This window comes from Papio anubis, chromosome 2 (genome assembly GCF_008728515.1).
Source record: "Papio anubis isolate 15944 chromosome 2, Panubis1.0, whole genome shotgun sequence".
Classification (NCBI taxonomy): Eukaryota; Metazoa; Chordata; class Mammalia; order Primates; family Cercopithecidae; genus Papio; species Papio anubis.
The window spans coordinates 125,546,898-125,689,696 of record NC_044977.1 but is presented as its reverse complement, the minus strand read 5'-3'; the positions used below and the strand labels follow the sequence as shown (position 1 = coordinate 125,689,696).

Below are 142,799 nucleotides of genomic sequence, written 5' to 3'. Positions count from 1 at the left end.
AGGTTTTTTTTTTTTTTTTTTTTTTTTTTAATTTCACTGTGAATAGGTAGGAATTTTAAAATACAGAGGAGCAAAATTCTGAAATATAAATTATCTGTGTACTCACTACTCTGAGATATTTAGGATAAATTTTTATGAATTTGTTTTAGAAATGCCCTTTCAAAAGTTGAAGAGACTAAAGCAAATATATGGGAAGCATTTATTATCTTTGTCATTTAATTGATTTGGTCAGAAATTTTGCTTCTCAAAATACAAATTTATCATTTTTCACCTGAACTTTATTGTGACAAATATTTGTTTTTATCCTTCATATTTCTCATTGGCCTATTCCATGGGTATTTTGTGTTCTATTGATTTTCTCAGCTAGTATTATATTGTACATGTAGTTTATAATATAATAATATTGGATTGTACTGTCTCCATAGCTTAGAGACTGAAATGTTTATTAAGTACTATTTGATAGGTACCACTATGAATAGAGCCAGAAAAAAAAAAAAAAGATAAAGAGAAATAAAACTTACTTTAAAACATATTAAATAGGTCATTTTGTTGAATGGTTGAGATAGGTAACTTCTCTGAGCCCCAGTTTTCTAACTTTAATAGCTTTAAGAGGCTTAAAATAAAATACTTGTAACACCTCAACTGACATGTGCTCAGTAAATTTAAGTGGTAGTTGCTGTTGTATATTATATGTAATTTATACATTGTTAGGATATTGGCAGACAAAAATGTACAATAAAAGCCTTTAAAATAAGTTTTAACATTTTCCCATAAATATTTTTACAGTTATATTTTTATTAAGTCTCTTTTCACTGATAAAGCAACATTGATATTTTCAGCTCAGACAAGTTCTGACTCAAAAACAATTTTTGTTGAGTCTCGGTTAATGAAAACTTTGTTACTTAAGAATCTAAAATAATAAAACTCACCTAATGTTTTGGATTGTTTGGTAAGACATCATTCTTTTACCCCTTTACTGGACTAGGTAATCCAATTGTGTGTAACAAGTCATTAATGAAAGCAAAGGCTATGTTCCTCAAATTACAGAATTTTTTTAGTTTCTTTTTAAACTAAAAGTTTTCCTTTTGTAACATAACAGCCATTACTAATCTATTCTGTTATTTGTAAAATCCTCATTTTCTTTCTTTTTTTCAATCACAAAGAACAAATGATACATTAATTTTACTGTCCTTCTTATCTAATGGAATTTCCCTTCCAATTCACTTTATGTGAGTCATCTGACATGTGGCAAGTACCAGTCTCACAGATGGATCAGTAGTAGCAATCAAACAATTGCTGAGTTTTGCAACACAGGTGCTTGGATTGACTTTGCTTGCCTGCCAGCAATATACAGATTTTTGGCAGACTCCTACAGCTGTAAAAAGAATCAGAGGGAGAGCACATACTCATTTAGTTGGCACTCATCCTTCTCACAGTTGAGCCAAACCCACTGCTATCATTGCCTCTTAGTTTTTGAATTACTATTAGATTCTTGACCCATATCTGCAAATTCGGAAAAAACATTGTGGTTTAATTACAAATATGTAAATTTAGAATGGAAGTAGTTGTTCTTTCATACAATATCTACTAGTAGCAAAGTAGTGGGAACTGACAAAAGTTGAAGATAGTACTTTAACTTCTTCAACCAAAATTAAATGTTTTTCAACAAAAATAAAAAGATACTTATAAAAGATTTGCTTTGAGAAAAGTCATATTTTTACTCTTAGTTTTCAAATCATATCTTTGGTTTTTCAACTATACCTTTGACTTTCCTGCTTGAAGATGTATCTAGGAAGAGTGATTACTATTTTTATATGTGGTGGAACTGAAAATGCTGCTTGTGAGCTATTTTTCAGCATTAGTTCATAGAAAAGATGGCTTTTTGTAAGACTTTATATGCTGAGCTAGTTTCCAGAAATTTTTATATGAATTAAATATTGACTCACTCTTCATACCTTCTATTAGAATGTATAGATAAAGTGAAAGATTGCTGCTAGAGAGAAGCAATTGTGCCTGGTAAGTGTCATGGAAAGCTGAAGAAATAAACTGACATATGCTTACTATACAGGACATGTAATATTCCATTGGGAAAGTATGCAGATGTAAGTAATTCAAAGGAAAACAAAATAACAGTTGATTTTAGAAGATATGGTTTAAGTATCTTTATTGGGATTAACTAGGGAGGTGGTTGGAGAGAGATTCTGGATCAAAATTGAAGATCTAATAATTTATCCTAAGAAGTATGAGGTTTATTTTAATATAAGCAATGCAAATTATAAGCATGTCCAGAACAGAACACTTGAATTACACACTCAGCTAACAGATTTGTTCCACTTCCTGAACTTCCCCATCTCAGCTTCTCTATCTCATCTCACCACAATATCCACCACAATATGCAGTTAATCAAACCAAAAATCTTAGTCATTCTCAAGCACTCATTTCCTTCACACTCCATATTTAATACATTAAAAATCTTTGATGATTTCACCTTCAAAGCATATTTTATTTCTCTTATCTAAAAAATAACTACTACTATTCTCTTTCAAGCCACAATTATTTCAGCCCAAGTCATTTCCTATATAGACTATTTCAATAGCCTCTTTATTGGTCTCCCTGTTTTTGCCAGGGCTACCTTTCCCAAGAATCTATTTGTCACATAGAGTCACAGTGATCTTTTTGAATCTATGTCAGATCATGTTATTACCATGCTCATTATCCTTCCAATATCTCCACTGAACTTAAAATAAAATAACAAAGCCTAATGCTCTTATAAGACCCTACATTATTCAACTTCATCTCCTATGGCTTTTCTGTTTTTCTCCAAATTCCAATTTTTTCTTAAAACACAATAAGTTGATTTTTGTCTTTGTGTTTTTGCACTAGCCTAGAAAGGCTGTTCCTCAGATCTTTGCATGACGGTCTCATTATTGCCATCTTCATCTCAGATTTCAGCGTTACTGACTCCTGACCACCCAACCTAAGGATGTCCTCTAGGCATATGCTATCTCAGTGCCTTTCTAAGTAAGCTCTTTCTGAGTACTGCAGCTGGAAATGGAAATAAGAAATGGGAGCCACAATGTAAAACAAGACACCACTTTCTTTATTGAGAAAGACTTGCTGTATTAGAAAAAAGGCAAATATAATATCTTTTGTGTAACAGTCATGCTTCCTTTATTCATAAACTACAGAAGCCACTATGGTGAAAATTCTACAGAGAGTCAGATCTATCTTGATCAGAAAACAGATCTGAGAATCTGATAAAGAACCTGACTGGGCATGTTATTCTGTTTTTTTGCTCTTTGTTATTATTGCCCCTTATTATCTTAATGGAAAAAAGAAGAGAGTCTATGTGAGTATATGAAGTTTAAAGGAATTCTGTCTGGATATGGTTATGACACCAAAATTTTGGTGTCTCTTATGAAGTGGGGAAATGACATGGGCTTTAGGCAGGTCCTCACGTCCATTTTGTCTATATTCCAGCAACCTAGGGTATACATAGATTCAGATATTGATGGGAGAAAACTGTAGTTATCATGTTAACTTTCCATCATGTAAATTGAAGAATATAAATTGTATTTGTAGTTAAGGGTCCTATTGATTATTTCTCTTTCTTGTGAAAGACCCAGTGCTTTAGTTGAGATCCCAGAGTTCTGTACCATAGAGCATGGAAGAGACATATTTCCCTGGAAATGTTGCCAATTATTGGGGAACTTTAGCAAAACCCTTGCCAAATGTATAATTTTAGGTACCACTGTCTTCATGGGTCCTTCAGGATTAGTTAGCAATGAAGTGCTATTCCAAGTATTTGAAGACATTAACATGTTGGAAGGAATTATTTAACATTATCTTTTAAAACGCTGAAAAATACCTCCTAAAAGGCACAGTATGGATATTCAGTTGTTGTTGTAATTTTTCCCCTGAGAAAAATTAAACAGGTTTGGCAGCCGTTTTAAAGTTAAATTTCATTATTTGTTTTGAATAGGTAATATATACACATGCTACAAACTCTAAAAGGTACTCAAATAGAGAACATGAGAAATCATTCTCAGTCTCATATGTGTATCACGGCCATCCCATTCGCTACCCACAGGTATTTGTTGTTATGTTATACTTTTTAAATGTGTGCCTCTAGAGATAATATATGCATTTTTGAGCATATAAATCATGTATATTTTTTAAAATAGAAAGCGAAATACACAAATAATACTATGTACATTGATTTGTTCTAATTTAAGAAAAATCATCGAGATTTTTTCATATTAGCGCATAAAGAGTTACCTCATCTAACTGCTGCATGATACTTCATTTTATGAGTAAATCAAATTAACTTGAATTCTTTTTCTATTGGTAGACACTTAGGTTGTTTTCTAATCTTTCTAATAAAGTAGAGTTTAAAGCTTAGTAGAGTTTCTAAAATTTATGTGCTACTATAACACTTTTTTTTTTCCCTTGAGAAATAATGCTCTTTTTAAACTTACAAACAAAAGTTTCCTTTAATACACTTTTTTCTTTAATTACATCTTTATTTTATTTTATTTTTTTGTCCTGCAATTTCAGTTTTCAGATTTTAGTATACTGATTTTATTGGATTTTCTTTAAAAATCTTTTTTACATATTTTATCTGTTTTTTTAACTTTTTTCCTTTTATTTTATTTACTTTTCAGTCCTGTTATATTTTCATTCTATTTTTATTCATGATTGTTCTAATTTGTGTTTCCCCTAATGTTGACTTCATAACTGAGAGTTTATTTTTTTTTTCTTCGATGTCTTTCCTGTGTTCTGCTAACTCATGCATTGTCACTGGAATCTAATGCCTCTTTCCTAAATTCTTATTTCTGGGCTTTGAATTGCTGATTGATGTCACTTCTTGTTGCATTATTATTTTCTTATTGAATAACAACATATTTGGTCACAATTTATATCTGCTCCTTTAAATCATTTTTCTTTTTCTACTGTGTGTTTTTTTGTGTTCATCACTTATTTTCCTGTTTCCTTTCTCACCCCAGTATTTTCCTGTACATCTTCTGCCAGTTTCCAAATTTGTGTTGAGTTCTAGGACCCACATTTTACAGAAACATTGTGTGAGACAGAAATTTTTTTAGGGTATTATTAAATTAAGACATAATTTCCTAACTTTACTCTTGAAATAAATTATTATATTCACAATACTCTTTTATATTTAGGTATATGTCTTAAAATCTCTTAGCTTAGTGATCCCACTTGTTCAACTTGACCTTTATCAACCAATGCTATCCTTAAGATAATAAAAAGAAGAGGTATTTGAATATATTAGAGAAAAAAGAACTGATTTGTTGCAACGCAGGGTTAGAACTACACCTCTTAACTCAATTAAAAAATACCTCAATGAATAATAAAGGCAGTCTTTAAATGCTACTGAACATATAAACATGTTATAAGAAAATATGTCAGAGTTATTCTGTCTGTTACAAAGAAATAAAATCCTTGGATCCTTGGTAGAAGTACTAGTTGAACTCAAAACTGGGGTAATATGATTCAGTAAAAATAGTTTTAGAATTCTAACTATTATGTGATTGCGCTAACGTGTATTTTTGGATGCCTCTTTTATTTTTTATTTATTTATCTTTTTGAGACGGAGTCTCGCTCTGTCGCCCAGGCTGGAGTGCAGTGGCGCGATCTCGACTCACTGCAAGCTCCGCCTCCCGGGTTCACGCCATTCTCCTGCCTCAGCCTCCTGAGTAGCTGGTACTACAGGCGCCCGCCACCGTGCCCGGCTAATTTTTTGTATTTTTAGTAGAGAGGGGGTTTCACTGTAATCTCGATCTCCTGACCTCGTGATCCACCCGCCTTGGCCTCCCAAAGTGCTGGAATTACAGACGTGAGCCACCGAGCCCGGCCTGGATGCCTCTTTTAATAGAACAATTAATACCAATATTATGATTACCTGTTTATATCAATGTAGCCGTATTACTTACTTTTTTTGTGGGGGATATTGCCCTTTGAGATTCTGAAGTAAGACCTCTGACACATTGATTCACCTAAACTTTTTGAGGATATACAGGTTGTATTACTTTTTCCAAGACAGGAATTTCTGCACCAAGTCACACATAATCCCAACCTATGTTGCTTCACATTTTTAAGATGTAAAAAAATCTATACCACTGCAGTCAGAAGCTTTTGGACTCTGCCATTTAAACTAATAATTTTCCTGTTACTGAAAAGGGAGTTAGGCAAAGAGCAAACAGACCTTGATGGTGATCCCAATGACCATGTTCATTTGAGGCTAAAATAACATGAAATAAAATAAATAATAAAAAATAAAAACCAAAATGAAATGCAGCATTGCTAATGCAATTTTCTGTCTCTCTCACCTATTTTGGGAAAGAACTCTCTAGAATCCATATAAATGTCTCCTCTGTGGGAGGGCACTCCACTGGGATTTCCTTTAAACACTACAAGATACTGGATTTCCACACTGATAAATCAGTCATATCAAATATAATCTTTCTCTTCTTCCTTTGCTTGTGCCTGGAGATTTTGACCAAGAAGCCCCAACAATTTTTGCCAAAACTCATCTCAACCTCTATAATAGTGTGTTAGCATAGGCCTATGAAAAAATCCTTTATTTAAAAGGAATGAATATAACCTGCCATTTCTCACAGCTATGACCTAAGTTAGGCCACACCATCTTCTCTTGTCTAGAATAGTTAAATAGCTTCCTCCAATCTCACACTTACCCTGCTAGTCTCCAAGGAGCCAGAGTGGCCCTTCTGAAGTAACATATAATTCTGATCCTGTTGCTCATCTGATCAAAGCCCTGTAATGGTTTCCTATCTGCCCCTCTCCCCACTTCCTATCCTCATCTCCTACCAGCCTCCCTTGTTTTCTCCAGCAGTATGCCTCCTCGCAATTTTCTTTTATCTTTTTTTTTTTATTTTTTTTTTTGAGGCTGAGCCTCGCTCTGTCGCCCAGGCTGGTGTGCAGTGGTGCGATCTTGGCTCATGGCAAGCTTCGCCTCCCGGGATCACGCCATTCTCCTGCCTCAGCCTCCGGAGTAGCTGGGACTACAGGCGGCCGCCACCGTGCCCGGCTTTTTTTTTTTTTTTTTTTGTATTTTTAGTAGAGACGGGGTTTCACCGTGTTAGCCAGGATGGTCTGGATCTCCTGACCTCGTGATCCGCCCGCCTCGACCTCCCAAAGTGCTGGGATTACAGGCGTGAGACACCGCCCCCAGCCGCTTGCCTTCTTAAAGGTTTCTAAACACCATATATGAGACGAGGCCTCCTAGAGCCTTCTCATTTATTTCTTCTGTTGGAACTGATATTCCCCAAGATATTTACATGGTTTGCTGCCTCATTTCCTTCAGGTTTGGCTGACATATCATCTGTTATCAAACAGGCTTTGCCCGATTGTACATCTTTATTTTCTTACTCTGCTATATTTTATTCTTGGCCCTCACATTATGCACTTTTACTGCTTCTTGTTTATTGTTTCATTGTGTATCCTATACCAGTAGAATGTCAGTTCCATGAGAGAAGATTTTTCTATTTTGAACACTGCCATATCACAAGTGCCTAAAACTATACTTGGACAATAATAATAATAGCTGCTAAATTGTAAATAAAAACATGTATATATGTCCCAGTATATCCTGAGAAATATTTTGATATGTATATATAATATATATGTATGCAGCTTTACAAAATATAAAAATTCGTTAATACATGCACGTGGGAATATATCATAAAAATAGAGATTATCTCTAATCAGTATAATTCCATTTTTTCATATTTCTAAGATTTTTTTAATGCACACATTTTAAAAATAAGGACATATCTTAGTAACATTTTCTAGAGATAAATGAAAAGGAAAAATATAGGATAATTAATTGGAACATGAATATATAACCATCAAATTGTCTTGAAGATAGAGGACCTAGGATACCTGACCTCTTATACTTTATCAAGGAGTCCTTCTTTAAGGCTGCTTTTAAAATCTGTTCAGTAGGAACACCTTAGATGGAAAAATGTCTCAAAATATTCCACCATTGAATATCTTTAGATGGGATCTAAGCTAGACTTATGTTACTGAAATTGACACCCTATGCATTGCAGTGGTAATAGTGATATGATCCATCAAATACTTTTCATTAGGAGTTTAGCATATAATAGTTTGAGTTTTTCTCCTTTCAAGGGGTAGTGGCAGTTAAAAAAGAGATTGAATAAATAGTTAGAAGAAGTACTAGACAAAGTTAGAAAAGTTAGAATGTTTTTCAGGCAATGAAGAATGCATGCAAAATGGTAGAATTTTATATACCAGTGCAAACTGATAATCAAGAACCTTAGATTATTCGGAATTTGAAGCTTTCCTTGGTCACCTTCAATCTACTATAAGTAAATGACTACCTCTCTAACTGGCTGTTATACTATGAACTAGGAGGAAGGGCATGGTACTAACTTCCTGTCTTTGAGAACTTACAAAATCTGAACAGAGAGAAGGAATAGTGTTCTGTTAGAATTGTCATTTAATATTTTGCACATGACTTCAAAGAGACAACTCCAAGGGAGATTATTAAAATTTTATCTTTCATGGTTATGAGAAAATGTTAATTCACTTACCAAAGAGAATATTATGCACACATTTAGTTTAATATTGAAATGCCACAGCAGATGTTAGCATTTGAGATTTTCATTCACTTATTACCTTGCACGAAGATAGTAACTTCAAAATTATCGTATTACGATGATGTAAAACAAAGATAGCACATTTCAAAAAAAGAAAACCAGGGAGATGTCTTTAAAAGCAATGGGAGAGGAAGCACCCTCTAGGACTAGAAGTGTTGTTTTGTATCTGAGACTATAAACTAAAGACAAATTCCTATTGATGTGTTGAAAAACAAGAGCTAAACCAAGTTTTATGCATCCTGAAACTCAGACTCTTTAAGGAACCCTCTTTAAGAAAAATAATATAAATTTACAAATATATAATTATAGACAGTGCCTTTGAAAGGGGTCTTTGCAAGTCATTATCTCTAAAACGTAAGTTATTTTAGCTTCCTGATAACTCTTTTTCTGGCAGAATGTTATTTTCCAGGGCCTGTTCCCAAAGGCCTAAGATATAATGGAAATTTGCATTACAGATGTAAGTGTAATCCTTTAAATCACCAGTGACTTTTAGACCATGACTCAAGCTCTCTAGCTATTCCTTTGCATTAATGGAAAAAGAAAGAAAAGAAACCCTTTATATAAAATAAAGTAATTAATTTGTTTAGAGTCATTCTGTCAGGAAAACAGTATAACCATGAAAACTTAGATTTGATATAGAAGGGAAGAAGAAGGAAAAAAAAACTCTGACAACATTAATAAATACTAAAAATGCAAATGCCAACAACTTGAGATTAACACAGGTATGCAAATTACTATCTGCCTAGGGTCTAAAAGATATTAGCAAAAGATTACACAAAAAGTAGGTATTCAAGACTTCTTATAAATTCAGGCTCTGCTACTCACTTCATTAGATTGTCAAGGGAATCACTATTTCTAAAGGAATTCTGCTGTAGGCATATACTTTTATTCTCCTGATATGGTAATAGAAAATCGGTAAAATTTAGAGTGTGCCCTAGGCACTTTAAGAAGTGTTGGATTTTGGTTACTGTCAAAGTAAAAAATGCACCAGATAAAGTTAAACAGGCAAGGAAGACTTTATTTAAAACTATTTCAATAGGGGAGAAAGACTGAACTCAACTTTACTGAAACAAAAAACATGGTTTTTAAGTGCTGAGGTGAGCTAGTGGAAAAGTACTAGAAGGCATTAGAAGAGGGTTGATCAATGGAATGTGTAGAGAACATTGAGTAATTCCTGAGTTTGCGAATGTTTTTCACTGTGATTGGGCCATCTGTGTTTGGAAATTGGTGCCCATTGAAGTTAGGTTTTTACCTTCATACTTACATTGGGAGAATGGAAACACTATCTCTTTTGACATTAAATTTCCCCAGTCTTTGAGAAAAACCATAATATCCTGGATTATAAAACTGGTAAGAGGCTGGAAGAAGATTTCTTTTTGTTTCAAAGGGACAGATACAAAAGTTACACAGCAACTTCTCTTTAAGAAAAGAGAAGTCAAAGCCTATGGCCGGGGGGGGAAAAAAAAAAAAAAACCTGTCTAAACTTTGGTCATGTTGAAGAAAGTTAAGGCTATCTTGGTCAAGGCTAATAATTTTGAATTTTTATTTCATGTATAAATTGGTTTAGATATGTTAGTAACATTCGTTTGTGCTTTTTAAAAATCTTTTGCTGAAATTGGATCACTGCAACCTCTGCCTCTCAGGTACAAGTAGTTCTCCTGCCTCACCACCCTAGTAGCAGAAATTACGGGCATGCACCACCACGCACATTTTTTGGTAGAGACGAGGCTTTGCCACGTTGGCCAGGCTGGTCTCAAACTCCTGGTCTCAGGTGATCAGGCTGCCTCATCCTCCAAAAAGTGCTGGGATTACAGGTGTGAATCACTGGGCCCGTCTAAAAATATAACTTTTTAGTGAATAAGTCATGGAAAAAAAAGTCTATACTATACATTTATTATAAATAATCAGTAAACTGTGTACATTTCTTTGTTCAGAGAGAAACAATTAGTTCACTAACAAGTTCATTTCTTTCTAGCATAAAATTGCAGGTTTTATAGCTATGTGCTTGTGAGTACTCTAGCAATATGAATATTCCCCCAGTTCTTTAAATTAACTATCTAGAATGGGTCATTGGTTCCCCAACTTCATTGCATATTGGGACCAACTAGTGATCATTAAAAAATACTGATGCCTGACTCCTACTCTCACATTGTGATTTAATTAGGATGAGTTGTGGCACGAATATTGGAATTTTTAATAACTTCCCAGCTGATTCTAATATGTAACACATTTTGGAAACTACTGATCTAGGACCTATACTTGCCTCTCTGGAGAAAGCATTGCCATTAAACGTGTCATAAGAAATAGTGCTGTCATAGAAAAATAAAACAGAGTCATCTGGGAAACTTTAAAAAACAAATACCAATATCTAGGCTCTGTTCCCAGATATTCTCATTTACTTCGCTTAGTGTGCAGCAGGCCACAATTATCTCCAGGGATTCTAAAGTATGGTTAAGGTAGAAAGTTAGGAATCACTGAGTTAAATGCCCCATAAATCTACATAAAATTACTCATTGTATATATCTCCATTTCCTTATCTATTATTTCTTCCATGCTGAAACTCTCAAATGCCTAGACAGCTCATTTGGTGAAACTCAGTTCCAAGTGGCTGCAGTGATATCTCTTCTCCTCTTCCACTACCCGCTACTACTCATTCTCCTCCATCTTCTCCTCTTCCTCCTTCTCCATCTTTTCCTTTCTTTCCTCCTCTTCCTTGGTTCCTCATATATCCTCTTGGCTTCCCAAAGGTTCACAATGAAATTTTCTTCCCACATAGCAGAATGAAACTCTTTCATATATTATTCCATTCATCCACTTAATAAGCACCAAACACACTTATGGAAGCATTGTGCAAGCATTTAGTATCAACTAGATATCCAGAGATGAATCTCTTACTATCAAGGCAGTGAAAGCTAACTGCTTTTAAAAGTTGTTTTGTTTTTTGTTTTTTTTTTGCCTTTAGAGTAACAATAAAATATTAAACTAAGAAATTGGTTAATATATGAAAGAGAAATAAGCCTTCTTTTGGTGAGATATATGGGTTTCTGTTGTGCTCTATATATAGGGACATGAGGCAGAGAAATTCTGGCCAGAAGAGTATTGACCCCAAGTAAGGGCACCATCGTCAAGCCGAAAAGCCTGACACCTTGACCCAAAGTGAGAACTTACATCCCTATTGTCCTGCTCAAATGTTGCCTTTTCTAAAACCATTCAGGGCCCATTCCCATCCCCATCTGGTGCACATAAAAACTCTAGACTCAGACGGCAGAGACAGGAGAAGCAGCTGGACATTGGAGACTATGGTTGGATGTTAGAAATAAGTGGCTTGACTTCAGAGGGTCAGCTTGATGATGTAGCTTCAGAGAGGAACAGACTTCAGGGGAATGTCACCTTACTGCCCTGTCCCCTTTTTAGCTCCCATTTCAACTGAGAGCTACGTTCCTTGGCAATAAAATCCCTTGCATTTACCATCTTCAACTCATTTGTGCAACATCATTTCTCCTGCACTCTGAACAAGAACTCAGGCGCCATAAGTGTGGGTGCAAAAGGCTGTCACACTGACCCTCCACTGAGCTCTTAAGCCGTCTGCAGATGGCAAAGCTAAAAGAGCACTGTAACATTTCCTTTGGGGCTTCAGGGGTCACGGGCACCCTCTCCTAGATGCTTTTGTGGGGCCAGTACAGATTTTGCTATTACTGACTCCCAAAAGCTCTAGCCTTGGCTCCTGTGCCTGCTCACCTGCGCTCCCCATCCTGTAAAGGGTGGAGCAGCAAGTGAGTGGTGTTCACCCCTGCTGATGCCCATGCACCCCAGTTCCTGCCCATGAAGGGGTCAGGGAAATATCATGTTTCATATGTGTATCTATTTGTATTAGGATTCACCTCTAAAACATTAGGCCACTTTTGTTGACTTATTATCTCACTTATTGGTAACTCTATTTTATTTTTTAATTTAAATTTTTATTTTGATTTTTTGTGGATACATAGTAGATATATTTTTATAGGGTACCTTAGATGTTTTGATATCAGCATGCAATACATAATAATCATATTGTGGAGAATAAGGTGTTCATTCCCTCAAGCACTTATCCTTTGAGTTACAAATAATCCAATTATAGTCTTTTAGGTATTTTAAACGTATAATTAAATTATTATTGACTACTGTCAACCTGTTGTGCTATCAAATAGTAGGTATTATTCATTCTGACAATTTTTTGGTTCCCATTAATCATCCACACATCCCCCCACACACAAGCCCTACTACCTTCCCAGCCTCTGGTAACCATGCTTCTTCTCTCACTCTCCACAAGTTCAATTGTATTGAGTTTTAAGATTCTACAAATAAGTGAGAACACATAATGTTTTTATCTCCAATTCCATCCATGTTCTTATAAATGTCAGGATCTCATTCTTTTTATGGCTAAATAGTATATTGTTATGTATATGTACCATGTTTTCTTCATCTATTCATCTATTGCTTACAGTTAGATTGCTTCCAAATCCTGACTACTGTGAACAGTGCTGCAACAAATATAGAAATGCAGATATATTTTTGATATACTAATTTCTTTTCTTTTGGGTATATGCTCATCAGTGAGATTGCTGGATCATGTGGTAATTCTTTTTTTTTTTTTTTTTTTTTTTTTTTTGAGGAACCTCCAAACTGTTCTCCATAGTGGTTGTACTAATTTCCATTCCCACTAACAGTGTATGAGGGTTCCCATTTCTCCACATCCTTGCCAGTTGTATTTTGTGTTTTCCTGTGTACTCACTATTACCAGTAAATTTTGTACCTCCAGGTGATTACTTATTGTTCATTAATGTCTTTTTCTTTCTGGTTGAAGTACTCCCTTTAGCATTTCTTACAGGACAGATCTGCTGTTGATGAAATCCCTTGGCATTTTGTTGTTGTTGTTGTTTGAGGAAGTCTATTTCTCCTTCACGTTTGACAGATATTTTTGTTGGATATACTATTCTAGGATAAAACTTCTTTTTTTTTCCTTCAGCACTTTATGTCATGCCACTCTCTCCTGGCCTGTAAGGTATGTACTGCAAAGTCTGCTGCCGGATATATTGGAGCTCCAAAAGATGTTTTTTTGTTTTTTGTTTTTTGTTTTGTTTTGTTTTTGTGTATGTGGCTTTTTGTATCCTTCCTTTATCATTGGCCTTGGTAAGTTTGATTATTAAATGCCTTGAAGTAGTCTTCTTTGGGTTAAATCTGCTTGGTGTTCTATAGTCTTCTTGTGCTTGGATTTTGCTATATTTTTCTAGGTTTGAGAAGTTCTTTGTTACTATCCTTTTGAATAAACTTTTTGCTCCTATCTCTTTCTTTAGTTTCTCTTTAAGGACAATAAGTCTTAGATTTGCCCCTTTGAGGCTATTTTCTAGGTTCTCTACCCATGGTTTATTGCTTTCTTCTTTTTCCTTTTGTTTCTTCTGACTGTGTATTTCTAAATAATCTGTCTTTAAGCTCACTAATTTATTTTTCTGCTTGCTCAGTTCTGCTATTAAAAGACTTGGATGCATTTTCTTTTCTTTTTTTCTTTTTTGGACGCAGTCTCACTCTGTAGCCCAGGCTGGAGTGCAGTGACACTATCTCGGCTCACTGCAACCTCTGCCACCCAGGTTCAAACGATTCTCCTGCCTCAGCCTCCTCAGTAGCTGGGATTAGATGTGCCTGCCACTGCGCTCAGCTGATTTTTGTATTTTTAGTAGAGACGAGGTTTCACTATCTTGGCCAGGCTGGTCTTGAACTCCTGAACTCATGATCCACCCTCCTTGGCCTCCCAAAGTGTTGGGATTACAGGCGTGAGCCACCATGATCAGCCAACTCTGATGCATTTTCAATAGCCACCTGCATTTTTTAGCTTCAGAATTTCTCCTTGGTTCTTTTTAATCATTTCAGTCTCCTTGTTAAATGTATCTGATAGAATTCTGAGTTCCTTCTCTGTATTATCTTGAATTTCTTTGAGTTTCTTCAACAAAGCTATTTTGAATTCTCTGTCTGAAACGTCACATATTTCTGTTTCTTTGGGATTAGTTCCTGCTGCCTCATTTAATTCATTTGGTGATATCATGTTGTCCTGGATTATTTTGATACTTGAAATGTTCAATTGTGTCTCTGCATTGAAGACTTGCATATTTATTATAATCTTTGCAGTCTGGGCTTATTTGTACCTGTTTGTCATGAGAAGGCTTTCCAGATATTTCAAATGACTTAGGTGTTGTGATCTAAGCTGTATCTGCTTTAGGGTGCACCCCAAGCTCAGTAACATTGTGGTTCTTATAGACTCACAGCATACCACATTAATAGTCTTGGACAAGATCCTGGAGGATTATCTGGATTACCAGGAAGAGCCTCATGTTCTCTTTCCTTACTTTCTCCCAGATAGTTTTTCCTCTCTGTTCTAGGGGTGGAGTGACACACCCCTGTGGCTTCCACCACTGTGACTGCACTGGGTCAAACCTGAATCCAGCACAGTACTGGATCTTACCCAAGGTCTGTTGTAATCACTCCCTGGCAACTCCCTATGTTCATTCAAGGTCCTGGACCTCCACAAGAACTATTCAGGCCTGTGTTTTTCCTTTTAGAGTGGCAAGCTTTCCCAGGCCCTGGGCGAGTCCAGAGGTGTTGTCCAGGAGACAAGAACTAGAGTCAAAAACCTTAGAATTTGACCACTTGTTCTATTGTATTGTGAATCAGTTTGCACTCAAACCATAAGATAGAGTTTATTTTCACTTCTTCCTTCAGTTTACGAGGCAGGAGAGCCTTAACCTGTGGCCACTGCCACCACAGGACTATGGAGAGTATTGCCAGACTATTGCTGATGTTCCTTTAAGGCCCAAGGGTTCTTCAGTCAGCTTGTGCTGAGTTCCGCCTCATCTAGCACTCACTTTTTAGGGCAGTAGGCTCCCCTCTAGCTGAGGTCAAGTCCAGCATCACCATCTGAGAGGCAAGGCTTAAAATCAGGTACTCCAAGAGCTTTCTTGGTGCTTTATTCCCCTTGGCTGAACTGGTACCTAATGAGCAAGACAAAAATCCCCTTTACTTTTTCCTGTGCTTATCTCAAACCTAAGTAGGCTCTCTCCATAGCCACCACAACTGGGAATGTGCTGAGTCTCATTTGAAGCCAGTAAGTCTCAGAGTCTCATCCAAGGCCCTCGACATAGTACCTGAGTATTGCTGCTGGTTATTCAGTACTCGAGGACTTTTCAGTTATCAGGAGATGTATACTGCCAGGACTTGGTCCTTCCCTTCAAGGCAGCAGGTTCCCTTCTGGCCCAGGGTGTGTCTGGAACTGTTTTCTAGACGATTGGCCATAGAAAGGCGGCCTCATGACTCTGACCTATGCCCTATCCTGCTGTGACTGAGCTGGTATTCAAATTGCAAACCAAAGTCCTCCCTATTCTTGCTTCTCCTCTCCTTAACAGAAGGAAGGGGTATCTTTTGGAGTTATAAACTCTGCAACCTGAGGTTAGGGGAGAGGTAAGGCTAGCTCTCCTTTAGCTGCCTCTCCCCAGCCCCGCATCCCACCCCCAGCAACCAAGTTCACTGTCTCTTGACCCAGTACAGTACTAGGACTTTCCTAGGAGTTGCAGTTCTTGTGGCTTAAACTGCCTTTCAGGTTTATTTGAAGCATGAGAGCTCTTTAGCCTGTGATGGTGAGGCTTGCAGGAACTCAAGTTCCAACTACTGGAATTAGCAAGTCCCCTCTGGCTAGGGCTTGTTTGCTCTCTCTGTAGACAGGCATCAGATGTGCTTTAACTGCTTTTCCTTTCTGCTATAACAGAACAGCACTGAGTTCAATGCCTCACAATTGCTACACCCTCCCTCCCCCAGTGCACAGAAATGTTCCCCACACCATGTGCTGCTGAGGAGTGTGGGAGGGGTGGTGTCTCTATTCAAGACTGTTTTTTCTACCTCTTCAGAGTCATGTTTAGTTATACAAAACTAAAGCCAGGTACTGTGAGAACTCACCTGATTTTTGACTCTCATGGAAATGCTTTTGTTGTGTAGATGGTTGTTAAATTGGTGTCTTTGTGGGGGCAGGGGATGATCCTGTAGTAACTCCTGTTCTGCCATCTTGCTCTGCCTCCTCTTTCTATTGCAAACTCTAATGGATTGATTTTTAACTAGGTGAAACACAGGTCAAGGTAAGTTAACCTCATTGAATCTGGGGGTTAATGGCTAACTGTAGAGGAAGATTTCTCGCTCATTCTCTCACTTTTCAAAAAATTCTGAATTATAGATATTGTTTACTTTGGATATACTATTAAATTTCAGTGTGGCTATATATTTTTATTATTTTTTCCTCCAGTAAAACAGTAATGTCTTCCTATTTTTGTTGATTTTTTTTTTACTCAATTACTGACAATGTAATATAATTTTTCATTCAATTAAATTGTAAATAGAAATGTTTTCCAGTTACAGCTGCAGTTGAAAATGACAAATAAAAAATGATAACTGCCCCTAACATATGTTATATTATATACATTATGTATTTTAATTGTAAAATTATATATGTATATAAAATAATTTTTATCATTTTACATTACTCCTTAATGTTTAATTAGATGACCTTCACATGATCACCACAGACTGTCCTTTTCTAGCATTCAAAATGTCCTTCTTTTTTCCTTCTTTTGGAGACATTTATTGAATGGCTCCTTAAAAATAAAATGCAATTTTCATCACTGTAATCGTGTGTTGGACATTAAGAGTCTCCTGTATGTATACATTATGTAAGTATACATGTACATATGCATGTATACATTTATAAAACTGGTGTCCCAGTTTTATTCTTTTTCGATCTGAAGGTATCACCAAGATGGTGTTGATAAATAGTGCCTCTGATTTACATTTACATTAAGTATATTTACTCCAAAAAAATCTAATTTTTTTCTTGATCATCTCATTTTAACACAAACTGTTTACAGAGTATATTAAATTTAGTAAGACTACAGCTACAACAAGAAATTGTACTGAGTTTTTCACCCCTCTTCAGCAATGTCAGGAAAGTTCTATTTATTGGAATATTATTCATAAATGCCATAACTAAAATCATGTTAAAATTTATCTATGAAATTTAGTTTTGGATGGGCAAGAAATTAATTACCTTAACTTTAAAATTTATTCTCTTCAATATTGATTGGATCCAATATTGAAATGGGAAATCTCACATGATATTGTAATCCTCAGTATTGGAAGTGAGGCCTGGTGGGAGGTAACTGGATCATGGGAGTGGAGTTCCTGTAACTGATTTAGTAACATCCCCCTTGGTACTATATAGTGAGTGAGTTCACACAAAATCTGGTTATTTAAAAATGTGTAAAACTTGCCCCTTGTTCTCTCTTCCTCCCGCTCTCTCCATGTAAGATGTGCCTGCTTCCCCTTCACTTTCAACCATGATTGAAAATTTTCTGCATCCCTTCCAGAAGCCATCATACTTCCTGTACAACTTGTGGAACTGTGAGCCTATTAAACCTCTTTTCTTTATAAATTACCCATTCTCACATATTTCCTTAAAGTAGTGCAAGAATGGACTAGTATACTCTTCATGCCAATAATATTCAGCAGCCAATTTCTGGAAAAACACAACCAACTGTAATTTTTTTTAAGGAATGTGACTTATGTTAATTTTATAATACTACCTAAATAGCAAATGATAAAGGACGATTACTTTCCAGTACTTAAAATACTGATGGGGCTAAATGCCCTGATACTGGTTGGATTTACTACACTTGTTCTTTTCTAAACTTAGAGCTAATTTTCTCTCACACTTCGAAGAAATATACCTAAAAAGTTTTGTCAAAATTAGGTAATAGCCCCTGCGGCTTTGTATCGAATACAAATGCCCGTGGCTTTGTGTATTTATGCTAAGACAGCATCTCATCACAGTACGTTCTGTAGGTAGGGTTTTATTCCATTTGGTGTTTTAATACTTATACACTGTTAATGTCTAAATTCACCAAACTTTTTGTCATCTGTGTGCCCACTGAAGTACAAATTTCCAAGGGGAAGCCACAAATACTGATTTCCAAGTTTCTACCATCACTTGGGAGTCCCTGAGTTAGAACCCTCCCTCTAAACTGACCTTTAAGTGGTCACCTCAGTAAGGAAACTCACATAGACTCTGATATGCGATTTTTTTGTGGGTTTCTTGCTGTTCTTATAACCTTAACCTAGATTTCTGCAACAGTGCTGGGAAGAGTAGCTTCACGTTAGCTTTTTATAGAACAAACATGGAGAGGTTTACGTGTGGGCTGACACTTCTTGTTGCATTTGACCAAATGCTTTATAAGAAGTCAAGGAATTTCTAGATGTAATTCAAGAGCACACCAATTGTTTATCCAAGATGGGACAAAATAGTTCATGAGATCTTTTCATATGACTAGGACTTGTCATATTGTGTCCGGAATTGGTGTGTTCTTGGTCTTGCTGACTTCAAGAATGAAGCTGCTGACCCTCGCGGTAAAAGTTACAGTTCTTAAAGATGGTGTGTCCCGGAGTTTGTTTCTTCAGACCTTCAGATATGTCTGAAACTTCTTCCTTCTGGCGGGTTCATGGTCTCCTTGACAGCAGTGAGGCTGCAGACCTTGGCGGTGAGAGTCACAGCTCTTAAAGGCAGCATGGACCCAAAAACTGCAGTAACAAGATTTCTTGCAAGCAGCAAAAAAACATACCTTCCACCCCACTACAAAAACATCTGACGGTTCCCGCTGGCGATCTCAGGCAGTCTGCTTTTATTCCCTTATCTGACCCCTCCCACATCCTGCTGATTGGTCCATTTTACAGAGAGCTGATTGGTCTATTTTACAGAGAGCGGATTGGTCCATTTTGACAGAGTGTTGATTGGTGTGTTTATAATCCTTGAGCTAGATGCAGAGTGCTAGACAGGAAGTTCTCCAAGTCCCCACTAGGTTAGCTAGATACAGAGTACTGATTGGTGTATTTACAAACCCTGAGAGAGACACAGAGTGCTGATTGGTGCATTTAGAGTCCTTGAACTAGACATAGAGTGCTAGAAGGAAAAGTTCTCCAAGTCTGCACTAGGTTAGCTAGATACAGAGTACTGATTGGTGTATTTACAAACCCTGAGCTAGGCACAGAGTGATGATTGGTGTGTTTAAGATCCCTTAGCTAGACATAAAAGTTCTCCAAGTCACCACTAGACTCAGGAGCCCAGCTGGCTTCACCTAGTGGATTCTGCACCAGAGCTGTAGACGGAGCACCGGCCACCCCCAGCCACGCCTGCACTCCTCAGCCCTTGGATCCTTGATGGGACTGGGCGCCATGGAGCAGGAGGCGGCACCCCTCGGGGAGGCAGGGGCTGCTCGGGAGCCAACCACCGGGGCAGGCTTGGACATCATGGGCTGCAGGTCCCGAGCCCTGCCCCGCAGGGAGGCAGCTGAGGCCTGGTGAGAACTCGAACACAGTGCCAGCCTGCTGGCACTCTCTGCAGCTGCTGACCCTGGTGCTAAGCCCCTCACTGCCCTGGGCTAGCTGTGCCAGCCAGCCGCTCTGTGTGCAGGGCCGCTGAGCCCATGCCTGTGCCCACCAAAACTCACGCTGGCCCACGAGCATGGCACGCAGTCCTTGTTCCCGGGGGCCTCTCCCTCCACACCTCCCTGCAAGCAGAGGGAGGAGGCTCCCACCTCGGCCAGCCCAGATAGGGGCTCCCACAGTGCTGGAGCAGGCTGAAGGGCTCCTTAAGCGCTGCCAGAGTGGACGCCGAGGCCGAGGAGGTGCCAAGAGCCAGGGTTGCTAGCACGTTGTCACCTTTCAGTATCTAGCAGTTGTACATATGTTCTATGAACATCTGTTGTTTTCCTAATGATTAATCTTAAGTATATTTTTAAAAGGTCTTTAATGGTGTTGAACAGGTGTCTTCCTGTTGTTTTATATATCAGAGTATTCTACATCAAAAGGAGACTCAAGTGATTGAGAGAAACAGTGGAATCTGGAAAGAATGACACCTGAAACAAAGATGGTGGTGGAGAATTGAGAATCTAATAACCCATCTATCCTGCATGTGGTTGTTTTTTTCTCAGAATGAGGGAGAAGTAATAAGGCAAATATCTTTGTTTACAGTAACCTCATAAGTAATATAAAAACTGGCTTGACTCTTATTATAACTGTATCTAGGGTACCATGAACTTTGAGTGACTGAGTACTGATGACAGACACATACTATATCTAACTATAGACACTTTTTGACCAATAAACAATGGGGCATGCGGCAAGGCACAGTGGCTCACTCCTGTAATCCCAGCACTTTGGGAGGCCAAGGCAGGCAGATAACTTGAGGTCAGGAGTTCAAGACCAGCATGGCCAACATGGTGAAACCCTGTATCTACTAAAAATACAAAAATTAGCTGTGTGTGGTGGCGCACACCTGTAATCCCAGGTATTCAGAAGGCTGAGGCAGGATCAGGAGGATTGCTTGAATCTGGGAGGCGGAAGTTGCAGTGAGTTGAGATTGTGCCATTGCACTCCAGCCTGGGTGACAGAGGGAGACTCTGTCTCAAAAAAAAAAGAAAAAAAAAAAAAGAAAAAGAAATGATAGGGCATGCTTTAACCGTCAGTATACAGACCTATAAACTCAATTTGTCCTATCCTGAGTGCAAATTTTCAATGCTTAATTAGCATAAATAATATACACTCCTTTGTTCTACAATTTAAAATATCTTGACTTCTTTCCTTTAGTAAACTACTCAGTGAATTTATTCAATGGCATATATTCCCTTGCCAAGCATGCTAATAAATGCAGCTCTGTAATTTTTTTAATAGCAAAAATAAGATAGTTTGTCTACAGAAAGTACAACCATTTCTCTTCTGGAATTGAACAATTTTCCTACTAATATGTTAATATTTCTGGGTCCAGGCAAGGGTTGCCCTGTCCCCAGTGGTACACAACCTAACTTTAGACTTCTATGTATCCAGGTTTTTTTAAATTTTTGAATTACAGGAAAGGTAATTCACATATGTGCATGTTTGTGGATAGTTGAGAAAAGAGGTGGTGAGGGAGAGCAAGAGTCAAATGAAGAATATAATTTGAAGACATTACATAAATAATTACATTATTTTACATTTTGTTTCTTGGTAGCAGCATTCTGTTTCTATTATAAAGTGTTTTAAAGTGACTGAGCCTCTCATTTTAAGATTCTTTCTTGCCTTTATATAAAAAACAAAGAGACCAATGATTTTCTGTGCTTATTTTAATATCTCATATTGACATTAAATTCATATTTTAATTAGGAAACATAATATTGTAAACTATGGTGTACAGTGTTTCAAAATTTAATTCATTTAAAAAAGATACCTTTTTACAAGTGGTAATGAAAATACATGTGACTAAAAGCAGACCACTGATAATTTTGGGTGGAAAAAACTTAAATTTTTTAAGGAAAGAAATAAATTGAAGCAGGACATTGTTTTAATATGCATATAATTAATTGTACAACTGTATATTGTGAAATTTAAACACGTTCTAGCCATTTGGATTTTGAAATGCTAGGTAAAATACTAAGTTAAAGATGTGAGGAATCGATATCATCCTTCTGGCATTTTTGTTTCAGCTACATAATAGCTTTCTTAGTAGGTGTGTAAGAAAGCTCCTGATATTTTTGCCTTGATCTAAAGGAAAATAAATGTTCTATAAAGGGTAAATCTATTAATTAGAGACCCACACAACTTTCTTTCTTGCTAGTGTAATCGTTAAATTGATTTTTCCAGTCCATCATGTAATTGCTCCAGCGATGGAATCCTGCTTTCCACTCCCATTCTGCTTCATCAATATTTCCTGTAAAACATAGAATAAGTTGTATTAATCTAAATTTTAATCTGTTTCATTAATTGAAAAACAATTTAGAATACAAAAGCCATTTTCTCTAACTACACTGTACAGCATTATTTTCTTTTTTCACTTATTCTTTATTATTTATTATTAGCTCTTTCTGCCTGAAAATAGATTTTAATAAAATCTTTACAGATTATGTGAAAATGCAAACAATATATATAATTTATGTAAAGTGTAACATATAAAATGGAAAATGAGTTTATATATTGTATTATGCATAATTACATTACATATATTTTCTTTAGTTTTCAAGAAGATATGTAGATATTACGCTCTTCTCCTGACCCATTTTAAAATAACATAAATTTAATTTAATGGTCTAATTTACATATATAGTTATAAAACATCATTATTTCTGATGAAAATTATGTATGAATACAGTCATCCTTAGTATTTGTGGGGAGTTGGTTCTAGGACCTCTCAGGGATACCAAAATCCTCAGATACTCAAGTGCCTTATGTAAAATGGCATAACATTTTCATATAAGCTATGCGCATCCCTAGATAATTTATACCTAATATAATGAAAGTGCTATGTAAATGTTTATTATATTATATTGTTTAGGGAATAATCATAAGAAAAAACATCTGTATATGTTTAGTATAGATGCATTTATTTATCAAATGTTTTTGACTCATGGTTAGGTAAATCCATAGATGTGTAATCCATAAATACAAAGGGCATACTGTATTTATTAATGCATAAGGATAACTTTGTAATTGTCATTCCACATAGATTTTACCCTTATTATAATACATTATTTTATTATTATTTTTTGAGACAGAGTTTCACTCTTGCCACCCAGACTGGAGTGCAATGGCGCCATCTCAGCTCACTGCAACCTCTGCCTCCTGGGTTCAAGAGATTCTCCCTCCTCAGACTCCCGAGTAGCTGGATTACAGATGCGTTACCACCATGCTTGGCTAATTTTTGTATTTTTGGTAGAGATGGGGTTTCACCATGTTGGTTGGCCAGGCTGGATCACCTCCTGACCCCAGGTGATCCGCCCGCCTCAGCCTCCCAAAGTGCTGAGAATACGGTCATGAGTCACCATCCCCGGTCAATACATTTTAATAGGAAACAATGTTTAGTCATTGTTTCAGCCACTTACTGTGAAAGCAGTTTATTAATTGCGTTGTAAAATAGAAAGATGAGTAAGATAATTTCTGTTTTCAAGTAGTTTGCAAAGTATATGCATGTGTTAGGAGAAAGGAGTTTGTAGGCAGGAATAGTGTGAGGTGGTGAACCACAAATGGTCTACATCAAGAACTTTGAAATTCTGATTTATTTGGAAGTGTATTGTTAAAAAATACAGATTATGAACAGTAAAAACTATTAAATTACCATGTTTTAAGACACATATTTCTGTTCCTGATATAAAGGCATAATAAGCATTATATATAACTGTGGTTTTCTTACTTTTTAAACTTTTAGAATGCTAAGCTACCAAAAAATTTTAAGTAATTTCATGTATACTGAAAGTAGGGACTGGCAACTCTTCTAATACATACTTTTCAGTTAGAAATCTTTGAAATTAATTAAACTTTGTAAGATATTACTTTGAAGGAGAAAATGTAGTGACTCATTTTAAGCTAGTACAAAAATAAAAATACTTAAATATTTGTACAGACATTACAATATCCCTTGTAATTTAGGATATATTTAGGTTTGAAATGTTCATAATGCTTGGATATTGGAAAAATATTTGAAAGTTTACATAAAATGTTTCACTTTCATGTAAAATGGCTTTTAAAAAAGTCAATCACTGTAATCACTTTTTTGTGTGTGTGAATAATAGAACTTCTATAAAGGGTCAGAAAAGATTACATGTGGAAGAAAGATGTTATGTATCACATCAAATCATCCACTTCTATGGTCTTTTAAAAAATAAATAAATGCTGTTTTCAATGTTACTTATATAAAATAAAAACTCTAAAGTCCAGAAAATCTTTTCTTGATAAATAAATTTTTGGTAATTTAAAATTTAGACCATGAATTTTAATCCTTATAGAAAGTGTCCTAGATCTGATTTTCTTTTCTTGTTCATGGAATAATACCAAATTCACTGATTTATATAAATTTACATTTATTTCCTATGTGCCATAATCAAATGTCTATACAATTTAAATGCTTTTAAGTGCACAAATGCTCTATAAATCTAAATACTATTCTGCTTTAGAAATAGGGGGCATTGATTAAGACAATAAACTATGAAACATTTAATTATTTTCTAACAAAATCCAGAGAAAGCGAATATGCCATAAAAGTAAATACAATATTGAGTTTGAAATAAATCAAATTCAAAATTAAAAGTTTTCCTCTTTCATCTTCTTCTTTTTTAAGTCCTCCTCTCTTTCTTTTTTCTTCTTATTTCATGTTGGCTTGTTTATTACTAAGACGACAAAATCTAGTCACAACTCAATTTTCATATTATTATCAACATCAGCAATATTCATGATTAAAAACCATCTAACTTAAATGGTTGGAACATCATAATAAAAAAGTGAGGGCTGGCACATTATAAACAGAGATTAAACTTGATTAGCAAATTTTAACTTACTTAAAATTTGAGGGAATAAAGACCTTTATGGTCGACAATGTATTTGCTTTACAATTGATTAATTAAAACATAATTATATTGTAGAACGGTCATAATGCTCAAACAATGTAAGTTTCTTAGAATTGTAACCTCAACCAAAATGCAGGCTTCTAACTCAATGTACTTATTGTAAAGGAATCAATATATGTTTTGTATGAATTCAGAGATATAAAGGAAGAATAACGCTGCCACCGATGTTTCTTTTCATGCCTCATGGTGTCTGAAAGTCCATAAATGTAATGATAATAGCAACGTTGATTGTCATTCTCTAAGTATAAATATTTTTTATAAGAAAGGGAAAAATAATCAAATTCTGAATGAGAGAAGAAAAAGAAATGTGTAGAGAGAAAAAGAAAGTGGAGGCTTGATACTAAATTCACAGGTCAAATATTGATGTGATGTTTTCTTTAAAGAAGATAAAAATTAATTTTAGAAATAAAGAACCCTAACTTGTAGAAAGAGTTTTTTTTTATTATTTTCTCTTCTTTATAGTGGTAACATTTTGCGTTTTGGATACTGTGAACAAAATGGAAAGATTACCATAATATATTACGGTTTTAATTATATTTTATCAAGAAAAATGATGAATCAATTGATTGACCTTTCCAGATTCTTATGTAGAGAGTAAATATAAAGTCCTCTTTATGCATACTACAATGATCATACTATATAATAATATGTATAAAAAGTGTCTTAATTCATAATATCAACAATAGGTCGCATAGTATTTATCCATTGACCTCAGCTGATGGCATTTAAATAATACATGTAAAATACAGTAATATAGAGGAGTGAAAATAAAAGAACAAGGGCAAATATATAGCAGAAATGTAAATAAAATAAACAAATCAGAGTTGGCAACATGTATAGCAGGTATGGTAACAATCAAAGCCAAAAAATAAATGCGTAAATAAGTATGTATTAATAGGATTTTAAATCTTCAATATTAATAAAGCTTACAACTCTCATCATTATTTTTCAGAGAAATATCTTCATGATTGTAGAATTTCATGCATCTTTATTATTTCTTAAATAAAAATAGAGCAGAAATAATTAAGGACATTGAGGACCTTATTCATATAACTATGTAGTAAGAATATAGTTGATTTAAAGCATATGTAACCTTAGAGATAGATAGTTTACTTTTGTCAAAGAAAAACAATGTGTTAAAAATAACATGTTGTTACATTAATTATCACCCCCAATAGAACTTACTAAATTTGCATTTAATACATAAATATGTAAAATAGGAAACTGTATAATTTATTTTTTATAAAATAAATTTCATGTCAAGATGTCAAAAGATCAAATAGACATATCAGTTAAAAAGATTATCTAATACTTAAGAAAGTTTGTGAATATTTATAACTTACACATATGTATAGAGATATTAAAAAACAAGTTTCTCCAAAGCAAATCTCTGTGTGCAAGGGCAGAGCAAATTTGCAAGTACAAATGTTTAAAAGAAAAAGTAAAAAATATACACACAGTTGACCTTGAACAACAGGAGTCTGAACTGCACAAATCCACTTATATGTGGATTTTCTTCCACCTCTGTCACTCCAGAGACAGCAAGACCAACACCTCCTTTCCCCTCCTCCTCCTCCTCCTCAGCCTACTCAATGTGAAGATGACAAGTACGAAAACTTTTATGATGATCAACTTCCACTCAATTTCTCTATCTTATGATTTTCATTTTCTTTACAACAGCTTACTTTATTATAATAATATAGCATATAATACAAATATTATTCATAATATATGGTAATCAAATGTTTATGTTATTGGTAAGGTCTAGTCAAGTAGGCTTAATTAGTCAACTTAATCAGTAGTTAAATTTTTGGGGATTCGAGAGTTACAGGCATATTTTCAACTGTGCAAGGGTTGGTGCCCCTAATCCCCAAGTTGTTTTCCAGAGTCAACTGTTTATGCAAACATAGATGATATTTCCAAATTTGCATTCAGAGGCAAATTTACTAGTAAGTCCTTTTCACTAAAACAAGAAAAAGCAATTTTAGATTAATTTTTAAAGCATAAATAAAATAAATATAAGACAAGTGAATATATTCCTGATGTGAATGAACCAGCAAACAAAAGAAGCTATTTGGAAGAACGACCCTACCTCAGAAATGAAATTATCATGTTGATGCCATAATAGTCTTACATACTCTAAGAAGACAAAGGTAAAAAATAAAACTCGTGAATATAGTAAAAGCTTATACATTTATGAATCAATAACCAGAACATGTCAGTTTCCCATTTAAAATTACTAAATGGCTTTACTTAGGATATAATTTAAATTCCTAAGCATGATACACAAGACACTTCATCTCTGATTCCTGCTTATCCACTTTGCCTTCACATTGAGATTCAGTGCAGGTATCTTCTCTTCTTAAAAGCTTTTCATGGTCCTGGGCCCTGACTCCACTTCACTGTGAGTAAGCAGACCCTGTCATTTTCATCTGTGTAGCTCTAGCTGCTAGTGCAGTTCCTGGCTCACAGCAACAGTGTATAGGCTCTGTAAATGTTACCAAATTAGTTGACAAAAAAGATTTTTTAAAAGATAAATTATATTTCTATTAGGTATCTTGTTATACATCTGATAAGATGTCCTGAAAAACATTCAGAAACTAGTTAACTGTCAACTACCTAGGAAAGATGACCCATTTAAAACCACCACAAATGTCTATTTAGAATTTTTTTTTCTCTTTCCATTTTTTATATTTTCATGGATAATTGCTATTAGGAACACTTCACATTAGTTTTCATTAATAAATATTTTGCAAACCAGTCGCCCTCCGAACCTGCAAAATACTTGTGTTGGCTTTAAGAAAAATGTTAAGTGCTATTTTGGAGAGGGGATTATACCAGCATTACTCATACTCATTGTAATTTTGACAACATATTAATCTCGTACTATGGATGCGAGTACATTTTCCACTCTCTAGGAAAAGAAACTTCGAAAATTCTGCAAGGGAAATGGCCTTCGATAAAATTCAACATCCCCTCATGTTAAAAAGTCTCAACAAACTAGGTATTGATGGAACGTATCTCAAACTAATAAGATCTATTTATGACAAACTCATAGCCAATATCATATTAAATGGGCAAAAGCTGGAAACATTCCCTTTGAAAACCGGCACAAGACAAGAATGCCCTCTCTCACCACTCCTATTCACACAATATTGGAAGTTCTGGCCAGGGCAACCAGACAAGAGAAAGAAAGGGTATTCAAATAAAAAGAAAGGAAGTCAAGTTGTCTCTGTTTGTAGACAACATGATTCTATGTTTAGAAAACTGCATCATCTCAGCCCAAAACCTCCTGAAGCTGGTAAGCAAATTCAGCAAAGTCTTAGGATACAAAATCAATGTGCAGAAATCACAAGCATTCCTATATGCCAATAATAGACAAGCAGAGAGCCAAATCATGAATGAACTCCCATTCACAATTGCTACAAAGAGAATGAAATATGTAGGAACACAGCTAACAAAGGATGTGAAAGACCTCTTCAAGGAGAACTACAAACCACTACTCAAAGAACTAAAAGTACACAAATAAATGGAAAAACATTTCATCCTCATGGATAGGAAGAATCAGTATCATGAAGATGGTCATACTGCCCAAATTAATTTATAGATTCTATGCTATTCCCATTAAACTACCATTGAATTTCTTCACAGAATTAGAAAAATCTACTTTAAATTTAATATGGTACCAAAAAAGAGCCTGCATAGCCAAAACAATCTTAAACGAAAAGAACAAAGCTGTAGGTATCACGCTATCTGACTTCAAACTATACAAGGCTACAGTAACTAAAACAGCATGGTATTAGTACCAAAAGAGGCATATAGACCAATGACACAGAACAGAAACCTCAGAAATAACACCACATATCTACAACCATTTGTTCTTTGACAAACCTGAAAAAACAAGCAATGGGGAAAGGATTCCCTATCTAATAAATGGTGCTGAGAAAACTGGTTAGCCATATGCAGAAAACTGAAACTGAACCCCTTCCTTACACTTTATACAAAGATTAACTCAAGATGGATTAAAAACTTGATGGTAAAACCTCAAATAATAACAATTCTAGAAGAAAACCTAAGCAGTACCATTCAGGACAAAGGCATGGGCAAAGACTTCATGACAAAAATGCCAAAAGCAATTGCAGCCAAAGCCAAAATTGACAAATGTGGGTATAGTTAAACTGAAGAGCTTCTGCACAGCAAAATAAACTATCATCAGAGTGAATAGACAACCTACAGAATGAGAGAAAATTTTTGCAATCTATCCATCTGACAAAGGTCTAATATCCAGAATCTACAAGGAATTTAAACAAATTTATAAGAGAAAAGCAAAGAACCCCATCAAAATTGGGCAAATGATACGAACAGACACATCTCAAAAGAAGACATTTATGCTGCCAAAAAACATACGAAAAAAGGCTTAACATCACTGATCATTAGAGAAATAAAAATCAAAACCACAATGAGATACCATCTCACACCAGTCAGAAAGGCAATTATTATAAAGTCAAGAAACAGTAGATACTGGTGAGGCTGTGGAGAAATAGGAATGCTTTTACACTATTGGTGGGAATGTAAATTAGTTCAACCATTGTGGAAGACAGTGTGGCAATTCCTCAAGGATCTAGAACCAGAAATACCATTTGACCCAGCAATCCCATTACTGGGTGTATACCCAAAGGAATATAAATTATCCAACTATAAACCATGCATGGCCAGGTGCAGTGGCTCACGCCTGTAAGCCCTGCACGTTGGGAGGCCAAGGTAGGCAGATCACCTGAGGTCGGGAGTTCGAGATCAGCCTGACCAACATAGAGAAACCCCGTCTCTACTAAAAATACAAAATTAGCTGGGTGTGGTGGCATATGCCTGCAATCCCAGTTACTCCAGAGGCTGAGGCAGGAAAATCGCTTGAACCCAGGAGATGGAGGTTGCAGTGAGCCGAGATCGCATCATTGTACTCCAGCCTAGGCAACAAGAGTGAAATTTTGTCTCAAATAAATAAATAAAGCCCATGCACATGTATGTTTATTGCAGTACTATTTACAATAGTAAAGATATGAAACCAACCCAAAAACCTATCAATGACAGACTGGATAAAGAAAATGTGGTACATATATACCACGGAATACTATGCAGTCATAAAAAGGTATGAGATAATGTCCTTTGCAGGGACATGGATGAAGCTGGAAGCCACCATCATCAGCAAACTAACACAACTAACACAGGAACAGAAAACCAAACACCGCCTGTTCTCACTCATAAGTGGGAGCTGAACAATGAGAACACATGGACACAGGGAGGGGAACAATACACACTGGGGCCAGTCGGGGGTGAAGAGTGAGGAGAGGGAGAGCATTAGGACATACAGCTAATGGATGCGAGGCTTAAAACCTAGACGACGGGTTGATAGGCTCAACAAGCCGTCATGGCACATGTATACCTATGTAACAAAACTGCACGTTCTACACATGTATCCCAGAACTTAAAGTATATAAAAAAATAAAGAAAATTCTGCAAAAGACCAAATGGCTCAGTATGCATAAAACAGTTAAAAGCTGGCAGATTATAAATTTTTATGTGGTATGAAAAATAATAAAGTTTTTATTTTCTAAAAATAATTGCCTAATGGATGAGTGGTAAACATACACAGAAAATGTGAATTTGTATGATACAATGTGCATAACTAAATGTAGCTACTCATATTGTTGACCTGAGAATTCCTTGGAAAAAGGATAGTACTTTATACCTAGGCTAGTAGTTTTAGTATAAATTTTCAAAGCATATTAATAGGACATAAATCTAATAAGAAGTTAGAGGCTCTACATATAAGTATGAATACATTACATATATATATATTCACCTTGATACATATGACCTATTAATCTGTTATATTTTTATTCTTCAGTTTTCTATGCCCAATTTTAAATCAACAATAATATCCTTTTTAACCAACTCAGTAATATGAATGATTTCACTGCTTTAAAATTATTTCAAATGTCACCAAGTCTTGTGATTGTAAAACAGAGACAATTTGCTTTGTGTGTGTGGGTTTTGGGGCGATAGAAAAGATGGGAATCAGTTTTTTGTTTAATGTCTCACAGGGTAAAGAGAAGGGAAGAGTCATGGAAGGCAATCTGTGAAATAGTAAATTTATAAACATATTGGCATAACTTTTTTAGTTCACTTCTTCGTGACCTTTGTTTTGCATGTATTGTCTTATTTGAAAAAAAAAATTGTTTTCTCTCCTGTGAAAATAATAATGATAAGTTTTTTTGTGTGTGTGGTTGTTGTGTTTTGTCTAGCCAAAAAGGACACTGAGTAAATTTTCACCAGAGCCAAGTCTATTTAATAAAGTCTAAGGAATTAGAAAATATTTTAGTCCATTCACACTGCCATAATAAAACATCATACACTGGGTAGCTTATGTACAACAGAAATTTATTTTTCACAGTTGAGGAGGCTTTCTAGCAGATTAGACTTCCATCTAAGATCAAGCAACAGTACACTGGTGTCTGATGATGACCTGTTTTCTGGTTCACAGGTGGCAGTCTCATTGCTATGTTCTCACATGGAGGAATGGGGGAGTTCTCTCAGGAATTTTTTTTTTTTTTTTTTAGAGCATTAATCCCTTTTGAATGGGCTTTGTCTCCATGAACTCATGACCTCTCTAAGGATTTGCCTTCTAATACCAGCACCTTAGTGATTAGGATGTCAACATATGAATTTTAGGGGGACACAAACATTCAGACCCTAGCAGAAGAGAATGCAGAGGCGAATTAACCCATAATTGCTAGTGGAAGTGAAGATAGAAGAGATTATACTGATATTTAATTACGTTTGCCATCATAATTAAGACACAACAACAACAACATTCTTCATGTATTTGAGTGTTCACTGAAAATCTCTTCTGTCTCCATCACATTATTATTTTTCTGTTTTTGATCAGTTATTAAACTTGTCACAGAATGCATACTTCTTTATGCAATAAATCTCAATCATTAATTGTTCTGTTGTAATTTTGAGTATGGGGTAAGATCATACAGTGAACCAGTATAAACTCAAGCTAGGCTTTGTGAAGACTTCATGTAATTTAAAGTGAAACAGTTAATTTAACTTGATTACTAAGTTATTTAAAGCCACTTGTTTATTTGTTTTGTTTTGCTTTTAATGAGGAATTTATAATTCAGGCATATTAAGACAATAAGCTAGTATCATTATTTTCTCAAAATCACCTTTGCACTCCCTCATCTTTGACTGACAGTCTTGCTGATTAGCAAATAGCAGTAAATGACTCTCAAAGTAACCAGTCCAAAGGGTATTTTGGCCCTTAAATTTACACGTGGTTTTTAGTGTTGGCAAGCACGATTTATTCAAAGGTCAAAGGAGGAATTATTGGATCTAATGTTTTTTCTTCATTGGGATAAAATGAAGGACTTTTGTTCTTTAAATAAATTTACCCTTCCACTTTTAGTGAAAAAAAATTATTATCCTTGACAATGGGTCATTTTTCTACTTCCTTTTCTTTTTTCAAATAGGTATGAGATTGTAATATTGAATAGTTATATTCTTGTGTAAATCTGAATTTGTAACATTTGAAACAAATATTGTGAATTTTATTTCTTGCAGGTGCATGCAATAACAGCATAGCCGTGTGCTGAAGTATGGTCTGAAAGTAAGCGTTAGAATTTGTGTATTTAAACAAGTCTGAAGGATCATTTTATTTGAGAACATTTATTGCTCAAATGTAAACTACTGCTGAGGTGGTACTTACAAAGCTTATTGGGCTTCCATCTTGAGTAACGTAAACATTTTTCCTTTTAAGAAAGCCAGCTAGTAGTTATTCTTTGAAATTTTTCTTTACGTATAGAGTTGCTTTAAAAAAAAATTCCAAAAACTTTAGCCCAGGTCATCTGAATAACCCATTCTCAAAACATTAAAGATTAAAATATTTGAAGTTTTGTGACTTAAAAAATGTAAGGTATGGCAAGAACATGGGCCCTTAATCTTTTTAATCTGTCCAAACTATTTATTTATAAAACATAAATCCTTCTGACTTCAAACTGACTTTGTTCAAATGTAACATTTTTATTACTAATGAATACATGTTACAATAATCCTATCATGCATTTACTTTAAAATGATAAAATATATCTAATATGAAAACCTTATTATGGGAGAATTAATTAGAAAAAATGGTATAATACAAAATCATATTTTCAAGACACACTGAACCCAACCTTATGCATGGTCCTAGACCACAGCTAGATAAATATTTCCATAGAGCTCAGTGTTACACAAGCTAGGAATTTGTTCAACATTGTATGGGAAATAGCGGCAGCTGGCTAAAAACTTTGGAGTTTGTTTATTTAATCTGCTTTCTGACAGGTAAGTACTTGGAAACAGAAATTTGTGAAGGATAGTTTTTAAAAATGCTGACATTCAAATTTTATTGTATCATCACATAAATTGCAATAGATCATATATGATTCAACCAGAACGGCTCAGCTTGGCTTATAATAAATAAGTCACTTAAAATAACCCACTAATTTTATCTCAAATTATAACCCTCTCATATAAAAATATTTTAAATAAAGATTAAGAATATGTAGTATGTGATAACGGTAAATCATAGTATCTCTTTGGGTCTCTTGGCAGATTAATGAGTTACCTCATCGTTATTTACACCCGGAGGACACAAGGACGGCACTGTTGCTCTGCCAAGAGAAGCAGAATCCCATCTCTAGTTATATATTATGTCACAGAACATTTGGTAATACGCAGAGCACTGACTGGTATATCAGAAACATTTCCCAAGCAGATGGAGTACATTATTATAATTTTGGTGAGTAATGTCTGATGATCCAAAGGCATATGAAACAATCAAATACAGCTCTGAGATGCCCATGTTTGCTGAAACTAGCCCCTAACTTATCTAAACAAGAAATGGAAAACATCTACTGTATTGTGATACCTAACATATAGCCTGAAAATTACAGAGCATCATGATGAACAGAATAGCAAACTCTGAAGGACCTGACCAGCAATATGTCTGATGGCTGAAAATTACTTTTAGAAAGTACACTTAAAGAACCACATGGATTATAAACAGCAGAAATTTTAAAAATTAGACAGCGAGTTGGATATATGTCATATTTGTCCGAGAAGATCAAACTAAGGTGACACATGTTTGATCACTCAAGTGGATTGAATATTTTCTTAATAATGAATATTGAGATAATAAATGAACAAATTTTGATAGTATTTCCTTACATATTTCTCATCAATCACTTCCTGAAGACTAGTTAACTAAATAACTATTTGTTTATAATATGTAATATTACATAATATTATATTTTGTAATGTGTGTGTGTGCTCTTAGATAAATATTTCCAAGTTCAGAATATTTAGAAATTTTTTATTGTGTTTTTAAATATGTAAACTTTGGAGTTTTTTTCTCCCTTTAAATCAAGGTTTTATTATTTATTAATAAATTTGTTTTGGTATTTTTGCATGCTTTTTTTTAGTTCTATACATTATGATTGATATATTTATTTCTTTGCTCATTAATTAATTCCATAAAGATTTTCTGAATAACAAGTAGGGTTCTATTTTAGTTTCCTTTTTCTATTTTATATTTCCACGGGGTGAAATTTATATTTTAGTTTTCTTTATTTAACTACTAAAGTATTGCTTATATAGTAAGAGTTCAAAACATATCTAAACTTGATAGAAGAGAGTCTTAAAAATAATGTATTCATTAAATCAAGTTATTTTAAAGTCAGAGATACATACAGTAACTACATCATCATGCCTTGGAGAGTATACTTCATCCCTCTTTTACATAAACCATCATCTTTTAAATAACCAAACACTAACATACACACACCTGTCATTTCCAAGACTTTTGGGAAAAATGATGTCCAGAATCGGCATTGCTGAGCACGTAGTTTAGTCAATATTCTTGATGACTCTGTATTCAAGGTTAGATATTTTTGTTCAGTGCTTTTGAAGACAGGCCATTTTGTGCTATTATTATGAGTCCCATTTGGATTCCTAAATAATAAAATAGAGACATTATAGTAAAATTGAAATCATTGTTAGATTAAAAAGAATATTGTTTTCTAACAGTGTTCACAAGAGCTTTAAAGAGATAAGATAGAAAAAATGTGGATATATATTGATGATATGAAACGTAAGTGAACTGGGCTTAGTGGTTTTAGAAATGAGAACCACTATGGTATTTAAAATTGTAAGAACTAAAATTTAAAGTTGAATTTTTTATATGCATTTCCACTTAACATATTGGAAGAAAAAATTTTTTATTTCAATAAAATATATCTTCATTCACACTTAAACGTGCTCAAAGGGTGGTGCTACTTTTGTTTCATTCTCTTCCCTTATCTTAGACCCAATCATTTCACAATAAGGAATCATATTCACTTACACATCTTTTATATCTATTTCATTCTATATACTCTTATTAATACTTCCTGAGTTTAATACCAAGTTTAATTACAAATCTTATTATGTAATAATCTCATTACTCCAGGAAACTTCTTTCAGTCCCACATTTAAATTTATCTAACATCTCCTAGATCTGTTTACCAATTAAAAATCTTTCAATAATTCTTCAGTGGTTTCATATTAAGGTTAATGAACATGGTACCACCCATATTTCCAAGTTTATTTTCAGATATTCTTTTTATAAACCCAGCCAATAGGAATTAGGTAGAGTTCCCCAGTAAATCCCTCTTTTTTTCATTTCTTCTCTTTGCTCCAGCTGTTACTTCTGCTTGGAATTCTTTTATTTTCCAATTTTATGTGTCTAAACTCATTCAAAACTTTTATATTATCTTTTCATGATATTTTCCATATTTATAGTTGTGATTTGAAAATGGATAATTGTCGACTTTATCTTTTCAATATGTATAGTGTTGAGTTCATTGATACCTTTATAGCGCTCAATAATATATTAATGCCAAGGTCACACAAGTAGGAACTCAGAGTTTTTTTTTTTAAAGTGGCTCTACACAGTCACTACATCTGTAGATTTCCTTATAACATATCTTTGTTATTAGTATGAGTTAGACACGGATCTAGGCCCTAGAAATATAAAAATGAAACACAAAGTTTTCCTCAGGGAATTTATAAGCATGAAAACCCAGGGTAACAAAGAACTACAACATAAGACAGCATAAACCAAGCCTAAAAAAAGGGCCACAAATTGTTCAGAAGAGGGAGCAGTCATTACGTGCTTGAAAGGAAATTACCTTATGGAATGGGAATCTGACTGAAAGAGAGGAAATAAGGAACTGAACTGGAAAGGAAAGCTGGGAAAGCTAGAAAAAGGGATAGAATTAACATAGACATTAACGATTAATCTACTTCTTAGTTCAAATAATAATGAAAAAACTAGTTTTGTTGAATTCTAGGACAGAAGGAGATGCCATTGAATTTATGTACTTAGCATATTAGTGTTATCACATTAGGTCTAACAGCCCTGGAAAATTGTTTAGAATCGAATTTGTAGGCATTTAATACTCTTGAGGAACTTTTGACTAAATGGCTAGTGTGAGCATAATATTTTAGAAATATTGATCTCAAGGTGAGTATTTAGAATAATCAAGAAACTATAAAGTTTTTCAGCCTTCTCTAACATAAATGAAAGATTAAAGTGACATAGATAAGTAATTCATTCCTTGCTCTTATTCAACCTTAGGGAAAATCATATAAGAAAAACTTTAGTTGAACTTTTCTAAAGTTCAACACAAAAAATCCTTCATCATTCAGATATTTTCTGTATATTATTAATAGATAGAAATTTTGAGTAGTATGAGCAGATCTAAGTTTGTTTTGCTTTGTTTTGTTTAGCCAAAGTCTCTAAGTCCAGTAGAATTTGGAAGGAGAAGTAAAAGTATGGTTATCAAGAGGCAGATTTTTGCCATCAAGAACTTATATTGAATACGCACCATATATTCATATTTTATCACAGATGCAGACATGTTCAACCATGAATTCAGGAGCTTTAGAGACAAATAGTTTCTTGATGTACTAGTTTATTTTATGGAGGAATGGGATATTTTAATAAGAATTATTAATAATCAGAGCTAGTCAAGCTAAACCAATATCATAGCAGGGTTGAAACCTCCTGCTTTAGGGTATTATTTGAGAGAGATCAAGAAGAAAATTTCTCCAGATCACAGATGGCACACTTGTCTAGGTAAATTATGTAGTCTTTTTTCTTTCTTTTAAAGCTGTAGAAACTAACAAGTACAGCTGCTGGAGGTTGGATATTAAACCAGGAGAACCGATGGTCTGATTCAGTACAGCAATTCTTATGTTCCTAAATTGCCCACTTTTCTTCTAATTCTGCTCTAATTTACTTATGGCACCATTTTAACTGCACATTCATTTCTGTCCTCTGTGAATGGCGACTTAAACAGAGCTGACTTGTACTTGAGTTCAAGAGCAAAGCACTGCCAGTGTTCATTTAACAAACTTTGTCCTATGAAATAACTCATGACATACCAAATTGTAATTTAGAGATAATAAAATTCCTTTGCCTGTAGATGTGGATACAGTTTTCAAAAGATTGAAATAGCTATTGAAGTGATGAAGTATTTTATTCTATAATTTGAAGAAATCTCCATGACTTACAAAGTAACAAGAGAGACAATTCTTTCTGTCTGTATCAATTAAACACTTTGTGAAATACAACGTATTTCCACTATACACAATTCCAAAGCATTACATTTTTAAATCTCAAAATCATAAGATCAATTTAAACATCTTGACTTTGCTGTTTCTCAAAGAAGTTTTTGTTCTCGTCACAAAATAAAGACTTCAAAATAGTAATAATTAAAATTTTCCATGAAGTTGTATATGCTCTATTTTTATCAGTATCAGGTTCTTTTTCTACTTTGTAGTATACCAAAATGCTCTATAGATCACCCATTAGAATTTTCTTCATATGTAGGTTTGAAAGGTTTTAAGACACAGCTAATTTAACAGCAAAAAAAGCAGAGAGTATCTTTCTTTAACATCTGTGTTACAGAAAATTACTTGCTTGCCATTGATATTTCAGCACACAGTTGATAACTTATTTTATGAACAGATTAAAGGAAGAGACATCAATTGATTCAGGATGCCCTGATACGAAGAAAAATTTTGCATCTAGCTTCAAAATAAAGTTTTCTTGGAATTATAGAATCCTAGGATTGCCTACCCAAGCCTAAAATGAGAATTAAAATTATCCTTAGGAATTCAGAGACAGTTATTTCTAAGTAAGCTATAGTAGTTTTTGAGAGAATGTATTTTAATTAGCTTTAAAATCTAGTAAAATGAAGCTATAGTTAATAGTTATATATTAAAAGTCTAGATGAACTCTTTCACTGTCGTAAGAAGTTTGAAGAAAATATATTGGAAAAGTTTTAAAACGTTAAAATATTTATAGATTCCATTCCATGTCACTTAAATGAAATTCTATTTTAATATAAGGAATAGAAGGGCTATAAGAAGACTTAAATTTAGAAAACAGATTCATTCATTCGTTCAACCAATATTTATAAAGTGTGTACTAGGTCAGGTATTATTTGAGTGATAAGAGATTCAACAAATACAAAATAGAAATTCGTTTATCTTGCCATTTTTATTTGATGAGAAAGACAAGAAATAAGATCAATAAAGAAATGATGTAATATGTCAGATGATACCAAGTGCTAGTGATAATAAAATGAGGAATGGGGATAAATAGAAATGGCAGGTGAGTAAGTATCAGTGTGTGTGTGGCAGGGGGATGGTGAGGGAGTCCGTAATAAAACATCTGATTGTCGTTTGTCTCTTGTTCTTGCAATGTAATCTCTAAACACTTGGAATATTGTGTTATACATGATAGCTTATGCTAACATGATGCCTTATGGTGAGTATATAATAACTGAGGCTCATGAAATGACTCAGGGTGGGGATGGCCACACTGATCATCTTAGGGTAGGAACTAGCCCTGCCAGAAATACCGTCCATGTTATTAGAGGGATGAGACTTTTAGCTATGTGATATCATCCCAACCTCCACAGAGGGGAAGGAGCTGAAGAGTGATTTTAACCATGCGAGCAATGATTCAATCCATCTTGCCTATACATAATAATAAAATCCCAATAAAAACTAGAGATACAAAGCTCAGGTGAGCTTCTTAGATTGGCAATACTCCATAGATACAGAAGCACAATAGATGTCGTGAAGATAATAGATCTCTGAGAACAGAGAAGTTTTGTATTTGGAACATTTTAAGTCCAAGATGCTCTACATGTCTCATCCTCAGCTAGTTCTAATTTATATATTTTTGTTATAAGAAAACTGTAATTGTAATTACAGGGCTTTCCTGAATTCTATGAATAGCTCTTGTGAGTTATAAAATCTGACGGAGTCCAAAGGGACTCCATATTTGTAAACAGCTAGTCTGAAGTGAGGGTAGCCATGTGGACCCTAAACTTCTGACTGGTGTGAGAAATCCTGGACCAATTTCGCAGACTGGAAGATTAAACTTGACTTTCTGTAGCTCTGGGTAAGGGAGCTTTATAATATTTAATAGAAAATGAAGTGAAGAGGAGAAAAGGGATGAGCCAAACAGTTGTTTGGGGAAATAGTATTTCAGCAGAAGGGATGGAAAACAATGATCATGAGAAAAACGTTTGCTTAGAGTTTTCCAAGGAAAGCAGGGGGGACAGTGTGACTAGAATAGAGGCAGGAAGGGAATGAGTGTAGGAGGTGAGGTTGGAGAGGGGACAGTAAGGTCACATTACTTAGTGCCATATATGTCTTCAAAAGTATTTTGTGTCTACTCAAGAGTAAGAGAGGGAGGAATTGGAGGGTTTGCACAAAGAAAGAACAAGATTGACCAGGCATGGTGGCTCACGCCTGTAGTCTTAGCACTTTGGAAGGCCAAGGTGGGTAGGTCACGAGGTCAGGAGTTCAACACCACCCTGGCCAACATGGTGAAACCACGTTTTTAATGAAAATACAAAAATTAGCCAGGAACGGTGGTGGGCCCCTATAATCCCAGCTACTCAGGAGGCTGAGGCAGGAGAATGGCTTGAACCCAGGAGGTGGAGGTTGCAGTGAGCCAAGATCATGCCATGGCACTGTAGACTGGGTGACAGAGCAAGACTCCATCTTGGGGGGTGGGGGAAAAAAGGAAACTATAAGATCTCATTTACATTGTTTAAAAGATCATCTGTCTGTAGTGTTGGGAATAAACTACAGATGGTTCAAGAAGACCAATTAGGAGGCTACTAAAATAATTTATGTGAGAGTTGATGGTTACTTGAACTACAGTAGTAGTGACAGAAATTGAAATAATTAGATCTTACATATATTTTGTAGGTAGAGTTGTCACTAGGCCGATAGATTAAAGAGGAAAGGAGCAGGCAAGGTTGACTCCAAAGATTCTGGCCTGAGAAACTGGAAGAATCAATGTAGTTGACATTGCTGAGATAGGAAAGACTGCAAGAAGAGCACGTTTGGAATGCAATATCAAGAGTTCATGGCTGGGCATGGTGGCTCATGCCTGTAATCCCAGCACTTTGGGAGGCCAAGGCAGGCAGATCACTTGAGGTCAGGAGTTGAAGACCAGCGTGGCCCACATGGTGAAACCCCGTCTCTACTAAAAATACGAAAATTAGCCGAGCATGGTGGCGCATGCCTGTGATCCCAGCTACTTGGGAGGCTGAGGCAGGAGAATGGCTTGAACCTGGGAGACGGAGGTTGCAGTGAGCTGAGATCTCACCACTGCATTCCAGCCTGGGTGACAGAGCAAGACACTATCTCAAAAAATAAATAAAGTAAAATAAAATAAAATAAAATAAGGAGTTCACATGTTAAGTTCATGTGTTAAATTTTACATCCAAATGGAGATGGTAAGTAGGCAGTTGGAAATTTGCAGTTACTCTTGATTTTATTGATAGAATCTCTGCATTTCAATTAGATCCACAAGTTCTTATTTAACTTGTATTTTTTATTGGAATGACCTTGTCTAGAATGTAACACACATTCCATGATTAAAAATGAAAAAATAACAGAAGTTAGAATAGCTTTGTACTGAATAGGAGATTAGACAATATTATTTCAAGGTAACTTCAAATTCATTTAAAGGGCATAATATTACTTTTGACAAAAAAAACAAAAAACAAAAAAAAACTTAAGTCACAGAAATTTTCTTTTAGGAAAAATTACCCAGAAAACAGTTAACTGAAACAATTTAAGAATAAAAAAATCTTTGATCATAAAATACTTCTGATTATATGCTAATGAAATAAAATGCTTCCATGAGAAATATTTGAGGACTGAAATGAGACATCATAAAACTTCCAAATAATAGAAAACATGAATGGTATATTTTTACTTAGTAATGATTAGTAAAATAATTGGGAGAAAAAAATTATTGAAAAACAACATTCCATTATATGAGGAAGGTAGCAAGCATATCTTTATTGTTACCTCTCTAATATTAACATAGATTTCACCAATTAATTAAGATTCTGAAATGGATTACTAATATAAAATAGATTATTTTGTATGTATCACCATTTTAATGGTTACAAATTCAGTGTTCTTAGATGCTCACTTTGAAAAATTCACTAAACATGATATAGGCTCAATTCTGTATGTATATGTATTGCAATAAAAACTGATTTAAAATGTTTGTTGTGCTGACATCTTCCTCCAAAAAGTAGTATCATTGCTGTCTGAGCACCTTAAAGTGGCACATTTGGTTGTTTTATCTTACTTTTCCTATAAACAATGTCTTTTATTTATTTTCAAATACTTATTCGCATTCTGGAGGTTGTGTCTTTTCTCTGTTGATTGTTTCCTTTGCGGTGAAGACTTTTTTAGTTTAATACCGTCCCATTTGTCTAAATTTGATTTTGTTACCTGTGCTTTTACAGTCTTAGCCATAACATCTTTGCCTACTCATCAGTGTCCTATAGTGTTTTCCTTATGTTTTCTTCTGGTAATTTTATGGCTTTAGGTCTTAAGTTCTTGAATGTAATGTTCTCCCGGTTACACTAACAATGTTACTCAATTTACAAATTTCAATACAGCTATAATATTTAAAAACACACATAATGCAATATAACAATTCATAGGATATACAATGCCTATATTTCCCCAAAGCATAGCTCCTTGTCCTATTCTCGTCCTACCATCTCTTCAGACAGACCTTCCTCGGGAACCAAATTGAAGTAGTCAGTGTTTATCACCTCATATTGTTGTATGTACTTTAGCTGTCCTTTTTCCTTTTTCTCATGAGAGGCGAAGAAGTCTCATTCAAACTATCATTTGATTGTTTTGTTGACAACCTGAAATTGTGCCTGACTCATAGTGTGCAGATGGGTACAATAAGTAAGAAACATCACAACTGATGTGTGGTTACCTCTTCGTCCTTCACAGTAAATGTTCATGTTTAAAAACTACTATCACATGGGAAATAGTTCACAGATGACAATTTCTGTACTTTCAAGAAAAACAGTACTCCAAACCAAATAATGTGAAATTCTGCTTCCAATAACTATTTGTTGTGGCAATCAGACACCCTGGGATAACTTTTCAGTGTCTCACATGCAAACTACTTTTTACCATGTGCACTCCTGTAATCCCAGCACTTTGGGAGGCCAAGGCCGGTGGATTGCCTGAGGTAAGGAGTTTGAGACTAGCCTTACCAATATGGTGAAACCCCATCTCTACTAAAAGTACAAAAAATTAGCCAGGCATGGCGGTGTGCACCTGTAGTCCCAGCTACTCTGGAGGCTTAGGCAGGAAAATTGCTTGAACCTGGGAGGCGGAGGTTGCAGTGAGCCAAGATTGTGCCATTGCACTCCAGCCTGGGCGACAGAGTGACACACCATCTCAAAAAAAAAAAAAAAAATACACAGATTTATTAAATTAAATTAATTATAATATTTATTAACTATATACCCAAATAAAATGAGTTTAATATCCATTGAATTTTATTAGAGCAAGTTAGTATTAACCCACGAACGCATTACGAGTAATTTAATCATGCTAGTTCCATTTTAATCCACAAGGCAATGTCCTGGGTAATTTGTTAGTTTTATAAAACCTTGTATTTCATGGTTTTCTACAAGCTTCTAAGATAAATCTTTAAAGATAAAAGAAAAATGTATTTTTTCTTTGCATACGTACACATATACACAAGCTATCATAGTCTGCTTGGGATGGTATAACAGAATACCATAAATTGGATAGCTTACAGACAACAGAAATTGATGTCTCATATTCTGGAAGCTGGGAAGTTCAAAATCAAGGCACTGGGAAATTTGGTGTCTGATGAAAGAGCTTACTTCTTGGTTCATAGACAGCAGTCTTTTTGCTGTGTCCTCACATAGAAGGGAGAAGGGAGCTATTTTAGATCTCTGATATAAGAGCACTAATCTCACTCATGAGGACTCTGCCCTCACCACCTAATCACCTTCCCAAGGCCTCACCTCCTAATGACAGGTGACAACGTGCTAGCAGCCCTCGCTCTCGGCACCTCCTCGGCCTTGGCGTCCACTCTGGCAGCGCTAGAGGAGCTCTTCAGCCCTCCACGGCACCGTGGAAGCCCCTCTCTGGGCTGGCTGAGTCCAGAGCCACCTCCCCCTGCTTGTGGGGAGGTGTGGAGAGAGAGGCGCAGGTGGGAACCGGGGCTGGGGGCTGCACTTGAGGGCCAGTGCGAGTTCCCACGGGCAGGCGCGGGCTCGGGGGCACAGCACACGGAGCGGCCAGCTGGCGCTGCCAGCCCAGGGCAGTGAGGGGCTCAGCACCTGGGCCAGCAACTGCAGAGATTGCGCCGGGTCCCCCAGCAGTGCCGGCCTGCCAGCCCCGCACTCAAATTCTCACCGGGCATTAGCTGCTTTCTGGAGGGACAGGGCTCGGGACCTGCAGCCCGCCATGTCTGAGCTCCTTCTCTGCGGTGCCCCGTGGCAGCCGGTCCCATCCACAGCCCAAGGGCTGAGGAGTGCAGGGGCGGCTCAGGACTGGCGGGCAGCTCTGCCTGCAGCCCCTGTGCAGGATCCACTGGGTGAAGCCAGCTGGGTTCCTGAACTGGATGGGGACTTGGAGAATGTTTATTATCTAGGTGGAGGATCCTATGTGCACCAATCAGCACTCTGTATCTAGCTAACCTAGTGGAGACTTGGAGGACTAGCACTCTGTGACTCTGTCTAGCTCAAGGATTGTAAACGCACCAATCAGTGCGCTGTCAAAATGGACCAATCAGCTCTTTGTAAAATAGACCAATCAGCAGAATGTGGGTGGGGCCAGATAAGGGAATAAAAGCAGGCTGCCCGGGTCAGTCAGTGGCAACCTACTCCGGTGGCCGTTTGCACTGTGGAAGCTTTATTCTTTGGCTCTTTGCAATAAATCGTGCTGCTGCTCTCTCTTTGGGTCCACGCTGCCTTTATGAGCTGTAACACTCATTGCCAACGTCTGCAGCTTCACTCCTGAAGCCAGCGAGACCCTGAACCCACCAGGAGAAACTAACAACTCCAGAAGTGGTGCCTTTAAGAGCTCTAACACTTACCATGATGGTCTGCAGCAGCTTCACTCCTGACAGCGAGACCACGAACCCACCAGAAGAAAGAAGCTCCAGATACATCTGAACCTCTGAAGGAACAAACTCCACACACACTATTTTTAATAACTGTAACATCGCGAGGGTCCGTGGCTTCATTCTTGAAGTCAGTGAGACCAAGAACCCACCAATTCCGGACACAGTATTACCTAATACCATCACATTGGGAGTTAGGATTTCAACATAAGAGTTTTGGAGGCACACAGGTTTTCAGCCTATAGAGCAGACAAACGTGTGTGTGCGTCTGTGTGTTTGTGTATTCTGTAACTCGAATATTAGAAATACCCAAAATAACTGAACAAATATCATTTATATAGAATTTTATTTTATATTGTGATACAAATGAAACACTGCTAACAATGCCAAATTATATAAATTAAAAACTTGTATTTTGAGCTTCAGAAAAAATCAATCTTATTTATTCATGCCCAGTGCCTACAATAAACCTAGGAAAGTATACATTGAAAAAATGCTTTTTGCAATGAGAAGTGAGTAGCTTTCGGAACATTGGATGTATGTTGGATCAATTCACTATCAGTTCTAAAACAAAACTTTTCACTTTATTAAAAAAGGGAAATTCACCTTTTCTCATGTGTTAAGTAAAATGTCTTGTAAATGTTAATTTTCTAAAACTCACGTTGACTAAAAACACACTGATTCTTCAGGTGCCGTGAGATAGCAAAACGTTTGACTTCAACTTCATCTGCTAATGAGGCGTCATTTTATAGATGAATTTCTCTTAAGCTTGTTCACAAACTAAAATCTAACTCGAGTTTTCAAGGCCCACTTATATTCTCCATCTTGACTTACTATGGTTTGTTAAGAAGGTCTTTATAACTGTATTCTTTTTGTTTTCTGGAAGATGTAATAAAGGCAGAAAAAATTAGTTGCTAAAGCAATGTGAACTGTATTATAATGCAGCTATGGATAGAGACTATAAGAGGATTATTTGCAATTTAGATTATATTTAATGCAAATATTTAAATCTACTTCACTTTTATTAGTTGCTTCCTCCCATCTCCAGATATTTCTATTGCTAACAGTAGAAATGAGAAAAGTGATTACTGAAAAACAATTCCCTAGATTCATTATAGTTTGTTCAGTTTTTTTTTTCTTTGTTAAATAATAAGGTTTGTTATTTTTAGGCAGGAATCAAGGTACCCAGAGGGACAGGATTATAATAACATACCTTAGAAATTTGCAAAAATTCAGAAATTAACTCAGGATGATTTCTCGTATCTAAATATACTGTGCTATAAGAGTCCATGGCCAAGCGGCTTATTAAACTTTTACTGTTTCATCATTCTTAACTTGTGGATTGGAATACATTCTCAGCTTCAGGGAGAATTTGGATATAGGTTTTTATGAGAAAAAAGAAGGGAAGAGAAAGGGAGAAGAGAGGAGGAGAGAATAACCCTATGGGAAATATATAATCTGTATGATCCTGTACACAAATTTGATCAAAGGCAAAACATTTCAATGTGCTAAACTTTCTAGGAAATAAAAAAGACTTATTTTTATTCAGCTCTAATAAAGAGGAACAAATTACACTTCAGTTAAATACTAGGAAGATGACATATCAGCTGCACATAATTTTCAAACTTTAAGAAAAATTAACAGCTGTAGTTCACGCAAAAATATGGGATGAGGCTTCATCACTAGAAATAAGCAAAGACCAATTATGATATAATATAGCTTGGCATGTGTTATCAAAGTGGATGCCTCATAAGAAAGAAAGAAACATTTTGTTTTAAGGGGAAATAAAAACATATAAACAAAAATGCAAAACTGAACCCTGCATATAAGGTGAGACTTCTTGAGTGATTTCTGGTATCAGGAGTCCTACCTTACTCTAATCATTTGTTTTATTACTAGGTCCTAATGAAGAGTCTTGTTCATGTTGTCAATCAGTATTGTTAAGCTCTGTTCTGTTCAGGAAATAAAAAGGAGTAAAAAAAGCCTTAAGCGCACAGAAATATGTTTCTCTTTTTAATCCAAATCAAAATCTTCATGTAGATTTGATTTTAATCCAAATCAAAATTTTCGCCGTTGCTGAGATGTACTGTGTTTTTTTAATCCTAAATTTCTAACTGGGAATCAAGTGCCCACTTAAAGCACATTTTTATATATTATGAGAACATTTTAATCTTAATAAGTATTTAAAAGAGGCTTGTGTACTTAACCCACTCTCCTAAATACTTCACTAAAGTAGTTGGATAGAGTCATGAAAACAAATTGATTCCCAGTGCATAGTTCTCTTCTAGTAATTTCTTTGTATTGCACATCTTCAGTTATTCATCAGCTGAAAGGTCAAAGAGTTGCCAGACAAAAGATCTCTAAGATCTTTAGTACACTGTTGGTATGATGGATGAACAAAGCTTTCATGGTCTGGAAGATCATTCTGTCTTCTTTCCTCTGCATTGTTTGGATATAAAGGTTTGCATAATTAGCTGGTGAGTTAAAGAGGGATACTAAGCAATGTTTAGCCTCCTCCAACTCCAGAAAATGAATTGGGCTGAATACTAAATCGTATTACAGAAAATTAGACACTTTTTCTTTTCCTTCCTTCCTTCCTCCCTCTCCTTCCTTCCTTCCTTCCTTCCTTCCTTCCTTCCTTCCTTCCTTCGTTCCTTCCTTCCTTCCTTCCTCCCTCCCTCCCTCCGTTCCTCTCTCCCTCCCTCCCTCCATTCCTCTCTCCCTCCCTCCCTCCCTCCCTCCCTCCAGTCTCTCCTTTCTTCCTTCACTCCTTCCTTTATTCTTCCATTTTTCCCTTTATTCATTAGCTGAGCAAGTGCATCCAGATGTCTTCCCTAATTTCGAAATGTGAAGATGCATTATGTTTGTACCCATTTTCATTTTCTAGTGATAGCAAAGCAACTGTTTTCATTTGGATGTGATCATATGAATCCCAGAGGAGTGACAGCCTAACGATCTGTAGAGAGCTCAAATGTACTTTCAAATAATGGCACTAGAACACTTATTTTGATAAGGGGGCAGACTTTGCATTAATTATAGATAAGAAAATAATCTCAAACTTGAAATAAATTGGCTACTTTTTTGAGTCTTCCAAATTCTATCAGTTTTGCTCTTATTCACGTCTGTTTGCGTTAGTCTGTGCCACAAAATTGATGGCAGCAAGCCCACAGTTTCAGGAATGAGCCTAGGAATTGCCAAAAAAATGTCCTGGAAACTTAGTTTTATAGTAACACATACAAATCTTAAAATAGCTTGATTTTTAAATGAATATTTAAATATTAGAAAAGACCTGGGAAATAATACTCCAGGAAAATTATATGAAAACTTAATTGTGATGTTTTTCTTTAATGGGTAGTTTCAGCATATCAAATAAATATTCTTGAATTCAAAGTTATTGACTTTATATCACTATTCACTGGAGGTCCCTATATTTGGCTAATCACCTCCATTAGACTTTAAGGCTCCATAATAGCAGACAAAATGTCTGTTTTGTTGACTCTTGTAGCCTTGCATAGAGTCAGTGTTTGATAAAAGGCTGTTTGGTAAAGGTTTTACCTAAATAAGTAAGCCATTAGACTAATTGTATCAGAATGAACTTTTAAAGTGATTAGAATTATACTGCATACACTTGAAACTACAGTGTATCCTTTCAAACGAAATAACAAACTCTGTGTGTGTGTGTGTGTGTGTATTTTCTCTTCTAAACAACTGGTGTGGATGTTGGCTAAGATATTTTGAGGTTGTTTGAGATCTGTTTCAGAGGTATATGAGTAAATTTAAGAAGAATATACTTTAAAAACATTTATTAGAAATTTTGTATCTATTAGACACTGAACTAAGCACTTTTTATGCAAAAACTCAGTTAACATTAACTATGATTATTTGAAAGAGGCAATTTTATTATTCAGATTATATAAACAAGGAAGCTGAGATTGTCCAATGTCACACAACTTGAATGGCTGAGGTAGGTGAATTTTCAAATCTCAAAGCCTACAATGTCAAAAACATAAATCTGGTGTTTTCATGGTTTCAACTAAGTACCTCAACATTAATATTAAAAAAAAAATTACTGTTTCCCAATAAAAAGCAATTTTGCTGAGTGTTGTTGTGTATGCTTGTAATCCTAGCTAATTGGGAGGCTGGACTGAGTTAGAAGGATTGCTTGAGTCCTAGGGTTCTAGATCTGCCTGGGCAACATAATGAGCTCCCCATCCCAACAAAAAAGAAGAAAGCAGTCTTCTCATGCAGATTTTGTAAAACAAAACAAACAAACAAACAAAAAACTAGAGTATATAGTTGCATACAGAGATACAAACGGAATATAAAAAAATTTCATTTTCAATGACAGAATTACAAATAATACAGTTTTTAGGATAATATCTGTGCCTGTGGGTGGCTATCTCGTCTCCTTATTTCTTTACTACTTATTCAAAACACATACTTATATCATCTTACAGATGATTTGGTAAACTTTGATAAATAAAACATTTTTCAACTTTTAAGTTGAAATATTTTTTCTATTTTATTTGAAATCTTTACAAAAATCCTATCCAATTTTCAAAATATTTTCTCTGTATTTAGCATTGTGTTTCCTTCCAAATGGCACAGATCTCATCTTGGAATCATGAGAATATAATTGCCTTACATATTCTTCCTGCTTTAGAAAAACTGTATGTTATTTTAGTTGAAATTCCTTTTATGAACCTACACTCCTGCCTAGTAGTGAATTTAGGTTAAAAATTTTAAGGTATTGAACCTACTGTCATTTTGTGTATAATACGCACAGTGTCTAATGTGCGAAGAGGGGATTTTAGGTAATATAAGAATTTAGTGAAGCTAAAATTTTAAATATATCTATGTGTATTTAATTTTATTAGTAGATCTACATAAAAGATGTTGTATATAGGGAAAGTAAGATGTAACAACCAAATGTGCCACATTAAGGTCCACAGACAGTAATGACACTGTTTATGGAGGAAGCTGTCAGCACAACAAATAAACATTGGAAGTCAGTTTTATTACCATAAACATACATACAGACTCGAGCCTAAATCATGCTTAATGAATTTTTCAAAGTGAGCATTGAACATTGAATTTGTAATAATTAAAATGGTGATACACAAAATAATCTTATTTCATTTTAATAAAACATTTCAGATACTTAGCTAATTGGTGAAAACCTTTAACCAAAATAATTTCAAATCTATAATATTAGAAAGGTAACAATAAAGATATGTTTGCTACCTACCATATAAAATGCCATGTTATTTTCCGTAATTCTTTTTTCCCAATTATTTTACTAATCATTAGTAAGTTAAAAATATGCCATCCATATTTTCTACTACTTGAAAGTGTTACAATGTCCCATTTAGCCTTCAATTATTTCTCATGGAAGTACTTTATTTTATTAGCATGCAATCAGAAATATTTTATAATCAAAGATTTCTATTCTTAAATTATTTCAGGTAGCACTTTTCTGGGTATTCTTTTCTCCAAACTTTTTTTTCTGTTACTTGAATACTTTTTTTAATCAAAAATAATATTAGGCCCTTTAAAAGAATTTAAAGTTATCTTGAAGTAATATTGTCTAATCTTCCATTCAGTGTTTTATTCTCTCTAGAATATCTGCACAAAGCTATTCTAACTTCCGTTTTTTCACTTTTAATAATGGAATATGTGTCACAATCTGAACAAAGTCATTCCAATCCTTGATAACTTTATTCATTACTATATCTAGTTGGAAAAACAGACCTGCATTCAGGCCCTACTAGAATTCCAGGCCCTGGGGCTATTTTTATTTTTATTTTTTTCTCAAAGAGAACTATGTCTTTATTAATAACAAATATAATACTAAGCTAAACAATATCTCCATAAATTTTACCCAGGATTCTCTGTTTTTCCTGTAGAAAAATCTAAATTCTCCCTATGACATAATTTTAGTTGTACTTGACACCAGATGTATTCACTATTGCTACTCTCTCTCCGTGTATATAGACCTCAAGACTTAAGATAACTTCTTTATTGTGAAAAAATTAGATTACTCTTTTCTGGAGAAATAGCATATGAGGGCCAGTATTCTGTTGATTTTTTAAAAATCCGCAATAAAAAAACTGAACTGACTTTTTTTCAGGAAGCTGTTTGTTATTCAATAATTGAATTTTGTTGCCTGACATGTGCCAGGAATGTGGGCAATGGATATAACAGTAAACAGAACCTGTAAGTCACTGATTGCTGAGATCCATCAGTTTAATGACTGGAGATAAATAATAAATTGATTAATAGATATGAATTAAGGTAGTAATATCATCTATGAAGAAAATACAAGCATGATAACCAAATTTTTTTAAAAATGTGGTAATTTGGAACTGACTATTGAGTCATAGAAAGGAGTTCTCAGCTGAACTGAAGAAGGGTATTGAAAACCAACCTTCCTTCCTGCCCTTTTTGGCTAGAGCTTTCTAGCTTTTCCAAACAAACAGAAACGTGAAAAAGATGAACAGACTGGACTTTGCAGCTCTCATGCGTGCTAAATACACCACAAGCAATTCCTTCTAGACTCTTCTGAAATGACAGTGATGAATGTGATTTCTGAATGACTTGCTAATTGCAACTAAGTCAGTCACAGGATTTCGTTTCTTATGTCCAAGGCAGATGTGCCATAATGAAAATGGCAAGGGTAATTATTTTATACTGAAAACTATTATTTAATAACTTATGATTTAAGGGCAGTGTACCTTGGAAACAATCTCATGACTTTCATTCAAAAATGTCTATCTGAGGGAATGCTGAAGAATCGGAAGCATCTTGTTATATTAAATTTTATACCGCTTTATAATTACAGCTACAGAAATATTGTAATGATAAGATTTGTTTTTTGCATTTTGTATAAATACGTGATTATGAAATATGGAACAAAACATGTAATATACATTATAAAAATAAATAAATAGAAAGATTTTGAAATTCGAAATTAGAAAATGTCTTTTCGGATAATGTTTACTTACTACACCGAGCATGGTAACTTTATAAGAAAGATGAGAAGTATCCCTGCCAACAGTATATTCATCTTATATTTAACTCTTGTTTTTCTGATTTTAGGATTCCTAAGGTATTATTTTAGGTACCACAATTTAAAATAATATTTTACAATCAAGACACACAGGTGGAAAAAGTAACCCACAAAAATTAAAATACTTAAAAAAATGTTAGTTGTGTGACCTAAATTTCCAATCATCAGTTGCTTTATTTGTAAAATAGGGATATTAATGCATTTTACACAGAGTGGTTATAAAAACTACATGCAAAATCTATCTGGAATACTTAGAACCCTGCTTGGATCTTAATGAAACATTTAACAAATGGAAACTATCAAAGGAAGAAGAAGATAATGAAGCAGAGGAAGGGACTTTAATGAAGACAGCTACAATACCATCTTATTACCAATCTAGCTGTTGCTTACAGACTCATCCGTAGGTATACCCAGATCTATTTGCACATATAATAAAATACAAATATACATATTACTCACTGGTCAAGTTTACACAATAACCATGTGAGGTAGGTTTTATTAGAGAAACAGAGACATAGAGGGAACAATTAGCTTGGCAACTATGTGGCAAACACACCTTCAAAATCAAGCTGTTTTCCTCTAATGCCGTGCTCTTTTTGATGCATCATATTATGTTGGAAATTCAATTAAAAGTCAAGGTGTTTTCTTTGAAAGTGAAAAAACCCAAGAAATTCATACTTAAAGGTGTGTTTAGGTTTTTTAACATCTAACCTGAATTGTTTTAATATTTTTTGAAAGTAATAAAACATATTTTTAGAAATTTAATTAAAAGTAATTAAAGTAAATAGTATTACATTTTAAAAAATGTTTATAATTTTAAGAATCATCATTCCAATTCTTTTCTAGGAAGTACATTCTTTCAGGCATGCATTTACCAGTAAGTCACACTATTTTTTATATTGTTTATATAATGATATGAGTTTTAGCCACAAAATAGTTTTTAGTTAAAGTACTTATTTATTTTTAGGCTGTACCTGTTTTGCTACTACCATTTTAGCCAGTCATAAGCTGTTGGGAATAGGTCTCTGAACCTTCTTCTGTTTTTGAGTGCTGACCAATTCATGAATCATTATTTGCTCAAGTAACCTCTGTTAAATTTAGTTTTCCTAAAGCATTGTCTTTTAACACTATAAATCAATGATTCTCAATGGGAAGAAAAATTAGAATGAGGAGAAATTTTGGTAATTAGTAGACACATCCATGTAGCAGATGGTACCAGACTGATTTTCAGGACTTTTAAATTTACCAACCAGAGATTGTATTAAAGATATATATGTCCCCTTTTCACCTTTAAACTTACTGTTATTTTGGCCTGGTGTGGTGACTCACACCTGCAATCCCACCATTTTGGGAGGCCGAGGGGGGCAGATCACCTGAGGTCAGGAGTTCAAGGCCAGCCTGGCCAACATGGAGAAACCCTGTCTCTACCAAAAATACAAAAATTAGTCAGGTGTGGGAGTGGGTGCCTATAATCCCAAGTACTTGAGAGGCTGAAGTGGGAGAATTGCTTGAACCCGGGAGGCGGGGTTGCAGCGAGCTGAGGTAGCACCATTGCACTCCATCCCCTGGGCGACAAAGCAAGACTGGGTCTGAAGAAAAAAAAAAAAAGAAAGAAAGAAAGAAATTGCTGTTATGTTGACCTAGTATTCCAGAAACAAGTAAGACCTTAATACTTAAATGTTGTAAAAAGTAAAAAATCAAACTACGATTCAGATTCTGAGTTCCCAAGACATAACCTCGCCCCAAATTTCTTTTCTCTATACACTATTTTGACAAATATATCCGTTTTTGTTTCTAATTATACTTACACGTGGTGATTCACATCTGTGTCTCCACATTTTTTCACCCACAATATCTTCCTGAGGTCTAGTCATAATGTTACACACACTGCATATACACCTATGTTTAGCTATTACCCACTTCAATGTTGCAGAACCACGCTATATTAACCTTCACTGTCCCCAGCCCATACATTTTATGTTCTGTAATTTCATTAATGTCCCCAACTTGTTTCCAGTAGCACATTACACTCTGAGGTGAGAACTGTATGCTGCATGGTTTGGAATCACCAGCTTTGCAACTGGAGTCTGCTACTAAAAGCTGGTTGAATTTGCATGAAGTTATTCAAATTATCAGAGCATATTTATCCATTAATTTGCAATAAGTGATATGAAGAAGACCAAGTTGGTTGGAGTATAGTGAGCAGAGAGATTATCTTATCAGAGATTGTCAAAGAATTGGTCATATGGGCCCATTTAGATAATGATAAGAAATTTAGATTTTATTCAAGATAAAATACAAAAATCACTGAAGAGTTATTAATCAGGCAGTGCTAAGATCTGGCTTATATTTTGAAAGGATCGCTCCAACATAGGGAGGAGAATAAACTATGAAGAGAAAAGGGTGGGACCAAGGAGACTGGCTATTGTAGTAAACCAGAAAAGATCCCTTGGTGGCTCAGATTAGGCTTTTAGTTCTGAAGATAACGAGACCTAAGTTACTTTCAGATCCATTTTGAAGATCAAGATGACAGGAATTTGCTGATGTGGAATGGGGAAAAATTTTAAAAATAGCAAAATTGGTTTTTTTTGGTAACTTGTTAATGAAGGAGACATTTACAGAGATATAAATTCATGAGCATTTACATGATGTTTAATATCATACAAACAAATGATTTAGAAACAAATGATTTTGTTTGTTTGTTTGTTTTTGTTTTGTTTTGTTTTTTGAGACGGAGTCTCGCTCTGTCGGCCAGGCTGGAGTGCAGTGGCAGGATCTCGGCTCACTGCAAGCTCCGCCTCCCAGGTTCACGCCATTCTCCTGCCTCAGCCTCCTGAGTAGCTGGGACTACAGGCGCCCGCCACCACACCTGGCTACTTTTTTTGTATTTTTAGTAGAGACGAAATTTCACCGTGTTAGCCAGGATGGTGTGGATCTCCTGACCTCATGATCCACCCACCTCAGCCTCCCAAAGTGCTGGGATGACAGGCGTGAGCCACCACGCCCAGCCAATAGATAATATATATATATTATATAAATATTTATAATATAAATATATATATATATTTAAGGAAGAGTTCAGGAAAAGAGAAGAAAAGAGATGTAAGAACTTAGCTCTGGGAAGATTTAGAGATTGGGAAGGTGGGAATAATCCATCTAATAAATAATTACTCATATATTAAAAAAGTATTCATTGACTACCTATTGTGTGCCTAATAATGTCGTAGGTACTGGGAATATAGTTGCAAACAAAATAAATGAAAAGTCCCATCTTTTTAGAGCTTACATTTTGGTGAAAGAGAGAGAGATGAGCAAGATCAATCAGTTAAGTAAATACATGCTAAGGAAAAATCTAAGTGTGTAGGAAGTTGCAATGAGTTTCTAACTCATTCTATTCACTTGTTTAATTCTGTAGTACAGACACTATGATATTGTACAGCTAAGAAATTTAGTATGCACGTCTAAAAAAAAGGTCATATTCTTACTGAGCCAAAACAACACTCTCACACTTAATCAATTTATTTAACAATAATCTCTTAATATCGTCCAATACCCAGACTATATCTCTGACTATTCTAAACTACTAAATATGTAATGGGTGTAATAATTATAAACAATGTAAACTCTTAAAGAGAATTCTGACTTGGTTATTTTTCTAAAGGTCAAGTTGACAGAATTTACTCATTAACTGGCTATGGAGAATGATGATCAATATTGATCTTGAATTTTTTGGCATAAGCAAGAGAAAGAATGAAATTGTTTTTTTAACTGAAGTGGGGAAGTATATGAGGAGAATATTAAAAGTAAATTAAGAATATATAAAGTTTGAAATGCATATTAAATACTTAGGTAGATAGGTACATAAGGCACAGGGGTTTAGGAAGAGACCTGGGCTGCAGATATAACCAGAAGTCATCAGTATGTAGAAGTTAGCTAAAGCAGTAAAACTGACTGACATCACCCATGGAATAAACATGCGCAGGAAAGAGTTGTCCAAGGACTGAGCTGCAGTACACTACAGTATTTTGACATGAGAAGAAATCACAAAGGAGACTAAAATGGTAAGACTAGAAAGGTTAGAAAAAAAAAAACTCTGATGATTCCTGGGTTTCCATGACTCCACTGAAACAGATGCTTCAAGGAGAAGAGACATTACATGCACATCAAACACTGATGATAGGTTAAGATGATTCAGAAATAATTAAGTGACTTGGCAACATGGAAATACAGACCAATATGAGAATAGTTGGAATCAGGTAACTGGGATAGTGAAATAAAGAATGAGAGGATAAAAGTGGGCAATTGGTAGAGGTAAATTATTAGTAAGTTTTGCTGTCAAGAAGAATATGAAAATGGGAAAGTAGTTATTAAACAATATGAGGTCTTTTTCAGATTACGCATTTTTTTTCCCAGCAGTAAAACTACATGAATAATTAAATGGAGGGCAAAAATGATTTTTAAAAAAAGAAGAAAAATACTTTTAGAACTAAATTCTTGCATAGTCATGCGTGAACGGGCTCTAGAGAATCCCACCGGCAAGTCTAGATGGGAGACAAGGGCATAATTGACATTGCAACTGGAGGGAGTTAGAGAGGACTTGGCCGTGGTTTTTGATAGGTTAATCGATTTTGTGATCTGATTAATTTTGGATTTTGTTTTCTTGTGTGTGACTGCATAAAAAGCAAGTTTGTAGCTGTGTGAGTAGAGAAGAAATTTTTGAGTTTTGGGAAGACAGAACAGGTATAAATATCCTTTAGGAGCGCTGAGGGAATAAATTGGCTAGAGACATTAATGCCAGGCAACATTAAAGAATCTCTTGAGTTTAAGGTCTTGAATTTATTAACATAGTGTGCATACACGTTTATATCCAGACACATTAATTAAGCTGTTTGATAGCAATCACATATTTAAACATAAACAAGTTTGTGATTCTTGCAGGTGAGAAAGATTAGATAAAAAGGTCAAAGCATTGCATAGTTTATTTGTATAAACACTGAAATAATTAAAAATGCTTACAAGATTTTTAGCAGATAGAAGGAAAGTGAGCTAGATGCTAAAACATCTCCAATGGATGAGTAAGATTCAGCAGGCTTTAAGCAGATGAATGCAGCAAGAATAAAATGTAAATCGTATACTCTGATATAATCTAGTAGAATCTATTTCAAGAGAGTTTATTCTGTGGAAGAAGGAGGAATAATGTTTTGAAAACAATGACAAGCTCTTAGTAGGCATATATACGTATATATGGCTGTATGTACATGAGTAGTGGAATAAAAAAGCCATCACTTGAGAGGGGTGAAGATGAAATAGAAACTTCACGATCAGTCACGCATCAGTTAAAGCCAAAAGGTAAAATAAGTGTTCATAAATTGAAACTGCAGTTAGTTTTGCTGCCAGATTGCAAATCCCAAAAGAAGAGTTGAGGGCTTTAGAAGCTTAGAAAATGTATTAGTTTGACTAATGTAGATTTCAGTATAGGTTACTAAAGGTTACTAACAGGTTACAAAAACCTATTTCCAAAGGACTTTCAAACATGTTTCTTAGTGGCTTACAAGGTTTTGTTACATATTTTAATTATTTAACATGGTATTTGCACACTCATATGCACATAGGCAGATGGAAAGACATGTCTTTTCATATGATTCGGTAAGATCTGAGATACAGCACAAATGGATGACAGCAATAACCTAAATCATTAAGCATAACGATCATATTTTTAATCTTTACCAATCTTTCACTTTTATTTTGGTTAAACTTACTTTCTTTGCATTTAGAAATGCCACAATTCTTTTTCTAATTTTTAAAACACTTTGTCTTACTTTAATTTTCAGTCCTACACACGTTCTTAACTCATGAAATAGCCCTGGGTATTGCTAAATAAGAAAACTGAATCACATTCATTGATTTTCCTTTCTTCTCACACACTCTTCATATCTACCTGATTACCAGAGCTCATAGATAGTATTCCCTGAACATCTGAAATCCATCCTCTGGTTTGTCTTTTCATTCCCAAAGTTACTCCCCAGTCTACACAATTTGTATTGCTGCCCCGGAATGTGACAATGTGTCTCTTCTCATTCTCCCTGTCAGCTTTCTAACTCTCTTCTATGCCATTCTCTCTTCTGCACACAGAATGATTTTTCTAAAATTCAAATCTGATAGCATTCTTCCCTCACATTAAAGAAGAATTTTCACATGGTGCTCTTGGCATGTGATCTGAAACAAGCTTGGTTTACAAATGTACAATCTGGTTTCTTCATAACTCCCCAGATCATGTCTCCTCACACCTGACCTTTTACTTTCTCTTTCTCTATCACCTCTCGGTCTTTGCCTGTACTGTTTCATCTTCCCCCAAAACTTTTTATTTTTTTGAGAAAGGTTTCTGTAAGCTTCCAGGACTGGACTGGGGTTCCCCTATGTTTATTTCCTAAGCCTGTAGTTAACCATAGTATAGTTCTCATTACGTGGTTTGGTAAATTGCTTATTTGCTGTGATCTGCCAGCAGTAAGTGGTAACCTCTGTGATGGTAGGCCTGCATTTTATTCTACGATCTACTCATACTGACTCCATAGCACTTAGCCCAGTGCCTGGCTCACAATTGGTGCTCAATAAGTATTTGTGAAATAATTATAGTAAATCATACAGATGTGAGGTAAAATTTAATATAAAATATCAGATATTTTATGATCTTCATTTACATTCATAATGTTGGATAAAACCAAAAGGTATTAGAATCTGATACACAAATAATGGTGTAAACACATCTTTATAATAATCATTATATAGTTTTTAAAATCTGCCTAAATAATAGCCAAATCATAAATGAAGTATTATTCTAATTGTTTAATGGCTATATTTGGTTCTCTTTACGACAGTGTTGATTGACTATGCAAAACTCAGTTGTTAAAGGAATAAAACAGCATGACCGGAACACTATAATCTTACAGAAATAATTATAAATCATGACGCCATGTCTTTAGGAGGATATGTTAAATAAATACAATAAAAATCTCTAACTTTAAAACAACTATGATCTATCATATTTTCCTTAAGAAATTATTACTTTTTTGGGGGTTGGTGGAGTGGAAAAGGAAATGTAAATTCTATCTAATTTTCATTTCCTTTTTAATTTTAAAGCTAAAAGATTTCAAAACTGAAGAAAATGTTTCACTAAGTTCTTCACGTTAATTCATTTAAATTTTTCACACTGGTATTTTTTATAAGTTCAGTACAAAAACCTTGCAGATTGAGGTAAATTATAATTGAATTATAATGTTTGTCTACCTTTCTGACATAATATGATTTTTATTTTTTCTGTGATCTCTCATGATAAGGGCCATTTTAAAAATCAAGTCATATTTCCTGGAACCTTATTTGTCTAGTAAATTTCCTTAGGAACTATAGTTAAAGTTCTCCCTGTTTGGAATACAATAATACTATAATATACCTAAAACATAGTTGTTTTCAACAACCAGTTACTATCAGCAGCATAGTACACTCAGATATTTACTTAATAATGACTGAGGTAAAGATAAAGAAATGTTATTATGAGATTTATTTATTTATTTATTTATTTATTTATTATTTATTTTTTATTTTTGAGACAGAGTCTCATTCTGTTACCCAGGCTGGAGTGCAGTGGCATGATCTTGGCTCATCACTGCAACCTCTGCCTCCCAGGTTCAAGTGATTATCTTGCCTCAGCCTCCCGGGTACCTGGGACTACAGGCACATGCCACCACGCCTGGCTATTTTTTTGTACAATATTTTTAGTAGAGACGGGGTCTCACGATGATGGCCAAGCTGGTGTTGAACTCCTGACCTCAAGCGATCTGCCAAACTGATCCTCCCATAATGTTGATATTACAGGCGTGAGCCACTACACCTGGTTGAGATTTTTTAATGCAAAAATTATTCACTCATAGTGAAGTTTTTATGCTTAACATTTGTTCAGTTGAATTTCCTTTAATAGAAACTGACAACCTGGTATATTGTTGCTTGTTTTAAATAATGTTAAGTGTTCCAACTCCAGCTATTGAAAAATAGTGGCAGGTTCTGGTCATTAATTTATATATGCTGATGGAAAACATATTTCAAGATTTATTTTAACATGTCAAATACATACCTAATTTTTGCATACCAGATACCTATACCATATGAAAATAATGAGAAAATCATATATTCCTTTTAGCAGCTGTTGATATGTTTAATTTGTAATACTTTAGTGACTTTTATGAACAAATGCTACACAGTCTATGATGTTGTAAGATTATCTTTAAAATGTGTTTTACTTAAATACCAATTTAGTCTTCTTTTATAAACATGACAAATAAATATTTAATTTTAAAGGCTGTGACTATAGACCGGGTGAGGTGGCTCATGCCTGTTATCCCAGCACTTTGAGAGGATTGTTTGAGCCCTGGTTGGTTGAGGCTGCAGTGAGAGCCGTGATTGCGCCACTGCACCCCAGCCTGGGAGACAGAGCAAGATCCTGTCTTTTCAAAGAACAAACAAAAAAAAGGCTATGACTATACTATGGTTACTTTATTTCTGCTACAACTCAAAAAGACTAATTTTGAATCACATCTATATTGCTATAAATGTACTTCTAAAGAGCCATACATATCTACAAAACACGGGCATATACTGCAGAAAAATGTTAAATATAATTTTCTCTCTGGATAAGTTAAGAAAGTAAAACATAAGAAAAAAGAAAACTATCAATTATGGAGTAATATACTCACAGTTTTTATCCCTTTTGACTTTATATATTATATTAAGTTTAAAAAGGAAGAAAGCCAATGACTATGCTTACTTTATTTAAAAAGTAAATGATCCATATGTATTTATCAAAATATTATTAAAAGATTTTTAATGGATGTCATAATGTTATTTGGTATTTAGATTATGGAAGAAAAAGTTGTTATGGCCCTCATGTTTCTATATTGCAAAAATGTTAATTTGTATTTTATGTGGTCCTTTTGAGGGATTGGATGGACAACATTAAGCCAATATAAGCAAAAATATTTAAATCCAGGTATAAAACCATAGCTAAACCCAAATTCCATATGGTTTAAATTTTAATCATGTATGAGTGTTTTCAGCTGTTGTGAACACATCACTATTGCCAAATTTGAATGTTCATGTATTTTTTTTTTTTTTGTATGGTATTCTGAATAAAACTTACTTACTGTATACTTTTAATGCATTTATTTTTATGCAATAAACATTTAGGATGAATAAGTAGATTTTAAATCTTTTTATATCCAATATGCTTTAAAATGTTATTTTTCACTATGTATATGTCTATATAATCCTACATGTATAACTTTTTAGATCCATTGCACAAATTTATCAGAGGTATATTAAAGCAAATGTTCATTAGGTATATTTTAGTCTAATAATTCACCCAAATTTCCATGCATTTTCATAACACAAGGGTAGCATACTTTCATGATATAGTATTTCCCAAAGAAAAAATACATACTATGATAATGTACACAAATCAACTAAGAGAAGTGTCATTGCTTTTATAATGATTAAACTTACAGTAACAGCAGCAGCTCACTTTAAGGGTGTCTAGTAGAGCATTGTCTTAAATTTCTTTAACTGTCAAACTTTTTAAAAAGTATTATCATGCTAAGAATTATGTTATCATAGTTTATGAGAAAATGCTCCTATTTCCAGTCTTTCATTAGTATTTTACAGTGGTCAGAATTTTCTACACTCCTAGGAAACTTTTATATATTTATGATTATTGGTAGTATAAGTTATTATTAAACTTACTATTCTTAGTCATGCTTACTAAATGATAGACATCATATTACATGATTCACATAATTCTTTAACATCAGTTACAGAGTTGAGATTTATTTTCTAGACAAAGTAGTATGTTTCAGATAGGCTATCTTTTGCTTACTGAGTTTTTAAACATAAATATCTGATAACAAGAATTAGTTGTGTTATCTTTAGTTACATTCAGTGTGAGGTAAGGATATTCGTCTGTTCAAGTTCTGATATTCTAGCAGCAGATTCTAGTTCACAGAAAGTGTCTATGAAAGTTATCCCTATTATCCCTCCTAGGAAGATTATGCCCACTCAAAATATCTCAATAGACATTACATATGGTGTTCCAGAAGAATGCAGATTCCCAGCACATACATTTCCTTCCTGTGTGTGTGGATAGGCATATTTTAAGAGACTCACTGAGTACTTTGCATGGATTCATCACTTAACATTGGTTCTTATTTTATCTTTGGATATGCTGTTTTATTGCCAGATTTCTACACTGAGGCTAGGCTAGGATATTGTGCTAGCCAAATCATCTACTAAAGGCATGACAAACATGATAGGAAATATGCAAACAAACACCACTAGTCAAAGTGCTGCTGGGAGTGGGGATGCATTGTGCTCATTAGTTCTGTTTTGTGGCTACCTGGAGAATTAAGTTTCTCCATTTGAAATGAATGGTAAGTTTTTCTACATTGGCTTCCTTAGCAGTATTTGAGGTAAGCTTGCTGTTACTCTTTCTGTCTCTTTCAAAATGTTTTGGTCTTTAGTATACTGTTAAATGAAGAACTGGTGTGGTGCTTTCACATCAAAGGACACACCATGACATATCCAGCTGATAAAACTGATGGAGAACTTTTAGAAGAACGGAGGATTTGGCTCAAGATTAATATATTACAACTCTAAAATATGTAGTAGAGTGAAGTATCCTTTTCCTTCTGCATTTTATTGGACTTATAAGTTAAAGTGACTGAAATTTATTGCACAGTGATGATAAAAGTAGAGTTGTGTTACCTAATTGATATTTAAGATGCAAGAAATCTTTATTTTAAAAAATCGGTCATGAAAATAACAGTAATGTTATATTTTAATTAGTAGAATATAAAAACCCAACAATTGAAACTCTCTTGCTCAGAAGTGAAAAAGTAAAACTGTAGGTGAATTTAAAATTGAGGATTAGACCTCTCCATTTTGTAGGCAGTTAGACTCTTGACAGAAGGGTTAAATTTAGAAATGATCTCTAAAGATGCAGGTGCAGGTTTAAGGCTTCTTCTATCTGAATTTCCATTTGATACCTAAGGAAACCAGTCTGACAAAAAAAGTGAAAACATAGTTGCCCGCATATTAATGAATGGATAACAAGTTGTATGTAGATGTGCCTAATAGAGCAGTGTAAGTGTGTGTGTGTGGAATGCAAGAATGTGTGATAAATGAAAAAATAATAAAATTATTTTAAACATAAGGGAGGTTTTGCATGAACAGACAATGGTAATGCTCTAGGAATAACTGAATTCTCTTTGTCTACCAAAAAAAATCTAAACTGACAAAAAATTAATGTTATTTGCTCTTAGAAAATTCTACTTTTGGAATTCTGTTCTCAGTATTATTATTTTTAATTTATTAATTTCAAAGAAAACAATATAATAATTTAGATATAATATTTCATCAGCAAGATGATAGTGTACACAGATAACCACAGTTTTACCTTCCTAATGCATAGAGTTAGAGCCTAACAACAGAAATATTATTAATGATAAGTACTGATCCTAGTAAGGATTAAGAAATAATCAAAAACAGTAAATTTAGAGTGACAATGTGGCTAGGTGATCTAGTGAAAAGAAATGGGCCCTGGTGTCAGAAAATCTTGGATACAGAAGCCCATTTCAAACCATATCTGGCCTTTTGACTATTTTTCCTCCTTTTTTTCCTTTCTGTTCTTCTCATCTTTCAATCTCCAGAGATTCCTTTTAGTGTATGTTAGTTCAAGCTCAAAATATCTGAAGGCTGGATATGAAAGACTGTGAATACTGACCTTCAAGAACAGAGGACCATCTGAATTACATCAGGAACAAACAAGTTTATATACATAAATATTTTTTATCTTTATTCATTCTCAGTATTTTAGTACCAACTCTAAGATACACAATTTTATCAATAGCTGAACAGTTTGGAAGTATTAAAAATACTATAATATCCTTATCCAACTATTTCTTAGACATGAATCTATCAATGAAAAAAATGGATCTCATGAGTCTTTTGATTTTTTTTGTGGTCCCACTACAAGAGTTTATCATGTATTTTATCAAATCTTTATCACATACTTTATCAAGTATTTATCCATACTTATACTCTATATATAATTTTAGACATTATCTGTTATTATTGGCATGATAATCTAACCATTTATTTTGCATGTTACACAATAAAATGATTTTAGTGTACTTTCAAACAAATGGACTGTTCCATGCTTAAACTGGATTTAGCATGGGCATTTCCAATTTTCTGTATGATAACATCTTTATTTCATTTGAAAATTTATTTCTTGCTTGTATTTAGAACTTAACTACTGTAGAACAACAGAAAAACAAAAAGAGAATTAAATATTTTACATAAAAATGTCCATTTTGTTTTCAGTTGCCAGTGGCATAATTGTTATTTATTTGGGCTGTATTTTAATGTGGTAGTTTCTCATAATGAAAAAGGTTTAATCAATATTCTCTCAAAGGAAGCATAATACAGAGAATATGCATATACTCTAATCATGTCTGAGTATTGGAGAGGTGCTTCCTAAATGCCCCCTCAGAAATGAAAGTATAGTCTAGTCATTAAAGGACTGTGGTCCATAGCACTTTACACCAGCATTAGTTCTTCCAGAATTTTTTTCTATACCTCTTTCTCTGTGTCCTCATTGAAAGCCACTAGAAATGTTCAATATCCTTCATAATGTAATAGGACTTTTTACATTTTTCTAATTACTCTATCATCATTACTTTTGGTCTGAAGCATTCCATGAGGGTCCTTTTTTTTTTCTGTCAGGATAATTGTTTAAAACTTTTTTTACCAGAAAAATATATCATAAAACGAGAGACTACTGTGGATTTAGCAGCAGAAGTTGCAAAATTATAATAAACAGTTCTCTGCATCATACTGTTAAACAAGACTACTTACTAATAAAATTTACAAGATAATTTAATATGTAGTTGAAATCTTTCTATTGCTGAACTAATTTTTATATTATGTATAGGTGTTAAATAATCAAGTCATTATGTTTAATGTTTTACAATAATCATCTATTTTGTTCTCTTTTATATTTTTCTTCTTTGTTACATGAATAGTTTCTAGTTCTAAAATTACTAAAGATTGCATGTTCATCATCTTATTCTTTTCCATTTGTAGATATTTGATTATGTGTTTATACCTGAAGTAGGTTCACACTTCTGGTTTATCAATTTTGTAAAGTCAATACTATTGAAATCTCATTGAAATATTGATTACAAGCAGATTGTGTTACAACTGTGATTGAACTTATGATTTAGATTCCTTTACTTCAAAATATTTTCTAGTCCAAAAAAGAAGGAAAAAATATTGAAACACAATAAAAATAAATGTATGATTAAAAGCGTATTTTCTGTAGAAATTTCAAGAATAACAAAGGACAATTTTAAAGATAAGGTTTAATTTTATATTTAGTAGATAATTATCTGACTCTAATATTATTTTTTCTTTATATATAAATGGTCTGCATTGTACTAAAGGAAGATAAATAATGTAATTAAATTAAGAAAGATTAAAAAACAACCAGTTCAGCTATCACCTATAATTTAAGGTAGAAATTTAAAAAAAAGAAAAAAAAAAACTGCCTTACTTTACACATACTCTACTGTAAGTATGAGTAACTAACAGAATATCTGACCCCAAATTTGATGGAGAAAACAAGATTAGGATTTGTATGTACTAGAAATTTAGTAATTTTTCATAAGTGTTAGTTTTCTTTGACTTCCACAATGATTTCATTTTAATAAATACAAGTAGTATCCCTCATATTATGATATCTGAGTTAATCGTACACTAAGTATATAAGATTATTGTAAGTAGTAAATTTAGTAATAAATAATTTGCACATGAAATCTGAGATTGCAGTGTAGTGCTGTAAATAGAATTAGTTTAAGGTTTTACAAATAACGTTTTCTGGTTTATTTTATTCTCCTCTCATTCTCTATTTCAGGGTTCATTAACATGATTCAAAATTTTTATGACTGTCTTCTTTGAAATATTTATTCCCTAGATGTTACCATTTTTTTAAGAAGATAAAATGAAAGAAAAATCCAGAAACAATAAAATAAATGCAAATACATAGTTATAACTTTAGAGATTCAGGTTAAAGGAGAAGGCAAGCTTAGTTTAGTTATAATGTCAATAGTTTAGTTTTTGCTCTTTTTTATGATGTTAATCCTTACTTTCTTCAGCTCACTAATCCTTACTGGAAACCTGAAACATGCATGCTGAGCCCTGCCTAGCCAAGAGCCTATCTTCAGGAATTCAGCTAAATCTTAGAAATGCAGCTTGTCCCTTGAGTCCCCATTCTCCAGTTCTTGCTGGCCTGATTTCTGTTCTGCCTACCAATCCCTGGGCCCTTTGCTGAACTTCTCTAAACTTCTCTCTGACATATTTTTCAGCTTTTGTCAAAAGTTTTTTCCTTCGGGCTACTTCCTGTTCTCTGTAGTCCATAAGCTTGCAGTTAGGTTTACCTCATTTAGTGAAAACAAAGCAAAACACCCAGTTCAATGTGAATTCCAACCAAAATACAAATAATGTTTAGTGTCATTATGCCCCATCAGATTTACGGGGCATATTTATACTAATATATATTATAATTAGTATTATAGTTATACTAATTTTTAATTTATACTAATGTTTAATTATAAATATTATATTTATAATATATATAAGTATATTTATAATACATATTAGTATTAGTATTATATTCATATCAATATATGCTAGTATTGGTATCATACTTACATATTTAAAATAATATATATTACATATGTATTCCTGGTTTAGCTTATTTTCATATTTAACTGAATGTTCTGTATTTTATCTGGCAATATTACTTAGAGTATGTATCTGGAATAATGTCAGGCATATTACATATAGTTTCTCAAATTTCCGTAACAGCCAAGGAGATAGGTATTAACACTTTGATTTTAGAAATTAAAAAAAAAACAACTAAGGTCAAAGGAGATGGAATTTTTACTCTTTTCCTTTCCTAGTGGTATACAAAAATTCTAATAAAGAGGGAGCAAAGTTTAGGGAAGATGGATCTGGGTTCATCCATCACACCACAAAGTTCAATGTGGAGTTCTGTTTTTCACTAATAGCTGTGGAATTTTGAGCAGCTTCAGCTCTGTAAGCCTCAATATCCTTATTAACACCTGTTGAGGATGATGATACTTCTTTAGAGAATTGCTATAATCATGAAAGTGAAGTCCTGAGCAAATGTTAGCAACTAATAAATTTAATTGATGTAATTGTTAATATTATAGATTTAAAATTATGACTCCAAAGGCTAACTGGTTGGTACTTTCTTAAGACTATCCTACCTACACAATAGGCTGAATTATTATTATTCTTTACATATTACATGAGAAGTATATTCTTTAAGGACTCAATTATTTTTATCATAACATTCATTATATTTTAACAGATTAATTTTCTATTAGACATTACATAATACTTCTATGAATGTTCAAGGACACACAGAGAGCAGCACGTACATGTTTTGTGGTCTCAGGGTCAATATTTTGTCACTACTTATACCAGCTTTCTTATGAGAAGTTATTTTCCCCCTGTTTCTTGTCATGCAATTAGACTGTGACCTCTCAGTTCTGTTGTAAGGTTACTTGCCTTCTGCCTATGCCTTCTTAGAAATTTTTTGTTTCTGATTTGTCTTTCATCAAAAAAAAAAAAAAAAAAAAAAATCAATGAGTAATTCTCTTAAAATTTAGGGCACACTACAAGTTAATAGGTTTCAATATGACCTTTTCTATGGAATACATATCAAATAAATATTTGTCATACTTTTTTTGATGTTCAGAATATCTAGGATGTTGCCTATTTTTCTCTTTGCTACCTGTCTCTTGATTCCTTTTATTTGAGCTCCACATAGTCTTAATTACTGATGACCTAAGTTCTAACCATGTGGCTTGCATTATATTAATGAGGATAGTTTTCTATAAATAAAGCAAATAAAATTAAGTAGACAGACACGACGCTTACACAAAACCAGGTTAATCACTATAATCACTATACCATTCCCATCAGTTCACAATCATGTTGCAATATTCCCCATGAAAACGCAAAGTCAATCAAAAACACCTCTACCTTCTCTTGTCCAGACATCCCCTGAGTTGACTTCCTGATCCACTTTTGAGTGATGCTCTTTGAAAGAGTTGCCTCAAATTGCAATTACTGATTCCTCTCCTCTCATTCTCATTTGCATCTCTATTAAGGTTTTAGTTCCCACCATCCCATCAAAAAACCATATCTTTGCTACCAATATGTCCACATTTCCAAACCCACAATCATACACGATTTCACATAATTTTCTTTGCATTAATTCTATATTTTATACGGATATTCCTTGGCTGAATAGTTTCTTTACTTAGTCTTGAGTGGATACCATGTTCTCCTAGTTGCCCTCCAACTCATTTGGCTACTCCATTCTCTCTCTACAGTTTCCTCTTCCTCCTCCCACCCTCTAACCTTGGGGTACTTAGACATGTGTTTTATCTAAAACTTCTGTAAGTGAAATAAACCTGTCTCATGGCTTTAAATACAATCTTCATACTTTTAGATACCAAATTTATAACTTTAGCCTCCTTTTCTCCCTTGAATTTCGGATGTCTTGGCACAATAAAAATTTAAATCTAAATTAAAGAATTTAATTTAAATATTTCTGGAAAAACAGGTCCCTTAAACTTGAAACGTCTGAAATAGCACTTTTGATTTCACTGTCCCAACCACATCCTCCAATAGTTGTCAATAGATCAGGAAATGGTACCTCTACTCTTCTGGTGGCTTAAGTCAAAAATTTTGCAGTATAGTATCCTTGTCTCAATTTATTCTCTTATATTCCACATCCAATATCTCAGCAAATATTGTCAGACCTTCCATCAACGTATAACCTGATTCTGATCATTCTTTCCCACTTTTACCCAATTTAAGGTATATCATTTTTTAATTGGATTGCTGTAATAACTTCCTAGTTCTTCTGTACACTTCATTCTTGTGTACCTACCAGTCAGAGATTTCTTTATAATGTTTGAGCCAAAATATACTACTTGAATTCCTGAATATTTCATAACTAAATGTCTCACTCAGGAAAGATTTCAGAAACTCATCTAAGCTTAAAATCATATATCTTGGCTCTTTGTACTTCTCTGACTTTACCTCTTATCACTTCCCCTTCACATACCTACTCCAGCCGCACTATCTTTCTTGCTTTTCCTGCAACATCCCAAATACTTTAGTCTTAGAGGAGTCTTAGAGGTTGTTCTCTCTTCTGGGAAAATTTTTCCCCAGATACTCACATGATTTACTCTGTCCCTCTATTTTAGTACAACTTTGTCAGAAGCTTTTCATGACCTCCTTACAAATGATAACACATTCTATCTGCATCTTGTTCTATGCTTCTATGTTTTACATTTTTTTTCAGAACTCTCACCATGATAAGACACAGTATGTATTTGTTTCTTGTCTTTTCCCTTCTTTAGATTGTAAGGCCCTTGAGGGTAAAAATTTTCTCTCTGTTCTCCATGCCTCACTGTTTTTTATTTGCTTTGTCATCTTTGCCTATTTATGTTGTGTTTACCGCTGCATCCCTATTACCTCAATAATGCTTGATGCATGTGGGCTTTCAAATATATTTGTTGACTAAATAAATGAAAGAATGAATAAACAAGTCTCCATAATATATGACCTAATCATACAAAAAATTTTAACATACAATTACAAAGTCTTCCATCAAAATTGTAGACTTTTATTTCAATCAGCTTGAGAAAGCATATATGTATGTATATATGTGTGCGTGTATGTGTGTGTTTGTGTGTGTGTGTGCGCACGTGTGTGTGTGTGTGTGTGTATATATATATATATATTTTTTTTTTTTTTTTTTTTTTTGCGGCGTAGTTTTGCTCTGTCACCAGGCTGGAGTACAGAGGCATGATTTTGGCTCACTGCAAACTCCGCCTCCTGAGTTCAAGCGATTCTCCTGCTTCAGCATCCCAAGTAGCTGGGATTACAAGCGAATGCCACCACACACGGCTAATTTTTTGTAATTTTAGTAGAGATGGTGTTTCACCATGTTGGCCAAGTTAGTCTCCAACTCCTGAATTCAGGTGATCCACCCACCATGGCTTCCCAAAGTGCTGGGATTATAGATGTGATCCACCACACATCCAGAGAAGGTATAATTATAAGGCTTCCAGAAACCTTATCGAATCACCCAAAGCAAGACTAGTATTATGGCTCCTAAGCATAACCTAAAATTTAACACTCATTACATCATTGGGTTATGATGTTTCTTTTTTATGATATATTAAAATATTTTTCCAATTAATATTTTGACTTGTCATAAAACAAATATTATTTTGATATCAATTCCTAGATGTTGATATGCCAAAAACTGTTCAATTTAATTTTTATAAGGTAAAAATTCACTTGTTTTTAAATAACAGAGATCTGTGGATTGGTTAATATTAATATTTCATGTACAATAAGTGTGTGGATCATCTCATCAAGTTAATAGTACCTATTATGGTAAGATAAAAGAATACTAAAAAATATTAACATATAGAAAATAAAGGTGGTGGGGTTCTGCTTTTTAGCACTCTGATCTTGAGTGTTATAGACAGAGAAAGAAAATTGCAGCAGGTATAATTTCTTAAAACTCATCAATCTGACCATAATTATTTTATACTGAAAAGTATTATTTAATAACGTGAGATTTTAAAAGCACTGCACCTTGGAAACAATCTCATGACTTTCATTCAAAAATGCCTATCTGAAGGAATGCTGAAGAATCAGAAGCATCTTGTTTTATTAAATTTTATACCAGTTTATAATTACAGCTACAGAAATATTGTTATGATCAAATGTATTTTTCACATTTTAAATAAATACATAATTATGAAATATGAAACAATGCATATAATATAAACTATAAAAAAAATAGATTTTGAAATTAGAAATTATACAATGTCTTTTTGGATAAAATTTACCTACTACACTGAGAATGGTAACTTCATAAGTAGGATGAGACATATTTCTGCCAACAATATATTCTTCTTATGTTTAACTACTGTTTTTTCTGATTTTAGGACTACTAAAGTATTATTTTAGGTACTATAATTTAAAATAACTTTTTAAAATCAAGACATGCAGCTGGAAAAATTAACCCACAAAAATGAAAAATTAAAAAATTAAAAGCAAATGTTAGTTGTGTGACCTAAACTTTCCAATCATCAGTTGCTTTATTTGTAAAATAGGGATATTGATGCATTTTACAAAGAGTGGTTGTAAAGAATACATGCAAAGTCTATCTGGAATATTTAGAACCTTGCTTGGATCTTAATGAAACATTTAGTAAGTGGAAACTATCAAAACGAAGAAAATCATGAAGCAGAGGAAGGGACATTAGTGAAGACAGCAACAATACCATCCTATTACCAATCTAGTTGTTGCTTACAGACTTATCCATAGGTATACCCAGATCTATTTGCATCTACAATAAAATACATATACACGCATTACTCACTGGGCAAGTTTTCACAATAACCATGTGAGGTAAGTTTTATTAGAGAAACAGAGACATAGAGGGAACAATTAACTTGGCAACTACGTGGCAAACATGGCTTCAAAATCAAGCTATTTTCCTCTAATGCCATGCACTTTTGATGCATCATGTTATGTTGGAAATTCAGTTAAAAGTCAAGGCCTTTTCTTTGGAGGTGAAATAATAATAATAATTTAAAAAAATACTTAAGTAGTGTGTGTTTAGGTTTTTAACTTTTTTTTTTTTCCTTTTTTGAGATGGAGTTTTGCTCTTGTTGCCCAGGCTGGAGTGCAGTGGCACAATCTTGGCTCACTGCAACCTTGGCCTCCTGGGTTCAAGCGATTCTCCTGCCTTAGCTTCCCGAGTTGCTGGGATTACAGGCATGCACCACCACGCCCAGCTAATTTTTGTGTTTTTAGTAGAGATGGGGTTTCATCATATTAGCCAGGTGGATCTCGAACTCCTGACCTCGGATGATCCTCCCGTTTCGGCTTCCCAAAGTGCTGGAATTACAGGCATGAGCCACCACGCCTGGCCTAGGTTTTTAACTTCTAACTGGGACTATTTCAACATTTTTAGAATTAAAAGTAATTAAAATAAAGAGTATTACATGTCTTAAAAATGTTTAAAAAAATATCATTCCAATTATTTTCTAGGAAGTACATTCCTTCATAAATGCATTTACAAGTCACTCTACTTTTTATAGTGTTCATACAATAAGAAGAGTTTCAACCACAAAAAATAGTTTTTAATGAACACACTTATTTATTTTTAGGCTCTATCTGTTTTGCTGCTATCATCATTTTCTTTTATGCTGTTAACCTTGTCTTCTGTATTTGTAGTTTTAAAAATATTTTAGGTGTGTTTCTGTCCTTATGTTTTTGCTAAATTCAATAAACAGAGAATCATTAGCCTGAGTCATATCTGATTGTGGAACAGAAAACTCCATACAGAAAAATATTTAAATTCACATTTTATTTACTATGTTTTGTTACTTTGTAATATTTAAGCTATTATTTCTGACAGGTCTTTTGAAGCATTATATCAATGTGTACATTCCTGAAATTATTACTTTGATTTCTAAAAAAATGATTTATTCATATCAGACTGAACTTAATATGTACAAGTGGACTGAATGTTATACTTTTTCCAACTAAAAATCATGTGCGGAAACACAGAAAACAAATCAGATTATTTCCAAGTAAATCGATCCTATAAATGAGATTTTCCATGTTTTAATGAGCCATTTTATACTAAGAGTGCTTTAGGGTTTTTTTTTGTGCTGCACTGTGAGAGAGTATTCTGAAATATTTGATCAAACATATCTCAGCTTTATAGCTCTCTTTATAGATTTGCCCCTTTGGGGGACATCTGATTTCTCTATCTCATTCCACTGTCATTCATTGTAAAATATTGCTGCACTCTGAAATGGTTCTGAAAGTGGTCTTATGTACAGTTTAAATTGTCTCATAACACAATTCTTTCTTTTCAAATACATGACACTAATGGGTATCGTTTTTTTTAACCTACATTAATACTCTATCTGTAAAAATAAGGTAAGTTACAGGAATACTGCAGTTGGCATTTTTGCCTTATTCATTTCTGAGTAACTCCTAAATTAATTTCTAAGGAGAAAAAAAAAGGATTTAAAGTGATAGAACATTGATGCTATTATGATAGCAATAAAATAAATTCAAGGGTATTAAGCGCTGATTCTTTTTTAAAGTCATGAAAATGTTCCATTGGGTTAATTATGATAATATACCACAAATAATTATACAATCAGAGGGTAAAAATTTTTTTCTTCACTCTGGAAACCACATGAACTATTATCTGTCAGAAAATCTAATTATAAGTCTGATAATAATTGGACTAGATGGCCAGATGACAGTCTCACAAACTTAAACTTGCCTCTAAGTCTCATGATGTCTAATTTTAGTCTGTTCTCTGCCCTTACCTCTATAACATTAACCAAGCAGGTATAAGCACACTAACATTTAAAATTACAAGTTTGCAACCAAATGCATTTTGTAAGCATACTTAATGACTGCTTTAAAGAATTCATGGTGAAGGCAGCCTGGCGAATGTATAATACAAGGAAATGAAAGTTAATAGCCTTGAGTCACAGTTAATCTTTGTTCTGTCACCTATTAGTTGCAATTCACTTTTCTTCTGTGGAACACACTTTTCTCACTTAAAAAATGTTAGATAGTCTCACCATTTCAGCATTTTTAAATTCTAATAATAGAATGCACATACCTCACACCTTATTGTTGTGATAGTACACTGTTCATGTTAAGAATATCTTTAGGCCGGGCGCGGTGGCTCAAGCCTGTAATCCCAGCACTTTGGGAGGCCGAGACGGGCGGATCACGAGGTCAGGAGATCGAGACCATCCTGGTTAATACGGTGAAACCCCGTCTCTACTAAAAAGTACAAAAAACTAGCCGGGCGAGGTGGCGGGCGCCTGTAGTCCCAGCTACTTGGGAGGCTGAGGCAGGAGAATGTCGTGAACCCGGGAGGCGGAGCTTGCAGTGAGCTGAGATCTGGCCACTGCACTCCAGCCTGGGCGACAGAGCGAGACTCCATCTCAAAAAAAAAAAAAAGAATATCTTTAACAGATATTATTTTGATATATTGAAGACACTTCTAAGAATTGTATTGTGGTGAAGTTCTATAATATTTATTATTTGAAAAATATAACAAAATGTAAATTCAATTATACTTTGCAAGTTAATTTCTTGGTGAAGGGATTTGCACAAATACTATATAATAAGTATAAATATATGCTAAATTCCTATGCAGACATGTAGAATGAAGTAGCATGATTTCTCCACCCATAATTTCTTTGACATTTACCCTGTTTTTCTGTTGTCCTTTAAAAACATGGAATGGTTCCAATAAAAAAAAAAAAAAAGAGAGAGAGAGCGCATCAAGAAAAGATACTCATTTGGGAAATAAGTGATGTTAAAATACTATTATTTCAATCCATTTTTTATTGTGTCATATAAAAATATACAAATTAAATGTTAAATATTATTAAATTAAAACTACATTAAAAGCTTTAGAGAATAAATTATTGAGTGTATTTCAGGTATTTTAATGACATTATGGACATCTATATGGCCACCCTTCCTTCAGTGTGGGTGTGTGTATCTCAAATCAGAAACAAAATTGATTCCTTTAGGAATCTGTCAAATCTGCAATTTCTGATTATTACAATTAAAATTTAGTAAAAAGGTGAATATCTATTTTCAAACTGTCCCGATCATTTTAAAATATCTTGTGTATTAACAACATTTGGCTTAGCATGTAATTTAGTCTTACCCACTCCCCATTACAAACATCAAGAACTGTTCTCATTTACTTTTTTCCAGATCAGTTAACTTCAGTAGTGAAAAATTTATTAATACATTTTTGTTCTAGTTTAATAAATTGCTCATTCTGTGATAAATTTCCTTAAAGTGTAAGGGAATAAATAATAAATAAAATATTTTGATGTGAGAATAGCAGCTGGTGTCCTATGATGTTACTTTCAAATTACTTTGTTAAGTAGCTTGTGATTTTATGATATCAAAACAGGACAAAATAAAAGTGACATGTCAGAACATTTATTCCTGGCAAAAAGCATTAGAAAATATTAATCATTTCAGAGAGGTTCTGAATAAATACATGATAAATAAATAAGAGGCTCTGAATGAATGAATTAATGAATGAATAAGTATAGAAGCAAGTAAATTGCCTCAATATTGAAGTTTACCTGTATTTGTTTGAAAGCTTAATTGATTAATTAAGTAGTTTTGAGTCAGGAAATTAAACAATTGTACTTTTTTTGGCACAGAATCTAAGTTTAATCTTAGATGAGATTAGAGCATGAGAAATAAATAACTGATTTTTTTAAATAGACAAGAGGAATACAATTTTCTGTCAACGACAAGTTTTAATGGCAATGAGATAGTTATATTTATATTCCCATTTTACAGATTAGAAAAAATACCACGGAATTTTAAGTAGTTTGCCTACGTTTACATATACAAAGGATCTGTAGAAAGATTGACACTGGGCACATTACATTGGCTATCACGCATGATCTGGAAGGCTGTGTAACTGCACTGTGAATGGTTGTCTCTGAGATTTTACACTGAAGAAGCTCTGAATGAAGATAGTACCAAGGGAGGATATTGTAAAGAAAAGATTATCTGCAGGAGTAGAAAGAAGCTGGAGGGGTTTTGAAATAATGATAACCTCCATTTTATACTATCTTAGTAATTACATTTGGCATATTTTCCTTCTTTAGTGCTCTAGTCTTTCTCATAACCCAAGTTTAATTTCACCAATTTTCTGTACCATTGGGATAGTATTGACAATATTTCATTAAGTTCTGGTAACTTAATTTTTTTCACTATCAAGTTATTTCTTGGATGGGTGATTGGTAGACGTATTATGTTGTACTGATATTTTTGTATATATTATAATGTAATAGACATAATGCACATATAGACCTGTGTGCTATTTAGGTAAAATTTTGAGTTCATTTCTACAGATAGCATTAGAGGAAGAACAAAAGCAAATAAAATATATATAGGTAGCAATTCCAGTTAGCAAAGGCCTAAATTATATTGTGACTTCTATTTTGTAAGAAATCTTAAAACACCGAAACCGAAGACACCAAATCTGAATATCCGTTAGTGTTAGCTCAAAATAACCTTTAATTTTATTAAGAAATCGAATTTGAAAACCTTCCATCTCTTTCGTAATTTATAAAGTAACTGAAAAATGAGTTTTATATAATTGAATGCGATCTATAAAGGTTAAGATGCCCTTAAAATACCAATGGAGAGGAAAGTGTTGGACTTTCACCTTCATCCATGATAAGGTGAGATTAGCCTTCTCATCATAAACAATTATAATACTGGACAAAACAAACAAGGCAATGAATTTCAGAAACTGGATAATGGGCAATGCAAACCTATGACAGTTAAGAGAAGGGGAATGCCAATTGATAATGGAATAACTGGAAAAATAATCCTTGAAAACTATAAACTATCAGTACTGAATCAAGAAGGAATAGATGTCTAGATAGCTCTATATCCTATGAAGTAGTATATTTATAATAAGATATTTTCCCATCAGGAAAACTCCAGATCTAAGTGGTTTCATTGATGAAATATGTTAAATATTTAAAGACTTAAATAATCCCAATGGTATGCAAACTAAAAAATCTTGAGGCAGAAGGAAGATTACTACATTTTTTTTTTCTCTCAGAGATGAGATCTGTTCTGTCATCCAGGCTTCAATGCAGTGCCATGATCATAGCCCACTACAGCCATGAATTCCTGGGCCCAAGTGATCCTCTTGCCTCAGCCTCCCAACATTTTTTTTTTTTTTGTAATGTAGAGATGAACTCTCTCACTTTGTTGCTCAGGCTAGTCTCAAGCTTCAGACTTCAAGCAATCCTCCTGCCTTGGCTTCCCAAAGTGGCAGGATTATAGGCATGAGTCACCATGTTCAGCCTAAGATTATTCTTACATGAAAGCTTTACAAATAAATTAAAATAAATAAAATTATATACTGATATTCCTCATGAATAAGAGGAAAACATCAATAAATTGTATTATTATGAGAAAGCAATATAAAAATGACACTGTATTATGACAAAGTTGTTTTTATTCCAGGAATTCAAGATTGTTTTAATATAATTCACCACACTAACAAAATTAATGAGAAAACAAAGCAACAAAAACACGATGGTCCTTTCGATAGAAGCAGAAAGAGCATTTGTCACAATTTAATATCTATTTATAATAAGGACTCTCAAGAAATAGGAACAGAGGAGAATTTCCTAAATTTAATATAGGGCAAAACTATAGTTAATACAGACAATACTAAAAAGATGAACTCATTCCCTCTAAGATTTGAAACTATATGCTTTCACATCCATTATTTAATATTGTGCTAACAATCCTAGAGAATGCAATGACAAAATCATCAACAAGAAAACAACAGATATAAATATTGAAAAGGAAGAAGCCGACTGTCCACAACCATTCACAGAAAATAGCTTATTTAACCCCCAAATTAAAAATATTAATAAATCTACCAAACTTTATACATGAAATTAGCAAGGTAGCATGACATAGAAAATCAAGTGTATAGTGAGATACTAGCAGAATCTAAATTTTAGAATACATAAAACTCTTAGGGATAAATTTAGTTAAATATATTCAAGGACTGTACATATAAAACTTTTACATATTTATAGAAACTAAAAACATAACAAAATAAAAGGAAAGGTAAACCATATTCATGGATTTAAAAAGCAGTAATGTTAATATAAACATTCTCTTTATATTAATCAATAATTTCAACACCTCATCAGCTTTTGTGAAAACTAAGAAACTGATTCTAGTCTTTATTTGGAAATGCAAAACTAAAATAGACATAAGTGTTTTTTTTTTTTTTTTCAAATCAAAAGTTTTGTTTGTGAAAACAAAATGTACTCCTTTAAACTCTCCAATTAAAAAAATACTGTGTAGACATACTATATAAGACACCCAGTACTGGCATAAAAATAGACATTAGACCATTTAGTGTGACAGAATAAAATGTACTCATTCATATCCACACATATATGGTCAGTTGATTTTCAAGAAAGTAGCCTAGGTAATTTAGTAAGTAAAGAAGTGTCTTTTCTAATGAATAGTGATGTAATATCTGAATATTTATATGGGAAATAATGAACCTCAACCCCTACATTAAAAGTTCACAGGTATGAATTTAAATATATTATGAATCAAAAGTAAAAACCTAAAACCATAAAGCAAAAAAAAAAAAAAAAAAAAAACAGAAAAAAAACAGTCTTTACAAATGTTGGTGTAGGGAAATACTTATTTGATAAGATGGAAATAAATTAATAAGCTGAGATTCACTGAAATTCAACGTCAAAAATCAAAGTAAGATAAAAATTGGGGAAAAATACTAAAAGTACATAGGATATGTATCTTAAATATATAAGAATTCTTACAAGTCAATGAGAGATAAACCCAGTAAAAAATTGCAAAAGATTTAAACATTTCAAAATAGAAAAAATACCAGTGACCAGTTAGCATAAGAAAAGATGTTCCACATCTATATCCATCAGAGAGAAACAAAGTAAAAGCACAAAGAGATGTCATTATAAAGCCAGAAGAACAGCTAAAATTGAAGATTGATTAGTTGCGAGTGATGCTGAAGATGTGAAACAAGTGGGGCTCTGGTACGTCATTGCTTTTGGGAGTATAAAGTTCTCAACTAAGGAAAATGGTTGAACAATTTCTTTAAAAAAACAAGCATGTGCTTATATATGTTCCTGCAATTCCTCTCACTTTTACTCAAAATAAGAGAAAAAAAAATCTTCTACAGATTTTGTACAAGACAAAAGTCTTCCAGAAAAATATTCATAGAACGCTAGTCATAATACACCCAAAAAGAAACAACGCATGGGTGAATGGATAAACAAGCAGTTGTACAATCATCGACAGGAAATAGTACTTAGCAGTGAATAACAAATAAACTCCTTACGCATACAACACAGATGAATTGCGGCTCTGTTATGCTGAGCAAAAGAAGCCAGACACAAGATTATATAAGCTATGATATCATGAATATAAAATTCCAGAAAAGGTAAAACTAATCTATAATAAAAATAGAATCAGTGATTGACTGGACATGGGGAGTAAGAGGACTGTTTGCAAAGAGGTGGGGGGACTTTATTCTGAGGCAATGGAATTATGCTTTATCTTTATGGAGTAGTACATATTGGCAAAACTTACTGATCTGTATGTTTGTTATGTATATTTTTTATAGTATGTACATTATATTTCAATGAAGATTATAAATAATACACATAGATTTACTAATTAAGAAGAATTTATCAAAACATTTCATGAATCATGAACTTGAAAACTCATTTTCCTAAATGATAATCATAGCTCCAATTCTACTTTTACTTTCTTAATAAGACATTTTGAAGTTCTGAGGAAGTAGAGACTAGCAGAGTTTCTCAATCTTGGCATTATTTACATTTTGGAAAGAATAATTATATCACTGTGGAGTGCTGCCCTGTGCATTACAGGGTGTTTAGCAGCATGCTGGGCCTTCATCTGTTCCCCCAATAGTGACACTCAAAAAGGGCTCCAGACATTGTTAAATGTTCCTGGGGGGTAGAAAGAAAGGGTCCTAGGAGGAAAGTCTTTGACTTTGGAAATTACAGATTTGGGACATCAAGTCTGTAGTCAGAAAGATGTGGATAGATTTCCAGACTTAACAGTTGTCAACTTTGTTTTCACTGCAGTTCACTTAATTATTCAAAGCTTCTATATTAATTCACATGTATACTTTGAAAATAGATAATGAACATCAGGATATTAACATTATGCTTGACATCAAATTAACCCTTAACACGAATATATAGTGTTATTATCTCCGTTCAACTGTGCAAATATTGTCTGTGAATAAAATTACTAAAATAACATCTTGTTATTGCTACACAACTTTACAGTTTAACTTTTTATAGCTTATGAGCTCCATTACATATATTTATTATTATTAAAATGTTAATTTTTATTTATTTCCCATTATAAGGCTAATATTAAATAACCTTATTAAATAATTAATAAATAATTAAATAAATAATTATTAAATAATCAATCCTATTGTCAAAGATTTTCTTTTTTGGTCTGTTATATGGGTGCCAAAAACAAGGCATTTAACACATCTGATTCTTTGTGTTCTCCATTGTGAAACAAGAAAATGTAAATTCTTTAATTATTGCAACATGCAAAAGAAATGAAGTCTTTTGAAAAATTTAGGTTTCAATAATTTAAAAAATTATCCTTAAATCCTTAAATTATTTACAGTCCCTAGAATTTAAAGAAAGAAATAAAAACATATATAAATGATGTAATATGGATAAAGCCTCGAGGGAGAGAGCAGAATGAGATATAAGTAATTCTAATATAGCTCTAAAAATAAGCTGATGCTTCATTCCTTGAGCAGAAATTTATGCTGATGTTGACAAAGAATAAAATATTTTACAGCCACAGGTAATATAATAACCCACGTATCTTGAAAAGGCAATATAATATTTTTTACTCATACTACCTTTTACCAGCTCTCATTCAATCATTAGCCAAATATTTGTTAAGTATGATAGATACCCATCATAGTAATTCAATGAATATCAAATCAAAACCACAGATTCTGTTTCAAGAGGGTAGTTTAGTATAGTTGAGGAGGAACAGCTTACAATGAAAGAGGAAATAGACCAGTTACAGTCAACTTCTGTGAGAGTGAACAATAGGTCTGAAGCAACTGCACCTCTAGTAATTAAAGAAATGCTGCATGAGATATGTAGTAGATTAAGACTTCAAAAATGTAGCACTTTGTCATTAAAGAGGAAAGAGGTGTTTAAAACAGGGCATATTGCTAGAAGAAAGTTCTAAGGTGCAGTTAAGCTGAGAATCTTTGGTATTAGTGAGATAACTGGCTCACCCAGAACCTGGTGTTACTGAGTAATGTGAGTTGCAGCAAGATTATAGAGGCCTTTCAATGCTGGGTGGAAGAATTATAACTTTTTCCACAGTGAATAAGTATTAAACAATTTGAAAAGAATTGTACAATTGATATTGTAGAAATATACATACAGTGACATGAAGTACAAAGAATTTCAAATGGAGGGTGGAAAAGAACACCAGAGAGCAGTAATGTAACTATCAGCGTTTTGTTTAGTTATAAAAGATAGTGTGAAAGACTGAATTACTGCATCAATCAATTTATGATTTATGTAAACACTTCTTGTATAAATAAATTTCTAAATTTCTATTTTTTAAAAATTATTCACATTGGTACAATTTACTCCCATGTATAAAATGTGGTTTTGGTTTACAAATGTAGTGGAAGGAAAAAAAAATATTTTCTATAGATACATGCATGCATTTAAAAAATATATTCTAAATGGTTATTTTCTTCTGACTCTTGAGGACATAATATCACAGTATTTATAATATGTGGGGGAAATATGTTATTTGTAATGTCTCTGATTATCTAATATTAGCCATAAGACTGCTCAGGTGGAGAACAGGTCTCATGGCCCCAGTGAAACGCAGGCTGCCTCAAATCTGAACAGGTCTATTAGGAAAAAAATACAAACCAAATAACACAATGGCAAATGTTGTGTATTTTGGGTAATCTGAGGGCCAATTGCATCACCACCATGTTCCTTCAATTTCCTAAGCAGAGATGTATTACTTCATGTATCAGGTATCATGGGACCAAGCTGAAGAACTTGGAAAGAAATAGTCCTACTCTGACCTCAATCTGTGAACTTTGTAAAATACCATTCAGGACATAGGCATGGGCAAAGACTTCATGTCTAAAACACCAAAAGCAACGGCAGCAAAAGCCAAAATTGACAAATGGGATCTCATTAAACTAAAGAGCTTCTGCACAGCAAAAGAAACTACCATCAGAGTGAACAGGCAACCTACAGAATGGGAGAAAATTTTTGCAATCTACTCATCTGACAAAGGGCTAATATCCAGAACCTACAAAGAACTCAAACAAATTTACAAGAAAAAAACAAACAGCCCCATCAAAAAGTGGGCAAAGGATATGAACAGACACTTCTCAAAAGAAGACATTCATACAGCCCACAGACACATGAAAAAATGCTCATCATCACTGGCCATCAGAGAAATGCAAATCAAAACCACAATGAGATACCATCTCACACCAGTTAGAATGGTGATCATTAAAAAGTCAGGAAACAACAGGTGCTGGAGAGGATGTGGAGAAATAGGAACACTTTTACACTGTTGGTGGGATTGTAAACTAGTTCAACCATTATGGAAAACAGTATGGCGATTCCTCAAGGATCTAGAACTAGATGTACCATATGACCCAGCCATCCCATTACTGGGTATATACCCAAAGGATTATAAATCATGCTGCTATAAAGACACATGCACACGTATGTTTATTGCGGCACTATTCACAATAGCAAAGACTTGGAATCAACCCAAATGTCCATCAGTGACAGACTGGATTAAGAAAATGTGGCACATATACACCATGGAATACTATGCAGCCATAAAAAAGGATGAGTTTGTGTCCTTTGTAGGGACATGGATGCAGCTGGAAACCATCATTCTTAGCAAACTATCACAAGAACAGAAAACCAAACACCACATGTTCTCACTCATAGGTGGGAACTGAACAATGAGATCACTTGGACTCGGGAAGGGGAACATCACACACTGGGGCCTATCATGGGGAGGGGGGAGGGGGGTGGGATTGCATTGGGAGTTATACCTGATGTAAATGACGAGTAGTTGGGTGCTGACGAGTTGATGGGTGCAGCACAGCAACATGGCACAAGTATACATATGTAACAAACCTGCACGTTATGCACATGTACCCTAGAACTTAAAGTATAATAATAATAATAATAATAATAAAAAGTATTCTCACATTAATTTTAGTTCTCCAACTAAGCATCTTTTTCTATACAAACTTTGGCTAACATTGTTGAAATGCTTTGAAATATTCTGGAGATAAAATCGGAAGATTTTTTAAATAATATTTCTATGATGATGATTTCTTTTAAACACTCTGACACAGGGAGTTGAAATGCACTTCATAAGAAAAAATAAAACCAGCTTTGGTACAAATAGAATAAATAATTAAAACATTTCTGTGTCTTTATAATAAAGCTTTCCCCAGAGACCAAGCAAAACTAAGCAAAACAGATCAAACCAAGTCAGAGAACAATGACAAAAATCAGCACTTACCCATATTTTGCAAAATTTGCCCACCGTTTCACTATGGATTTACTCAAAATTTCCTCAGCTTTTGTGTAATTAACTCTTCTTTCCAGAGGTAAACCAAAGACAAATTCAATTTCATAGCCATGCATCACTCCCATCCATTCTGGCCACGGAAGTTTGGAGGATCGGTGTTCAAAATAGTAGAAAAAGGCATTATTTCCCCATTCTGAGAACTTCTTGGTGAACTCCAAGGCAGGGCATATGATATTATAATCCCCAACAACATCATCCAACGCCTCACGGTAGTTTTCAGGTCTCTGATCATCTACCCAGTCTGTGTAATGAAAAAGGATGGATTCCCTTCCAAACTCACTCACGCCTGGAAAAAATATTTTTAAACCTTCCTGAAATTCGTTTCTAGTTATGATACTATCGTTATCTTTGCTGAAGCCAGGAGCACCATAGACTAAAAAAGCTGTCCCTTCATCTTTATTAACACCCACCAAGATCTGGGTTTTTTTAAATTGTCCAAGTTCAAGTAATATGTCTGGCATGTCAGTGAGAAAATCACCATCCATGGTTGGACCGAAGTTTACTGACAAGAGAGTCCCATAGGGGACAACAAATGCTTCATTCAGAAGAATTTCGTGGGGATCTTTATTTCTAAGGCACTTGACTATTTCAGTCTCATTATCTCTAGAGCAACCAGTCAATTTAGCCAAGGTCAATGTTCTGTTCCTAGCTTCATAAAGAGATGTTACTGCCCAAGGAGCATTAGAGGATCCACTTTGTAGAATGGCTCTGGTGAACAATGAATGGCTTCCAGGAGAAAGCAAATGCAGGCCAACTGAAGCTGCTCCTGCACTTTCTCCAAAGAGAGTTACACTTTTAGGATTTCCACCAAAGGCTGCTATATTTTTTTGAACCCACTGAAGAGCCAACTGTTGATCAAATAAACCCATGTTCCCTGGAGCCTCAGGATTTCCTGGCAAAGCTAAGAATCCAAGGGCACCCACCCTATAGTTCATTGACACTACAATAACTCTTTCAACTCGAGCCAGAAACTTGCCATCATAAACATGTAAAGATGATGTTCCACTCTGAAAACCACCACCATAAATCCATATCATTACAGTAGCATTTTTTGGTTTAGGTGCCGGAATCCATACATTTAGATATAAACAGTCTTCACTGAGGTCAGTATTTGGGTTCCACATCTCTGATCCATGGAAGCCTGGAAAACTTTGATCTATGTTCTGATAGCAAGAATTTGCATATTTTGTGGCATTCCAAATATCAGACCACTTGGTCAGAGACTGTGGCTTTTTGAATCGAAGTCTACCAAGAGGTGGCTGTGCATAGGGAATTCCAAGAAAGGCTGTTACCGTGCCACCAAGAACTGTTAAGTTCATCCCTCTGACTTTTCCATTCTTTGTTGCAATTACGATGTCATCTTCAGTATGTGACTTTCCAATAAGCATGCAGAGCAAAAGAAACCAAAAGAGAAATCGGATGCATATGATTGTGACTTTGCTATGCATATTGATTTCTGAAAGAGAGGTAAGTATAATGTTTTATAAGCCTTCTGCATATAGCATATTATACTTTACTGATGATAATTATCTAAAATATAGTAGTTAGTAATTCTACAAATTATGAAAACAAGAGATATTTTAGTTTTCAATTTAGAAAAAAAAATAGTGGAATGGAAAATAAAAAATATTCATTTTGGGGATATTTATTGCTAAAGCTTTGTGAGGAAGAGCTAGTCGAATGTTTGTCCTAGTCAAATTTAATATTACTTCTGACTATATGTACAGTTCCACCAAAAAGCAGTAAACAGTAGTCTACCTACATCAGATATAATTTCTACCTTGGTAAGAGGAGAAAATACAAGTTCATATATTCTCTGAAATATCATGACTGGCTGGTTCTTGGCAGCACTGTTAAGTAGGTTAAGAATTTTTAAGGATCAATAGATTGTCATTATTGTCCTTTTCTGTTTTCTTTGTCTTTTCGGTGGTCCCTTTTGCCAAGTGATACCTTCCTCTGTACGATATCTTCCTCTAGTATATAAACTGAAGATAATTTAAACAAATTATTCATAGAATATTAAGTAACGAATATATGGTAGTCACCATTATTCTGCAAACTGTGAAAGCTAACAAACATGCCACCACTGGTAAGGGCTATGGAAAAATAAAAAGTGAAGGCTGAGGATATATTCCAGGTAATTTCTCTAAAATTTAATAAACATGAGGGACTCTCTATAACATTTATAATGTCAATAGAGAGAAGCAGGGGCTAGTATTGTAATGTCTGGGAGAAGACTGTGGCTTAAGAGGAATTTTATACTCAGTATTACTCAACATGTATTAAGATTTGTTATAGCAATTTGTTAACAGATTAAAGTATATGCAACTAGTGAAACTAAATGTGTTAGCACAGTCAGAATTACTTGCATTTTTATAGTGAAAAAAATGACTGAAATTAGAGGATCGAAGCTTAGAAACTATTGGGCCACATGGCAGAAGCAAAAATAATCTTTGTGACCTACAAAATCATAAGTATTTGACATTTATGAAATATTAAACAATATTTAATGGATGACATAGACTATTGGGGAGATCAACGTTTTATCAGAAATTCATAATGCAGACATGAGTTTCTTTTCAATAAGAAAGAAATTAAAAATCAGATTTGGGAACTGTGACAAAAAGGGACAGCAAAATGTAATGCAAATATCATTTAAAAGAACTAATGCCTCTTTTTTTGGGGGGGGGGCGGGGTGGGGGATGGAGTCTCACTCTGTTGCCAAGCTAGAATGCAGTGATACGATCTCAGCTCACTGCAACCACCACCTCCTGGGCTCAAGCGATTCTTCTGCTTCAGTCTCCCAAGTAGCTGGGATTACAGATGTGTGCCACCACTCCCAGCTAATTTTTGTATTTTAGTAGAGATGGGGTTTCACCATGTTGGCCAGGCTGGTCTCGAACTCCTGACCTCAAGTGATCTGCCTGCCTCAGCCTCCCAAAGAGCTGGGATTACAGGATGAGCCACCACGCCTGGCCATAAAAGAACTAAAGTGTTTATGTAACTGAAAGAAACCCAACTAAAATAGTCAATTGCAAATACTGATTCTCATTCACATAATAATAACAAAGATCCATTAATGTACAAAGTCTTCCCTTTATTTTTTCTCAAGTTGCAATCCAACCTACACAACCAATGAACGAATCCTACAAACACTAAGCATTTGTATTAGTTTTTTTCTTTATTTAATTTAGATTTCTCAAAACAAAGAGAATAAATAACCATTCTAATGTCTATGTCCCAGACCTAGGATATCATATTTCAAATCAGCCTAATTCACCAATGGTCATAGGACATCTGGTGACCTACAAGTATTTTTTATCCCAATAAATATCTGAATTGATTAATTCATGGTCTGGAGCATTTGGTTCAGGGCTTGATACTTAATGGATATATCTATATCTATATCTATATCTAATTCTAACAATATCCATATGTATATGCATATATATTTACATATAAAATGACTGCTATAATAATAAGGTTTAAAAAAATCAAGCTACAAGATTATTATTTTTTCAGTTCTGTTTGGTAGAATTAGATGTGTGCTAAGATCAATAAAACATAATTAAAATATATTTTTAACAGCATTTCTACATTCATGATATTTAGGTACTATTATATAATAATAAATGCAATTTGTTGTACAGTCAAATGCCACTTAATGAGAGGGATACATTCTCAGAAATGCATTGTTAGGCGATTTTATCATTGTGCACATATTATAAGTGTACTCATGTAAACTTAAATGCTATAGCCTACCACACTTTTAGGCTATATGGTATAGGCTGTTGCATCTAGGCTACAAATCTGTACAACATGTTCCTATACTGAATATTGTAGGCAATTGTTAGAAAATGGTAACTGTATGTGTATGTATGCACAGAAAAGGTACAGTGAAAATACTATATTATAATTGCATAAGACCACCATTATTGATTGAAACATCATTGTGTATTGTATGACTGTATCATAAATCATAGTAAATAAATAAAATATAACAATGACTTAAAGATTCCTATTACCTGACACTAATAACATTTCAGACATAATCAAAGTTTTAGAGGCACTACTGCTTCAGTTCTTTTTTCTTTCTGATAACCCCTAATCCCTTTCTCATAAATAAACGCAGGAGAGCACCAGGAGAAAAACAAAGTGCTAGTATGATTTTTTATTTTCTTTTTTGAAAACATCCTCTAGGAAGAAAAAGTGAATAAGGTGCAAAGCTGATTGGACTGTTCGTTCTAAGCTGCAATTTAATAAATTAATTGCAGCATCCCTGGTTGTATCCATTCTCCCTCTTGCCTAGTTCAGTCAATGTTCTTCTAAGTCTAATGCAAAAATCATCTGGTTTTTTTCTTGATTTTAGTTGAATATTAGTTTGTCTTTAGAAAGCAAACTCCGAATTGTAATAAATTTTGGTCTCTGATAGTTTTCAAACTTGTTCTATAAACAGTTTAATAATCTTATTGCAAAGCAAGTACTATAGTTATTACAAAACTGTATTTGTGTTTTGTGTAATTGTGAAATGTGGTTTCATTGTTTATGTTAAATAGTTGCTATAACATCTAAATGGTTGTAATATCTTCCCAAGTCACTTAATTTGATTTAATACAAAATTTGTTGTATGTTTATATTTATATTTTGTGCTGAGTAAATCTTGTTATATAACAATATGATATGAATTAAAATCTTTAATTTTTTGGTAATGATATCTGAGTCATCAACTTGCAAATAAAGTAATTAGTAACAATCCAAACAATCCTTGTAAGCATATATTCACTGCAAGAATGACAGTGTAATGCCAACTCATATGTATTGTTGCAGAGTGTTATATGACATTTAGTGTGTACTTTAATGTAAAAATATGCAGATGTTTATATACTTACTGTTAGTGTATTGTAGGCTAATATTTTTATATTTAATTGCAGTACTTTATTTTTTAAATAAGCATCACTTTGCCCTTTTTATAATCTGGTATTCTCTATTCTAACATGCTGCTCTGTAGTTTTGACATTAAAAGATTTTACACATTTTAATATGTTTATCATGTAATTGAGCAATCAAAAGAGAAATAAATGAAAATAGAACAAAAATATTGAGTCTATATCTCAAAATTTTTATTAATGATTAATATATTCAATAAAACCTTATTTTTCTTTCAATAAATTCTGGTGCAATTGGATACTGTCTCATTAAATGATTCTGAGAGAACATAATATGTTTATCATAAAGAATGAGGCACATTTTCACAATTACAGCTGTATATCTGAACTTAGAACAATTTGCTTATCAAAATAGTATTTAAGATTGGAAATAAAGACAGGAGTTTTTGTTTGGAATTGAGAAAATCACAGTTTTTGAAGAATTGAGTTTTTGAGGTAACTGAGTTTTGGAGGAACTGAGTTTTAGTTTGGAATTGAGAAAATTTACTGGCAATTTTTGAAAATGCTAAACTGTTAAAACAATAAATATTCAAATAAAAAGGTGACATCTTTTTTTTTTTTTTTGCATTTTTAGTTCAATTTTGAAGGTACTATCACAATTGCCTAGCTGACATTAAGAAAAAATATGAAATGTTATACTATAAGATATGAGTACGATAAAATAATTTGTATAAAGAACTTTTATTTGGGATACTTGACTATCAAACAGATTTTCAAAATAATGGGCCAGCCAAGAATTTTTAAAGGATGGTCAAGCAAATATTCATAATATTTTCCCTGTGTATACAGTAATTTCCCTATCTTTTAAAAAGTTACAATTAAATAAATATTTATTTCTACTTGGAAATAAACCCTCTTAAAATGTTAGAGAAAGAGCCATCTAGGTAATATTAATATGATCTAGAACGAGCACTATTAAATGTATTTGATGAAATTAGAACAACAATATCTTATATCAAACTTAAAAGCTTGTTTTGTTGCAGACTAAGTGAAGCGGGGAATTAAGGAAGTCTGTTTATAAATAGACTACATCACTGTCTTTCAGGGATTCTTCAGCTATGCTTTAGGCATGTATACATACAGAAGACACTACATTAGATATAAGAAACTTAAGATGTGTATCTGTCCTCAGTTAGGAAGAACATTCACAAACTTCATCGTGTGAATAATTTGAACATTTGTTAGAGATTTTTTGAGTCTTCTTTGAAAATTAAATCTTCTCTTAGGTTGCTATCCAATTACAATTCTCTTAACATCTGGGACCGTCTAATTTCGGTAAGAGTAAACAGATGCTGGCAAGAAACCATCGAAATGAAGATAATATACAATATAAATATGTATTACACTTATCAAGAAATGAATCAAAGAAGGAACCAAATTTATAGATAACATGTGACTTTAGCTACTATTACCTTATATTTTATAAAAATGAAATATGGAGTACATCCCAAACATATTTTTACAATTAAAAAAGTGGGACATTTCAAACAAATGATAACCAAAAAAATTAGGAGAATATAACAGAACTTTGATAATCCAATTAGAAATTTTATTTGGCATCCAAAAGGCTACTTTATTTCATATCCAGAGAAAATTCTGAAGATTTTTATTCAAATGTTAAAGCCACACCTTAAAAGCTCAGACTTATCCTTAAACAAAGTAACTATTTATGTAAGTAAACTGTCATTGTATTTATTGTAACTATGAGTTTATATTAAGAAAGGTATTACACAGACTAGTGACAGGAACTCCTAATCGAGTTTATTATCATGAAATATATTCATAAAAACATAGAAGACATACTCATAAAAGTATATAAAAATAGAAGTCATAAACAATGAAATCACATTTCAGTTTACTTTTAAACATTCATACATTTTATATCCTTAATATTTGATTCCCTTGTTAAAGTGGAACTGATGTTATCAAAATAATAGTTTTACAAGATTATAGGATGAGCAGAAGGTATATTTGCTTACTATTTCTATAATAGCAAAATAATAGCAAATGTAAAACATTTTGCCGCAATTCAATATAAAAAGTGAACAAAAAGGGCAAAGGGGACATGTTCAAAATCATCGTAAATCAAATTAGAAAAGAGGTTTTTTTTTTTTTTACATAAAATAAACTTCAATGTTTCATTTGTCAATTGTTATTGTTACAGTTTTAGGTGACAAAATGTTGACTGAGAAAAGTTCAGCAAAAAATAAGTTAACTATTAACTGTATCCCACTTAAAAAGAAAAAAAAAAAACAAACAAACAAAGTAAGACTAGTCGAAGATTACTTTTACAGAGAGATTCAATAAACAATGCATTTAAGGGTAAACCAGTATGGAATGTTTTTTCTTAGGAAACTCACTTAGAATATATATCACTGTGATTCCACACGCGCTATGGTCCTTTATACAGAGTTGAATAAATTCATTATTTTCTCAGCAGTTAAATAAACAAAGTCTGCGTTCCCTGAATAATAGGAAGATTTCATGCATGTGCCTGCTGGCTCGCTTCCTCTGTCCCATTTGCAAGCTTCAGTAACTGTTCCCCACAGAGCACCAAAGAGACACAACAAACACGTGAAGAGATCACTCTTATCCCACAGAATGAGCTTTACAGTAACTTGGATCTCTATATGACGGTGTAAATTCAGAGCAACTTACCCGATTCTCTGCAACAAAGGTGGTAAACTTTTCAAGGAGTGAAAATCATGCAATACTTCAGAGAAATGCAGGATGCAGCTGCTGCTCCAGCCTGTAAATTGGACTGCACTGACATTCAGTGTTACTGAATGTAGCAATCAACTGTTACTGACAAAGCTCGCGAGAGTTGGCAGCAGCAACTTGATCTAGAGGCAGCCAGTCTTTACTTTCTGACATCTGTTCAGAGGCTAATGGTATGAATGCAATAGTGATTCATTTACAGTAGTATTACAGGATTCATGCTTTACAATTGCAGATACTCTTCTAAGAATGAAGAAAAAAAAACATAGAAGCTTCTTTAAAATAATCTGAAATGCAACAGAAAATGCATGTTTCTTTTAACACTATCTAAACTTTAAAAAAATTATTTTTTAGAATATACATATTTCCTATGCTTGTCTTAATATTTAAAGATGTATATATCATTCTAAAGAAGTGCTATTATCGAAATCCATTATAGCTTCAATCTGTGCTAGTTATGCAGCTAGAGAAGATAGTAAAAGAGAGAATAAGAAACAGAATTCTCCATATATAAGCTATGCAAATCAAAAACTTAGTCCTACTAACTGAATGAATGTCTCTGATATGTATCTCCTTTCAACCCCCACACTCCAACACTTATTTAAGTCATACAAATTTCAGCATTGGTAATTTCCTATTCAGAAGACCCTGCAGGCAGTCATATATGATGAGAAGCCACAATTTTCTGGTCAAGACAGGAAAAAGAAAATGAATAACCTTCACCAAACTCTATAAAAGAGACACATTTGTCAACTGGCAGTGCACATGCTCTGGGGAATATATTTATGTCTTTGGCGCTCATCTTTCTTGAAATGATGTTCAGGAAAATAATTAAAAAAAAAAAAAAACCTTTAATAAACTCTTTAATCCCTATCATCTCAATGCAGTATATTCTGAATCTTCTGTAAGTGATAGCTTTCACTTTTACATCTCTTACTTTTGGGCTCACTATGGAGTAAACAGAAAGCATATTTGCAGGTGAGCACTTTTTTTGCCTTTTGACAGAGTGTTAAATTTTCAAACAAACAAATATAATTGGCATTTGTTGTAATTCTAATTTATGCCATTCATTATAATTGACAATTTACATTAAATCTTTTATATTATTCCAACAAATATGAGAGTTATTATTATTAACCACCTCATCAGATGAGAAAACCAAGGTTTATACAAGTCAGACGCTTACTATATTTCTTACCACTAGTACCCGCTGGGAAACAGAATTTTAATCTGTATTAGTCTATTATTTCATATCAAATGCTTCCAAGAGAATAGCCATTTTGGTCTTTTAAACTTATCTTTTCTGTGAAAATTGTTACTTAGGCAGTATTGACTCAATAATAAATATCACGATCACAATTTATCATGATCATAATTTATAATGTATTTAGAATATAGTTTATGTAATAACAACTTAGTTACACAAAAGGTACAGAATACATAATCTATCTAAAAAGGAGGAAAAGGAGGTGGAGCACAGTGGTTCACGAATGTAATCCCAGCATTTTGGGAGGCCTAAGTGGATGGATTGCTTCAGTCTGGCAGTTCCAGACAAGTCTGGGCAACATAGCAAAACTCCATTTCTACAAGAAAATGGGTCAGGCATGGTGGTGCACGCCTGCATTCCCAGTTACTTGGGAGGCGGGTGAGGTAAGAGGATCACCTGAGCCTAGGAGGTCGAGGCTACAAGCCATGATTGTGCCACTGCACTTCATCCTCGGTAACAGAGTGAGATCCTGTCTCAAGAAAATAAATTAATTAATAAATCAATTAAAGCAGGAAAAGGCTTTTAAAATGGAAGTATACTGACAAATTTGCAATGATCTATATAGTGATGGCATTTCTGTTTAAAATATAGTAAATCTGATGTTCTACATGAGAGTTCATGGGTTCAATATACATGATTTTTAAAAATCCAAATGTCAAAATTCTTCTCTCCAACACAAGTCTACTGCATTGTTTCCTGTGTTAACATACAGTCAGCCTATCAAACCTGGCAATTATTAAGGAATGTTTTGTGATGTTAGTGAATTCAGCAGAGCATTTTACACTCTTTCTGTATCTACTCACTGCTAGGTAAAAATATGTCACATATATACACGTATTTCATTTTCATCTTTAAACAGGAAGCCAAACAATAAAATAATTGGTTTCAAGCAGATCTTTATCTTTAATGCATGTTTAAACTGGCTAACTAGCAATATCAACTGATTACACAAGTTGGCAATTTTTCTTCTGCTCAATGTCTTTACTTCAAAGAACCATCTTCTGTTACTGCCGCTGTAGTTCTTTTCCTCACATGATTTCACAGCTATGCCACATTAGTTCATTATTTCAGTGCACCTCTAAAGCATTTCTTCTTCCTGTCTTGGGAGTTTCTTCCTTGTGGCTCAACTTACAGCAGCTGCTTTGCTTCTGTGAGGTCATCCTTTTCTCACACACATCCAGCGGAAGGATGTAGGTCACACACAGTGAGCTTGTTTTAGGGTTAGTAGGCAAGCACTATTCCATTACCTCACAACCTGGATGGTTAATGATCCTGCTGTTAAATGTTGAGTATGCCTTGTAAGCGACACTGATGAAATACCACAAGACACTTGACACGGCACTAATACTGCTCAGATTTTGCAACCATATATGCTGAAGTCTGGGCAGGACAATCATTATGGTCTTGGCTCTGTGATCACTTTCAGTTAGCCAGTCACAGTGGTTTTTTGCTTTTACGGTCCCATTGTAACTCAGTTACCACTGTTTTCTAGATAGCAGCATTCAGTAAGATTTGAGATGGTGTGAAAAACATTAATCCTATATTACACATTAGTTTCCTGTAGGCACACTGATGCCAAAAAAGTGCTCTAAACTTATATTAATTTTATTCATTTTTTACAGTAGCACTGTGTTCTCTGAAATAAATATGGATGTAAAGAAAAGTGTATTCATGTGTGTGTGTGTGTGTGTATATATATATATATATATATATTTTTTTTTTTTTTTTTTTCCTGAGATGGAGTCTCACTCTGTCCCCCAGGCTGGAGTGCAGTGGCACAATCTCGGCTCACTGCAACCTCTGCCTCCTGGGTTCAAGCAATTCTCCTTCCTCAGCCTCCTGAGTAGCTGAGATTACAGGCACCCACCATCACATCTGGCTAGTTTTTGTATTTTTAGTAGACACAGGATTTCACTATGTTGGACAGGCTGGTGTCGAATTCCTGACCTCAGGTGCTCCACCCGCCTCAGCCTCCCAAAGCGCTGGGATTACAGATGTGAGCCACTGCATCCAGACCAGAAAAGTATATTTCTACATTTTACATATCACAGAGAATGAAAAGATCATTTTGTGTATTCCAGTCAATTTTTAAAAATATGTGTATGTGGTTATAGTTACACAGACAAATATAGTGGTAGTCAAATGGCTTATTATCATTCTTCTTGCTTTTTATCTTATAATATTAATTTCCTATTCAAATATTTTGATTACTGTATGATATATTATCATATGGGCATATTATGGTTCGTTGTATCTCTTGTTATTTATATGATGATAATAATAATGTTAGGTAATACATATTATTTGAAAGCACTATTCTATCCACTTTGAATACATGAATTCATTTAAAACTCATGACTACCTTTAAAATAAGCACTATTATTATCCCTATTTTACAGTTGAGAAAATATAGCTACAAAGGGTTTAAGTAACTTGCTCCAAATCATACAGATAGTGAGGTTAGTTTCTGACTTTTTTAATGTAAGTGTTATTACAATAGGCATTTTGTATATTGATATTTGAGTGCATCTTTTAATTATTTTCTTAATTTATTTTCCCAGAATTGGAATAACCAAATATGATGGGGACAAAGTACATATACATATATGTGTATATATGTGTGTGTGTATGTGTGTATATATGTTTATATATATATGTGTATATATATTAAGTCTTCTGAATCCTACACAAACTGTTGAATAGAAATAATTTTCCAACAATTCTGGCACAAAAGGGAAATGTTTTTATAATCAGACTGAACATGTCTCTGGAGCCCAGGGACCAGACCCTCACAGCTGGATGTGGCAGGTGTTTGAAGGTGGATATCTCCAGAGATATTAGAAGTAGGTCCAGCGTCATAGGTAATAAAATTCTTTAGTGATGTGGTGGTGACTGATATGGAAGGCCTTGCAGGAAGTGATATCTGCAAGAGATAACACATAGATATTTTGGGGTTAAGGGAGAGTGAGTGATGGGAGGTCTGTGGTGCTTTTTACATGAAGATACAGATAGTTTGGGTAAAGGAATTATGGAAAGAGATCTACAGGAAACAACAATTTGGTTAGACACTAGAATATTAGATTCTAAGAACAGAAATAAAATCAAGAAAAAGCAACAGCTTCTAAGGAAATGTGGTGCCAAGTGGATTTTCATGAATTGGCAAAGTCAGGAGAATCAAAGTAAGAAAAAAAATTCTGAACTAAATTGTTCAGGCAGGGCTTGAGCAAATAAAAGGAGAAACTCATTATTTTAAAACATAAACCAAGAGAGAAAAACAGCAAGCTTCTTTGTTTATCACCTAATTTACTGAATTGGCTTAAATTTACTCTTCCCAAACCCTTGACTATTCTTGGAGTCTCACTCTCAGAAAAATTGCAAAGTAGCATGTTATCAAATTAATCAAAGTGCTATTTAAACATCCAGATTTCTAGGCCACATCCCTGGACTTTGGTTTCAGTAGACTTGAGGACAGCGTTATCCTACTGTCCTCTGTGAAGCTGATAGAGGAAATTCACAAACTACACACTAAGAGGCAAAGTCCTGGAGCCTGGATACTAAGGACATTTTTGTGCTACCATATATATATGCTTTTTCTTTTTTTTATTCCTTATTCTCATGCACAACTGTACCTTTTGCTTCAAGCTAATTTGGAAATACATCACACATAGTCTTTGGTAGCCTACTTTCATATAACCTATCTTAAATTTTTCCAAAATAATGCTACCAAATATTTTTTAACTTCATTTATATGCCTATATATTAATTATGTGTATAGGTACAATATAATTTATCTAACTTGCTTTTATTTTATATGAAGACTATTTTAAATTTTTCCTGGAAATAGTAACATAAAAATGGACTTAATAATTACAAATATTTTAAAATGTTTCTTATTTTCCGTGGAAGAATTACTTAAATCAGAATTCTTCTAAAGGTATCTATGCTTTTATGACTAAGATATATCAACCAACTACCTTCACAACACATCAGCAATTTATAATCTTACCAGCTGTCTAGGAAACTGTATGTTGTTCTCATGCCCCAAAACACAATTTAATGTTACATATTCTGTCTTTTGCCATTTCATTTGATAAAAATGTACTATTTTTAATTCATTTGCTTATAACTGTGACCACCCATATTTCAGGTGTTTATTCATTTCCTAAAAAGTAACTTTTTATTTCTGTACAATTTTAAACTTATGGAAATTTTCGAATCAGTGCAAACAACTTGTATATACTATTTACTCAGATTCACCGTGTGTTAATATTTTAAGCCATTTTCAATTATGTCTTCCTTTACACATAAGATAAAATATGTGCATTTACAAATTAATTTTTCTGAATTATGTCAGTTATTTGCAGTACCGATGTCCTTTATCCCTCAACACTCTGGTAAGATCTATGAACATTTCCTTCTCTCTAGCTGTAAATATAATAAGTGAATTCAATCAACAATCTGGTAATAGAATATAAGACTATTTGAGAGGAAAAGCCCTGTTATTATGGAACAGCTCTAATTTAAAGAAGAAAGATAATTAATATATGTAGAAGGAATAACACGGCAGAAAAAAATGTTCAAACCTTAATGAATATACTCATTCAGTTAAGAATTAACAATTGTGTTAAGACCACTAGATGTATGATTGAAAGAAAACTGGATAGATGATGTTCTTGAGAAACCACACATATTACAATCCAAATTTTATAACTAAAGCAAACGGTAAATCTTAATGTCACAAATAGCAGAATCAGTAAAATGTTAGGTAAACAATATCACCTAGTCTATCTAAAAACTTTGAGTCTTTTATTATCACATTTAGATATGAATTCCACTTTATATGAAATAAAGAAAACAAAAGAAAGAAACAAATTGTATCTCAATGGAGCACCCAGACAATTCCTGAAAGTGGAACATTCTGGCTTGGTCATTTCAACAAAACAATGAAAGTAAAGTTCTATGAAAGCCTGGGCAAAATGCAAGAGACGTAATCACATGCAGTATGTGGTTCATGACCGGAAATGGGTTTCTTGGGGGATAAATTTTGGAAATTTAAATAATTTGGGGGTACTAGCTTAGAAACAAATAACAGGTGAAAATTTTTGAAGAAGTGCCTTGCAGAACATTATGAAAAATATAATCCCATTGTGGTGTGCACGTATACAGACACACACACACACACACATACAGAGAAAGATTTGGAAGAATAGAAATTAAGACTTTATGCTCAAATGATTTGGCAGAGATATTTATACAAAATTATGGAACCAATTTATTTTTATTTTGCATATATTTAAGAAAATAGGAAGAGATGGAGCTGCCAAATTTTCATTATTGAAATGATATAAACTTCATGTCAAAGCAAGTTAATAATAATAAAATGCCAGCACTTTGGGAGGCCAAGGCGGGCAGATTAGGAGATCAGGAGATCGAGATCATCCCGGCTAATATAGTGAAATTCTGGTCTCTATTAAAAATACAAAAAATTAGCCGGGCGCGGTGGCGGGCGCCTGTAGTGCCAGCTACTCACCAGGCGGAGGCAGGAGAATGGCGTGAACCCGGGAGGCGGAGCTTTCAGTGATCCAAGATCGCGCCACTCCACTCCAGTCTGGGCGACAGAGTGAGACTCCCTCTCAAAAAAAAAGAAGAAGAAGAAGAAGAAAAGAGAAGTTGGAGTTTGAAGAAACTGAGGCAACAAGATTTTAAGGGGAAATGGAGTAAACAAATTGAGAGGAAGACTAAAGATAACAAATTAAAGAAAAAGGAGCAATTTGGGAAACCACCCTAAAGAGTAGAAGTTTTGGGAAGGTAGATGCATAATAAAGACCTCTAGAAAGATATTTGTGGTGAAGTGTAATTCTCTCCTGAGAATCTTCAAACTTGTTAGGAGAAACCAACACTGTTTTTTAAAAGTTCTGGAGCAGATGTGCATGTGGGTTTTTGTGTTTCTGTGTATCTGTGTGTGTGTATTTGTGTACATGTGCTACAGAGACAGTGGATACAAAAGTATCCAGAGTTGAGCTTCCAGGGAAAAAATGGTACAGTCTCATTTAATACAATGAAGCAGCTGAATATTAAATATATTAATTAATTAAAAATTGTTATGCTATTATGTTTCTGAGGTAGAAAATTGTACCATTTTATATAATTTCTTCATTTCTGTAATTTGAAAAGTTTCCAAGTAAAAATAAGCTTCTTATAAAATATATTTGATTATCATAAGATCACATTTTGGAGCCAGGCAGTCATTTCAGACGTGAGAGTTAAAGGAGAGCAAACCAGTGGTCCCCTCCACAGCAGGGACTCACCTTCAAAACCAGGGTCATCTGGTGCTGTCTTCTCAGATTTTTTTCTCTGTCTCAATGTTTGTCTTCAGTCTTCTTTCCCTTTATCATCTTTGCAACATTCTCAGATATCTGTCTTTCTGTTATTTTTTAATTTTTTGTGAAACTGTATTTTATTATTTCAGAATAGCTTTGTAAATGCCAAAATTTAAATCTTATTTCTTGCGGGGAGTCAAAAGCTACAATACAGAAATTGTGAAGTGCTGAGATTCACCTTTGTTTTGGAACTGGATCACCAATGTAATGCCAAATAATCTGACATTTAGCTAAACACTGTATTGCTAGTATATGACTGCAATTACTAAATATAATTAGGCAAATAATAATTAATCTTGATATGTCGTAGTACAATCTGTATCTTAACAATGTTTTTCAGTCTGCTCATATTTGGTGATTATATTCACAGCATGATTTTATCATAAAAAAGAGATTTACTCAGGGTGTATTTCTAAATACATAGAAGCTTATTTTGCTGGCCATGAAAAAACATCAGTATAATTTACTGCCTCCAAGTAACCGTTTTATTCCTGACTTCCTCTTTAAACCCAATTATGGTACTTTAGCTGTTTTCTGTATCATCATTGTTCTGAAGTCAGATTTTTGGCTCTGTTTAAATGATCAACATGACATAAAACATATAGATTAGTGTTACAAATCCCCAGAAACATGACTGGAAAGGACAACTTATTTGCAGGCCTCACAAAGTATTCTTCTGCAGATAGACAACCATATCTAACTGATTTTTATGGACAAATTGTTAAAACTATGTCTACATGAACTTTGTAAATTTAAATCAGTAGTCACAGAAAAGGCATGTAAAGCTGTGTGATGATTATGTCGACTTAACTGAGTAAATGAATGCCCTAATAGCTGGGAAAACTTTTTTTTCTTGGTCTGTCCAGAAGAGATCAGCATTTGAATCAGTAGACTGAGTAGCTCTCACCAATATGGGCAGGTATCATCTAATCCCTTGAAGCCTCACCTAGAGAACAAGAAGACAGAGAAAGAGTGAATTTTCTCTCTCTTCCTGAGCTGAGACATTAATCTTCCCATCCTCTGCTCATCTTCTGCTCCTGGTTCTTGATTCTTGGACATATATCATCCCCACTCAATTGTCGAGCCTTTGACCTTGGACTGGAAATTACACCATTGATCAGTTCTTCTGGATCTCTGGCCTTCGTATTTAGACCGAATTACACCAACAGCTTTCCTGGCTCTCTAGCATGCAGATAGCATATTGTGGGAATTAGCCTCCATAACCATGAAAACCAGTTTCCATAACAAATTACATCTTCTCCATCTCTACATATCCTGTTGGTTTTCTTTCTCTGGAGAACCTTGACTAATATGAGATCTCAAGAGAGAATATGCATTTCTGTCTTACCTATTTCATTAAATTTTGGGGAAAAAAATCACATGGAGTAATACACAGATGTCTTGTTATGATATTGCCAAAAGTTTTGTTTATCACCTACCCCATCTCTTATCCTATAGATATTTTATGATTTTCACATCTTTCTAAAACACAGAAGTATACATATTGAAAACCACTTATAAACTATTTCTGGATTTAAAAAGAAGAATCATATTGATATTACAAAATAATGTATAACAAAAATACTGCATATAATCCACTGTAACTTGCAACTGAATAGATATTATTATTAAAAGTAAATTGATAGATGTAAATGCTTGTTGGAAAAGAAACAAAATTGTAAACGGTGAAGAATCCCATGCAAGATCTAAAGAAAAGAATGATGAAGAAAACCAAGAGAAAATATCACATTAGAAATTGTAGTAATGAGAAGAGAAATTAGTAAAACAGAAGATGGGGGAATGACAATGGGAGCACCAAAAGCAGAACTGAGTTCTTTGAAATATTCTTATCAAATATCTGGGAATAAATATAACACAATATACACTTTGTATGATAAATATTTTACAGTTTTATTAAATTCATCAACAGGTGACCTCTTCTCCCCCAAATAGGAAACTATATCTTGTTCACACATGAGAAATCTCAGGCCTGCAAAATGTTCAGTCTCTATTTGTTACACAATTCCAAATAAAATTTCCTCCAAAATTTTTAACAAACCTGAAAATTCACTTAAAACGTTATGAAAAGTAATGAGCCCAAAATAGCCAATATATTTTTAGAGAAGAAAAATAAAGAGAAATTAATTTGTCTCATTTGATATATTTAATAATGCACTTCAATGATTAAAATTATATAGCATTTGGATATATTGCATTTGGATAGTGATAAATAACTTTGTAGAAGAGAATAGAGATTCTGTATCCTCAGTTGTATATAAGGATATATTATATGGTATATTAGAGGGATATTAGAACATGACCTATGTAATAAGTGAAATGAAACAATTTTTCATCATATAGAAAGCATTTTGATTAAATTTCTACTTTATAAACCATACACAAACATATTTCTGCATGAATATGAGACCTATGTATGAAAAACATAAGGACCAGATTATGACTAGGCAAATTTTCATGGTCCAAAGTAGAATAGCATGTAATAATCAAGAATGAAGATAAACATCAATACCAAAGAGTTTAGAGAAAACATCGACATGTGGAATGGCATGATGTGTTTTTAATACATTTTAAGTACATACTAATTTTTGTTTTGTTTACTGCTGCATATGCATTTGGTTGGATGAATATAATGTTTGGATAGTTGCTATATATGGAGAGAGAATATATTTGTAATATATCTATACTATTTATTGAACTTGTTGACGCTTGACTCCTCACCACAGCCCACAGAAAATTTTGAATTTTAAATGTATTTGTATGTTCATTAACAGTTTTGTCTTTTTCCCCATAGTTATGGGTTTTAAAATGAGAAGAAGGACCATGTCCAGTTCATCACCCACTAGTGCTCAGCCCTAACAGTGCAACTCTGGTGTTCATTAAATAATTATTGAATGAATAAATCCCTATATTGTATACTCCCAATCACATTTGATATTATCTTTTTCTAATAATTGTATACTTATTATTTAAAAATTATCTTTGAACGTTCATTTATAAGATTTATATATTCTGAAAAATTATTCCACTCCGTTTCAGTTCAATCTTAATGTATTTTTCTTCTATTATAGTTTTTTATTTAAAATAGTAGTATGTGATTATTTCCCTCTCTAGTGTGAAATAGAGAATTAATAATTATAAATTACTAAAGTTACTAAAAGGTATAAATACCTTTATATGCTTAATTTAATCATTATTCTCCCTTCTTTATATAGTACGTTCATGCTATAAAATAGGAATTTGTTGATTCCATTTTGTGTTCTATTACTGTATATTTTCTTCTTTATATATCACACTATATTTGGATTTGCATGTTTTATGTTGAGGGTTTTTTTTTTTTTTTTGTAACCATATAATATGAACTTTTTTTTTCAGCCTTTATTTTAATTTCTGGGGTACATGTGCAGTGTGTCCAGGTTTGTTTCATAGGTAAACGTGTGCCATAGTGGCTTGTGGCACAGATCAACTCATCACCTAGTTATTAAGCCCAGCACCCATTAGCTATTCTTCTGGATGCTCCCCCTTCCCCTGCTCCCCCAAAAGGCCCCACTGTGTGTTGTTCCCCCACAATGTGTTCATGTTCCATGTATTCTCATTGCTCAGCTCCCACTTATAAGTGAGACCATGCAGTTTGATTTTCTGTTCCTGCATTAGATTCCTGAGAATAATGGTATCCATTTCCATTTATGTCCCTGCAAAGGACGTGGTATCATTTCTTTTTATGGCTGCATGCTGATCCATGGTATATATATACCACATTTTCTTAATCCAATCTATCGTTAATGGGCATTTGGGTTGATTCTATGTCTTTGCTACTGTGAATAGTGCTGCAATGAACATACATATGCATGTATCTTTGTAATAGAATAATTTATATTCCTTTGGGTATAAACCCAGTAATGGGATTGGTGGGTCAAATGGTATTTCTGCCTCTAGATCTTTGAGGAATCACCACACTGTCTTCCACAATGGTTGAACTAATTTAAACTCCCATCAACAATGTAAGTGTTCCTTTTTTCTCTGCAATTTCACCAACATCTGTTGTTTCTTGACTTTGGATCTTTATATTTTTCTAGATGAACTGTCATTTAAAAAAAAAAAAAAACATAATAGTATATCCATCCATTAGAATTTGGCTTATAAAAAAGCAACAGAAAGCCAACTCATATTAGCTTAAGACAGCATGGGTTTTATTTTTCTTACATAAGGAATCTGGAGGTACATGACCATGAAAGGAAACTAAAAAGTGAAGGTGTTTTTAGTCTGCCATATTGCAACACTGAATATAATTTGTATTTTGTTAGTAAGGAAAAAGTCAAATTTGCATAGTATAGAAAACTATTAATATTTACCATTGTATAGTATTTTTAAAAGTTCCATTAGTTAATTTCATTAATTAAGGAAAAGTGTCTTCTTATAAGTAAAATGGGTATCTCTCAATTTATTTATCCATGTGCCTAAAAGTTAATGTAAAACAATTATGATATATTTTAAAATATGGTTTATATCCTATGTATTTTTGTATGTCTTTAGTTAACTTTTCACTAATTGGCAATAATTTGCAAATATATGACCAGAAAAATATTTTTATTACTTTTTTTGGAGATGGAGTCTCACTCTGTTGCCCAGGCAGGAGTGCAGTGGCACGATCTCAGCTCACTGCAACCTCCACCTCCTGGGTTCAAGTGATTCTCCTGCCTCAGCCTCTCGAGTAGCTGGGATTACAGGTGCATACCTCCACACCCAGCTAATTTTGTATTTTTAGCAGAGCTGGGATTTCACCATGTTAGCCAGGCTTGTCTCGAACTCCTGACCTCAGGTGATCTGCCTGCCTCGGCCTCCCAAAGTGCTGAGATTACAGGTGTGAGCCACTGCACCCTGCCAATATTTTTATTTTTATTGCTAAGCATATTCTGTTTTCCAAAGCACAAATTGTAGTGCCAATAGTGATTAGTCTTATTTCTATTTTCCTCCTTTTCATCTGCCTAAAAAAATAGGCATATTTTTAAGCTTAGTTATACTCAGTGCTTAAGTCAATTAAACATCTGAAAAGGCTGGGGTAGGTAGTCACAGAAAACAAAATGGATGCACTTAGAGTAAATACCTTATGGTTGCTTACATGTTAATTTTCTCATATCACAATCCTATATTTGAATGTATAAAAGGTACCTAATTTTGTTTGATTTTGTGAATTTACTAAGATAAAATTCACCTTGCTAATTTCCTGGCACATAATATCTACTATATAAAAATTTGGTACTTGTTTGACTATATTAACAAAGTATACAATATATCTATTCTTTTTCTTAAAACTTCTTTCAATGTACAGTGTGCCTCTTTCTCTAAGAATTTCATTGTTAAAAAGAGAAAGCACACTTAAAAAATGCTCCTTATCACTGGGGATATTTTCTGAAACCATTCATCTATTATAGGTGGTTATCTACTACAGGGATTTGTCAGTACCTTTCCCCAGGGTATTTTCTCAGCCAGCTTTATTTCAACTGGATGCACTCATTGAAGCAATTTATCTGCAGGTTGAGCATATCTCTTTTATCTAAGGAAGGCAAAAGAAAATCTGGAACATCAAATTCAGAAAGACATTCCTGAATTAGTTAGACATGTACCTAAGGTGATTATGCCAATGGTTGTAGTCATGAAATACAATGGCAAAGGGAGACTTCATGGAATGTATATGTGCACGTAGGCATTGGTAATCATGGCTCCAATCCAAACCTTACTGTTTTCGCTTAGAGGAAGATTTGTATAAAATTTTAATATACCACACACAATCTTAGTAACAGCTGATTATTTATGACATTTTAGAGGCAGATCATTAGCAGTGTTTTGAGAGCTACTTTAATCAGAATTTAAGCTTTTACTTAAATTTTACAATATTTAATGGGGCTCAATTTCTGTAATCGAAGACTTGAAGTACATTTATCTGGGAGACTTCCGGTATATGCCTGTTTTCTCTGTATAATTATTAATAATGCAAGCTTTCACTCTAAGATATTTAATGACCAATTACATAAGCCCCTACTGATGGTAAAAGGAAGTCAATGAGAAATACTATAACATATTTCTATGTGACAGAAAACAAATATGAACTCATAGTAATATATTTTTGTGTAATGATATGGCTATTAACGATTTATATATATTCAAGAGAAAAAAAAAGTATCCTTTTTTTGGGAGATCACTCTGTAAACAAAGAAAGATCTTCAAAATCTCACTGGCATGATTACTTTTCATCATATTTTCTTAAATTACCAAGGCATTTCATCACCTGTTAAGATAAAGCAGTTCATAGTATCAGCCTGGTACAGAAAGGATTTATTGACTGTGTAGTCTGGAATGTTACATAGTGATGAACATAAACCCTGCTTCTTGCCACTCACACTTCACCTTACAGTGTTGCAGCTGTGCTTAGCAACAGAATGCCAGATGGCACGGAGACATCAATTGATTACTACTCAAGAACAATGTCACTTATCAGAACAGACGACAGATAAATTGACAAAGACAATGCTATGTTTGCAAGCCTGAATAAAGAAGCACTTTAAGTAGACTTATGGCTGCATTTTAAAACATATACTCTTTGGAAACTTTTGTCTAAGGATAAAGCAACAAACAATTATATGCACATTCATGCTTTGCTAGAATCTTTTTTTAATGCTTAGATTTCTGTACTGGTCTACACATGTAGAAGATAATATAACATATCAAAGCTCTTTGTTGTATGCTATTGCAAACACCAAATTATCTAAACTCTGTTTTAAAAATGCATTCTTGGCCGGGCGCGGTGGCTCAAGCCTGTAATCCCAGCACTTTGGGAGGCCGAGACGGGCGGATCACGAGGTCAGGAGATCGAGACCATCCTGGCGAACACGGTGAAACCCCGTCTCTACTAAAAAATACAAAAAACTAGCCGGGCGAGGTGGCGGGTGCCTGTGGTCCCAGCTACTCGGGAGGCTGAGGCAGGAGAATGGCGTAAGCCCGGGAGGCGGAGCTTGCAGTGAGCCGAGATCGCGCCACTGCACTCCAGCCTGGGCGACAGAGCGAGACTCCGTCTCAAAAAAAAAAAAAAAAAAAAAAAAAAAAATGCATTCTTAACTATCTTTTTGTGCTGATCAGTTAACATTACAAACTTGGGCTGGAGAGAAAAGCAGTAGAAAAACTGCCTAAAGAATTCCGGAATTCACAAGCTGTCAGCATGAGTTATCTGTTCACAAAGAATGGCTTTTATGAGTAAGCCTTGTTTTTGTAGAAGACATTTATTATCACATTTGGCATCACTTTATGTAGCATATCTTGGATTGTTTGCACTCAAATCTTGGCTGTGCAATATATCTGATGGCCTGGAATGGATGTCAATGCTGAAAAACACACATGCCAGGTTATTCAACTTAGCTGTGGTAAATAAGTCCTATTGATTTTCAAAACTAATATTCCTTAGAAGCTTCTTGATTATTGTAGCTTCTCAAATTTATTTGAAGAGATGCTAGTATGATAGCAGAAATTCCATTTCAACAACTACAGTTTATTGCTGCTTTTATGCAATGCATGAATTGCTGATAACTATTGTTCCTGATAAAGAATGTGCATTTACTTAAGTTCAAATACAATATTGCTTTGGACAGAAAATTGATCTACTCATCTGAAATGTTACCAAAGTGCCTCACTTCCAAGTAAAAGAAGAGTTACTTGGAAGACCTAAGAAGACTATTGGAAAAGACAGCTCCGTGGATCATGGCGCCTTCTGTGTTGAGTTATAATTTTAACTCAGCAAATGTAAATTTATTGTCTATAACCGACCTCATTGTCTCTCAGAACACACTTTCTTGCTGATGGTGGTGGCAGAGGAGTGGATCTTACGCTTGCTTCTTAAAACATAATTTGATCTCTTCTGATTTAAAACAGTTATTTTATTTTCACTTAAATATTCTGTCGATATAAAGTTGAAACACACTATCAGAACTATTTTCTGCTTCAAAGGGTCTATTTCTGCCATGACTTTCTGAAGTTCAGTGCCTTGCTTCAGTGTGAAGCATTTTAGTCTTTATCAAAGGTATTATCCATACACATCATCTTGTCCTCACTGACCTTTGCACTGGCCATCAGTCCTGAACTGATGGCTGCAGGTGTGCCCGTAGTTCTGATTATCAGGCTGGCATTCACTGAGGATGACTGTGTAGCCCCCCCCTCCCCAGTCCCAGATCACAAGTTTATCTGATTATGTTCTTCTCTGATTCTAATTTAGGGTGTCTTACAGGTCACAGGTCTTCCTGGTATTGCCACATATCCAAGAGAAAATGAAGAATTTCTGCAGCTCTTGCATGCCTCAAGCAAGCTGAGAGATCCTTGTGACACCATTTTTGCCATTCCTTCTGCAGGTGCATGTCAGGCCGCTATTTCTAGTCTTCTTGGTTATCACATACTTCAGGGATAAGGTCTCTTTCAGCTCACCCCTTTCCCAACCTTGGATTTATTTTATCTTTTCCCAATTGAAGGCTTGGGGCCTGGGTCCTTATCAGAGATCTCAAGACCTTAAGTATCTGGGTATTTATATTCCTAGCACTGTTCAAACATTTATTTCCTTTCTAAGTCACAGTAAAGCTGCCATGATATCACTTCTCTATTATGTCCTCTATATACTTTGGCTTTGGCAAAGAGCCATGCTCAGATTTTTAAGTTCCATCTAGATATTTGAAATGAAATTTCTAAAATGTAGGGGGGAAATTAACAACGCCTATTATCTTTCTGTAAATGAAAAAAGACATCTAACTTAAAAGTAAAAGTTGAACAATAAATACTTTATTTAGGCTGTATTTGACCTTGCTCTAATACAAAGCATGCCATTATTTCAATAGGTATGGAAGCCGGGGTACAACCCAGTTTATTAGGAATAGAATTCTATTGCTTTAATCTACAAAATATAATCTCGATTTCATCCTACCTCAGTAAGACTTTCCCTACTGGAAAAGACACGTACTCTCACATAAGTGTGCCATTTAATCCTAGAAGTTGAAAGCTGAATATTATCAAACTTGATTGTTCTACCCACTTGCCATTTCTCCAAATTTGGCTAGATAAAATTTGGAACCTAACTTGTATTATCCCATATGAACACTAGAGGGAAGTATGCCTTTCCCTAAAACAGTAGTACTTAAAACAGTACTACCCTAAAACAGTAATTGTGCCTCAGAATCACCTAATGGGCAAATTAAAGCATATTGCTGACCTCCATCCTCAGAGTCTCTGATTCTATAGGGCTGAGATGGGCCCATGAATTTACATTTTCTTCATTAGTAGCTTTGCCACCAGCACAGGCAGCGCTTTCTTTGAGCAACTGTGCATCATTATCCTGTTGTAACTCACAATGGCATCTGGCTCAAGAGTGATGGAGATGTCCTCATATCTTAAACAATAACAAAACTCAGTGTGATATTCTTCTCTGACTTCCCAAGACTTCGCAAAAGTGGCATCGTGTCCACATTTCCAGCTGAAAATTTTCTTTCTGGCCTTCATATTGGCTCTGGTCTTTTCCAATAAATCCCACCCCTTTCAAATATTCTCTAGGCCACAACACTTAGAGCTTAAGTTGTTGCCTCTGGGTATGTTCATTCTGTACCTGAAAAGAGGCTCAATATGTTGACAGTTCAGAGTCCTAGAAAGAAGATTTACAGGTTATTTTATAGTTCCCTCTTTTTCTTCTTACTTTCTCTGAATAACCTGTTTCTTCCTTGGTATGCATGTATATATGTTTGTTTTCCTAAAAGATAATGACCTTGAGCTCAAATAACTAGGCTTCTGGTTTTTATTCTAGGGATTGGTAATGATTCTGTGGTGTGGATATAAGTCCTCATGAATAACAGATCTGGGACTGGACTCCATAGTGCAATCACTAAGGTCTTTCCTGTGTGTATCACTGTAAGTTCGTGAATTCTCTTCTGATGTTCAAAGGGCCTACAATTGTGCAAGAAGTAAATATTGAAGTGTCCACATTGGCAATTTTGAATACAGCTCAGAAAAATTTCGCAGCATGTGTGAGAATCACTTCCATGGGATGATTCACAGGCAACCTGCTGGAAATTGTTGATGAAGACCTTGCCGAACAACAATAAAAAGCATAAACTACAAGACTTCTCAAACCAACTTACGTAAGGCATGTGCTCATGTGAGAACTGGTACACTTCAAGCCTTGGCTTGCCTTCCGTGGTGCTCAGTGAGAGTGGTAGGGCTCATGCTGGCCAGGCTTATGATGCTGTATTTGCTTCTTGACACATGGTCACTGTAAGTTTCAGCACTCACTATTGCAGGTTTCATTGTCTTCTTCTAAACTCTATTTCAGACCAGATGAGGTATATCTTCTAGGGGCTAAGCTTCACATCGTTACCTCATTTCTCCAATTATTGATGTGACATAAACATATGTCCTGCCATTTAAAAGGACTTCTCTTTTGCTTTTCGAGAATATTTTTGATATGGTTTGTCTGTGTCCCCACCCAAATCTCACCTTGAATTCTTACATGTTGTGGAAGGGACCTGGTGGGAGGTAACTGAATCATGGCAGCAGGTCTTTCCCATGCTGTTCTTGTAGCAGTAAGTCTCACGAGATCTGATGGTCATTATAAGAGTGAGTTTTCCTGCACAAGCCTTCTTCTTCTCTTGTCTGCTGCCATGTGAGACATGCCTTTCATTTTTCCACCATGGTTGTGAGGCTTCCCCAGCCATGTGGAACTGTCAGTTCTCCATTAGACCTCTTTCCCTTGTATACTGCCCAGTCTCAGGTATGTCTTTATCAGCAGTGTGAAAGCAAATTAATATAATTTTATTCTCTTACAAAAGCTAAATTTTATAAATCAAAACTTGACTTTAAAACAGACCCTTGAAAAGCCTATATTGTAAGGGCTTTTTTTCTTCTTTTTATATTCCTGCTATGTTAAATTTCTTTGAGGCAGCATATATAGCCCAGATGCACCCTGGAACTTGCGTAACTCAAGCACTGGGATCTTAGGTGTAGGAAGGCAATAACTTTGACTTAGTGCTATCATTTCTGCTAAAGAATAGCTAAGGCAAAATAATTAACATAAAAAATACTGAAAGCACTATTCAGTAAACAATGTTTTGTGTGAGAAACATGCTACAGTACCACAAGCGGGTAACACCCCTTTATCGATTAGCGTATAATAGCTCCAGGACACTATTTTTTTCTGATATAGACATGGGGTTTTACAGACCCTTTTAGCCCCAATGCTTAGTACAATAATTTGATTATTAAAATTCTTACTATATTTTCACTGAATAGAATAAGAGAAAAAAAACAGGAGATCCTAGTCATTTTAAGTTTTCATATTCATAGAGAAAATGGCAGTAATCTCTGGAATTGTAGATTAATCTAGGACAGAAGTTTTCAAAGTTTTGAGATTCTGGACACCTTTACATATTTAAAAATTATTGAGGATTTTAAATATTTTTAAAATATAAATTATAGCTATTATTAAAGCATATTGCTTTGATAGACCTTTTAAAAAAAAAAAGCATGTGTGAGAATCACTTTCATGGGATGATTCACAGGCAACCTGCAGGAAATTGTTGATGAAGACCTTGCCGAACAACAATAAAAAGCACAAGGTACATGACTTTAAAAATTAGACCTTTGAAAATTTTTTCAAAAACTTAAGAATTAATTTATTTAATTCAGTAGTACACTTATGTGTTAACATAAATACATTTTTATATAAAATAACTCTTTTTCAGATCAGCAAACAGTATAATTGTAAGAGTGTCATTGTTTCACATTTTTGAAAATTCTTTTAAATATCCACCTTAATAAAAGACAGCTGGACTCTCATATCCACTTGTAAGTTCAATCTGTTATGATACCACATGTACAGCCTCTGGAAAACTTCACTATACATTATTCAGATAATAAATGTGAAAAGGCAAACAAGGTCTCAGTATTAGGAAAAGAGTTTGACTTTATGAAAACCCTGAAAGGGTCCTAGGGAAATAGAGGCATCTCTGATCACATTTTAAAAACTGTTGGCCTCATTATTCATGGATGGTTCTGTAGTTTTCTTATAGACACTAAATACAATTCTCAACAATTAAAAAAATGTAAAAGTAAATAGATAAGCAAAAGAAAAAAAGGAAATATAGGGAAAAACTATTCATTCTCTCTACGTCTATTTAAGTCATACCCTTATAAATTTACCTATATGTTTAAAAAATTTTCCTAAACCAGAGTATATTTAATGTGAAGTACAAATTGAAGGAAGAAAAACACAGTTTCCACATTTTTGTATCGATTTGTTTTGCATGGTACATTTACAAAGGTATGGTTAAAAAAATGTGTATTATATTTTTCTTAATGAGAAAAATATGACAACTTAGGACCACATAAGAATAATCAAAATATCATACAATTATTAAATTTTAGTTTTTAATGCTGTCATTTATTTCAATAAAAGTTCCAGATATATTGAAATTTTAATAAAATGGAGACATCAAATTTATTATGCATCAACCAAATTCAAATTTACACACACTTGAAGCAACTCGCAAATGTGCCTAGGTAAAAAGTGTTTGTAATTCAGTTTTGAAATATAAAACTGAAAGATAGGTGGCACATAAATTGGCATATAATTCATCAGCTGTGGTTTGTAGTCTTAAAGTTCAATAATGACTGCCAGTATAATACATATGTAGCTAGGTGAGAATAGTTATTTGTAATATCGAAATACAAAGCATACAATGAAATTAAAACATTCAGAAATATTTGTGTATGTTCGACATGGTCTTGTATCTTCTTCCACTGAGTTTTTGGAAAGTGTGTTTTTGTAAGCAGAGTGGTAAATGAGAGACATACACAAAACAGAGAGTATTATAAATAAGCTAGGACCTAAAATATGCTAGAACCTTTGTGTCTTTCTCCATACATAAATCAGAGAAACAACATTGATGTCAGAATTGAGACTCAGACATTCAAATATTAGAGATTTAATATCTCAGTATTAAAGAACTGAGAAATATGCCATTATGATCTGTGTTTCTGCCAGTTATTTGTATTTACATTATATGTGATTTATTTGACTTCCTTGAGAATTATCACTCAAGATTCCAAGTCACTAGCTCTCTATTTATATTATCTAAAGTCTTTTACAACTCCAGTTTGATTAGTCTTGTTCTTTTGAATAACAGCTTTTATTTTTTCCTCAATGGTTCATTTTACCTATTCTGTAACCTGTAGTTAGAGAAGAATTGGTATAGCACCTCAATTCATATATCTTGATATAACCATTTATTTTTCACTTGAAATAATATTTTTCTCCATGTAAGGAAATGAAGTTATTCTCAAATGATAGACTGGAGAGCTCTGTGGTTAAATAGTAAAATTGTATGGAGATCTAGAAATTACCCTGGACTTAAAGGTGTTTACAAAACAAAAGGTGTTTGTAAAACAAAAGGTGTTTTGTAAATACCTTTAAGCCCAGGGTATTTTCAGCTTCTTTTAAAATAAAATGAATAAACTTTAAATTGATACATTCCATCAAAATCTTCTCTTGAACATATTTTACCTCAGATTGAAACCACCAAACATAATAAATATATTCACTGGGGAATACATCATCCTTAAACCAAAGCAGTGCCACTAAACATTTCTAAAAAAACTCACCACATAAGCTTCTTTCATAACAGAAGGATCTGTTATTCTCTGAATGTACAAGTAGTATGTGATCATGAACATCTCATTATAAGCATCTGTGCAAAGTTTCCAGATTCATGCCATGATTCCTACATATTGGATAATTTATCATAGTGCCATCTGCTTAAAAAACATAGTTGCCAACATGGATGGATTATCAGAAAAAATAAATTATTTTGTGTCTTTATGTAAATGCTTTTGATGATATATGCATGAACATTCTGCATAGATCATTAGCTTTTCAAAGCAAAATAACGTTGTAAACATGGAAAAACCTTTGAAAATAAATTTAATTCCAATCAAAGCAATAACTCTTAACCAAAATGATAACCAAGTATCAGTTGTTCTGATCAGTTCATGAAAAAATGCATAGAAATAAGCAAAGTGATATTTTGAGAAAAATGTTCCATCTCTAAACATTTGTGTTAGTCTCATATAGTTACAAACCTGTTTTCATAGAAACATAGTAAATACATATGGTTACTTAATTTGTATGTAAAATTTCCTATTGCAATGTATTTGTAATTACAATTATTGTCCTTTAGAACTAAAGACCATATTATAAGTGATTAACACTGGAAATAAAACGCAGTGCATCCAAGCTTTGCTATATCACAATTTGTTGAGAAAATGACCTAAAATTGTAGTTCACAGACAATCTGGATGCAAGGAAATTTGAAGTCAGCTAGTCAAACTCCTTTATTTTAGAGATGGGAAATTATTATTCACAGTGATTAAATGTTCACTGTTACAAAACCAGTTGTATTAGTCAGAGGGATAGAAACACACACACACACACACACACACACACACACACACTCATGTAGACAGAGAGATAAAAAAATTATTCTAAGGAATTAACTCATGTACCTTTGGAAGTGAATGTCCAAAATTTGCAGGGTTGGCCACCAAACTGGAGTCTCAGGGAAGAGATGCAGTCTGTATTCAATGATAGTGTGCTGGCAGAATTCCTTCTTGCTCTGGAGAGGTCAGTCTTTGTTCCATTCAGGCCTTCAAGTGATTGAATGAGACCCACCCATATTATGAAGGTCGTCCGCCTTATTTGGTGTCCAGTGATTTAAATGTTAATCTCATCCAATAAACTTTTTCACAGAAATATCCAGAACAGTGTTTGCTCAAACATCTGGGCACCATGGCCCAGCCAAGTTGATACAAAAAATTAGCCATTCACACTACAGTTTACATTGCACTTTCAATGTTCTATTTCCATTGCTCAAGGAACTCTTTGGGTATTTATACATTTCCTTTCACGGTATTTCTTACACATCACTCTCCCTTCACAGAATTTAGTATATACGAAATTGCCATTACAAAGTATATTCTAAAAATATACTGAGTATATGACTCCCCTATTAAATGGACTGAGATGTCTGTTTGGGTTCAATAACAAGTTTCAGATGTTATATAGATCCTAGATAATAAGGATCTATAATTTCTAGAATTTTTCATGCTGGTTATAAACTTTAAGTAGGATCATAACCCTAAAACTATTTAGAAAGGAGAAGGGACCTTAAAACTAAGTAAAAGTAATAAACTAAGAGATTTGTGCCACAAATATTCAAAGGGGTCTTCTTGAGTATACTTAACACGAAGAATTTCAATAAAGGTACACATCAGCCCTTAATATAAAATTATTTTGCACTTCTGTGTCCTTATTTCTGCTATTTCTTTTCTGATTTTCAGCTCATTCTCATTCTCCAAAACAAAACTGAACCATCACCCACTACTCTATTTTTTGGTGGCTCCTTCCTCTGCTGGCAGAGCGACTTGTTGGTATTTTCATATTTCAATCCAGACAACTTCCTGTAACATAGTTTACTCATTTAAGTGAATCAATATTATTTTCTATAACAAAATTCCAACACATTTAGCATTTAGTTCCCTGTAAGAAGCATTTATATATTCAAAGTTTCTTTCTTTGTTGTTTTTTTTTGTTTGTTTTAGACGGAGTCTCGCTGTGTCGCCCAGGCTGGAGTGCAGTGGCGCCATCTGGGATCACTGCAAGCTCCGCCTCCCGGTTTCACACGATTCTCCTGCCTCAGCCTCCCAAGTAGCTGGGACTACAGGCGCCCGCCAACACGCCCGGCTAATTATTAAATCAAAAGTTTCTGGAACTATGAAAGGAAATCTTTTCATCATTTAGGATTGGTCTTTAGCAATTTTATTATCCGAAACAATTCAACTTCCTGATGATTTTCACTGTGACAACTACGATGCAGATATTTGTTAATATTTATTTTCTTCATTAAAAAAAGAATATAGTCGTCTTTCAGTATCTTCAAGGGATTCATTCGAGGACTTCTTGCAGATACCAAAATCCCGCAAGTTTCTTACAGTTGATTCTGTATATCCATGGCTTCTGCATATGTTGACATGGAGGGACCACTGTAATGTCTTCTGTAATGTTACAGTTTTAGATGTAATATCAAAGTTTCTTTCTGAATTTTCTCATTTACTAATTGCTGAAATATTTGCCTTTAATTGGATCATTAATTTTAATCATGGTTGAATCATAAATATTTAAAATATATAATATTTTCATAGGTGTGAAATATTTGACAAAAGGTACTCTGCCCCTTTTTTACTTTTTTTACTTTTTTTCACCCCTTTTTTACTTTTTTAACCTTTTTTTAATGTTGTGGGTATATAGTGGGTGTATATATTTATAGGGTACATGAGATGTTTTGATGCAGTCTTGCAATGTGAAATAAGCACATCATGGAGAATGGGGTATCCATCCCATCAAGCATTTATCCTTTGAGTTACAAACAATCCAATTACACTCTTTAAGTTATTTCAGAATATTCACCACTTTAGCAATGGCACCTGCCATCTTCCATAATAGGTACTACTAAATAATTATTATTTTAAAACAATAAATACATCAGATACACTATGTGACAGCTATTAAGGTAAACTGATTTTGGATTTCCATTAAGACAAACCATAATAAAATTACAAATTTCTTTTTATGCTATTCTTACCCTTTTATTATGAAAAGGCTCAAACATATATAAAAGTTGAAATAGTTATATACTGAACACCCTAATATCTACCACCTAGATTCTACGATTACTATTTTGCTATATTTGTTTTATCCCATATCTATCCATCCATCTACTTATCAATCCATCTTAGCTTTTTGATACATTTCGAAGTCAGTTGCAGACCTCAGTACACTTTATCCCTAAATACTTTGGCATGCATATCATTGACCTGAGTTCAATATTTATTTGTGGACTTTTTTGAAGTAAACTTTACCACATATCACTTGTTTTTTTTTTTTGTTTTGTTTTGGTTTGTTTTGTAAAAAGTACTATGCCTTTCCTATCAAGCTCTTTAATGTTGAGAACTGCTTCTTACTCAACTCTATCCCCACCCACCAAATATCTAATAATGACACTGGTAATGAGTGATAAACAAAATGAAAATAATCATGTCTAACATATATCAAGTACTTTCTTTGTTCCAGGCACTGCTCCAAACATTTCAAATGATTTAACAAATTTATTTTTCTCTACATTCTACACCATTCTGCTATTAGCACACTTTTGCACCTTACTAAATTCAGGAGCCCTATACTGTCTTCTCTTCCATCAGAAAAAACGTTAAGATTTAAAAAGCTCTTACTTGAGAGTGTTTAATAATATAAATGGACACATCACCAAAGGTTTTTCTTTTTTTAAATCCATCTAACATGGAAACATCAGCACAACCCGGAAGAGATAATTATAAATCCATGCTGACTACACTTGACATTTAGGTACATTTTATTTTGAAAGTCATAATTAAAATGAAATATTAATATCTTATGTGTGGGTAGAGCAACACTTTATAGTAAACACATCCACACGCACTTTCAAATTTTATGCTCTTTTTAAAAACCTGTGAGACACGTAGGACATTTTTGAGTTCCAACTGCATAAAGAAAATCTCATTGGTCTGGTTCAATTTTTAAGTGTGATCACTAAGGTCAAAACATCTCTTAGTTTAGGAACTGGCAGTTGCTAAATCCTAGTATAATCAAATTTTGTTGGAATAGTAGGAAAAATGATCTCATCTGATAAAATTCAGGGCTCCTATGGGGTCTATTGATATGACAGTATCCTTTAATGTCTTTTTCTTTTTTTTTTTTTTTTTTTTTTTGTCATTGGGAAGCCACTAGGTCTTAGTTCTCTCGTGCTGGGTAACAAATTATCACAAACAAAAAAATAGAAGGCTTAAAACAACCAGGATTCATCATTTCACAGTTTCTGTGGGTCAGGAGCCTGAGCTCAGCTGAGCTTTCTTGTGTGCCTAGCATTTCGTAAGGTTGCAGCATAGGTCTGCCAGGGCTGCATTCTTATCTGGATGCTTGACTGAGAAAGGATCTATTTTCAAGCTCACTCAAAGTTTTGGCAAGATTCATTTTTCTTCACAATTGTATGACTAAGTGCCCCAGCTTCAGACTGGGTAGTGGATAGAGCTCACCCACAGCTGCTGTAGGTTGCCCCCAATTACTGCAGGTGGCACCTTCCTTGTCATGTTGAGTTTCCTAACATGTCTGTTTACTTCATCAAGCCACTAAGGAGTGTCCCTAGAGCCAGTCTGAAAGCAAGATGGAGTCTTACATAATATGATATATCCATAGGAGTGACATCTCTTCACCTTCCTTTGCCAAATTCTATGTATTAGAAGCAGGTTACACCTCCTGTCCACAATCAAAGGGAGACTATTACACAAAGGTGTGAACCTCGGGAAGACCCAAGCTTGCTGGGTGTATGTATTCCATAAAAACAGGTTTTATCAGTCCTAGATGAAAACAGCAGAAATAAAACTTTCTCTGAAGTTTTAACATCACTAGCAAATGATGACTCTAGTATTTAAAAATAAATCACTCTTGTTCCCAGAATTAAAACCTCTATATGATGAAAACTTTATATCTGGCTCTTTTTCTTGGCTCTTTGACTTCTGTTACACAGCTTAGCAGCATGAGTCAGTTCAGCCCTGGCTTCAAGCCCCTTCCCAGCTTCATCCCTGGCCTTCACTCAGTATTCACCACTGTACCTAGCTGGCAGATGATGTGTTTCAGATGCCTGCACTCCACACCTGCTTCTGAAATTTAAAATACAGAGGGCATGGCATGGGAAATAGGCCCACAGGAGACTGGGAAGAGAGACCCCAAGGCAAGCAGAAAGTAACTCAACAGAAAGCAGAGGAAAATCAACTGAGGAACAGAGAAAATAAGATGATAAAATGAAGGCGATGGCAGGGGTGGAGAGAGACTCTTCTCTTTATGTTCTACATGTTTTATCTGGAATATTTTTAAAAATGCAGACATGGCTATAAGTATAAAATTGTAGGTGGCAAATTGATACCCTGAAGGCTGCATATTTTAAAGATGTAAATGTATGTGAAGCAGGCTGCAGGCTGCTCCTCCTCCATTAGGAAGGATGGTGGAGGTGATTCTGGTGAATGGTGAGCAAGGATGCAATATGGAGACTTAGATGGAAGGGCAAGCAGTTCAATGGTAGTCCAAAGCAATCCTCAACATGAAGGGACCAGGAACTGAGGTTTGGTCCTGAAGCATATAGATAAGCATCAAAGAGACAGCTAAGCAGTAAGGTCTTTGGAGTATTATTCTGGGAAAATCCCTAAGAAGGACGTTGTTCTTGAAGATAATGCTTGCCACGTGGTGAGCTGGCTGCACATGTCAGGAGTATAACAGACCGTGGCAGACAGAAGATGTTTCCTACAGCATCAAGAAATCCTGAATGCCCTCTGCTTTAGTCATCCAATGTGAGGCTACTCGTTCATTCATCAAATATAGCAGTCAATAAAAGAGATGAAAACACTTTCTTTTGTGGAATCTAGCATTTTAGTCAAGGGAATCAGACTCTCATATAATAAATATGTACATTAAATAATGACAGTTGATAAGTCCCATGGAAAACAACTAACAGGTCAAGGGGTTTCAGAAGCATTGAGTTAATTATAAGATAGGCATCACTGAGAGAGTGACATTTAAACAAATTATTGAAGAAAGTGAAGGTATAAGCTATACAGATGTGTCCTGAGGTGGAGTCACCTCTGCTGTATCTGAGGAATAAAAAAGAAGTAAGTTTTCTAGATGAGACTTAACAAGGGGTACGTAGTTATCGATGAGAACAGACAAGTAACAAAACACCTTATCATGTAGGACCTTCTAGGACATTAACAAAACTTTGGCTTTTACCCTGAGTGAAATAAGAAACTATTGGAGTGTTTAGACAGGTAACAGGAGGCCTGGAAATTTTGCTGGTAAGATGCTGCACCTACAAGCAGGCTTCAGTGTCCTACCCTGTGACTGATTTCTTTCCTACTCTTTCTGACCTCCAAGCTGTAATAATCCTATCAAACATACAGAAATCTCCTGACCTTGTAGTTGCCCCTAATTCCAGCAGGTGATACTGCTGGAATATGATCTGGGAAATAATTTTCAGGGATTGACAAATACCTTTGCCTTTTAACCAAGCAGTACCTGATGAATGTGCTTGAAAATTTAATTTTTTATATTGATGTTTTTGTAGTATATGAACATAAAACAAAATCTAAGTCGGCAAAGGACAATTTTGATGTATTTGCAGGTCACTAAAATCTGATGATAGTGATCTGTATAACATCAAGTCAAGGACAGAGGCCAGTGATGCCTAAAATCATATTCTAATTTCACATATTTTCTGTATATGACTTTTAATTATTTTTAAATGGGAAATGACCCACCTCCAGCCTTCAGATTTTAATGTTCCCTAAACTCTTTTCCCTTTCTCCACTTCTTATTTTTATCTACACAGATGTAAGCAATTACCTGGTTGTTGGACAAAATCTATTGGTATGCATTTTTCTATTTGACAGAGCTAATCTACCAAAAAAATATAAACACTGGGGATTTTATTTATTCTTCCATCTCCATCTCAAACCAGTGTGAAACAGAAAACAAAACAGGAGCACTTGCTCTTCAGACTTAAGCTCTTCCCCAAGTGAGTTCTGCCAGGCCTGGATGGAAGCTCAGGAGATACGAAGCCCACATGGTCTCACTTAACTCTATCAGTTAAGGTAGCCTTATAAAACTGACATTTTGTACTTTTTTATCTTTTTTCTCAATTTGTTAGAAACATTCAGGTGATGTAAAATGTTTATTAGGCCTCTTTAAACTCTAGACGCTCTTTGTAAATTAAAGCAGACATTGGTCCCAAGATAATACAAGAAATCCGAACCCCTAGTAATTAAGATGGCTGTATCATTGTGAAACCATGTTTTTTCACTGTTTTCAGCTTTGTGCTGAAATTTCTTGTCAATCTCATTCTTGTAATAGTAAAATGCTGCTCCTAGGTGAAAATGATGCCACATATTCCAGACTTCAAGCTTAATTCATTTTGATTTAGCTAGAAGAAGTGAGCACATGTTTATGTCTCTGTTAATAAAATAGATGACATATCTTAAAATGCAAATAAACAATACCAGCACAACCCATTTTTTTTTCAATTGAAGAAGATTTATGTATGGGGCATTTATGCATGATCTTAATTGTATAGTTTAATGAGTTTTGACCAATGTATATAGCATAAAACCAACAGGCAATCAAACTGTTCCATGATCTCAGGATGCCTCTAGTGTCTTTTACAGAATATTATTTTTGAGGGCATAGGATTAAAATGTAAGTAGTGGAAAACCCAATTTAGAAGAATATCAGGATTTCCAGGCTTGGGTATAGTTCAAAAAGCATCTCTTCACACAAATCACATGGGAAAGTGGGAGTGTAGGTCTTACTTCTGCCTTAAGAGTACTAACTTATGGGAATGTGTTGTGAAAATAAATGCTCTAAAAGTGAAAAAAAATGGGTGGAACGCCTAGAACATTTAATCAAACTCCTAGAAGCACTACAACACCTACTTTTAATATCCCTGGATGAAACATCAATCTTTAACATCCATTTTCCCATTGTTGATTTGAAGGCAAAAGATTTCCCCTGAGATCTATGTTTAAGTTAGGTGTTTCAGATAGCTTTTTCCTTATTGTTAGATGAAATTGCTGGACATAGACAGTTAAGTTAGCAGAGTACCTCTTTAAATTTTCAACGGCCTCATGTGTGGCATAACAGGATAGTAAAGAGCTATATATGTGGGTCCTCTTTGTAGAAGAACTTCTACCAGTCTTGGAGTGTTCACTTTTATCATAAGAAAGGAAATATAAATTTACTTAAGAAGATAAGTTGCTCACTCATCTTAGATATTTCAGCTGGATTTTTCCAGATAGTTATAATTTAATATGTCATTTTTTCCTCTCCTAAAATAGCTTAGCAATCTGCAACATTTATAAAAATGTGATGCAGGATTTTCCTCAGCCCCTTTACTGAACTTACTGGAGGGGCGCCCTCCTACTCAGCCCATGCGCTCAACCCCTCATAGGAGAAAGCACATGAGTTTAGCAGGTGTGGGATCCAGGCACCAATACAGGAACAAGCTCTGTGTGGGTCCCCCAGCCAGACCAGGCCTGTAGCCTCCGGGGGAATGCAGTGGCACCCAAGGGAGGGTGCCCATGACACCAAAGCCCCAGACGTGGTGTTGCAGTGCTCCCTTAGTTCTGCCATCCATGGACAGCAATGTGTTAGCAGCTCAGTTAACCCTTTGCCTCATCACATGAGGTGGCTACCCTCCATAGGCAAGGGAAAAGGGCCGATGTGACAGCCTTTCTGTGTACCCAGACTTAATGGGTCCCAAGCTACTGTCCAGTGTCCAAGAAGAAGGTAACGTGGATGGTTGAAGGGTGGTGAAGGTGGAGAATTTTCTGAGCAGTGAAAATGGCCCTCAGCAGAGAGGGGAGCTGGAGAGGGGATAGGAAGGGCAGATTGTCTTCACCGAATTGTCTCTTATCCAAAGTCGGGTCATCTTCTCTCTACTGGTAGAATCTGGGCTCTTATAGATACAGGATAGGGAGTGCATTCTGATTGGTTTGTGAATATGCAAAAAGACTAAAGTGAAAACGCCACTCAGAGGTGATCATGACAGTGTAGAAAACCAATTAGGAGAAGACAGGTATATTTAAAATAGATGAAGGGTGGAAATGAATCAGAGGAAAGCACACCAAACAGGAGGACAAATTCTCAGTCAGATCTGAGGATTTAACTTTTAGCTTGGCTTTCAGACTTCAAGCTGTATTTGGCTTGATCTAGGGTTACACCAGGTACTCCTCTCTCTGCCTAGGCATTAGTCTGCCTTCTGTCACTATCAAATGCAAATTGACTTAATACAATAGCTTTAAATATTTCATGTCTTAGGGAAACAAAATCTTTAAAGATTTCATGTCTCGGGGAAATAAAATAATCTACCCCAAACAAAACTCAAATAAAGCAAGTGTAATTGTAAATAATATGAAAATTTAAATAAATTTTAAATAGTATATTATCAAATAAATAGTAAACATTAGGAGAAATTTCTTATCTTAAAAATTTTTTTTTCCATAAGTTGTTGGGGTATAGGTGGTATTTGGTTACATGAGTAAGTTCTTTAGTGGAGATTTGTGGAACCTGGTGAACCCATCACCAAGGAGTATGTACTGCACCATATTTGTTGTTTTATCCCTTGCCCCTTCCCACTCTTCACCACAAGTCCCCAAAGTCCATTGTATCATTCTTATGCCTTTGTGTCCTCATTACTTAGCTCCCACATTTCAGTGAGAATACACAATGTTTAGTTTTCCATTCCTGAGTTGCTTCACTTAGAATAATAGTCTGTAATCTCATCCAGATCATTGCAAATGTTGTTAGTTCATTCCTGTTATGGCTGAGTAGTATTCTATCATATATCCATAACAGAGTTTCTTTATCCACTCGTTGATTGATGGGCATTTGGGTTGGTTCCACAATTTTGCTATTTTGAATCGTGCTGCTATAAACATGCCTATGCAAGTATCTTTTTTGAATAATGACTTCTTTTTCTCGGGGTAGATACTCAGTAGTGGGATTGCTGGATCAAATGTTAGTTCTACTTTTAGTTCTTTAAGGAATCTCCACACTGTTTTCCACAATGGCTGTACTAGTTTACATTTCCACCAGCAGTGTAGAACCGTCCACACCAACATCTACTGTTTTTTGATTTTTTTGATTATGGCCATTCTTACAGGTGTAAGATGGTATTGCATTGTGGTTTTGATTTGCATTTCCCTGATCATTAGTGATGTTGAGCATTTTTTTTCATATGTTTGTTGGCCATTTGTGTATCTTCTTTTGAGAATTGTCTATTCGTGTCCTTAGCCCATTTTTCAATGGTATTGATTTTTTTTTTTTTTTTTCTTACTGATTTGTTTGAGTTTGCTGTAGATTCTGGATATTAATCCTTTGTCAGATTTATAGATTGTGAAGATTTTCTTCCACTCTGTGGGTTGTCTGTTTACTCTGCTGACTCTTCCTTCTGCTTTGCAAAAGCTCTTTAGTTTAATTAAGTCCAAGCTGTTTATCTTGTTTTTATTGCAATTGCTTTTGGGTTTTTTTTGGTCATGAAATCTTTGCCTAAGCCATTGTCTAGAAGGGTTTGTCCAATGTTACCTTCCAGAATTTTTATAGTTTCAGGTATTAGGTTTAAGTCCTTAATCTATCTTGAGTTGATTTTTTGTACAAGGTGAGAGATGAGGATCCAGTTTCATTCTTCCACATGTGGCTAGCCAATTATCCCAGCACCATTTGTGAAAAAGGGTGTCCTTTCTTCATATTTTTGTTTCCTTCATCAAAGATCAGTTGGCTGTAAGTATTTGTTTTTTTTTTTTCCCTGGGTTCTCCATTCTGTTCCATTGGACTATGTGCCTATTTTTATGCCAGTGCCACACTGTTTTGGTGACCATCACCTTATAGTATAGTTTGAAATCAGGTAGTGTGATGCCTCCAGATTTGTTCTTTTTGTGTAGTCCCACTTTGGCTATGTGGGCTCTTTTTTGGTTCTAGATGAATTTTGTAATTGTTTTTTCTAATTCTGTGAAGAATTATGGTGGTATTTTGATAGTGAGTCCATTTAATTTGTAGATTGCTTTTGGCAGTACGGTCATTTTCACAATATTGATTCTACCCATTCATGAGCATGGGACATGTTTCCATTTTTCTGTGTCGTCTATGATTTCTTTTAGTAGTGTTTTGTAGTCTTCCTTGTAGAGGTCTTTTGACTCCTTTGTTTTGTATATTCATAAGTATTTTTTTTTCAGCTATTATAAAAGTGATTTATTTCTTGATTTGATTCACTGCTTGGTCATTGTTGGCATACAGAAGAGCTACTGACTTATGAACGTTAATCTCTTATCTGGAAACTTTGCTGAATTCTTTTATCCATTCTAGGAGCTTTCTGGAGGAGTCCTTAGGGTTTTCAATGTAAATGAACATATCATCAGCAAACAGGGACAGTTTGACTTCCTCTTTACTGATTTGGATGCCGTTTGTTTCTTTCTCTTGTCTGATTACTCTGACTAAGGGTTGCAGTACTACGTTGAAGAGAAGGGTGAGAGAGGGCATCCTTGGTTTGTTCCCATTCCCGGGGGGTGGGGAATGCTTTTAACTTTTCCCCATTCTGTACTTTTTTGGCTGTGGGTTTGTAATAGATGGCTTTTATTACATTAAGGTATAACCCTTGTATGCCCATTTTGCTGAGGGTTTTGATCATAAAGTGATGCTGGATTTTATTGAATGCTTTTTCTGCATCTATTGAGATGATTGTGTGATTTTTGTTTTTAATTCTGTTGATGTGGTGAATCACATTTATTTATTTGTGTGTGTTAAACCATCCCTGTATCCCTATCATGAAACCCATTGACCATGGTGGATTATCTTTTTGATATGTTGTTGGATTCAGTTAGCTATTATTTTGTTAATGATTTTAGTGTCTATGTTCATCAAGGATATTAGTCGATATTTTTCTTTTTTGGTTGTGTTCTTTCCTGGTTTGGGTATTAAGGTGATTGTGGCTTCACAGAATTAATTAGGGAGGGTTCCTTCTTCTCTCTCTTGGGGAATATTGTCAAAAAAATTGGTATCAATTCTTTGAATTTCTGGTAGAATTCTGCTATGAATCCATCTGGTCCTGTACTTTTTTTGTTGTTGGTAATTTTTTAATTACAATTTCAATCTCGCTGGTTGGTATTGGTCTGTTCAGGGTATCTAATTGTTTCTGATTTAAGCTAGGAGGGTTGTATTTTTCCAGGAATTTATCAATCTCTTCTAGGTTTTCTAGTTTATACGTGTAAAGGTGTTAATAGTAGCCTTGAATGATCTTTTGTATTTCAGTGGTGTTGGTTGTAATATCTCGTTTCGTATCTCAGTGAGGTTATTTGGAATTTCTCTATTTTTTTCTTTGCCTAATATAAGAAAGGACACCCTTTTCAACAAACGTCTTTTTGTTTCATTTATGTTTTGCACTTTTTGTTTGTTTCAATTTTGTTCCTCTCTGCTCTGATTTTGGTTATTGCCTTTGTTCTGCTGGGTTTGGGTTTGGTTTGTTCTTGTTTCTCTAGTTCCTTGAGACGTGACCTTAGATTGTCTGTTTGTGCTCTTTCAGACATTTTGATGTAGACATTTAAGGCTATGAATTTTCCTTTTAGCACTGTCTTAGCTATGTCCCAGGGGTGTTGACAGGTTGTGTCATTATTGTCATTCAGCTCAAATAATTTTTTAATTTCTATCTTGATTTCATTTTTGACCCAATGCTTTTGCAAGAGCAGGTTATTTAATTTCCAAGTATTTACATGGTTTTGAGGGTTCCTTTTGGATTTGATTTCCAGTTTTATTCCACTGTGGTGTGAAAGAGTGCTTGATATAATTCCAAATTTCTTAAATTTATTGAGGCTCATTTTATGGCCTGTCATATGGTCTATCTTGGAGAAAGTTCCATGGGCTGTTGAATAGAATGGGCATTCTGCAGGTATTGGATGAAGCATTCTGTCTATATCTGTTAAGCCCATTTGTTCCAAGATATAGTTTAAATCCATTGTTTTTTTGTTGTTGTTGTTGTTGACTTTCTGTCTTGATGACCTCTCTAGTACTGTTGGTGGAGTATTGAAGTCTCCCACTATTTTGTGTTGCTGTCTATATCATTCCTTAGGTCTGTTAGTAACTGTTTTATAAATTTGGGAGCTCCAGTGTTAGGTGCACATATGTTTAGGATTGTGATATTTTGCTATTGGACAAGGCCTTTTACCATTATGTAATGTCCCTCTTTGTCTCTTTTAACCACTGTTGTTCTAAAGTTTGTTTTGCCTGATATAAGAATAGCTACCCCTTCTTCACTTTCAGTATCCAATTGCATGAAATGCCTTTTTCTACCCCCTTACTTTAAGTTTATATGAGTCCTTACATGTTAGGTGAGCCTCCTAAATGCAGCAACTAGTTGGTTAGTGAGTTCTTAACCATTCTACAGTTCTGTATCTTTGAAGTGGAGCATTTAGGTCATTTATATTAAATGTTAGTATTGAAATGTGAGGTACCGTTGCATTCATCATGCTTTTTGTTGCCTTCATTGTTTGTTTTTTTGTTTTTTTTACTTTTGCCTTTTAACTTGTATTTTTTTTATATATATATAGGTCCTGTGTGCTTTATGCTTTAAGGAGATTCTGTTTTGAGGTGTTTCCAGGATTTGTTTGAAGATTTAGCGCTCTTTTTAGCAGTTCTGTTAGTGGGGTGGCTTGGAAATGGAGAATTCTCTGTTTTCATTTGTCTGAAAATGACTGTGTCTTTCCTTCATATATGATACCTAGTTTTGCTGGACACCAAATTATTGGCTGAAGATTGTTTTGTTTGAGGAGATTGAAGATAGGGCCCCACTCCCTTCTAACTTGTAGAGTTTCTGCTGAGAAGTCTGCTGTTAATCTGATAGGTTTTCCTTTATAGGTTACCTGGTGCTTCTGTCTTACAGCTCTTAAGATTCTTTCCTTCTTCTTAACTTTGGATAACCTGATGGCAATGTGTCTAAGTGAAGATCTTTTTGTGATGAATTTCCCAGGTGTTCTTTGTGCTTCTTGTATTTGGCTATCTAGGTCTCTCATAAGACCTGGGAAGTTTTCCTTGATTATTCCCCCAAATATGCTTTCCAAGCTTTTAGAATTCTCTTCTTCCTCAGGTACACCGATTATTCTTAGGTATGGTCATTTAACATAAACCCAAATTTCTTGGAGACTTTGTTCATGTTTTCTTATTCGTTTTTCTTTGTCTTCCTTAGATTAGGTTAGTTCAAAGACCTTGTCTTTGAGCTCTGAATTTCTTTCTTCTACTTGTTCAATTATATTGCTGAGACTTTCCAAAGCAATTTGCATTTCTAAAATTGTGTCCAAAGTTACCTGAATTGTTGAATTTTTTTTCTCTAAGCTATCTATTTCATTCACTATTTCTCTCTTCACTTCTTGTATCATTTTTTGGATTTCCTTGTACCGGCCTTCACCTTTCTCTGGTGCCTCCCTGATTAGCTTAATAACTAACCTCCTGAATTGTTTTTTCAGGTATGTCAGGGATTTCGTCCTGCTTTGTATTCATTTCTGGTGAACTAGAGTGATTTCTGGGGTGTGTTGACGATCCTTATTTTATCATATTACCAAGGTTGGTTTTCTGGTGTCTTCCCATTTGGGTAGGCTCTGTCAGAGGGAAGGTCTAGGGCTGAAGGCTGTTGTTCAGATTTTTTTTGTCTCACGGGTGTCCCCTTGTTGTACTCTCCCCCTTTTCCTATGGATGCGGCTTCCCGTGAGTCAAACTGCAGTGATGGTGTTCTCTCTTCTGGGTCTAGCTACCCAGCAAGCCTACCCAGCTCCTGGCTGATGCTGAGGATTTCTGCACAGAGTCCTGTGATGTGAACTGTCTATGGGTTTCTCAGTTGTGGATACCAGCACCTGTACTGGTGGTGGTGGCAGAGGGTGCTGGCTCCTTGAGGGTTCTTAGCTTTGGTGGTTTAATGCTCTATTTTTGTGCTGGTTGACCTCTTGCCAGGAGGTGGTGCATTCCAGAAAGCATGAGCTGTAGTAATGTGGAGAGGGACCAGCAGTGGGCAGGGCCCTAGAACTCCCAAGATTATATGTCCTTTGTCTTCCATTACCAGGGTACTGGAAGGACCATCAGGTTGGGACAGGGCTAGGTTGTGTCTGAGTTCAGACTCTCCTTGGGCGGGTCTTGCTGTGGCTGCTGTGGGGATGGAGTGAGATTCCCAGGTCACCAGAGTTGTGTTCCTAGGAGGATTACCACTGCTCCTGCTGAGTCATGCAGGTTGTCGGGGAAGAGGAAAAAGCCCGCAGTCACAGGCCTCACCCAGCTCCCACGCAAACCGAAGGGCTGGTCTCACTCCCACGGTGCCACCCACAGCCTGTTTACAGGCGGAGGGTGGGCTTAAAAACTTGTCCGAGGCTTTCTGCCTCCCAGCTGCAAAAGAAAAGGGCTTCAGTTCTTCCCCCACCTGTGAAGTCTGCAAGCCGGATTCACACCCTCCCCTGCGCTCTGGCCAGGAGGCTTCTCTCCCTGCTCAAATTGTTACAAAGTTCAGGTCGGGAGGTCCTTCTCCCGGTGGGGTTTTACCCCCTGCTCCTCTGGCCACCCTCTTGATGGATTCCTGTGGTGCCAGGCAGGAATGGGCTGCGGGGATTCAGTGAGCTTTCAGGGCCTCCCTGCTGCCTCCCCCATCCCTGTATTTCAATCAGCTCCGCTCTCTAACTTGACTCAACTCCAGGTAAAGTCGGGAACGTCTCCAACAAACAGACCTTCAGCTTCTCCGGTGGGTGGGTGTGTGTGAAAGGAGGGTCTCTCTTTCCCACTTCTGCAGTTGGGGCACTCACAGTATTTGGGGTGTTTCCCTGGTCTTGTAGGAGCAGTCTGCTTCCTTCAGAGTGTCTGTGGGTCCTCTCAGGATTGCTGGTTCGTTCTTGCAGTCAATATGGAGCTAAAATTCACATTGCAAGCCTCTGCATACTGCTCTGTCCGGAGTCACAATCTAGTCCTGCCTCCTGTCCGCCGTGATCCACTGTATCTCTCATATCTTAAATATTTTTAATATGGAGTTTTACCATGTTTATCCTTTGATGATGGTGATATTGATGACAAGAGAACTTAATCTCTCTCCTAGTACCAGTCTCTGGGTCAATGTTTTGCATGCATAACCTCAATGCATCCTCACTGCAGCTCTGTGAAATAGAAAGCGTATTATTCCTGGCTTCTGGTTGAATTAACTGAGACTTAGCAACACTAAGTAATGCCTGAATTGGCTTATCTGAAAAAGTGGCAGACTCAGGGTCCAAAACCAAACAGTATTAATCCAAAGACGTATGCAGTTTCCATGACAGTATTTCTCCAAATATGGGCCATGAAAACTTTACATCATTGTCAATGGAAAATGAAGATTTTGTTCTCACACTGTGCCTTCTATGTGTATGTCCAATGTTAATTCAATAATTACATTTTGACCATACTCAATTCTTAATACACAATTCCAACATCTACATTTTCCTAAGAGCTTAGGGTAACTTTGAAGGCCAAGAATGAATAAAAAGAATTATTTTGTCCATGTGACCAGCTTTTGTAATGGGAAAAGATAATTTGTGTAGACTTTTCTTGTCTATGAAAATTGTCTAAATATTATGGCATCAAAAGAGAGTGACTTATTTTTACTAAATATGAAATTCTGTTTAATGTATAATAATGCAATGATTCTCAATCATTTGCCTATCCCTCTACATGAAACAACTGAGGAATAAAATGCATTCCTGTCAGTAAAAGTGACTGACTAAAGCAGTGATCTAAAAATGGGAAGAAAAGGAGACGTGTAGTTAATTAAAAGACTCTTAACCTCTGATTTATTTGAGAATCCCTGATGGCATTTTTGTCAACCATTAGTATTGTTAACTTCAACAATGTACTGGTTTGAAAGTTGGTGAAAAAATCATAGAATTATTATTGACAATATTCATAAGATATTTATTTTTGAATCAAACTTCGTACATGTAGTAATGGAAGTACAGGATGTTTGGGAATTAGCCAAGAGGAAGGTCCATTTTATCTTGTTTCACTAAAGAAGGATTAAAAATTGCTTGCAATTTAACAAGAGGAAAAGTATATTCTTGCAACACAAAATTGTGGGTAATACATTTTATTGTGTAGTAAATATGTATAAGAAAAAGAGGTTTATTATATACTGTCCATGCTGACATAGCATATTTTTTTGACATGAATACATAATTTATAGAAAATGATTAAATTATTTCAGAGATTATTTTACATTCTATCACTATAAGCTACATTTTGTTGCTAAAAATTCAATGATCAGTTCTAGCTTAGAGTGACAGATGTCCCCAAATTAAGATATCAGATATTTGAGTTATTCATTCTGAATAAAACCACAATGCCAAATGCTGCCACAGAATGTAAAGAAAATTGTCGTATCAATTAAGAGGAAGTCAGTAACGATCCGTAAGTTAGAAGTCATAATTGTGAAGGCTATTTAGTTAGAAATTTGAGTTTTATATGTTTAAGAATACATCATTGACATATTAACTATTTCTCTGTTTCATTATCTATATAATGTAGCAGTACTTAAAATAACATTTTGTCAGCAAATTTCAAGAATTTTTGGAGTTAAAAAACTCCAAAACTTACTGCAAATTGATACCCGGTACACATCCCTACATTATCTCGGCTGTATGTCTTCACACGCCTGGAAAGCTGGTCACAATGGAGTGTTTGAAACCATCATTTTCTTTGTAACTTTTATACAGCACATAGCCTATTGAAATCTTGTCTGTATTGCAGCTCTCTGTGTGCATCTTTTATCATCTCTACTGAACTCTAAGCTCTTTGAAGGTAGAGTCCTGGTGTTCATCTTTGTTTCTGTGCTTACAGATTAGAGATTTAACAGTGGTAGGTTTTGAGTTTAAAAAAAAATGTACTTTCCCAATTTTGTTCTTCCCATAAATGACCTGAGCAGAGAGGTTATGAAAACAGGTATTGCATTTCTATGATATAATTCATGGGAGAGCCAAGACCTTTGGTTTCTGCAAGCTGTTATCACAAACATAGGGCATTTATAGTTGCCATAAACATTTGTTGCAACAAGAGAAATATATAAAAAGCATTTTCTCATGTGGATATGACTGCATTATGAGTTTTCAAGTCTCTTTTCTCCAGTGTATTGTGAGAATTAAAAATACTTATCATCTACAACGTGATGCAGTGGGTTGTGTGGAATGAGGAGGAAGAGGAAGCTGAAGTACTAAATCTACTGATATCTCTCTTGACCATGTTTCTATGTGTCTGGAATCAGTGACCAGGCCAGAGTCAAGAAATCTCAAGAAGTTTCATATCTCTAAATGCAGTTCAGAGACCAGGGATATGGAAGTACAAAGATGGACTCAGTAAATTGCCTAAATTATTTGAATATGCTCAAATATCATTAGTTTCAATTTATTACTTTTTATCAAACCCAAAGGACACTCAATGTTTTACGTTGGTTACCTTAAATTATACTTCCTTTCTATGGAAATAACTGTTAATACACAATCAATATCTTCTTATACTGATTAAAAATTGTTAATCAAATTATAAGATCTTACATTTCTATTAACATTAATATTTGAATAATTAAACCTGAACAGCTACACACTTTAATTAATAAAATTTTCTTTCACCGACAGAGAGCTGTCAGGCAGTAAAATAAAAGTACCTCATTTTAAATACCAAAATACTGAATAATTTTACATTCAACCCATTTATTAGGAATAATACAGAATATGTTGCATGACAAGCATTCACAAATGTGAATATAAGATATTGACATAACCTAAATTAGAATATGCAAATATATTTTATCACAATATTTTCCCTATAAAGATGAAAAATGTCATTTCGTACAATTTAGAAGTATGTTCAATGTGTCTTGAAACAACAAAAAACTCTATTCAAACATAAGTATTTCCAGAGGAAAAAAAAAGAGTTTTTGTTTGTTTGTTTGTTTGTTTTTTAATAATATGTAGCCACAAGAAAGAATGAGTTCATGTCCTTTACAGGGATATGATTGAAGCTGGAAACCACCATTATCAGCAGACTAACACAGGGACAGAAAACCAAACACCACATGTTCTCACTCATAAGTGGGAGTTGAACAATGAGAACACATAGACACAGAGAGGGGAACATCACATACCCAGGCCTGTCGGGGGATGAGGACAAGGAAAGGGAGAGCATTAGGACAAATACTTCATGCATATGAGGCTTAAAACCTAGATGACAGGTTGATGGGTGCAGCAAACCACCATGGCACATATATACCTATGCAACAAACCTGCCCGTTCTGCACATGTATCCCAGAACTTAAAGTGGAAAAAAAAAATGAAATGAGAGAGTTTTCTTGTACAGGCCATAGGGCAACAGCTCACTTCATTTGTACTGAGTTTTCTATATTAGTTATCGTATAACTAATATAGAATATTAAGAAATATGTCAAGAAAAGAGTGACATATAGAATTTCTAAATATAATCATCACTGTTAAAGATTCCTATGATTTAACTTTTTAAAGTTTCCTCATTAAATGTTGTTGCTGTTGTTGTTCCTATGCCCCATTCAACTCATTTAACACTTTAATGCTTCATGCCTTTTCCTGATACAAAGTTCCCTCACAGTCCCCCTTTCCCTTCAATACTGTTAGCAACTAGAAGTCAGAATTGAGAGTCCATCTTACTCCCCCTTGTATTTCCCACATAACTTATTGTGGGTTCATAGGGACCTCATAATTGTTAACACCAGTGGAAAGAATTCTCAATAGCTGACAAATATGTGGACAAGGGTAAGAGGTAAAAATAATAATGCTCTCAAGAATTGCATGTTATCATTATCTGAAATGATACTGAAGTTTTCAGTAATAAAGTATAAAATGATAAAAATTCAAAATATAAATTGAATATATTCTCCTCATCTGGAGGCATAGCTTTAGAATTAACTATACAGTCTCTTAATTATTTTCATCTTTGATTAATGACTAGGGTTACATTGGATAAAAAGTCAGTATTTTCTACTGGCAAATTAGGCAATTCTATCAATGAAAGTTTAGGCATGATTTGGACTGTTCTAAATAATTTGCATTGTGAAAATACTCATTTACCATAATGTGTCACCACTATACACTCCATATGGTAAGGTGAAGGGTATGCATTGAAGTTTTTAGTCACGTCAAAGAATATAGATTTAAAATTCAAATGATGATGGAATCAGCCTGCATTAAAAAGCTGATTTTCCAATTATTAGAATGGATGGTTGCATAAATCTGGATAGTGAAAACAAAATTATCTTCTACAGTAAAATGGTAGATCTAAATATACAAAATCAAAGCAGAATTATGCTGTGTCATCTTAAAAGGAAAGGAAGTGTCAAAATTCGGTTAACAATATTAAGATCCCTGAATAAATAATAAAGTATAAGATGATTACTAAAGGAAAAACAGAAAAATCACAAGCAAATTTATTAGTTTATTTACATTTTCTGTGTTCAAAGGGCTGTGATCATTTCTTAAAATATAGCAGTAAGTTGTATCCTTGTGTTCGTCAATTAAATCAGCAAATTTAAATGATTAAAAACACATAATAAAGTGTATTAATAAAATAAGCATATACATAAAAGCATAACTATAATGAATGTATATAATATATGTATATACAAATAAATTCATGCATGTGTGTATATATATATACTAGAAGGCAGAGTGTGTGAAGGTAAAAGGTGACAGAGTGCTCTACTTTAGAATGGTCAGTGAAGCAATGTGAAACATAGCTCTCAGAGTTTATGTTTCTATCTGAAGGGTGCCCAAAGGGTAGCGTAAAGAAGTGGTGGGGAGGGGCACAATTCAGTCAAATAAAACAGCAAGTGAGAAAGCCCTAAAGTGAGATTTGCCTGTTAGAAAACTGGAAAGCAGGTCAGTGTGGCTACAACCTAGCAAGTAAAGGTGATACCAATAAAAGGTAGTTTTGTGATAAAATTGTGAAAGTCAATGGGAATTCTTCACTGTCTACCTCATGCTTCTGCTACTCTCTGTATTGGCTTCATTTTCAGGCAGTTTTCTTCCCATGGTGACAAACATCAGCAGGTCCATTTTTTAGGGCTCAGAACCCATGGACATGACCTAACTTCACAAACCTGCTCCTTTGAAGTCTCTCCCATCCAAGTTAAAGGGAATTCCATCTTTCCTATTATTTGGGGACAAAAAACGTTAGGATTACCTTTGTATCTTCTTTTTCCTACGTTCCAAATATAAGCAGTAATTCTGGTAGGAGGCACCTTCAGAATATTTCCAATTTCTGTCCATTTTTACCACACATGCCCCAGCTACCATCTTCTTTTACTTGGATTATTACAATAACGTTTTCAGTGATCTCTCTATTTTATACTTATACTTCAGTCTATTTTCAATGCAGCAGCCACTTCTCAACCTCATCTCTACCTCATCTGCCATTCTTTCTCTTTACTCACACAGCTACAGTCACACTAATAAGCCACGCTGTTTATATAAATTTTTCTGAGCTTTACTTCACAGGATCTATCTCATGAAATTATTTAAATAATTATAAGTAAACATGCATTTGAATGTTTCTTGTTATGTTTCCTAAAAACTTATAATTAAATATTAGCCAGTATATTAATATTATTGGTGATTAAAGTTTTGGTTTCTCAATAGAGAAAAACATCATACCATTCAAAGAGACTTTTATAGTTTTGTTTCTAGTTGTTACTTAAGTTAATATAATACTATTATAATTTGCACACTGCATCTTATTTTGTAATATACCAAGTTAAAAATAAATTATTAATTTTGTATTAACAATGCTGTAAATTTGAGCCAAGTAGAAAAATAATATTCTTGATTCAAGATTTAGATTTTAGGTGACTGTAAATGTACAAAAACAATATCCTTCAAAGAAAGATGGATTATAGGTCAAATTAGCACAGGGGCTTGACATAGTCTGTGATTCTTGTGTGAATGAGAAAGAGTGGCAGGAGGTTCTTAACATACAAACACTGAAGCTAATGAGTATAATAAAGAGGACATTACAAAAAAAGTGTGGTCTTTTTTTATTACTTATTTGCAATTTTTCACTTTGAGTTCCTTATTCTTGGATCTAAAAGGCAATTAAAAAAGGGACTTGGGGAAAATACTTTAGCCAAGAATAACTATCTGTATCTTACTGTGAACCCCGAATATCTGGGACAGTTCTCAGGTAATTTAGAAAGTTTACCTTGCCAGGGTTGAGGACGCGCACCCATGACACAGTCTCAGGAGGTCCTGAAACTTGTGCCCAAGGTGATCAGAGCACAGTTTGGTTTTATACATTTTAGGGAGACATGAGACATCAATCAACTTATGTAAAAAAACATTGACTTGGTGTGGAGAGGTGGGACAACTGGAAGCAAAGTCTGGAAGACTTGAAGCAAGGATGGGGCTTCCAGGTCATAGATAGAGAAGAGACAATTGGTTGCATTCTTTAGAGCTTCTGATTGGTTTTTCCAAAGGAAGCAAACAGACATTAATTTATCTTAGTGAGCAAAGGGGTGACTTTGAGTAGAATGAGAGGCAGGTTGGTCCTAAGGCGTTCCCAGCTTGACTTTTCCCTTTAGCTTAATGATTTGAGAACTCCGAGACTTGCTTTCTCTTCACATTACTTTCAGACTTTTCACATTACTTTCAGACTCTAGTTTTCTTGTTTATGGTATTTTTCTTCTTACTATTTAAACAATGGTTAGATGGTAGTTCATGATAAGGGAACAAACATTAAAAAAAATAATGCCCTGTATCCAGTAGTAAAAACACTATCTGTTTCACTTTCTGCACTGCTTACTTGATAAAAGCATGGTGGGCATTATTGGCTCATCCAGTTAACTTTAAAGATTGTGAAATATCTTCAGTCTCTATGCCCTTAAAAAATAGGACATCGCATGTACTTTATATTCTAATTAATCAATTAATTATGAAATGATAGCATAATGACCAATCAAAGACAATATGCACAACAATGTACCTAAACCCCTTTCAGGAGGAATCTCTTGCCAAGAAATAATGGAATGGTATGCATAATATAAAATATGCATTTCTGTACAGGTCTTTAATCTCTGCAAGAGGAGAGGTACTCTCTTGATAAGTAATAATAGAAATGCATTACCATTTAAAATGCTAAATAAGAAGGCATTCCTAATCTCCAGTACTTTATGTGAATTACTGTTCTTTTTCTAGCAAAATGGAATTTGGTAGACAAAACCTAAGTTTTGATATACATAAGTGTAAAATATGTCCTTTGTAAGGCAGACTATTCCATTGTGTTTCACAAAAATTTGTCACGACAAAAGAATAAATCTTAGTTTTTTTGTTTAGTCTGTTTTTATTTCCTTAATAGAACACAGTTTATAAGATAAATTAGAGTTGAATGGCATATTTGTTTGTCATTAATAAGTGAAACCATCCTTTATCCATTAGTGAAATTGAAAGTATTATGTAATAGGGCCTTAGAGCATGGGAAGAGCATAGAAAAATAGAGTAAAAATAATCAACATCAATATTTATCAATGTTAGCATGCTATACAGTTACCTATAGTGTTTCAACATGCTGTCATTAATTTAAAAGAAATATGATGATAGAAAAATGCATAAAGTTAATTAGGACTTAATTTTTGTAATCTACAAGAAAGTGTATACCCTTTAATAAAAGGGATACTTTTAAGTTAATAGATTCATAATGAAGCATTAATTGACTAAATATTTTAACTGGGAAGTTAGTGAAAATATAAATATTGGCTCAACTTGAAACACTATATGTAAGTTATAGATAATGCTCCAAATATAAATATATATATACACACACCCAAACACACTCCTGAAAATTGCTAAAGATATTGAATAATTAAGTTTGTGGTATCCATATTTACCTGACATTGAACATGTTGCAAATTTGGCAGAAATATATTTTGTCATTTTCCTGTCTGTTGACAGTGTTGATGGTAATACTTCGTTGTTCAATTAGCAAAGTAATTAATTAAAACCTAGCTAATCTGGGCTCTATGCTATGAAATGGTATTAAATACAGCACAATATTTGGTCCTAAACACCAAAGTTCTCATAATCAGGTTGTTGAAGCAAAGTATAAATACAATGAACCCAAACCGAAATGGAAAATCATCAGGTAGTATCTGGACCATTATGATGCTGTTTCCCCAAAAATTGAACTGGAGATGTGGAGATAGGGACAGGTGTTTGGAAGCGGAACTGAAATATTGTAAAGAAATGTCAGTGCACAACATGTGCATCAGTGAAAACCACAAAGTATTGGTGAAAGTCATGCAGAAACAGAAGCTAAGATGAGACAAAGTTATGGAGTGGAGCTAGGAAACACAGAGTAGAGGGAGAAAAGTTAATTGTAGCCACACATGGAGTGTAGTCAAAGAAAAAAAATTGTTTAATTTTAATGAAGAAGTATGACATTTTCCCATTGTTGTAGATATGCTTGAAATACATTCAAGATCAATGAGGCAGTTTATTCAACCACTGGTAGCTAGTTGTGTTCTTGCTATGGGATATCATGACATAAGACAACACTTAGTGACTGACTCTCCGTTTCTTTCTATTTCCATCTACATCTTTAAAATAAAGCATCTGTTTCACTGTTATATAAGGTTACCACATGTATTAATTTTCTATTACTGCTGTAACAAATGACTACAAATTGAGTGTCTTAAAGCAACACAAATTTATATATTATAGTTCTAGAGGATGGAAGTCCTAAAATGGGTCTTACAAGGCTAAAATTAATCTGTTGGTCAGGCTGCAATCCTGAAAGGAAGACTGTAGGGAATAATTCATTTCCTTTATTTTTCTAGCTTCTAGTTTTCCAATCTCTGTCTCTGACTTGGGCCCTTCTGACTCCATGTTATAAAAACCTTTGTGATTATATTAGATCCACCTGGATCAGCCAGTATAATCTCTCTGTCGAAAGACACTTAATCACATATGGAAAGTCCCTTTTGCCATGTAAGGTAACATATTCAGAAGTTTTGAGGATTAGGAGGTGGACATCTTCACCCTCTCACACTTCACATAATAAAACTTCAGTGAACAAGTTGACAAATGGTTTTAGTATGTGATGGAAGTTTATTAGCAGGAGAAAATCCTTGGAATTTGGCCTGCCAAAACGGAAATTTAGTTAATGCAGCAGAGATACTTGAGAAGATTGACTACAATTTTGAAAGAAGTTCTACTGTGGATAAAATGCTATCAAACAGCATCGCATGCTATAGAAAAATATTTTGTGGAAGAGTCAATCTATGTAGTAAACTTCTTTGCTGTTCTAATTTAAGAAATTAACACAACCTCCCCAACCTTCAGCAAGCAGCACCCTGAGCAGTCAGCAGCCACCAATATTGAGGCAAGACCCTCTATGATCGAGATGATCATGACTTGCTAAAGGCTCAGATTATCATTAGCATTTTTTAGCAATAAAGTGTTTTTTAATTCAGGTATTTACATTGCTTCTTAGACATAATGCTATTGCACACTTACTAGACGACTGTATATTGTAAACATAACTTTCATATGCACTGGAAAGCCAAAAACTGTGTGTGACTAACGTTATTGTGATATTTGCTTTGTTGCAATGGGCTGTAACTGAACCCACAATATCTCCAAAGTACACCTGTATTTGAAAATTAAAAAAAGAAGAGAAGCAAGTTGAATTGAATTTTGAAGATTAGATGCATTTTCTTATTGTCAAAATAAAAGAATAATTTAATGCCATGGTCCAGGTAGAGAAAAAAAAAAAAAAAAGCATAAACAAAGATATGAAGAAGAAATAGGCTCAAAAGAGAGACACTTGGATCAACTAGTGACAGCAGAATATTCACAGAAGCAAGTAGAAAGAGAATAATTTGAGAATTTAGATTTGGAGAAAGTATGGAAAAGTTTGAAAATTTAACAAAAAAGCCTTCATCTTACCCTATAAGCATTGACTTTCCAATATAATAATAGTAAAGAAAAACAAAAGTTGTGGTAAAGAAAAGGCTGGAGGGAGAATTCCAGGTTGCTATTACAGTATGAAATCAAGAAATTCTAAGAACTTACTTCTATGATGATGTTAACAATAAATAAATAAATAAATAAATGCTAAATCTTACTTTGAATTTGAAGAGAATTTTTTATTTGGTGAATATAGTTATGGAAAATATTGTAAATTTTGAGTGCAGATAGATGTGATTAAAACCTTCTATTTTTACTCTTATTTATCAACATTTATTGTCAGTTAACATAAGGAAGTAATGGTAGTTTCCTCCTATAGCAACAAATAAAAAGTAATGTTTACATCTAATTAGAACATACCTAGGCATAAATATGATTTTAAATTTTTCATGCTTATATGTGAATTTGAGTAAAAATATCTGAAATTCAAAGTGAAAACTGATGTTTTACAGATAAAAAGAACTGTGTTGCTTTTACATTTTTACACTATTTAGAAGGCTTTATTGTTCTTCTTGGCTTGTTATTGATAGTTTCATCTTCATATACAGCCGAAATCAGAGCTTGCTCTATTGCTATGAGAGTGATGTGTCATATCATCACAAAGGTGAGAAAGAAAAAAAATACATAATTATTTTTGGTTTAGGAAGCCCCCTTTCAGAAAAATTATTCTACTACTAATGTAGTAGAATTGATAAGTTCATGTCAATCAAAGATAGTTAATCCCAACTCTAACTAAACAACAGTGACTATTTGAAAACAAGATTTACCTTGAATACTATTGTCTTTGATATTAGACAATAGATGATAAAGTGCCTTAAGAAATAATGGATAGTGGTTCAAAAAAAATACTATATGCCAGGTACTTTATAAGACATATTTCTCACAAAAAATACTACATTCTCTCAATATAAGGATACTACAATCCATAGCGGTTAAATGTTTGTTGTCACCAAGCTAGAAATTGGTGACTGAAGTGTGGAGAATCAAACACTTTATTTCTACTTTTGCCACCTGGTTGCCAAAACCCTTTATATTAAACAGTATTGCCTCTCTGAAAACTAGAAGTTTGAATTATATGCTCTCCAAGGTCCACTGAGTATCAACATTCTATAAATATTAGTGTAGCTAGGATAAGAACATGAGTCCTAATTATCTCCCTTATAATAGAATTGTAATAAAATAAAGAATCATTTTATGACATTAAAAAATGAATGACCTAATTCAAGGACAGGCAAGCACAAGCCATGAAGTAAGGCACAACTTTCAGAAACTAAATTGTTTGAAGAACTGGGTTGATACATGCCTTTCAGAATTTTTTATCTAATCAGATACAGAGTGTATTTTAAATATGAACACTCGAAAATTTCTTATGGCATCAGAATGTGCTGAGAATCTAGCAAGAAACAATGATTATCTGCACTCTAGTCACCTAACAGACAACAATAACCACAAACAAACAAAAAGGCAATATGTCAGTAAATTGTTCTCGTATGTCAGTCATTCTCAAACCTCTTTGTGCATTTGAATCATCTAAGGTGCTTTTTAAAAGATGAATATCTGGACCCCTCTACCATGAAATGCTGATTTAGTTGATCTGTCATGAGGATTAATTATCTGTATTTTTAAGTATCACTTTGCATTTATATCTATTATAGATGTTGCTATAAGAACCTCATTAAAAACAGTGAGGAAATATATTCCTCGAAGCTTGGCAGTGCCACAATATTTATTGCTGTTACAGTAAATCATTAGGATAAGAATGAATTCTTCAATGAACAATAAATATGCTAGATGTTTCAGAACATGAGAAATTCTTATTGTATGCCAAAAATAAGCTCTGGGACCATATGGAACGTTTTTTATGAAGGCCATCGAAACCCTGGCCATTAAAATAATGTGCCTTCTCATTTCATGAATATAAATTTTTAAGTTTTTATTTTTTTTCAGTAGTATCAATGGATGAAAATATTTCCAGATTATGAATTTTCAAATAGACAACACTGAAAATATTGTATCTGGTTGGCCATTTGTTAAAAGGTGAGATGACTGAGGGAGGGAACCATATAAGAAAGTTTTGTTTTGTTCTTATAATTTATAGTTATAGAAGGATTATATCTGGGGTATGTTTTCTAAGATGGAGTTAAGTTTTTATACTCTCCTTCCAGGCTTTTCAGAATGTTATTACTCATACATTTAAAAATTTGTCAAATAGATAAAAGGAAAGCTCCAAAATATATAACTGTTCTTGGACTGGTTCCTGAAGAAGAATGTTCACTTGGGTTTCTGGCTTACAGCTTAAATAATATCATTACCATTGCTAACAAATTTTTGTAAAGACAACTAGAGAGAAATACTTACGTCACTGCAGCATATGCATGGTTTTCTCCACAGGCCAGCATTTCCAACTTTTTGGTTTGTATTAAGGAATTTACTAGCTCTTAGGTTTAACACATTTAGATGGGTGATGTGTGATCAAGAAAATCGTTGTTCCAAGTTCGGATGAACCACCATTTCCTCATAAAATAAAGCAGAATAATAATTGCTTAAAAAGAAAGAATTGGAGCTGGAAAACAAATGTTTTTTACTGGTCGTTCTGGGTAAAAAGGCGTGCATCTTGTGAGGTATGCATGATGCTAATAGGGATCTATCTTAGTTTGTGTTGCTATAAAGAAATAGCTGAGGCTGGGCATGGTGGCTCAAGACTGTAATGCCAGTACTTTGGGAGGCCAAGGAGGGCAGATCATCTGAGGTCAGAATTTTTAGACCAGCCAGGCCAACATGACGAAACCCCATCTCTACTAAAAATATAAAAATTAGCCAAGCATGACAGCAGGTGCCTATAATCCCAGCTACTTGGGAGGCTGAGGCAGGAGAATCATTTGAACCCAGGAGGTGGAGGTTGCAGTGAGCTGAGATCATGCCACTGAACTCCAGTCTGGGTGACTGTTTTCAGAGTGAAACAGTCTCAAAAGCAAAAAATAAAAAATAAATAAAATAAAATAAAAATAAATAGCTGAGGCTGCATAATTAATTTTAAAAAATGATGTTTATTGGCTTATGATTCTGCTGGCTAAAAGATCTTACTTCTAGTAAAGACCTCAGGCTGTTTCCATTTATGGCAGAAGGTGAATGGGAGCAGTTGTATGCAGAGATCACATGTTGAGAGAAGAAGCAAGAGAGAGGGGAGGCACACGGCTCTTTTTAAACAATCTGCTTTCCCAGTATCAGAGCAAGAACTCATTCATTACTGCGAGGATGGTACCAAGCCATTCACGAGGAATCCACCCACATGACAAAAACAACTTTCATTAGGCCCCACTTTCAACCCTGAGGATACAATTTCAACACGAGGTTTGAAGGGGACTAATATCCAAACCATAGCATGATCCATCCATCTGTACTTGTTTGTTTTTTACCTCTGTCACATAAAATAGGAATTAGAAAGCCAGTATTTTAAAGAGAGAATTTGCTCTTTTGCATGATGGAAACAACGTTTAAAAGCATTCTTGGGATGAAACATCTCAAGAATGTCATATTCTTTGGGGAGAGACTCTTTGCGGGGGGTGGGAAGCACAGTCAAATCAGCAGGTGAGTTCCCTTGCCTCTTTGCCCTTCCATTACACCATCATCTAATACATATAAATCTTCAGATTGAATTCAATCAAACTTCTGGTCAAAAACTATGTCATCGTCACTAAGCGTATTTCATTGGCAGGCACACTGACACTCACTGCATTCCCAAATTCCCTTTGGCAATTGTACATTGATATTGCATTGCAAACTCACATGACCCAACCCTTTCAAAATTATTTCCGTTTTCCCCATTATTTCTAAACTGGCAGTAACTTCACCTTATCCATCCTTTTCAACAGTTGACCTTGCTATGAAATCCCTTTTTCTATACATATCCACCATCATTGTGTTTCCTGTTTTCCTTCTATTATAGTGTAAAGGTTTAGTTCACCCTAAGATATATCCTTACATGTGCGTTCTGATGCTCATCTTCTCTATCACCACCTAAAAGAATGTCTATGCATACATTAGTTGGTCTAAAAGAATCTGTGATACAGAAACATGTGGTTCTTTGTATTTACTACAAAGAGTCAATTTACATTAGGGATTAATGAGAAGGAATGATTTTACCAGAGATTTTTATAGTAATGGAAGAACAACTATTGTAAAACGCTGAATAGAATTTCACTCAAAACTCAATTAAAAGTGTCTAGTGGCTATTCCTCAAGCTCTTTAGATTGTTACTAGAATGATGTCCTTTTGCTTTTCTTCCCACATAAAGAGCCCAGCAGTCCCGATCCTACATTTTACATACCTATGTGTTCCCCATTAAGTCTTAATTTCCCTTTTATCCAGGTAAAATAAGCTAACTTACATTTATCCTAAATC

The 142,799-nt window shown here is 34.3% G+C and overlaps 1 protein-coding gene across 2 annotated transcripts; it reads right to left on the bottom strand.

The window, feature by feature from the left end:
- Positions 1–21,862: 21,862 nt before the first annotated feature.
- Positions 21,863–91,249, bottom strand: BCHE (butyrylcholinesterase). Of its 2 annotated transcripts, XM_003894872.4 has the most exons (4): positions 90,948–91,112; positions 83,275–84,799; positions 35,037–35,203; positions 21,863–22,464 (listed from the first exon to the last, which is right to left on the bottom strand). In XM_003894872.4, exons 2-4 carry the CDS (start codon positions 84,789–84,791, stop codon positions 22,340–22,342), a joined length of 1,809 nt encoding a protein of 602 aa, XP_003894921.2. In that variant the 5' UTR covers positions 84,792–84,799; positions 90,948–91,112; the 3' UTR covers positions 21,863–22,339. The 2 variants fall into 2 exon arrangements, with proteins under 2 accessions (XP_003894921.2, XP_009199681.2); XM_009201417.3 differs by lacking the exon at positions 35,037–35,203 and having other exon boundaries at positions 90,948–91,249.
- Positions 91,250–142,799: the final 51,550 nt, after the last annotated feature.

What these genes read in the sequence shown, in the direction of transcription:
- BCHE (XM_003894872.4), bottom strand. Translation starts at nt 84,791, where the DNA reads ATGCATAGCAAAGTCACAATCATATGCATCCGATTTCTCTTTTGGTTT. An exon ending in GCAAATTTTGCAAAATATGG is followed by an intron (nt 35,204 to 83,274) that starts GTAAGTGCTGAT and finishes TTTATTATTTAG; the next exon opens with GAATCCAAATGGGACTCATA. An exon ending in AAAAGTCTTGGAAATGACAG is followed by an intron (nt 22,465 to 35,036) that starts GTGTGTGTATGT and finishes TATGTTTTACAG; the next exon opens with GAAATATTGATGAAGCAGAA.